Raw genomic sequence first — 144,179 nt, 5'->3', positions numbered from 1 at the left:
GAGGCCACAAACCCTTTCAGCTCCTTCAGTCTTCTCTCTAACTCCTCCATTGGGAACCCCTTGATCAGATCAATGGTTAGCTGTGAGCATCTGCCTCTGAATATGTCAGACTCTGGCAGGCCTCTAAGGAGACAGCTATATCAGGCTCTTGTCAGCATGCACTTCCTGACATCCACATCAGTGTCTACCTTTGGTGACTGCACATGGGATGGATACCCAGGTGGAATGGTCTCCAGACGGCCCCTCCTTCAGTCTCTGTCACACACTTTGTCTCCATATTTGCTCCCTTGAGTATTTTGTTACTCCTTCTAAGTAAAACCGAGGCATCCACACTTGGTCTTCCTTTTCATGAGCTTCATGTGGTTTGTGAGTTGAATCTTGGGTATTACAAACTTCTGGGCTAATATCCACTTATCAGTGAGTACATACCATGTGTATTCTTTTGTGACTGGGTTATCTCACCCAGGATGATATTTCCTAGTTCCATCCATTTATCTAAGAATTTCTCGAATTCCTTATTTTTAATAGCCGAGTAATATTCCATTGTGTAAATGTACCACATTTTTGTATCCATTCCTCTGTTGAAGGACATCTGGGTTCTTTCAAGCTTCTGGCTATTATAAATAAGGCTGCTGTGAACATAGTGGAGCATATGTCCTTGTTATATGCTGGAGCATCTTCTGAGTATATGCCCAGGAGTGGTATAGCTGGGTCCTCAGGTAATGCTATGTCCAATTTTCTGAGGAACCACCAGACAGATTTCCAGAGTGGTTGTACCAGCTTGCAATCCCACCAACAATGGAGGAGTGTTCCTCTTTCTCCACATCCTCGCCAGCATCTACTATCACCTGAGTTTTTGATCTTAGCCATTCTGACTGGTGTAAGGTGGTATCTCAGGGTTGTTTTGATTTGCATTTCCCTGGTGACTAGGGATGTTGAGCATTTCTTAAGGTGCTTCTCGGCCATTCGTGTTTCCTCAGTTGAGAATTCTTTGTTTAGCTCTGTACCCCGTTTTTAATAGGGTTATTGTGTTGTCTGGAGTCTAATTCCTTGAGTTCTTTGTATATATTGGATATTAGCCCTCTATTGGATGTAGGATTGGTAATGATCTTTTCCCAATTTGTTGGTTGCCATTTTGTCCTATTGACAGTGTCCTTCCTTCACCTGTTTGGTTGTGTTCTCTTGTAATTCTTTAAGGAATTTTTGTGTTTCCTCTCCTCAAATTCTTTGAGAGTGTTATTTATGCCCTTCTTAAAGTTCTCTATCATCATCATTAGAAGTGATTTTAAATCTGAATCTTGCTTTCCTAGTGGTATGGGGCATTCAGGACTTTCTTGTGTGGGAGAACTAGGTTCTAATGATGCCAAGTACCCTGGGTTGCTGATGCTTATGTTCTTGCGCTTGCCTTTCGCCATCTGGATCTCCTTAGTGCTACCTGCCTTGTCTCTAACTGGAGCCTGTCTTTCCTATTATATTGGTTGATTCAGAACTGTGTGGAGTGGGTGTTACTACTGGGGTTAGAGCTGAGGCCCAAGATCTGCTCAGTGCTCAGGCGCAGACAGGAAGGAAACAGTGCTCCAGGCCAGGAGTGACTTCCTGGTTCATAGTGGGTCCCAGTTACTCCCTGTTTGGGGCATGTATTGGTGTCTTCTTACCTAAGATACTGCCCAGGTTAGAGCTCCTGGGAGGCCCACTTCCTCTGGGTTCTGTGAAATTGGGGGCAGGGGGGATCTGCTCAGTGCTCAGGCCCAGACCAGAAGGAACCAGTGCTCTGCTATAAGCAAGTTGTAACATCCAGGGTACATTGGTGCTTCAAATCAAGAAAGAAAACCTTGAAAACGGCCCAAACCCCAGCAGGCTTCCAGGCACAGTGTAAGCCCTTCACCATGTGTTGGGTTTTTTTTTTAAAACAAGTGTTTTCTTTGACCTAAAAACCTTGTTTTCCTCACTCTGCAACAAGGCAATTACATTGTCTGAATAATCAAATACATCCTAATGTGAATAAGACAAAGATCCCATTACAGAAGAGTCATAACATCATGTGTATTCAAATGCCCTCTGCTTGGATTCTTTTTCCACTGCAGTAGCAGGACTGTCATTTGTATTGAAGCTAAAAGTAGATTAAAATTTTATATTTTTTAGATACAAGAACACTGAATAAAAAATACAAAGTAGAATTTGATTTTTAAATTAATACCTTGTGGAATATACTTGAGATCTTGTTCATGTTTCCAAAGCTTAGTAATATTTATAAATCTGGAATGAGAAGAGGAATGTTCTATTGGAGGTACTTTTTAAAGTATGTAGGGACCTGGCTGCTGTAATTTTAGCTCAACCTTTGTGAATACTGTGTGTACCTAGTAGTCCCTCCACTTGAACACAAATCTGAAAAGCACTTTGTCCTCACCCTTCAATTTGGCATAGACGTCTTTATTTGGAAAGACAGTCTTATGAAGGCAAATCTTTATAAGAGCTTGATTTTGAAACACACATAGGGAGTTAGGCCAGTCTAAGGTTTTCCTAGAAGCACTTTATATGATTCACAGCTAGACACTCTATTTATTGATTTTTTTTCCTTTTCAGTCAAGTAATTTTTACCAAAAAAAAAAAAAAAAAAAAAAAAAAAATTCCTTTTGACTTTCTCTTATGAACGTCCACAAATAGGGCAAGGACAGAAGTATCTGTGTTCACTCTGCTTCACTGTGGACACGCAGCAGCAGCAGTAGCATCTGGGACTCTAGCCCTCAGACCATGCTCAAAGTAGAATTAATTGTGTTTTGTCTTCTGATTCTGCCATTTTCCTTCTCCTTGATTTTTATTTTAATTGTGTGTGTGCATGTGTGTTTCCTGAGGTGCGCTGGAGAGCATAGGGCAGCATGGAAGAGTTGGTTTCCTCCTTCCACCACTGGGTCTCAAGATCAAACTCAGGCCACTGTCAGGCCTGGAGGCCAGCACCTTTACCCACCAACCTTCATAGCCCATATTCTACTCTTATTCCAAATTGAACCAAATTGGGATTGTTAACAGGACAGACAGTAGTATGATGCATCACATACAATGAATCGTTAATGGCAGAAGCTACATAACAGGCATAAAGTCTGCCATGGCTTTGATGTTTTGTAGCCGGTATTACTAATGGGAGATCATAGGTCACTAGGTTACTGTTCCAAGATGGATGTGCTGGTCTCCTGGTAAGTTCTAAAAAGGAAAAGTTGTTATACAAGTCTGAGCATGGGACAGCAGGCTGGTTAAGCTAGGAAAGATGCTTGTTGCCAAGACTGATGACCTAAGGTCTATTCCTAAGACCCACATCATAAAGTAAGAGAACTGACTCCCAAGCAAGTTGTCTTCTGACCCCTTCACACATTCCATGGCATAAGCATACAGATGCATACAGTAAACCAATCAGTTAATAAATGAGTTATTTATTAACTTAAGAAGCCAGCCCAACCCTGATATCTGAGTCTGGAGCATTCTGCCTCAGCTGCTATGTTCTGTTCTTCTGTCATTTGCTGTGGTCCTCCTTCACAATAGCAAGTATGTCATGGTTGGACTCTGAGCCTCTAACGTGATAAATGAACCACCTTTCCCTCATAAGTAAGCCTGTCCTGGGTATTTTGTTGCAATAATGAAAACTAATGCAAAAGTGTTCACTGCTAAATTGTTTCAGGTGTGCTGTGTGTTTGAAAGTTGTCATGATAAAGCTTGGGCGCTTTTCATGAAGGGTAATACTGCAAGAGTGGTTATTTATTGTATGTATAAATGTTTATAATTATGTTATTAGAGGGAAATAATTATTCTTTTAAAATAAAAAGCCACATTAAACTCTCCTTACAAATGATGTCACTAGATAGTCAAACTCTTAATGTTTGAGATTTAAGTTAGACATGGTAAATAATCGAGAATGTGTAAAAATTCAGCTGCCTGATTATAATCATATTGTCAAAATAGAACCCAGGTTATTGAAATCATGTTGTATGTATTATCAGTGGAATACTATGTGCCATTAAACTCTATGCTTAGAGATAAATGCCCTGACATCAAAAGATGTTGTGTGTGTGTGTGTGTGTGTGTGTGTGTGTGTGTGTGTGTGTATGTGTGTGTGTGTGTGTGTGTGTGTGTGTGTGCATATATAGCTAAGGATTTGAGATGTGTCTAAATGCATGTAAATGTTACTTTTGAAGTTGAAGATTATAATTTTCTTTTTTTCTAATAAAATTTTCCTAATTTTAAATGTTGATTTAGTAACACAAGAAAGAAGTAAAATAGGAGAAAAAAAAAAGAAAAGAGAAAGAGATTCTATCTTTTTCTGTTAAAGTAGAACAGGAAAATCTCAATATCAGTACATATTTTTTACCACACTAATGGAATGTGTTTTATGCATAAAACAAACAACAATGCCATTCATCTTCTAAGGATGTTTTGGGACTGCCACAGTAGGCTTTGAAAGAAAGGTTACACTGTTCTAACACTGCTGGCCCCGTACTTGGAAATGCCCATCTTTAGTTCCTAATTGCATTAACTTTTGATGTATGACTCATGAGGGAAGGAAACTTTGATGTGAAATAAGAAAATCCATTTTTCCTCTCAATACAATAACCACTGATGTAGTGCAGACTGTGTGACACCTATGTTCCCTGGTTTCTCAGGGTCCCACCAAAAGAAATTAGAGTTCAAGGATATACAAATAATTAAAATGTTCTTATAACTTTATAAGGAAGTTTAAGCAGTGTTGAAGTTGGTAGTCTTTACAGTATATCCCTGAGAGAAATGAAGGACTAAAGTTTCTTCATGGATTCAAATTGATTAAACCCTTTATGATTCTGAATTTAATGTTTCAAATATTACTTGTATTCTCTAAAAGAATCTTGTCTTCATTGAAGGACAAGTTGGATAGCATTAGTTGCTGTTTGGTTGCAATGATAAAATTCCAGGACCAGAAACAATTTAGTTTTGCTTTTGGTTCCAGAGGGAATGTGCACTCTGGCTTGGAAAGCATACAACAGGAACAGGAAGCAGATTGGTCACAGCATCACCACCATACAGGAGGCAGAGAGAGAGATGATGGGAAGTAGAGTAGTGTGTAAACACTAAAGTTTTCCCTGCCTCCCAGTGATACACTTCTTCCCACAAGGCTCCCCTCCTAAATGTACTATAACATCTCTAAATGCCTATAGCAACTGGGGTCAAGTATCCAAGTACTTATTATTAAAAGAATATCATCACAGCTAAAGCTAATCTCTGAGTTCTACATCACTAGCTCTCTCACAGTAATTACATGAAATCTGTAGTTCCCTCTTTCATGTGTGTGTATGTATACACGCACATATGACACTCCTGTCTGTCCTAACAGTACGCCCATTCTCACGGTCTCATTGGTCCCTCATGACCTTAACTGTTTTCTTCATCCCTTATCTTCCCCAGGTAAAATGTCCACTGACCGAGCTTTGAGGAAGCAGCAACAGTTAAACAACCTTGCCTATCTGGTGATAAATCAAGCCAAACCTGGAGACAGAATTGTGGATTTCTGCAGTGGTGGGGTATCGTATGTCTCCTCTTGTCCTTTAGCCTTTCCAAGATCATGAGACCTTGCTACATCTTTCAAGGTCATGATTTTATTTGGCAAGGTCATTGTCTAACAATGAACAAAAGCTGTGGAACCAACGTTAACTGTTTTGTCTTACTTTCAGGGCCATGTTGGAATTGTTCTTGCCCATATGCTGCCCTCATGCCAGGTAAGGTTAATAATGCAGGAAACGGACAGTTTAGCTCTGCACAACTCGGGCCACATCTGGCCTCATCTGAACTCTTCGAATTCCTAATTATTTATTCAAGTCAACTATGTGGCACACTTTCCTTGGAACTCCTAAGGTCAGAATCTTGATTGGGGGTAAAAGGCAAGTAAGACCACAGTAGAGTTATCAGTATTTTTTAAAGTGTATGTGTTTAGGTAAAAGATACCTATTACATTATTGAATAAAAAGCATATGATATAACTAACTTAATTTTCAACACAAACTAGAAATATTTTTATCCCAGCACTTGGGAGGCAGAGGCAAGTGGATTTCTGAGTTTGAGGCCAACCTGGTCTACAGAGTGAGTTCCAGGACAGCCAAGGCTATACAGAGAAACCCTGCCTCGAAAAAAAAAAAAAAAAAAAAAAAAAAAAAAAAAAAAAAAAAAAAAAAAAAAAAAAGAAAAGAAAAAGAGAAAGAAAGAAAGAAAGAAAGAAAGAAAGAAAGAAAGAAAGAAAGAAAGAAGAAAGAAAGAAAGATTTCCAAGGACCACATTTTAACATAAACTATTTGGTGATAAAGTGTCGTTTAAAATGTATATATATAATTCAACTAAAGCAGAGTTAGCTCTCCAGTCAGATAGACAGCTGATGCCTGACAGGCAGACTCCTGATGGGAAAATGACTGGGGTGGGTTTGTTGTCTTTCCCTAGAGCAACAGCTCTCAACCTGTAGGCCGCAACCCCTTTGGCAAGCCTCTAGCTCCAGAAAAATTTATGTACAATTCATAACAGTAACAAAGTTACAGTTATGGAGTAACAACAAAATAATTTTATGGTTGGAGGTCACCACAACACGAGAGAGCTGTGTTAAAGGGTCACCGAGTTCAGGGAGAGGACGAGCTCACAGAGGCCTGAGGAGCAGTGTGGGTGGAACACTGTTTTCCATTCCTAGTGATTCTCCTGGAAACTTAGACTGGCTGGGAGAGGGCTTCAGCTAGGTGAAACTAGAAGGTTTAGCTGTGTATCGGGTTTTTTTTATGTAAAGTGATAAAGTATTTTTCTATAGAGTGTACATAAGGCAAAAAAAACAAAAACAAACAACAAAAAAAAAAAAACCGCCCAAAGGTAATAATGACAGTAATAAAATGTATTAATTCTCTGTGGTTACTGTAGGAAGCTCCTGTCAGTCTCTGGCCTGCCTCCACCAATCCCCACTGTTCACTGCAGCTGATGGAGCCTTCTTTATCATAAGCTGCACACGACATGGCCCTCCATCCTCTCTTCCACCATTCTCCATTCCCTCCTCCTGCCTGCCTTTGTCACTCTCATTGTTACCGTGCACTGTGCCAAACACTATTAGTTTTCTCAGTCTTTAATACTGATATACCATGATCTTCCTTAGGCTGAGCCATTCCCCTATCTGATTTTGTTCATTCTTGAGACCTCCATTAATAATTATTTCTCCATAAAAGTCTGCCTTAGTCATCAAAGATGAGTTCTCATTACCCTCGCCTGTCTTAACTGAGCACAGAGCACACTGTCGTTTCTCTTTCCTTCACTTACATCATTCCACGCTAACTTCGAAAGTTCAATACATTGTTCATTTTGGTACCAGGTGAACTGTCAAACAGGATAGAGAATTAGTAAAGACATTCTACTTTTTAAAGATATGAAGTATAGTAATAATGCTGGCCGCTAATGTCTGAATTGTGTTATGGTATATACAGGATTTTTTTTTTCTGTATAACATCTAGGTTATATTAATAGAGAACAAGGAATTATCATTAATCCGTGCTAAGAAGAGAAGTGACGAACTTGGGTTAAGCAATATTTGGTTCATTCAAGCAAATATGGAGTATTTTACAGGAATGTTTAACATTGGGGTAAGTAGTCCATAATTTCAGTTTCTCTAATTAGCTAAATAATAATTTTAGTCCTTAGATCAACTAAAGAAATCAGTTCTGTATTCTTTCCTAAACAAAGAAATTTATAGCTTCTTACACTTTACCTGCCCAGTGTAGCATAACACTCATTATTCCACTCTAGCCCTTGTCCATGTGTGACAGATAATATATGCTTATCTTTGCACAAGCACGACGGGATCAGGACCGAGAACAGTGTTAGCACAGAGTCTTAGCAGTATGAACCAGCAAAGAGCATAAAACAAAGTGAAAAATATAAGGGAAGAAGAACTTGTTAATAACCTGTAAACATTGAAATTGCCTTTAGATAATGTCTCTTTAACACAGATTTGATAGCTACAGGTTATTTTGAGTTTCCAAGTATTGTGGTTTTAACTTTGAATCCTTAGACCAAGTTATATTAAGAATAATTCAGAGGCCAGCTCATAGCTGACTTATTCTTCAGGTTTTAGATTTTTGTGGGATTTATACTTCATTAAAGGTCTAATATTTTGCTAATAATTCTAATCACTTAAAATGTTTTATTTAATATGAATACATTCTCAAAATAGTAATATGAAAAAGCCATCTCTTGAATACATACTCTTGTATACTAGAGAGATAAGTATTATAAATGCCTTTTGGTCTGTATTACTTATCTATGCACACACACAAATGCTGGTTTATGCTTGTGTGAACCTTGGGGAGTCAATACAATATAGATTCTTCTTTGACTGAACATTGGCATATTTTTTTCCTAGTTACAGCATATTCTTACTTCTGTAATGTATGTAACTATGCTAGATCTTTCCATGGTTTTCAAAGCACTTTGATGTATTGCTGGGTCACTGCCTCATCCCTACTGTGTGCTCACAACTTACTGGCTAGAACTGTTCCCCACTCCTGGAGTTCAGAAACTGTAGTACTTGATTTTTGTTACTAAAATTCACATCTTGAACAATGACTACTGAAAATGTTGAAGGTTTTGTGTCCTTTTTTTCAGCCCAACAGGTCTACAACTTCTGTCCTGTGTAGATATGATAAAAGGTTTGAGATAGCAGTGATCTATCATACTGTGCTCACCTCTCAAGCAGGACATGTTCACCTCACTGATCCTGCTTGTTCATCCTTTGGGGCTATAGGTGTGAAGTCATTCTGATATTCTTATAATTTCCAAGTATATAATTCAGCAACATCAATTATAATATGTATTTCTAGAGTCAGTATTTTTCTCCATATTTCATTATTATATATCTATCATGGATTTTCCCCTCTATATTACTTTGGCTGCCCCTTGTGTGTTATAATGTCTTTTTTGCTTATTGGTTTTACTGTTTTAAGAAATTACACTTAATATGTTACTTTTATATTCACAAACATGTAAGCAAAATATATACAAATCAATATGTGGAATACATGTTAAAAGACTATAAACATATGTATTTCTTTTCATGTGCTATGGATACATGCTCCTTGACTTTTATGGACTTACATCCTGATAAGCCAATAATAGTTTGCTGTGGGGAGCCTAAGGCAGCTATCATCCTTGCAGCCATCTTGAGCCATATACCCTGACAAGAGATTTAATTACAATAGCCTGCAACAGCTGAGCACACTCTGATAACATCTTGTTTTAGATACCCAGGATCTTCCCTTGGGTGTGTGAGACTTAAAGCTGTGATTTAGAGCCGAGACTTAAGGGTGTGACTTAAAGATCAGATTTAGAGACAAGGCCTAAGGGCATGACTTAAAGGCGTGACTTAAAAGTGTGGCTTAGAAGTGAGACAAATAAAAGGTGAGAGGCAGACAGAAGAGTTCAGTACAACTTGGAGTAGGAATTAGGCATTGAGGAAGAAGACACTTGGACTAGAGAACTCAGAAGAAAGCAACAGATTATTAGGTATTAAGTATTAAGCACTTGGAGGAAGAACTTGGAATTAGACATTAGGCACTTAGCGCTTGGAAAAAGTAACTTGAAACTTAGCGGCAGTAGGGACTAGGAACTAGGGACTAGGAACTCAAGACTTAAGACTTGGACTAGGAAGAGAGACTGAAGAATAAGCGGGAATGAATCATACTCTGTCTGGTCTCCATTCCTTTTGTCCGTCCTCACTCTCTCTCTCTCTTGCTGAACCCCCGACCCTCGGACCGGAGCAGCTTTGGGCAGTGCTGGCTCTAACAACTTAGCCCGCACAACTTTTGGCAGTGCGGGTTCCAACATTGATAGAGTGGTACCCAACAGTATGCCATAGGTAGGAAATGCGCATGACACACTAACCTACAGAGTATCATAGATTGTTATACCAAATCTGTAAGAACTGCCCTTGTGCTCTGTGATCACATGTCTGACTAAGATCTGAGCTGGGCTGCCGTCTAGCAACACAGTGAGGCTCATTGTGTGTACTGTTAGCCTAGGAAGGATCAAGTTCAAACATGGTGTTGGTCACTGAATGTATATTACTTTTGCATCACCATAAAGTAAATAAGTAAGTAAGTAAATAAATAGATAAATGGAACCATTGTCAGTTGTAGATTATTTGTATTTTTCCTTCAAAACAAATATTTCATTATTATATGAATACCATTTTATTAATTCTGGTTTTGATTTTAAAGACTCATATATGACATGAGGAAAAATATATTTTTTCCAAAATAAGAAGCATCTAAAAAAGGTTTTTTGAATTTTTATTATTTTGATATCTATGACCCCTAATTTGAATAAGTATTAATTACTAAACATTTAAAGAATGTTTTTAATCAAAAATTATTTATAAAAGTATAACAGTACTATTTTAATTTACTTTAAGATGTATTAATATTTTTGAGTAGTGTATTTACATTATTTTCATACTACTCTCTATACCCTCTAAGCCTCCCCCCAGTCCCTTTCAACTTGTGACCTCTTCCTTGTTTATTATTGTTTATGTGAATACAGCCTGCTGAGTCATTTAGTGTCATTGCTTGTATGTATATGTGTTTAGGGTGACCACTTGGGATTATGTAACCTGTACAGAGGCTGCTCCTTGGCGAAGACATCCCTCCCTTAGCAGCCATTAATTAATTACCTGTAGCCCTTAATCCAGGACTAGGGGTTTGTGAGGCTTTCCCGTCTATGTTGGTATATCAGCTGCTGCTCTTATTGTGTGGCTCTTGTTTCGGAGACCACAGTGTTAAGATTTCATGAGTGCAACATGGCTGTCACTATTAGAAGACATTACCTCACAGTAGTTGGCCTTCTCTTATGGCTCTTAATATGGTCATGCCATCACCCACGATGTTCCCTGAGCCTCAGATTGCATTGTAGAGTGATCACTGGATTTGGACACTCAGTTGTGCTTGCTTTCTGACCAGTATAGGTGATAGTCTCCATCTTCTTCTTTCTCTAATCCTTTCTGTTCTACAAGGCCCTCCTCCTCATGACCTTCCCCACCTTTCTCTGTCTATACTTCTATATTTGTGCTTGTCTTTTATTTTTTGAGACAGCTTTAGTTCAGGCTGGCCTTGAACTCATTATAGAGCCAAGAATAACCTTGAGCTCCTGACCCACCTACCCCTCCCAAGTCTTGGAATTTACAGGTGTACACCACCATGCTGGGCTCTGTACTTTCTCTCTTTTTTTTTTAAATAAAAATAAATATATTTTTAAAAGTGAAGTTCAGATTATGGTTACCACCTGTTTGGATTATAGGAGAAAAAAAGTATACATTTGAAAATGTATACTTTTTTATTTATTTATTTTTAATTTTTTATTGGGTATTCTACTTACATTTCAGATGTAATCCCCTTTCCCCCACACCCAGGAACCCTCCATCCCATCCCCCTCCCCCTGCTTCTATGAGGATATGCTCCCACCCACCCTCCCACTCCCACCTCCCCACCCACGATTTCCCCCACACTGGGATGTCCAGCCTTCACTGAACCAAGGACTTCCTCACCCACCTATGCCTGACACTGTCATCCTCCCCGACATATAAGGCTGGAGTCATGGGTCCCTCCCTGTGTGCTCCCAGACTGGTGGTTTAGACCCTGGGAGCTCTGGTTGGTTGGTATTGTTGCTCTCCTCATGGGGCGGCAAACCCTTTCTTTAAGGTCACAGACATTCCACCATGTGTTACTGGATCTTATACCCGGCTTCTATGCATTTCCTTGTGTAGTGTTCTGCTTCTGTTTATGCCATGTGTTGTCTGATTGTACTAATTGTACTGATTGTCTGATTGTTGTACTAATGTGTCTACACATTAATAGTCATAACCAGCATTTTAGGTTTGTTCAAATTTATTCAATTGATTGATAGACGTAGGACTTTAGATTCCACTGGTACTATAACAGAGCATAGAAAAGGAACCACAGTTTTTATATTATATTCTTCATAACTAGCACCATATGATAAGTAAGAAGACCTTAGAGATTTTTTAATGAATGGAATAGTGAAAGAGTAAATTATTCCATTTCTGGAACTGTAAGCTTTTAATATTGAAATAAAAGGCAAATTGCTCAACACAGTCATTCACATCCAGGTTTGCTTCGGAAACTCTCTAAACCAGTGCTGTGAGCAGAGTGCTACCCCCAACTCCTGTGACCTCTTTAGAAAGACAAGGTGTGCCCTGGCCCTCTGAGCCAGAGCCTTCTGTCTTAACAAGATGACCCAGTGCAGAACTGAAAGATGATATAAAACTTGGCATGTATGGGCTTTAGGTCTGATTGATTTCAGAGTATGATTATTTTTCTTTGCAATATTTTATAATAAAGGATTTTTAACTTTTAAAAATTAAAATGGTTACTGTGAATGGCTTTCCTTTTCTATTTTGCGCTGACAAGATACCACAAACAAGGCATCTTGAAGTACCATGTATTGTCTAGCAGTTATGTAGGTCATAAATTTAGTTCACTGGCAGTCAATGTACAGCTGACTCTGTCTGCGGACTCACTGAGGTACTTAGTGTTAGTTGTTAGCATTAGATGACTGACTGCAGCTCAAAACAGACCCCTCCAGACCACAGGGTCCCAAGGGGGGAGGTTTATTCAGGAGACAGGGCAAAGGTCGGGGGAAGAAAATAGAAGAGAGAGAAAGAAGAGAAGTAGAGGCCGGCAATGACCACGAGGAGGGAGAGGAAGAGAAGTGGGGAGGGGACAGAGAAGCTCGAGGCAAGAGAGTAAGAGAGTAAGAGAGAGAGGAGGAGGCAGCAGGCCTACCTGGCTGTTGCCAGGTAATTGTGGAGCTGGAGTTTAGACAGAATACTAACACTTAGTACTTGGTTTCCTGCAGTTATGTAACTAAGATCCATGTTTCTCTCCTGGCTGTGGCCAAGAGTCCTCAGCTTGTGAAAGCCACCCATATTCCCTGGTTCTCTTCCTGTGGAAGCCTACTGTGTGCTGTCCAGGCTTTGGTTTCATTTTTTCTGATCTTCTGTACTGTCTCCCTGGGTCCCTCCCTTACATAATTCTCTGCTCTTAAGAGCGCATGTAAGTAGATTGAATCCACCCATATTGTTGAGGACAATCTTTGAACTGTAACCATAGTCACATCTGCAAAAGTTTTTCTGCCCTGGCTGGAAGTTCTAGGTGTTGGATGCGGTGTCTTTAGGGGACCGCCCCTGGCTCATTTGTTTCTCTGCAGTTCATGTGCAAAGCCTGGTCACATGTCCTTACAGTTCTCCACCCTCGGATGCTACTCTACACATCCTGTCTCACATGTTACGCTGACCATACATAATTAGATTCTGCCCCAGTTTGGGGACAGACTGTGTCACACGGTCTAATGGTGTGTCTGGTTGTCTCTACATTAACTGCATTTGTAATCACTGACCTCCCTTATATAAGTTAAAAACACAGAATGGCATTAATTTAGTTCACCATTCATTCTGTATTTACATTCCATTATCGACAAATAGTTACCCAGACCTATAGTGCACATAGTAAGACAATTCGTTCTTTCCCAATAGTTTCCATTTGTCAAAAGGAGCTGGCAATCTACCACAAATAACCAGTTAGTTTTCTTTTTTTCATTTGGAATTTTTGAAGATCATTATTGGCTCATACATTTGATATTTTAAATAATCAATTGCTGTTTTTTTTTTCCATGAATGCTCAAATATCCCCATTTTTGTTCGCGTTGTTCTGAATCCTTTTAACAAATACTCAGCAGTAATTAGGTGCATGTTGCCCTCTGCTGTGCTATGTTATGGCTCATTTTGATCATTTCTAGCTTCATGTGTCAAGTAGGTCTTGTGAGTTGAACTCAGGTTGTTTAAGTAGGTGCTAAGGTCTGCTTCTGTTTTCCAGGTGGCCTTGCACGCTTGTGGAGTAGCAACAGATATGGTGATCGAGCACTGCATCCAGATGCGAGCTTCCTTCGTCACATGCCCCTGCTGTTACGGGTTCATTCAGAACACATCCAAGTTTAATTTCCCAAAAAGGTGAAGTTTAGTGTTTTCCATAAGACACCAGTATGGGGGTGAGTTGGTACACTAGACTTGTTTAAATAATGTTTCAGTGAAAGCCAGTGACAATGACACACGCCCTTAATCCTAACACTCAGAAGGCAGAGGCAGACAGGTCTGTGAGTTTGAGGTCAGCCTGAGCAACAAATCGAGTTCCAGGACAACCAAGGCTACACAGAGAAACTGTGTCTCAAAAAAATTGATTAATTAATTAATTAATTAATTTTAAAAAAACTAAAGTCACAGTGAAATTTGAATTTGAGATTGATTACCTTTCTCACAGTGTGGCAGGTATTATTTGTGAACAGGATTAAGAAGAGTAGCTCTCCTGTCTGTCGCTGCCTTTTCTTTTAGATATAGTTAGAAGCAAGTCTGTCTAGGAGCCAGACCAGTGAAGTCCATTGGCTTCCTTACCTCCCTGTGCTCTACGTGAAAGTAGAACCACCCTTTGTAAGAGGCAGTGGAGTTAATGGCTAATTGCCTAGAATCTGGAGACAGCATGACAGGTGCAGTGTGTGCATTTAATGATGATATGTGTATTACTTAAAAGTTGCAAAGAGCCCCAATGCATGCCTGGAAGCTTTGTGCTCTTCCCCATAACGGCCTGCCTGGCGTTCCACTCCTTCCTGGGGAGTGATGAGGAATAAAGTATCTTTCACTGGCGATTGCCTCCTGATCCATTGGCTTTACCACACCTGCACCATATATAGAACCACACAGAAAAGCAGCAGAATCTGTGTGTTGGAAAAAGACAAAAGCGGTTGTGCTCTCGTAACAGGATTAACAATCTGCGAAGTACATTCTTTCAGTTCAAGACATTCTGGTGTTCTCTTCTTACTTTTCCATAAACACATTTCAAGGTGAAATGTTCTTCATTTGGGATAACCTTATATATTCTTCAGATACAATACATATTTTTATTATTTATAATTCAGGTTATTTGACATTCTTTACATTAAAATGATAACTAATTCTTTTTTGTTTTCTACTCTAGTGAAAAATTCAAGAAAACGTTATCATACAAGGTAAGCCTTTTTTTTTTTAAACAGATCTAGATGTCCTATGAATACTGTGCATCTAAGGTTCTGTTATTTTGTTGAGACAGGCTCTTATCCTGGAATTCATTATTTGCCCAAGCTGGCCTCCAGCTCATGGCAGCACTCCTGCCTCAGTCTCTTGAGTGCTGGATTATAGATGTGCACCACTGTGACTCCTTCCAGTGCAACTTTTGATCCTTCATAATTTTCTCATCCCAAATTTTGTCTACAAAATACATGGATTGCTCAAAAATATCTAGTATGATTTTAAAAAATTTTAAACTCAGTTAACTCTTTGAATAGTGAGTGAGAGTTGGAAAGGATCTGAGATTCATTTTTTCCCCTGCTTATAAGTTAACAAGTTAGCTGGCATAGTAAATTCGACAGGATTAAGAGATTCCTAACAGGGACAAAAGCCAGCTGTAGCTTATGGAGTAGCAGTAGCCAGAGTCCTGTCATCTTCATGCTGACCCCTGAGGCCTGCCTCTCAGGACATGGGCCTGCCTGTGCCTGTCTTTCACTTTACAGGAAAACTGTCTTCAAGGCCGTTCACTCTAATGACATGCTTGGAGAGATAATCTGGAATAAAGGGAAATTGTCTATAAAAAGTCAAGTGTTTTTCTCTCTACTGGCCACATACAAATGTCCTCTGTATTCTCCATTGTCCTTGTCATGTATATTATTTTTATTGTTCATAGGTTAAAGTAGTTCCCAGGCTGTTTGTACCAAAGTTTGTCAGTCTCTGGCCTAGAACAAAGGCAGTCGGTTCTTGCTTACAGAAACTCAAGAAACTCTTGGAAATCTTTCTCCCAAAAGTAATGAATGATAATTTTGAGCCACTAATCTGAGCAGAGCAGTTTCCATCCTTCTGAACATCACACATAACAACTGTTCAATAACATGACATATATGATATAAAAGGTAATGTCTGAGCTAAATATAAAGATCTGTTAAAGCTTGATAATTAGTTTGAATTTTAATGTAATTCCACTTTGTACATAAACAGTAGGGAACATTGTTTCATTTCATGGGCCAGGCCACTAGTACTCTTATTTCCTTATTTAAGAAGTACAGTCTTCTTAAATGCTCACTTCTACCACCTTGACAGCTTTACCTTCTTGAACATGTCTTTGTGCTTCTTAAATGCCCACTTCCTCCTTGTCCCACCTACCGACAGCACTCTCCTTTCCTTCCTCACTGCCCCATGCGAGCAGTCAGAGAGAGCCACAGAGCAAGTTCTCCTCATGCCCTCATCTAGAACCAGAACATTGCTGGCCTTCACTGGCCACATTACAAGGTTCATCTCCTAGGGAACTACTAGATTTACAGGGCAAACATAGGACACCCTTCTTTCACTCACAGTAAAAATGAGGGGAATGGACTGGAAATGAAAAAGGCTATCGTTGGTCTCACTGGCTGGAAAATAATTTACACAGCTGTAAAGAGAAGTGGTGTGCCCTGGCCTAGGAGAGCAGGCCCCACTCTCCTCCCCAGTGAACAGGGTTTATCTGTTGTTACTCCAGCACTCGGGAACTACTTGAGTAGTAGTAGCCAGGCCTCAAAAGGTGTCGGGTGTAATGTCTTAGAGATGTCTTCCCTTCTTGGATACTATGGCAAATGGTACCCTGTTACTTCCTAGAGCTTCATTCCTTAGTGCTTAAAAATTCTGAGAACTAATTAGGTTGGGTTTTTTCTCCATGTTAAGTTAACCAGCAGATGCGAAGAACACCTGCATGTGCCTTGCACTTCCAGAACCTTGTATTAAAGAGAACAGAAATAATTCTGGAAAGAACTGGTAACATTTAGCACAGTGCATCGGACCCCATCTAAAGTTCTGATTGCATCAGTATGACCTGTTACTAATATACTGTTTAGAAACCCCATGTGGACAAAGGGAATACTTTTTCTTGCTTTTTTCAGATCATAGAATTCTCAAATCTTCTGTCCCATTTAGATGCCAGCCAGTTTGTGAGGCTTTATAAAAATTTACTTATTCAAACCACTTCATTAATTTCCAGGCCATTGCTGTTAAATTTTATAGTGATTCTTAAAATGTTTTAATACATAAAAGTTGGAACAAAGACACCCTTGTTATTTAAAAAAAAAAAAAAAATGCCACAAACATTTCATTTACCTGATTGAAGAATAGAGACTTCATACTCAGAGGCTGAGGCAAGAGGATTACAAGTTTGAGGCCAACCTACTAGGAAGACTCTGTCTAGGGAAGGAGGGACTTTAAATTTATTGTCCTGAGTACTAAGAATACAGAGATCAGTCTGGGTTCACCCTGTTTAACTTTGGCTCTACAGCTGTTCTAGGTGTCAAAGAAACGGTGTGTGCACATACTATTGCCTAATGACCAGGTTTAGCTGCTTGTAGATTAAAGGTTACTGCACAAATACTGCCTCTGTCCTTTTGCAGGCTTCTTTTCCTTCATTGATGCCCCCTTTTCTAAAGTTGTTATACAACAGTACCAATCTCCCTCCCATCCCCTCAGTTCTTAAATAAAAAGGGATATCCCTGAGGAGTAGCCAGAGCTCTGCTAGGAGTCCTGGAGAATAACTGGTGTCTTGGTTAGGGTGTTATTTATGTAAGGAGATACCATGACCAAGGCAATTTTTTTTTTTTTTTTTTTTTTTTTTTTTTTTTTTTTTGGTTTTTTGAGACAGGGTTTCTCTGTGTAGTCCTGGAACTCACTCTGTAGACCAGGCTAGCCTTGAACTCAGAAATCCGCCTGCCTCTGCCTCCCAAGTGCTGGGATTAAAGGCATGCGCCATCACTGCCCGGCAACCAAGGCAACTCTTATAAAGGCAAACATTTAAATGGGGCTGGCTTACAATTTCAGAGATTTAGTTCATTATTATTATGGCGGGAAGCATGGCAGCATGTAGGGAGACATGGTGCTGGAGAAGTTGCTGAGAGTTCTACATTTTGATCTGCAGGCAGGAGACTGTCTTTCTAGGTTTGGCTTGAGGATATATAAGACCTCATAGCCCACCTTCACAATAACACACTTCCTCCAATGAGGCCACATCTACGGCAACAAGGCCACACCTCCTAACACTGCCTCTTTTTATGGGCCTATGGGGTCCAATTACATCCAAACTGCCATAACTGGCTTCTTTATCCTTGGGTAATATGAGAAGCTGCATCATACTCTTCTTAATGACCCATGCAAGAGTTCCAGATAACCTTTAGAAAGGACAATTTAAGAAAAGTAATCTTTTCACTTAACACATTATAATTTTACAATGTAACCACCTGGTCCTGTTTATAGGATAAGAATAACTAGGTGATATGGCTTGAAGTTTTTCTCTGTATCTGTTCTTAAATACATCTGAAAAACAGTCAGCTTGAGGGGAAGAAGTCACTGAGAACAATATTCTTAGAATTGCTCTTTTCAGCTGTTCGATTTTGTATAGTATTTTTTATTAAATGACTCCAGAATAATTGAAGTCATGGCTTTGTTTTGTTTTCTGTGTTTTCTAACTCTGAATCGCTAAATTAGAATAAATGCACATGCTGTTGATACTTCTTTTAGGAACACATGGTCCTCTGCAGATTTGCAGATCAGACAGCTGTCCAGCTTCCAGCCCAGCGGAGACTTATAGGTATGTGTTTTCACCAAGCAGCTGCTGAGGCTATGCCCAGTATGCCTGGGAGTGAGTGCATAGGGGCTATTTGGGGAAAACACTGGTCCATTTATCATTAAGAAAACTTCTTCCCAGAAACTGTAATGCACATTAACAGTTCTAACTATGACAGCTTGTCACATCTTGGTTGGCATCTGTGTTTTTAAATCCATTTCAGTGTCATACACTGAATAGATTTCACATTAAATCTTTCTTAGTGTTGTGAACTTCAGGACTATCCATAATCACAAAGAAAATAACAAAAATGTAAATGTCAACTCCATATGCCAAAGTTGATTCACTAGAAATCTACAAAGAATGATATTGTGTTTTTCTTAGACAGAAGTATACTTAAACATTATTGATCATAGACCCATAATTCATCATTTGTAGTACTATATATTACCCACACTGTTTAAAAGAAATAGATCCATCAAAGCTTCATTTTAGAAAAGTAAACTTTTGTTTAGGAGAATAATTACAGTCATTATCATACACTTAAACACAGAAAATGAGTGACACACTTATTTGTATTTTACTGATGACAGGAGTGAGTGTCTTCATCCAGTAGTTGTTAGAGCTGTGCTCTGACCGCAGTTATCAGGTCCAGACACAGAGCTCTTGTCCACTTCTGCAACACAACTTCTCAGCTTCTTCACATCACTAGATATTTGGGGGTCTAAAACAGATTACAATGAGTGGGTGGGGGTTAAATCCTGTCTTAAATTTTTTTCTCAGAAACCCCCCGTTGGACACTGTTGTATTCTCTAGAATTCCAACGTAATATCCCTTTTTCCATGTGTCCTTACGTAGATTGACATTTCTTTGAGCCCAACTGAAGTAGTTAGTTCAGACTCAAGATGTTACATAATAAATAATTACCTTTATATTCTAAAGTCGGCATAATGAGGTGCTCCCACTAGGAAAGGCACTGAGACCTGCAGCTAAGGCACTTCCTTTCCTGTTCTCACTGTGCCCACAACTGCCATCTCTTGCCTAAAGTCTCTCATTTTTGTTTATTTTCCTATTCTTCCTTCTGATTTTTCATTTCTGATTTTTTTAAGTCAATGTAATATGCACTTGTTATAACTCTACCAGATGCATATCTTACTCTATATAGGCTCAGTCTTTATAATCAACAGAAATTAATTTGGCCCACTGTTCTAGAGATCAAAGGGTTAAATCTGATGGGAGTCTTCTTGGTGAGTCATACATTGTAGAAGGTGTCAAATGCCAAAAGAGAAAGGCAGACCTGGAGTGGGTGAGTGAGCAAGAGTACAAGCAAGCAATGGAGGGAAAGGCTTTCATGAGAGGAGGCCCCGCAGTAACAGCATGCCTCCACCCCATGCTAATGCCTAATTGTGGCTCCGCACTGGGGAGTAAGTTTCCAGCATGTGCTTTTGGGGGAGCTCATTCAAACTGGAGAGATCAATAGAGTCACGATTGCTGTCGTGAATCAATGTCAGGGTTCCGTGTCAAGGGAGAGCAGTGACTGGAGGGAGATTGCTACCGTGGGAGCAGAAGCCCATCTGGCAAGATTGCTAAAGGGAGGGGCCAAAGGAGAGGAGCAGACAAAGCCACAGAGTTTGTCGAAGATGTTGCCACTTCCGTGCTTGATAATTTACTAACCCCCCAAAGGTAGGTTGCCAACAACTGGATTTCAGTTGTATTGATACTTAACATGGGAAAATATGAGATTCTTCTACAAGATGAAAAAGGAAAAACTAACTGCACTGGGATCCAAGCCAAGAGTCAGTGAGCTGCCTTGTAAACCCAGGGTGGGTCCTGCAGGAATGCAGAGCATCCCGTTCTGACGGGAAGTTCCATTTGAACTGAGAAGGAGATGGGAAGCATGCACACAAGGCTTAGAGAAATGTCTGAGGGCAGAGAGAAACCAACTGCAGAGCTGTTGGTGAGGAGATATGTTGTTTTTTCTAAATGGAATTCTAGATACCTCTTTTTGTATCAGTTTCTAACACAGCTTGATCTTCATGCTGCAAGTTCTTTTAAGGAAGTGTGTAACACCAACCTTGTGAGTCTGAGTCTCTGGTTTATTCTTACTTGCTTAATTTCATCCATTCCTGTTTTTGTTTTGTCTGTAAGAGTCCCACATGTTACACCAGAGGTTTTCTGTTTCAGTGATGTGCACTGACTGCTGATGTCACTTCATTTCAGCAGACTCCAGTAAGCTCCTGTACTGTAAAGTGATGTTTAAGCATTGTTATAATTATCAAAGAAAAGTGGAAGGAATGAGATACTGCAGTCAGTAACTTCTTTCAAGAAAAGGAAAAACTTAGATATCAAATGTAGAACACTTCGGATATAAAAGCAAGCAATGGCCTTAGTATCAGAAGCCTCAACTCAGTTTTTCCTCATCTATGTTTGAAATTTTTCATTTGTACTTCCAAGGGAAAACAAATAGGCTGTTTGCTTGGTTTCCTCTTTTGTTTCTCAAACGTTTCAAAAGAAATAGAAAATCAATTTCGTAATGAGGTGAGCTCTGAAAATAAGAATCTATAGACTCAGCATAACATATCTGCCGGAAATAACTAGCATGGTTACGAGTTTTCTCAGATACTTTGCATTTCTTTATTATATTATAAAATTCCAGGTAGAAATGTGAAATCTCTTTCAGATGGTCATCCATCAATGTATTACTTTAGATTTTCTCAAGACAGATTTTTTTAAAAGAATATTACTAATAATGTGACTTTAGGAATGCAGAGCATTGGTCTTAAAATGGGCTTTTGACGGAAGTATAAAGTAGAATGTGTAATTGCAATTTGAGATTCTTATTGATACATTTTTAAAAGTTAGCCTTCTGGAAATTACTAGCCAAGATAAATCTTGGAAGTGTGTCCTCAGACTGATCAAATCTACGCGTAAGGTAACACTACTGAGGGGAAGATGGCCTTTGCCACAGTGCTGGTGGATTCTGTCACTGCAAAGATTCCTGTGTAGACATGAAAATTACATTGCTTATAAGTATCTCAGGCTGTGTCTCCTTGTTTCAGGGAAGCAGTGCATGTGCCTGGTGGATCTGGACCGAGCTACAGCAGCAGAAGAACACGGCTACTCTGTTCAAGTGATTTCTATGGAGCCAGAGAGCTGCTCTCCCAAAAATAACATGATTGTGGGTGTCCCAGTGTAGAACGGGCACTCACACTTGATGCTTTGCCATTGGCCTCATGAGGAAAGCCCAGGGGTGTCCAGGGAGTTGGTGTGTTCCTGGAAGCAGCCCTGAGCATCCTGAGCCTGTTGAAAAAGCTCCAGGAAGATCTTGGAAGAGGGGTGCTCTGGCCGTGTGCGCAGGATGCCTGGCTTCTTAGAGGGACTACCCTGCAGCCTTAGCTGCCAAAAGAACCATTCTCAGTGGCCAGTTTCCCCCAGCAGAACCATTTCCTCGCCTTTTCCTGATGGTGTCAGTGGGATGCTCAGCCCAGGCTATGCCTCACAGCCTCCACTTTATAATCAATCTTTAGATGTTCATACTTCGTGAACAGAACTAAACTCAAGGTGGTTGTGGTTTTTATAGTTTCAGCAATGTATCTTTTCTATAGATCTTTTAAATCTAGGATGGTAAATTTTGATGTGAGTTTTCTTTTTTTAAATCTGAGATGGGTTGAATTTGCATATCATGTACTATCCTCCTTTTAAATATATGTCCCATAAATTAACAAATAAATTTATTGCTGATTTGAAGACTTTACATAAAAATTTATATGTCAGTTGCTCTAAATTCTGCATTCTTTTTTTTTTTTGGTTTTTCGAGACAGGGTTTCTCTGTGTAGTCCTGGCTGTCCTGGAACTCACTCTGTAGACCAGGCTGGCCTCGAACTCAGAAATCCACCTGCCTCTGCTTCCCAAGTGCTGGGATTAAAGGCGTGCACCACCACCGCCCGGCTAAATTCTGCATTCTAAAAGTGGAATTTAGATTTAACTGAACAGTGAATTTATACTTTGTTTAGTTACAGCATATAACTAACAAATGCTAGGGTCTACTGTCCTCAAAACCCTGGCCTTCTTTTCTCTGAAAATATAAGAATGAATTATATAAGGTGCATCGTGTTGCCTACCAGAGAGCTTCTAGATCTAGAAGAGAAAAACTGGGAAGGAAAAAAAACAAAAACAAAACAAAATGGTTACGTTCTATAATCATGCCATCACTTATAGCCTTATATTTGGGTGTGAGGTGAGCAGACTCTGAAAGCTCATTTGGACAGTGCTATCTGCCTACACTTTCTTTCCAGCAGGCAGCTTTTTAAATTACAGATACAGACAACTATCTCCTGTGTGTTAACTGTATTATACAGTATTAGCGTTAAGATTATTTATTTTATCTTGATGTTTTCATATCTAAAGAAAAAATTTTGAGGATTTTATTTAGCTGCCACTATGTTTTACAATACATGAATATTTTATAAGGCAACATGGATCAGAGAGGTCTTTGTCGTTTTATGAGATGATTTAAGATGAGAAATGGTCGTGAGGCCTACGTATTTTATCCTACTGTTAGCTACATCCTGCTCTGCTTCTTTTTAAATGGAGTTATGCTTTGATACAATAAAATACATAGATTTTTATTCCTGTCTTATTTAACTTAAAAAACTTTTCATACAATATGTTGTAGTCATGGCTCTCCTCCCTTGACTCCTCTCAGACCCTTCCCACCCCTTCAGTCAGCTCCACACCCGTTCTCTCTCTTTGTAGAAAGCAAACAAAATATTAGAGTATTTTTTTAAAAAAGAAAAGAAAAAACACCCAGAAAAAAAGTAAAAACACAAAAATATAAGAAACTGTAAGACCAGTAAGACAAAAAAAAAAAAAAAGCTTAGTTTAAAAAAGTGAGAGATTGTGAGTTATAAGGAGAGCAGAGAGGGGTGTATGGGAAGATTTGGAGGGAAGAAAAGGAAGAATTGCAATCAACTTACAATCTCAAAATTTATACACATGCAGACAAAAAAAAAATGCCCAACAAAGCAACACAAGACAAAAAGTCTACAAAATACCATTGAGTTGGATTGTGTTGGCTATCTACTGCTGGGTGTGGGGCCTACCCTTAAGTGTGGTTAATATATCCAGTCAAACTCCACTGGAGAAAACAAATTTTCCCTTTGGAAATGAGTGTCAATTGTAGATAGCTTCTTGATTAGGAGTGGTAGTCTGTGTTCACTCCCCTCTATCCATTTTGGGGCCCTCATCTGGCTTGAAACTGCATGCTGCTACAATCTCTTTGGATGCATAAGTGCAATAATTCTATTAGGTCATGAAGACATTGTTTTGTTGCAGAACCTCTTTGGTTCTTAAGAGACTTTCCACCTCCTCTTCCCGTTGCTTCCTGAGTCCTGAGAAGTTTGATGGCGACTTCCCATTAAGGACAGAGTCTTCCAAAATCTCTTGGTCTCTGTTCAGTGTCCAGTTGTGGGTCTCTTTCTTAGTTCCCACCTCTTGCAATAGGAAGCTTCTCTGATGATGACTGAAGAACCTGCTGTAGAATTCCTACCATCATAGAATCAGAGTCCCTTCGGTCCTCAGGTGACTCCAAGCAGCTCTCTCTTCCAAGATAGAAAGCTTGTATAATAGTTGGGGGGTGGGGGGAAAGGAAGGGGGTCCAATGAGCTCCCACAGTTTTGGTCAGCATGGCATTCACCTGTGGTGGTCGTGGTTGGTAATAGATATGCTGTGGTTGCTCTTTTAAAACAACATGGCCAAGAGTCTCATCCAGGGCACATACAAGAGCAAGTGTGTTGCGATGACAATAATCTCAGGGTGTAACCTGCTCTCACTCCAAAGCAGCTCCCCCTCCATCTGTGTCTTCCAACAAACACTTCTCGGGCTGACTCGGAGAAGCAGGGCTGTAATTAGTAAAGCTAGGCTACTTCCTCTTCTCTGGGCAGACAAGTTTCAGTCATACAGGAAAATGAAGTATTTTTAAGACTCATATGCAAAATAATGAAGTAATAACTAAACAGTGCCATGGGTCAAGAAAATTGCAATGATCAGAATTTTCCAATAAAAGTAGTTATGATAAATTGTGATAAAGGGACTGGTGATTAAAAGCATGCGCTGTTCTTGCAGAGGAACTGAGTTTGACATTGGGATCAAAATACAGTTCAGTAACACCAGTAACTCCAGCTCTAGGGAATACAGTGCCCTCTTCTGCCCTCGGAGAGCACCTGCATTTGTGTGCAAACACCAGGCACACACTCATAAATATAATCAAAAATAAATCCAATAAGAATAGAAGAAGCTTTGCTACATTCTTCACATTTTCCGGGTTTCTCTGCAATATGAAATCTATGCGGATAATTTTTAAAGTCCCACATTCTTTAAAATCCAAACACTTGCAAAGTTCAGGCCTCTCTAAAATATCCAGTCTCCCTAAAAATGCCCAGTCATTCTAAAACTTTAGAGTTTCTTCAAAAGTTCAGAACCACAGGCTCCTCCAAAATCAAAATAAGTAAAATATGTCCTTAACTCAAGAGGGAAGAAGCAAGGCAAAGTTCAGCAGTGTGAAAAGTTAAGTACTTAGTGCCTGGAACCCACTCACAATTCTTCAAATAGTCTGGGCAGCTGTTTCTGTTTCCCAGGCCCTGCCATCCACAGCACACACAGCTCCACTCCAAAGTTCCTGTTGTCCTTGGTGGTGACTCCGCAGCAGCACCATCATCCCCAAAATGCTGGGATCTCCACTGCAACTGGGCCAACTCTTCCCACTAGCCTCTCCTGGGTTGTTTCTGGGGATTTTGACCCTGCCAGATGGTGCCAAGCCTCAGCTTCTCTACATGACCTCTCTAATTTTAGGGCTTTTACTGCTAAGGCTGGAATTTCACCGATAAACTCTTATTGAGATCTGTGAAACTTACAAATTACCAGATCTAGCTTCCAGCAGCAGGCACAGGCTTAGTCTCCTCTAGTGCACAGCCTCTGTGTGTTGGCCCCAAGAAAACACTTCCCAGAAGATTTCATCTCAGTGATGCTGGTCTCTTCTTAATCACCACTTGTTTCTCGGCCCCAGCTGAGAAACAAGCATTAATTGTCCCAGGAGAGCGAAAGTTTAGTTTCAGTTATTCTGGTCTCATTAATCGCAGTCAATACTGCAGCTGACTAGACACCACAAATTCATAATTGAAAATATCACACAAATGGCTTACATCTGAAGGGAACTATCCAGGCCTCTATCATTGATCTACACAGCTCTCAGTGTTCTAGGCTACTCCAGAAGTGCCCACTGATCTCTGAGCACCTAGTGGCTTTGCCAGTCCAAAGTTCAGATGCTACCACAGATCTGACACAACAGTATCCCACAACATGAAACCAATTTCTGTCTTCATGGGGTTTTTATTTGGTCATAGTGATAAAACACTATGACCAAAAGCAACTTGGGGGAAGAAATACTTTATTTCAGCTTCTAATTCTACATCACAGACTATCATTGTCAATGTCCTGGGTTTACTGCAGTTTAATGCAGTGGTTCCTTCAGGCCTTGTAGGGAATTTGGCCCTGCCACACCACGCTTGGCCTCAGCAGCCTGGTGGAATCTTAGCCCACAGTTTCACAACTCCTTTCCTGTGCCTATAACAGTACCACATGGACAGCCATGCTCAGTTCTGCCAGCTCAAAATGTAGCCTGACCATCTTGTACACAGACACACACACTCACACTCGCACGCACACACACATACACACACACACACTTCTACTTGTTCAATAGTATTGGTCTTTACATTTCTATCTCTAAACCAGCACAATTTTCTTACAGTAAGTGGTTTGAAATAAATTTCTAATATTTATATTATTAGCTGTTTTTCACAAACCATCATAAGAATTACATTTTCTTCATTGATAGAGGTAACTTCATCATATACTAAGTATAAACTCAGGAGTTTCTTAAATTTTCATTCTGCTCTTAAACCTATACTTGCTAAATTATAGCAGTTTTATACCATTAAATATATTAATTATATATTACATAGTATAAAGTTTTACATTAAATGTTGATGCCTGATAAATTATTATTTGGTTATAACATAAAGATATATGGAATATGTAAGCCATCATGAAATGCCCACTTGTAAAAGTAACTTTTGCTGGCCAGATGTAATTGTTGTCTCAGAGGCTTACTGTTGAATAAGCTCACCCTTTCTAGCTCTTTCTCAGCTCTGGTTGACTGGCTGTTTTAGTTCCAAGCTGACTGATTCAGTCTGGCTTCTCTCAGCTTCTCACTGAATTGCTGTGCTTGGCCTCAAACTAACTGGCAATTTTTTTCTAATCCTCTGGCTCTTATTCTCTGGCTTCAACTGCCTGTGCTGCATGAACAGAACTGAACTCAACTCCATTGCCTCCTGCATGGATTGCCAACTCTTTGACTCTATTCCATTGTGTTTAACTGACTGAACAGAACTCTCTGATATCTCTCTCTCTCTCTCTCTCCTGCCTATTCTCGTGAAAGTTGGACATATCTTATTTCTACTCTGTCAAATCTTTCTCTGATTCATCACTTTGTCTGCTCCTCAATTAGACATCATTTTCAAACATGGTTACTTCCTTTTACAAACTAACTTTACCTTCATTGTTTGGGATTAAAGGTGTGTACTAAAGGTGTGCGTCTGTATTCCAGCCAGAACAGCCATGTTGCTGAATTAAAATTCTTCTACACTACACTGTTTTTCTGGAAAGAAGTTTTATGACACAGAAGAATATCAAGTATTACTAATCTGAAGAAAGTAACAGAGTGTCTATGCACTGTGATTGTGCTTGGTAAATATCAGATTCCTTGCCACTACAACTACAGACAGTTGTGAACTGCTATGTGGGTGCTAGGAATTGAACTCAAGGTTTTTGGAACAGCAGCCAGTGCCCTTAACCTCTGAATCATCCCTGGAGCCTGGAATTGTTTTTCTGTAATGCCGGATTCACTGGCTTGTAAAGCTGTCTTATATGTTTAGAAGTATAGGAATTAGAGTTAAGCTGTATTTTTCCTTGATAATTGTTGGTATATTTGGATTTTCCTTTTTTTTTTTTTTTTTTTTTTGAATTTCTGTTTAAAGTTGCATTTTCTTGGACATTTTCTGGGTTGGTTCTTCCTTTCATTATTTAAACTAGTTATGAAATTTAAAGCTAGGCAGCTAGCTGATTTTGAAAACATCTTGTATTTTTTTATTTACCTTCTAGGTATTTGTGCTCCTTTTTAATAGTTACACTGTCTGAATCATATTTTCTAAATTTATTACCTAATACATTGAATCACCTAAACTTCCAAGAGCCAAGATAAATGAGATCTCTCTTTTTGGTCTTTCTGGGACTGCTATCCTAATAGATCAGGTTAAACTGACAATGTTTATTCTCTATGAAGACTTTGCTGACAGCCATCAGCAAGGTACTTGCAAGTTTTTATCTTTCAATGACTTTTTAAATGTATAGGTATTCACTGTATAGAATTTTCATACATTATTGTAGTTCTTAGAGGCTTTTATATATATATCACTTTTCAACAACAAATTTTAGAAATAAATTAATGATATGCCATACATGTCAGCATTTTGAATGACAGTAGCTCCCATAGGCTCATATATTAGAATACTTGGTACTTGTTTGCTGGAACTGTTTTAGAAAGATTAGGAGGTGTGGCCCTGTAGAGAAGATATGTCACTGGAGGCAGGCTTTAAGGTTTCAAAAGATTTCTAGTGTTTTCTTTCTCTCTGCACCATGGCTGTCTCAAGAAGTGAGCTCTCAGTCATTCCTTTACTTATCCATCCTGGACTCTACCCATCTGAAATCATAAACCAGATTTAAATGCTTTCTTTCATGAGTTGTCTTGGTCATGATGGTTTATCTTAGCAATAGAAAAGTAACTAATCCATCAGGCATTGGTGGCGCATACTTTTAATACCAGCACTTGTGATGACTAGCTCAATGGAGTTCTGTGAGTTTGAGGCAAGCCTGGTCTATGTTATGAATTCCAGACCAGAGCTACATAGTGAGAGTTTCTCCAGAAAAGAAATGATGCAATAAAATAAAACGTTAGAGAATTTGGGTACATAGAAAGGTATATTCAATTCTCTGTGTTTTCCTATCTCCTGGTCCTAACTTAAAATGTGCTATAAATTTGTATCCCTGGTGAGAAACAACCATGAATCTCTCTAATGATGAGCCAGAACAATAAAAGCCCTATTGATTTTTACTAAATGTGTATTGAAAGTTTGTGAACAAACGTGATGGAAAGTAAGGAGCATTTTAGAGTATGTCTTCCCCATAGGCATCCAGGAGATCTAGTAACTGCTGCCCTTTTACAATGGGACGTGTGTGTGTGTGTGTGTGTGTGTGTGTGTGTGTGTGTCTGTGTCTGTGTCTGTGTGTGTGTGTCTGTGTGTGTGTGTGTGTGTGTGTGTCTGTGTGTGTGTGTGTGTGTGTCTGTGTGTGTGTGTGTGTGTCTGTGTGTCTGTGTCTGTGTGTGTGTGTCTGTGTGTGTGTGTGTGTCTGTGTCTGTGTGTGTGTGTCTGTGTGTGTGTGTGTGTGTGTCTGTGTGTGTGTGTGTCTGTGTGTGTGTGTGTGTGTGTGTGTGTGTTCAAGAGCCTTCTACTTTTTTTTTTTTTTTTACTTGACTAATTCATTCATTTTGAGATGGGTTTTCTCTGTGTAGTTCAGGCTATCTTGGAACTTTCTTTGTAGACCAGGCTAGTCTCAACCTCAAAAGATACCCACTTGCCTCTGCATCCTAAATGGTGATATTGAAGGTGTGCCCCACCACACATGGCTAAAGAGCCAATCTTTAAGAGTGTGTATGACAGGAAGATTTCTGGTAAATACTGGCAATAGTTAAGAATTTGAGGAGTTTCTCATATTTTCCTTTGATACTAAGCGCTTTATCTTATCCTTTTATCTGAATAAGACAGATTCCACCACCCATTCTGAGGCTTCAGGTATGGTTGCTCCTCCCCAGGACTAAGCCCTCAAAATGTGCCCTGGCTCTACTCACTCCACCTGCTAGATTCCATAGTACTCTCAAAGATTTTCGACACCTTTTCTTTTTTATTGCAACTAATGTTGCTTAGAGAAACACATCTTCCTTAAGGTACAACTATGAAGTTCTGAGGACAGGATCCATGACCACAATCATGTACCCATAAAGCCTGGCAGGCAGTCTCTTACCCACAGATTATCTACAGTGTCTGCTTAATTATTGCAGTGCATGAGATTGTCTCCCATTATAGTCTAGGGTGAATTCTGACTTTCTCGAATAGATCCAATTGCTGCCCTGCCATCTGGACTTGCCCAGCATGCAGTGCAGTATTCTAAGGATGTTCAAAGAAACGAGGAATACTTGATATGCAAAGGATACAGCATACTCTATCAAACCAGACACTAAGATGGACAGACCCCCCCAAGGAAAGCAGAGATTGCACACAACAAAGTCTTTGCTCCCCATCCGACCCATACCTCTCAGCCCTTCTGTCCTTGCCAACAACTCCAACTTGCCCTGTTCACTAAGTACTTAAGGGAATTCAGTTGCTCATTATTTCACATGGCCCCTCATCTGCAGAATAAGATTGTACCTTCTAAGGGTTATTGCACCCTGGAGTGACTTTCTTCTCTCAGTGGGACTTAAGATGCTGCTCTTCCCAGTTCTGATAGTTGAGCTTCTGGGTATGACCCAGCCTCACAGCAAAGCCAGATGGTCACAGGGTCAAAAAGGCCCCTTCAGTGAAACCAGTCTTGATAATGTATGGCAAGTCCCTTAACTGAATGCCTCACATGCACATCTAGTCTCACACAGAGATGCAGCTTCTATACAATTCCCTCCCTTTATGTGTACACCAAAGACTTGTAACCTGTTCACTGTCCCCTGCCTGCTCCCCATCCCAAAGCTGTAGTTTATGGGGGTAAGGAATCATGTGTGTTTGCTCTCCACTCTCGTCATTATCTTAAAAGACACACCAAACAAGTGAATGTGAATTTTCCTGGAAAGGAATGCTTTATTGACATGTTATTGCCTGTTGTATTTTGTAGGAAGATAGATACACCAGTGACCTAAAAAGACATCAAGCAATGTCAGCTCCTCAGGTCCCTGTTTTGTGTGGTACAGTATTCTAAGGGTATCCCCAGAAACCAGAAGAACTTGATAATCAAAGGATACATCACACTCTATCACACCAGACACTAAGATGGTCAGATCCACCTCACCCCAAGGAGTGCAGAGATGTACAAACAACAGACAAAGTCTTTGCCTTGCTAAAGGCCACTAAGGCACAGTGCTGCTGCCCCTCTCTCCAGACCATCCCTCCCAACATGCAGGGCCCTGGTGTTGAGAGGCTGTAGAATGTGACATTGGGAGGCAGGAGGAGAAAACTTAAAAAAGATCTTTGTAGTTCCTGAGAAAAGACGACGTGAGAGTTCTGGCTGAACCAAAATCACATCCCTACCTGACTTTCAGGGTTGCTTCTGCTTTTCATTTATGCTTCTCGTAATGGAGAGGCAGGCAGAAAGATGGATCAGAGCCCTGCCTACTGTGAGTAAAGCAACACTGTGTAGGACACATCCATTCAGATGCTAAACACAGAGGTTTTCTCCTCTCAGCCCTCTAGCTCTGTAAGCACAAGAGCCTTGTGGGTCAGGGTGGAAGTACTTCCCCCTTTATAACTAGTCTGAAAAGAATTAAATAATAGCCTCAATTATAGCTGCCATGCCAAAGCCAAACACCATGTTACATTTTATTAATAAAATTTTGTTAGAAAATAACTACATTCAGAAACACACACATACACACACACACACACACACAGTCTGTTTTGTTTTACTGTTGGCTGTTGATCCCAGGATCTTGCATATGCTAGGCAAGTGTTCTACCACCCATCTGCATTAACATATCTCCTTTTTATAAACATTGAGATACAATATCAATAGACAAGGTTCAGAGGCTTTGAACTCTTCATGTTGCCCCCCAGATCTAAGGTTGGAAATATGGGCTACCATGCTCAGTTCCTCCTACCTGTGCTTTTTATGGGTGATTTTGTACTACATAAGCAGAGCTGAGTGGTTTCCATGGAGATCTGACACTAAACCTAAAAGTGTGTACACTGTTGCAATTTTCAGAAAAAAAAAAAAGTTTATTGGCCTGAGTTAAATGGTTAATTGAAAGTCACTAATCAGGAAAGAGAATATCTTATTCTAAAGCAGTGCCCTTATCGTGTGACTCAATTCACAGGATTCACCATTCCAATACATGCTTTGTATCCCGTATCATATGCATGTATTCTGCTACTAAGTGATGTATCCCTTTTACCAACAGGTTCTTAGGAGAGTTGTGTGACCCTAAATTTGCTAAGAACTAATCTGCCATAAGTGAGTATTAAGTTTTAAAGTATATAGAAAGTAAACAAAACAGACCCAAAGAATTGTGGAAGGAATGGGAAAATTGGTAAATACTGATGACTCAAGGAATATGTTTTATTTCTCTTTAATTGAGGCAGAGCATATGTGTCAGAGCATGCATATGGAGACCAGCAGACAACACTGTAGAATCTCCTTCCACCTCCATGTGGGTTCTAGCAACACAACTGTCTCAGGTTGTCAGGCCTGTACAATAATTGCTTTCACCCAGCTGATCCGTCTCGCCAGCCCTCAAGAAACATTTTCATATGGAAACTTTATTCTGTTATATCACATAGTATTCATGATCTCTTATTTTTACGCCTTTGCCTGATGGGTATTCATCACGTATTTTATAGGTGCTGTACCTTTATCAATTAATTATTGATAACTCATCAATTATTGATATTCAATTAAGTATCCTAACCAGCGTAGCTTATAGGAAAGTAAAATTGAATTCATTCCTGAGACAGAGCCTCCAACTTAAGTTTTCTACAGTTTTAGAAGTTGCCTATGGTATCTAGTTGGGCAATATGATGCCATTTTTAAATCAAGAAAAATCTACGGGGACTTTCAAGTTTGCAGTCTACTGCCCAAGGAGTATGGCACAGTTCTTTCCTCTGGAGCCCCCATACCTCTCACAGAGCAGAAGATATGACTCTGATCCTCATAGAAGTCACCTATCTTCCTAAATCTAACAGAAAGTTTAATCTTGCCTATAGCCTTTTTCAGAGTCACCTCTTTGTCCCTGTCTACCCAGACCTTGTCCTTGATATATAAAACTGTCAGACTTTGTAAAGGTAGAAAAACGAGATTCTCTTAAAAGTGGATTTTGTTTACACCTTGATCCAACACTTAAAGCAATACACTACACACACACACACACACACATTTTGTGAGTAGGAATATTGAGAACAACAAATGCAAAATGAGTAAAGAAAACTGGCATAATTAACCTCAGCTGTCAACACAAACGTCGTCACCTGAGAAGAGGGAACCTCAGGAGAATGATTATCTAGATCAGATTGCTCTGCATCCGTGTTGCTGAGGCTTGTCCTTCATCGTTAATTGGTGTAGAAGGGTCTAGCTTACTGTGGATCTAGGCTATATAAGAAAGGTGGAATGAGGAGGCTCCCAAGAATCAATGGGGTTGACCTTAGCTGTGACTCACAACACTGAGAATATGAAACCTGAAGAGGCCACCTCCTGTAGCCAGGCAGGAACCCCAGCAGTGGGATAGAGACACCAACCCACCCACAAAACTTTCAGCCCCAAATGTATCCTGTCTACAAATAATACAGGCACGGGGAATGGAGCAGAGACGGAAGGAATAGCCAATAACCAGCCCAACCCATCCCATGGGCAAGTACCAATCTCTAACACTACTATTAATGATACTCTGTTATGCTTGCAGATAGGAGCTTAACATGGCTGTTCTCTGAGAAACTCCACCCAGCAACTGACTGAGACAGATACAGATACCCATTGCCAAACAGTGCATGGAGCTTGGGGATTCTTATCGAAGAATAGAAGGAAAGATTTTAGGTCCCAAACCAACAGAGTCAACTAACCTGGACCATTAGGGCTCTCTCAGAGTCTGAACCACCAACCAAAGAACATATACACACGGGCTGGATCTAGGCGGAGCCACACATGTGTAGCAGATATACAGGTTGGTCTTCATGTGGGTCCTGAACAACTGGAATGGGGGCTATCCCAAAAGCTGTTGCCTATATGTGGGAATATGTTCTTCTAGCTGTGTTGCCTTGTCTGGCCTCAGTGGAAGAGGAAGCACCTAGCCTTGAAGAGACTTGAAGTGTGGAGGGCAGGGGAGTACTCAGCGTGACCCCCACTGGCTCAGAGGAGAAAGGGAGTAGACATAGGGGAAGGATTGTGGGAAGTGGTGACAAGGAAGAGGGCAGTGAGCAGAATGTAAAGTCAATAAGTTAAATAAATAAATAAATAAATAAATAAATAGTAGCAAGCAAGCCAAAGGAATCCAAGCCAGTACTCTGTGGTCTTGGCTTCAGCTCCTGCCTCTGGGTTCCTGCCTTGAACTCCTGCTTCAGCTTCTCTAAATGATGACTGTAATCAATAAGCCAAATAAACCCTTCCCTCTCCATGTTGTCTTTGTTCAGTGGTTTAGCATTGCAACAAAAGCAAATCAGAACAAAAACCAAACCATAAAGTAATTTCTAAATACAAATAGTATTCTATAACACAGTGTTGACGTGAGAAGCCAGTCAGTTCTTGGAGGAGGAGAGTGCTATTTTCAAGATCAAGGTGTTATTTTCTGAAATGAGATTCGTCCTGTGGGATGTGATTGTACATGCCTATAGGCCCAGCTTCTGAGGCTGAGACAAGAGATTGTTTGACCTTAGCAAATCCAGGCCAACCTGGGCAACGTGAGGAGAATGTAAAAATTAGAAGTGTCAGGAAAAGAAAAGTGAGGAGAAAGGGGAGAGGGAGAGGGAGGAGAAGGAAAAAACTCTGTGTGTTTGTTTGTAGCACACTTAAAATCAAGTCTGGCCATCTCACAGCAAACTAAATGTAAATTACCTCATGAGGGGCAGAGGCTAGTATTTCCAGTGAACTTGCCAAATGAGGACAGATAGTCTGATAGATATGGAAATGGGTCAAAGACCAGGCCAGCCTGAGGTACAACGTGTCTCAAAAACAAAATACACCCAGGCTTGAAGCTGTTGGTTATTTTAATATCCTCTAGGAATTGTGAAGGAAAAGCAACTAGTGATGTAATGGAGAAGCACACTTTGTACACATCTCAACAGTCTCTTTATATTCTTCAAGTTATTCGTATATTGTATATGATGAACACTGAAATAGTGACGAATAAAGATCATTCTAGTATCTCAAAAATAACTGCAAATACACCAATGGCTAGTATTAACCATAAATCATAAATTATAAGTAGAATAAAATTTAATACCAGTCTCCAACTTCATACTTTTGTTGAGTTTCTCACATGAGGCAACCAGGTGGAAATTGGACACCTTCAGGTATTCTGCTACAGAACTGCTAGTTTATTGCTCTTGGAAACTAGTGACCAGTCAGTCCATCTCCTTGAACTTCTAAGATTCTGGTGTGAGGTCTCAAGTGTTTTCCTTAAAAGGGGATTGTCTTAGGGTTTACTGCTGTGAACAGACACCATGACCAAAGCTACTCTTAGACAACAATTAATTGGGACTGGCTTTCAGGTTCAGAGGTTTAGTCCACTGTCATCAGGTGAGAACCTGGCACTGTCCAGGCAGGCATGGTGCAGGGAGAGCTGAAGACTCTATATTTTCATCCAAAGGCAGCTAGAGAAAGACTGCCTCCTACATGGTTAGGAGTTAGAATTTAAAGCACAAACCTGCAATGACACACCTACTCTCTAACAAGGCAACACCTACTCCAACAAGGCTACACCTCCAAATAGTGCCACTCCCTGGGCTACGCATACTCAAACCACCACATTCCACTCCCTGGCCCCGTAGGCTTGATCAAACATGAGTCTATGGGGGCCATACCTAAACATAGCATTATGCAAAATACATTTAGACCAACTTCAAAAGTCCCCATTGTCTATGGCAGTCTCAACAATGTTAAAAGTCCAAAGGTGAAAGTCTTCTGAGATCCATCCAATCACTTAACTGTAGTTCCCAAAGCATGTCATGTTCTCCATGTCTGATGTCAAAGCAGTCTTCAGATCGCCAACTCCCTTTTTATCTTTGTTGGCTGCAATAAACTTCTTTCTCCTGGGCTGGTTCCACATCCTGTGAGCAGCTTTCCTTGGCAGGTGTTCCACGGCTTGACATCTCTAATATCTTGGGGGTCTCCTCTCCAAGTCAAATTCAGCTTCTCAGCTTCTTCTTCCAATGTCTGGGATCCACACACGATCTTCTGGTCTTCTCAAAAGGGCCTGGGTAACTTCAGCTCTGCACTCTGTAGCCCTCTGGGCCCTGGTTGACTCCACTTCATTGTAGCTGCTGTTCCTGGTGGTCACCCCATGGTATTGGCATCTCTAACATGTTGAGGTTCCTCACAACCACTAGGCTTCACCAATAGCATCTCATAGGCTCCCCTTCTGGTGCCAAGCCTCAACTTCTTTGCATGGTCCCTTCAGTCAAAGACCTTCAACTGCAATTGGGGCTACATCTTTCATGACCTCTCACAGTGCCAAGCTTCAGCTGTTCTTCATGACCCCTTAATGCCTTCAAAATCAACACCACCTGGGTGACTCTTATACATCATCAAGTACAGCTGCAGCACAAAGCACGCATGTCTTCCTGTGTGTGCAGACTTGTAGACATATCCATGCTAGTGACAGAAATGCTATAACTCCCTGCCAACTCCTCATCAGAGGAAGGCATGTGCTCTTAGGTTGGAATACCTACTAATCCTGTCATGTTAGTCATCAAAGTCTAATTCTAGATTATACGAAATGAAGGAAGCAATTTACAGCTAATCTAAAAATACATAGTTTTAAGTATTTGACTTAACTTTTTCCATAATTCCTTATGTACACTATAACAGGAGAAACCACATAAATGCATACATTCTTGCAGCTGGGATTAGTAAAAATGTAGCAAGTACAAACTGTTCTGCAAACAAAACAGTCATCAGAATTCTCATGGTTGTGACCAAATGCCAAATAAACAACCTGTGGTGGGGAAAATTTATTTAGGCCCACAGTTTCAGAGATATTACTCTATTACAATAGGAGAAGAGTGGTGGATCAGGGAAGGTCATGTCATAGCAGCCAAGAAATAGAGCCAAGCAGTAATTGGCAGGCACTACAGCAGGAAAGAGCCTGCAAGGACATGCTCCCAATGACCTACTTCCTTCAATCTGTGTCTGCTGGTTTAGAGAGTCTTGACTTTTCTTAAACTGTCCATATACCAACTATCCACTGTCTGTGCTTCTGGTCCCCTGCCTTTAGGAAGCTGAGGAAGCCTCAGCAGAAAATCAGCAGACAGAAAGCAGCAGAGAGTATGATTACGGATCCTTGCTCCCTGTCTTAGTGAAAGAGTCTTTGATGCTCTGCATGGCTTCACCATGACTCTTTGTGGGGTCCTGTTGAGAGCCGACTTTAGTAGAAAGTGGCTAGATCAACTTTGCAGCTATCTGGAACCATATACCCTGATGAAAGACTTGGTTGTCAAAAGCCTACAACAGCTGAAGCACACTCTGATATCCCACATATTTTGTGTTGCTGTTTACTGCCCCCAGCTGCAAGGCGCACATGGTGGCCACGCCTGCAAGGCATGCGGTTCATGTGCTGTCCACGTGCTACCCAGGCCATATATGCCTGTAAGGCGCACATGGTATCCAAGCCTGCAAGGCGCACGGTGCATGTGCTATCCACGCTATAGACGCCTGTAAGGCTTACATCATATCAACACCTGCAAGGCACGTGGTATCCATGTGCCTACAAGGCACGTGGCAAAAGCATATAAATACCTCAGAATTCCCTTCAATAGGAGAGACTTGATAAAGGAGAGACTCAATAAAAGAGACTTGAGACTTGAGACTTGAACAGAACCTCTGTCTTGTCTCCATTCTTCGCGTCACCTGCCCCAAGAGCCCCACTCACTCTCTTTCTTGACCAGAGCACTTAGCCCCAAAGCGTTGAGGCAGAGTAAAGGTCACAACAGGGTCCCAAGATTCCAGTCTCCAGCAGCTACTGTTCCCTTCCTAGAACCCTTACTCTCAAGGTTGCTTAACCCCTTCCCACTTTTGCTAATCTCTTAGCATCTTGCCATCCTTACACCTACTCTTCTGCCTTCTTTTATGTGAAGATGCAGCAAGAGACAACATCCTGGGAACACAGGAGACCTCACCAAACACCCAATATACTGTCACTGGATCTTTGGACTTCTAACCTTCCAAAACTGTGGGAAAATACATTTCTTTGTAAAATCATTCAGGCTCTGCTTGGCTTTAACAGGAATAATGAGGTAAGGCACATCGCCTTGATTTGAACAGATATGGATTGTTTAAAAGTTATCTCTCTTTTTAACTGAATATATTGGAATATAGGTATTGATGGGGGAATTATGATAAAGATTTTAATTTTGAAGATAAGCAATTAAGGGTTAACTGTGACGGCTCCTTGGTTAACATTTATCTTTACTGTCTCCTGTGGCTACATTTCCTAAACTAGGTCAAGTTGTTTTTCCTGTTCAATTTGTAATTTGGGACACTTATGAGGAAACATTTTTCACTTGTTTAAGGTTGCTAATATTATTTAAAAGGAAATAATGTTGAATAACTCGGCAAGCATGGAACATAGATCACAAAGTAAAATATTTCATTTTAATTCAAAGTATTATATCTGGTGTGGTGGTTCAAATAGGAAGGGCCCCCATAGGCTCATGCGTTTGAGTGCTTGGTCTTTAGGAACAGGTGTTACTTGAAAAGGTTAGTTGTTGTATGTGGCCTTCTTGGAAGAAGGGAGTCACTGGGGATGGGCTTTGAGGTCAAAAGCCCACACCAAACCTAGTTCTCTCTCTTCCTGCAGATCTGGATGGGGAGCTCCCAGCTATGTTAGCCTGAGAGCCACCACACTTCGTGCTATGATGAGAATGGACTAAGTCTCTGAAACTGTATGCAAACTCCAATTAAATGCTTTCTTTGATAAACGTTGCCATGGTTGTGGTGGCTCTTCACAAATAAAACACTGACCAAAACACATGGGGATAGGAAAAATTATAAAATTCGCTAAGGAGGAACTAGAACTGAGTTTCACTCAAATTAGACAACAACAATTAATTTATTTGTGTAAAAAAATCTAAAATAAAATATCACTCTCATTTCAAATCAAATACAATTTCCTTTCAACTTATGCGGGTATCTATAACAACCAATCGAGAACCAATGTTAATTTGTTAAAACCTCACCTAATAGCAACTTGTATATTTACATCTATCAGATGCTTTCTTCTAATTAACAACTATTTTCTAACACACACACACACACACACACACACACACACACTTTAGAGAAACTATTTAGAAGTTATTGGAAAAAGTAGAAACATTCCTCAGATAATAAAGCTGTTAAAGCCCAGAAAAAAGAAGATGGGCCCTTAGAAGTTCCTTTTGTGTGCATTTGGCCTGACACTGCCTCTTGGAGATGTAGTTTTCAGAGCTGTGTTTTGAAACACAGATTACTGGGTTCATCTGCCTTTTCTGTAATTAATGGGGCAGAATCAGACTAGGCCTGGTTCTTCCATCACTTGGAATTTGGGAGAGATGTTAGCTATCATCTCATTCCCTGAACTTGTCCGGCAACCAAAGGATATGAAGTCTGGGAAATTAAATAACTTGTCACATATAATCATATTTTCATACTTAGCAACACATTTTGAGATTAATGATGACAATGAGAAAATGAGACCGACAGATAGAGATTTTACCAAAAAAGGCAAACTCTCACTACTTGGCCTCCACTACTACAGGGACTAGAAAAGGCCAGCCCCAAGCAGGCAGAGGACTATCAGAGCTGGGTTCTCAGCAGAGCCTGCTCACTTCAGGTCCTGGCTCAGGACCCTGTCACAGGGAACTAAAGGATGTCCCTCCTCTGTGTTCTTTCTCCTCTATTGCCTTTCTTGCAATTGTGCCTAAGAGGAGAAGAAGCGTCCTGAGCAACTACATTATCCTCATCTGCCACATCCCTCTTCCTCAGGACAGCACCAACCAGACCAGAGTCAGTGAGGCCATTTTTTTCCTCCAGAAATCTGTCAACGATTTAAAATTCACTTGCTAACATGATATTTTGTACAAATACACCAAAAATGTTTACTACCCAACCCTCTTATTTCTGCCTGCATATTAACGTGATTAGAAAATATTTGTGGCTAGATACTCATCAGAAAGTAAACATTTATTCACCTAGCTGTTATTTTCAGAACCATTTCACTATGTTTAAATGGAATTTCCTTCAGCCCACAGTAATTCTTATATCGTTTCAAAGAAACTCTGTAGTAATCTCTTCGTGAATGTGACAGTGTCGGTTTGAAAGGGACTGGTCAAGCAAAATGTAGTGTCTGTTGGGAAGTAGTCGTCATTTTAAAAAAAGTCTGCTGACTCAAAAAATATAAATATAATAATAATGATAATCAATAGTGAAGAAGTTACTGTGTGGTAATCATTATGTCACAATTGTCTGAACAAATATGCTAGTTAGGCAAGTCTGCATGAATATGTATATACTGATATATGTAGATATATCAGTGTGTGTTCTCACAATGTCTGAACAGATATTAAAGTATGGTTAATACTGAAGCAACAATTGGTATCCACCTAACCAATGACCATTCACTTCTCTTGCCTGAAAGGAAAGATAAGAAGTCTGCGTGGGCCTCTGGGAAGGAGAAGGAGATGATTGTGTTGTCTGTATCCCACTCCCTTTCCTCCCTGCTTAGAAAGCTGTCACTTGAAAGTGTCCTGTCTAAAGCTATGTAGCTGTGCTATGACAATGAAACATTGTCTTGTGGACACACATTGAATGGAGCTGGTTTCTGGTTTGCCACTAATCCTGAATTTCATGTACACTCACACATTCAGGAGTTAGCACACAGTTGGTATATTTACCTCTAGGGAGTAGGACCCAGGGCATGCAGGGAAGAACAGTTTACTTTCCTTTGTGCCACATTTGTTGTTTCATTCTTTAATAGTGTGTGTGTGTGTGTGTGTGTGTGTGTGTGTGTGTCTACTGAGGCCAGAGGCCTCAGATCCCCTGTAACCAGAGTTACAGACAATTCGAGTTACGCAACATGGTTTCTAAGAATGAAACTCCAGTTCTCTGAAAAACAGTAAATTCTCTAACCACTGAGCCCTCTTTCCAGCCCCTACTTTAATTTTTTACAATATATAAATGACGCTTGTAAAATGACAAAGCAGAGCTGAAGAGATGGCTCAGTGATTAAGAGCATGTCTTCTCTTCCAGAGGACTAACGTTCAGTTTCCAGCACTCACAAGGCATCTTACAACTGTCTACAACTCCAGCTCTTTGGGATCCAAGGCCCACGTCTTGCCTCTGAGGGCATTATGCATGCAGTGCACAGACATATATGCAGGCAAAGCATGCATTCACATAAAATAAATAATCAAAGTAAAATGGCAAAGCAAATAATTTTAAAATATTACAAATTGAATTTCGGAATAGCTGGCATATTAATTGTGGAAAGATCAACAGACATAATATTCAAATAGCTATACATAGACTCAAATAAATAGCTTCCTAAATACATAGCTCATGGCTTTCGTGAACATTTATGTCAATACCCACATGCTCTATCATTTGGAGTATTCGAGCAGTTAGTTCTTTTTTGAGGACAGGCTTGCGCACTATATAGCCCAAGCTGGCTGCCAATTCTTGATGCTTCTGCCTCGCCCTTCCAAATAGCTGGATTACAAGCATCTGCTACTTTTGAGTTTACTATCACATTTTTTTCCTCCAAGTGAACTGTTCATGAGTATTTTTTTATCTCCTAAGCAGTGCAAATATAAAATTCCTTTCACTAGCTTAGTTCATAGGTGGGGATTTTTAGTATTCATTGTGATTTACAGTGACCACTTTGTGTCCCTGAGTTTCGTTCTGAAATAGCAATGAGAGGGAAGAGCTGGCTCTACTAAGACCATGAGTCAGTAGCCATTTCTACCAGGTAGACTCATTGCCTGGGATGAGGGAGATGAACTGAAGAGCAACAGGACATGAGCCAGGAGAGGTCCTTTATCTTTATCTTTATCTTTATCTTGGAGCCACCTTGCTAACATTAATGAACAACTATGAATCCAGAAGAAAGGTTACAAACCTCATTCACAACATGCTAGTCTAGCATCCTAAGGATGAGTTATTCTAGGGATCTATTATTTCCTTCTCATTTCTCCTCAGACTCCTATCTTTAGCCTCTTGATTCCCCCTACATGGGTTTTAGGAACTGAACAGAAGTTGGCACCTGTCACTACAGCGTGGAAAACAATGGCAACCCCAAATAGCAGATGTCCTGGTCCTGATTGGCAGTAACAGCAGAGAGATGTACCAGGATTAACAGCATGGTCTGAAGGATGGCCTTACCTCATAGCCTCCACTGAGAACCTTCCCAAACAGGAGTGCTAGAACGAAGACAGAAGTTACTCACTGTGGTTCCAACCCAGCATTTACCCCGTCGCTAAAACTTGTGTTTTTCTCAGTTCTATGCTCTTTGATTATTGTGACACTCTCTTCAGGTCTTCATTATGCCAGTTCCTTTGCACATACCGTCACAGACGTCTTCGTTAAAGCCACCTTGTCATTATTCCCTACCTCAGACTTACTGAAGCAAATGCCTGAAGAGATGTAGAGTTTCAAAAGCCAGTTATCTGGGTTTAGCAAGATGGTTTCGTGGGTAAAGATGCTATGTGGGCCTGGTGGCCTAAATTTAATCCACAGAACACATATAAAGGTGGAAAGTTAGAACCAACCACACAAAGTTCTCTGAGCTTTATACACATGCCATGGACTGTGTGCTGGTACATGTACATCCTGTGCATACACATACTCAATCGTTGTAAAAGTATTTTTAATTGATCATATGGTCTAGGAAGCTAGCTCAGTTGCTTGCAGAGCATCCATGAGACTCTCGGTTCAGTTTCCAGTACTGCATACACCTGACATGGCGGCTCATGCTCGCACTTCCAGCACTCAGGAGGTAGAGGTAGGAGAATCGATAGTTCAAGGTCACACAGCCTGACATCAACCTGTACTGTGTGAAACCCCAACTAGCTAACTTGAAAAAAAAATGTCAGGGTCTGGAGAGATGGTTCAGCAGATAAGAGCACTGACTGCTCTTCCAGAGGTCCTGAGTTCAATTCCCAGCAACCACATGGTGGTTTTACAACCATCAGTGATGGGATCTGATGCCCTCTTCTGGTGTGTCTGAAAATAGCTACAGTGTATTCAGATACATAAAATAAATCTTTTATTAAAAAAAAAAGTCTCAAAAGAGTGAAGCTCAATCACAACTTTAAAAAAGTCCTCATCTGAGGACAAATAAAGGAATTTTCCAATGCCTTTTCAATGCATTCCTTCTCCTATTTTTCTATCCCATCTATGGATGTAAACAATTTGGGATCTTCATTCAGTAACCACAATAAACTCACTGAGAATACTTAGTCAATTGAGTAGCTTCTCTACTTTAAGACACAAATATAAAAATCATGGATTTATTAGCCTTAGAAATACTTTCTTTAGTTAGTATTTAAGAAAAATATTTGTGCAAACACTTCTCATATATTTTCGATGTCACTATCTCTCTTATCTTTGGGGCCAGTTTTGGCCTCTTAATGAAAGGTGGATAGCACTTGTCTCTAAGGGAATTCCCTTATAAATAAGGCAATGGGAAGGTCCTAGAGCCTGGCTCAGAGAGAGACCAGAGGAAGAATAACCTTAACCTCCTGCTCAGAGTGTTGAGCAAGACACTATCTTGCCTGCCCTGTCTTCATAAACTTAGTTATCACCTGTCTTGGTTCTCACTAGTTCAGAGCTGATCTGAGGCAAAGACACTCCTGGGCCTATTCTTAGCACTCTCTATTTTTTCTTATGTGTATGAATGTATGGTGTCTTAGGGTTTCCATTCTTGTGGAGAAACACGTGATAAAAGGCAACTCTTATAAAGGACAGCATTTAATTGGGGCTGGCTTACAGGTTCATCCGTTCAGTCCATTATCATCAAGGCAAGAGCATACCAGTGTCCAGGCAGCACACGGTGCTAGAGAAGGGGCTAAGAGTTCTACATCTTGTTCTGAAGGGACCCAGGAGAATACAGGCTTCTACACAGTTAGGTGGAGGGTCTCAAAGCCCATCCGCACAGTGAAACACTTCCTCCAACAAGACCATACCTCTTAATAATGCCACTTCCTGGGCAGAGCATATTTAAACCACTATGCATGGTGTGTACTTGTGCATATGTGTGTTCATATGTATGTGTATATACATATGTTGAGTTACATGCTGAACGTGGGGGCCAGTTAATGTTGGAAGCCTTCCTTTGTCACTATCTTATTAACTGAGGAAGCGTCTCCCAGTTGAACTCAGGCCCGTAAATAGGGTGACTGTAGCTAACTAGCTTGATCCAGTGGGAATCCTCTTGTGCCATAAGCACTTTTTAAACACTGAGCAATCTCCAGGTCGCCAGCTCTTGGGTTTTACCCAGTCAGTTGACTGTGACTTTCAAGTCTCCTTCCTCCCATAAGAATGCCTGCAGAAGCCCAAAGTGTAAAACAGTGTACCTTTTAGCAGACCTTCACAGCTCTGTCAGTTGGAGGATATGCAGAAGTCTCTGTGATAGTTTTATGTGAGCACACTACAGTCTACAGTACCTGTGAGTCCATGTTAGTTAGCATTACCAACTGAGACCTTAGTGGAGGTTACTGCATACAGCTCTCTAGACAACTTCTTATTCGCTATCATTTCCTCTTTTACAGTAGAAAGTGGACTGTCCTAATACTACAGAGGACACAGTTTGGTAATGATAGAGTAAAAACATTTCTATCACTCCACCATGCTAGTACATACAAACACACCTCGGAATGAAGTATTTCCATAGTTGTGTAACCGACACACTTTTCCTGTATGCATCTGCAGTCTGTGAGATCACTAACAGCACAGGGTACAGTGGACAGAGCACCCTGCACAGGGCTTTGGAATGGGTCAAGCCAAGGCTATTACCTCGTCTCTCCTTCTTCTTGGCTAGCGATCTGGGTGACTTACTGAATCCCGCTGGGTCTCAGATCCCTCCTCTGAAGGTCAGCGGTGATGCTGAACCACCAGCAGCATGGTTTTTCCTGAAAATGAACTGCAAGTTCTGCTCAGGTTCCCAATTCCCTTTTCCTCTCTCCAAGTAAAGGTCAGGGGAGTGGATGCCTAGTGTTACTGTTCAGCCAGATCCGCTTTCAGCCCTCCAGAAAAATGCTTTTCATAAGAAATCACAGTTGACTACAGAATGAGACGTCTCCAACAGTGAGAGCAACATGAGACACAGTTTTCTTTAGCTGAAGATGACAGCCACTAAGTAATCCGTGGACACTGGATGTGAAGGATGCAAGCATAAATCACTTCCAGGGTGATACAGGGGCATTGGCTGGACTTCAGACAGATCAATCACACATGTCTCAAACACAGACTACAAAGACAAAGTAACAGATAGGATTCATTTCAAACCTTATCTGAGATACTTTCTTTAAAAAACGATAGTTTTAAAACTTTCAGAACACATTTCCAACTGTACACTCACATAAATTATTTCTCCACTATAATATGATGAGTAACCATTTATTTAAAAAATGAATGCAATCGTTTTAAAAGATTTCACATTATATGGTTTATTGGAAAAGATGAAAGGATTCAACTTTGACTTTAAAAAAATTTAAGTTTGATTCAAGTTAGAAAATGTTATTTTAATGAAACTCTTTGTTCCAGAGATGAATTCTGATCCTGAAGAGGTGATCTTGGGATGTCACCAAGCGAGTCAATCCAGCTGCCTACATTCCTTAACTCAACTGAGGCCTCTAAAATGGGACCGGACAGGCCTGAGCACCCAGCTTCTGCTCTGCTTCAGCACAATGGCGGCAGCAGGAGCTGCTACTCTGGGAATTTTTTGTTGCTTTTGTTTTTGATACAAAGCCCAGCTGACCTTGAACTGGCCCCCACCTCCCAGGCAACGGAAGTACAGGCCCACAGGTGTGTACCGCCACACCTGACTGGTTTGTTTCTCCTTTGGTTGATTGGTTTGGTTTTGCTTTTTGTTTTACCACTCTGCCCAGCATGGTCTAGAACTTCCTATCTCAAGTAGTCCTTCTGTCTCAACCTCTGAAGTAACTGAAACTGAACACCTATGCCCGGCTTCTAGAAACTTCCTGAGCTAGATCCGTTCTCGTTTACACTAAATGCAGAAGTAAAGGTATCATAGGAAACGTGTAACATGGTCCTACTGAGAGTGCTGGCATTTTTCACGTTGCCCCACTAGGGCACAGCACAGGAAAGAGCCGTCATGGGTTGAAGACTGACAGCATGGCTAAATGACTTAAAGGCACCTACCCGGAAGCCTGGTGACAGGGGTTTGATCCCTGGGACCTGAAAGGTAAAAAGGGAGAGCAGATTCCTGCAAATTGCCCTCTGACCTCCACAGACACGGGCCCCTGTCAGGAGTGCCACTTAATTAAATAAGTAAATTAATTAAAATGAAAACAAATGAAGCCGTGATTTGATAGTTGTTCCCAGCCTAAGTACTAACCTAAAATTCTCTACAAAATGTGTCACATCCTGTGATTTTTAAATACAAAATGTATCAGTATTTGACCTGAAAACCTTTGTTTAACATTCAAATGTACTAAAATTTTATTTCAATGTTAGCATTTCACATAATTAATGGGAAGAAAGTTATGAACTTAAAACTCAGTGGGGCTGGAGACGGCTTAGCGGTCAAGAACACACGCTCTTCTTGCAGAGGACCTGTGTTCAAGTGTGTTTCCACATAGTCGCTCACAACTGCTTGTAACTGCAGGGCATTTCATACCCCCTTCTTGCCTCTTTGGGCACCAGAAACTCATGTAGTGCACAGACTTATAAACACTCAGGCATACATTTACACAAAATAAATACACTAATAACTTAATGATGAATTATTCACAGATACAGCAAATATCCCTCTTACTGTGTCCCGTTTTTCTCAGTGCCGCGGTATATGAATGTGTCCGTTGTACAGTTCACAGCACTCTAGATACACGTTAGGTTTCTCCTCGGTTCACTTTTCTCGATTTTCCTCACCTAAATAGACTCAGGCTTGAGTTCTTTCCATTGTAAAATCAAATAAACTCAATTCTCTCTGATCAGGCAAAAGATAGGCACCTGCTTGTGAACCAGGCAAAGCTGAGTAATTTTTTTTCTTGAGAGCTGGAGCCTCCTTTTAGATGGTAATGTGACTAGACATGCGTCCAAGACCCAGAAGAACAAGAGTGACTGGAGGGCTGAACCTAGAAGGGCCATGAGGACAACTAGTTTGCAGACTGGTTAAAGTAGAGACAATAGAAAAACACAGGCGAAAGAATGTGTATCCCCGGGAGAAAGAAATGCCAGTTCCTGGGCACTCTTCCATTTCCGACTCTAATTCTTCATGATCCCGACTCCCTTCTGGCGGTCCAAAGGGAGCAGCGGAATGAGAGAGTTTCCTTCATGAGCTTGCTTTGATCAGATGCGGCTAAGAAGGAAGCCGTTGAGTGTTAAAAATCTTACGTGCGTAATGGCAGCCGTAGCAAGGGAGCATTTGGTGATGACATCTTCCTTGAAATATTTCATTCCAAGATTTGTGGTCATGCTGCTGGGTCTGCCGACATTTAAGCTTGATGTTAATTACACTATCAACTTAGATGTATACTGCCTCAGAGAACGTCAGACCATCATGTTCTCCAATTCAATTCCTCCGTAGAAAATGAGTTGCAAAATTTATGACTTACTTTACAGGTTCCCTGTTCTCTAGCGCTCCATTTTCCCTGATAAAGAAGAGGGATGGTACTATGTGGCTCTGCCTTCTCTTTGGCATTGGTTAGCATTTACTGTCTTTTTATTTTTATGTTTTTGCTGGTCTTTTAACAAACTCTGCTTGGCAACGTCTGACAGGTTTAGCATCTCTGTCAAGTCTCAGCTAGTTTGGGGCCCAACAGAAAACTATTTCTGTTACACCCCTGGTCCCTTTATCACTCCATCTACATACAGTGCATGGCAAAATAAGATGAACTGAATGGCGTGGCATACTTTCTTTTTCCTTCTGCTATGATAAAAATACCCTGACAAGAAGGACACTGGGAGAAAGGTTTTATTCTGGCTCAAAGTTCAAAAGTACAGTCCATTAGGTCAGCGAAGCCAAGTTGGTAGGAGCTTGAAGCAACTCTTCTTATGACATCCACAATCAGGAAGCAAAGACCATGAATACATACATGCCTCTGCTCAGCTTGCTCGCTCCATTTATACAGTTCGCAATCCCAGCCTGAAAATGGTGCCACCCACTCATGGTGTGGTGTGTGGATCTTCCCACCTGAATTAGTGCAATTAAGACAATCCCCCGTGGGCACACCCAGAAGCCCATCTCCCAGGTAGTTCTAAGCACTACACTTTGACAATTCTCACAACTATAACAGCGTGTATAACAGAGTTTGTTTCAGAGGTAGAGAGTTGCAGGAGGCTCAGGCTCCTGCACAGTTGCTTGCAGAACATTATTCATGAGACTTGTCCAGCCTGTTCTGACCTTTGCGTTAGTGAAAAGAATTTTTACCGTGAGTCCGAGGATAGTGTGCTACAGAAGGTAGGGACCATCACCATGTCTGGCTCTGAGATGTTTAACATGTGTTATAAACATGGAACAATCTTCCCTTTTTTATAAGTAAACAAGATAACTCTTTGTTTTTTAATTTTTGAGTAAAAAACCACCTGTGACACAAAGAGAGGCTGAGGAGCAAGAAACAGAATAGAACACTATCCTAGAGCTCTGGGAGCTGCTTTGTGATTTGTTGTTCTGTGTTCCCAGCCACTTCCATGAGTCCAGCTAAATTCAAGTAGAATCCAAAGGATAGCAAGGAAAACCTTCCAATACCTTCGCAAAATTATTTGAAAATGGATGAGAAATACTCAGAATTTAAATAACCGTGCCTGAAGTGTTTTTTTTCCTCATGTGTTACATTAGCTAAGAGAGTCATACTTTGGTTTATAAGGAGAAAACTAACATAAAAATTGGAATTATTAAATGTTAACGATTTCATTATAGTTTAATGCTTATATGTGCATATATTCATAGTACTAATTTTTATAACTAAGTAGCTTATAGAATATTGTTATTTTCCCACAATTTTGGTTTTGTCTTGAGACAGGATCTCTTTATGTGGCCTGAGTTCTACTGAATTCATTGACTCAAGCAATTCTCTAACCTCAGTTTCCTCAGTCATGAGAATCACACGTATGTGCCATGACATCAAACTGCAATATATACATTTTATTTCAAAGATTCTTTTTTAAATTTGTGCTGTGTGTGTGTGATATGTGTGTGTGTGTCTGTCTGTCTGTCGGTCTTTCTGTCTGTCTGTCTGTCAATGTATGCTGGGTATGCACAGGTTCTTGCAGAGGTCAGAAGAGGGCACTGGAGCCCTGCCAGTGGAGTTGGAGGCAGAGGTTGGGAGCCACCAGATATCTGTGCTGGGAATAGAACTCAGTTGTCTGAAAGAGTATCAAGCCATCTTGTTTGTTGAATCCTTCCTCCACCCTTTCCAGTCCCTACAGAACATTAGCTCATTTTGTCTGGTTACATAATCATGTCATTATTGAGGTCTGGAATTTTGCTATGTATTGTAATGCTAAGTACTGGGCCTCAAGGCCTGGTTGCCTCCAGGGACAAGAGAATCTGCACCTGCACCCAAGTGATGCTATGTAACCTTGACCCCAAGGTTATCCCTGATGGGTAAATAAAGATGCCTATAGCTGGGCAGAAGAGAGATAGGCAAGGTTTGGGTTCCCAGACTTGAGCTTGTGGTCAGATCAGAGAACATGAGGAGAGGAGAGAGAGAAGGTAGGGAGAGAAGATGCCATGGATTGGGTAAGTCATGAAAACATGGCCTTGAGGGCTGGCCAATTGGAGATAAGAGCTGTCCAGATGGAACCTGCATGGCAAGTTATAGCGGGAGTTATTGATGGGCAAGTAGATTCTAATAGCTTAGAGGGTAGATATCTGCCTGCTCTGGTGCATTAAAGGCTTGTTATAAATACAAGTTGTGTGTCTTTTATCTGGGAATTGAATGATAAAAGGTGGGGTAGAAACCCCCGACTGAGATTAAATAATTATTACAACATGTCATTTGTGTTTCAAATAAGAGAAAATGGCTTCATGCCTTCAAAACACATTTTTGCCTAATTTTATCAAATTCCCAGAATTAAAGCAAAGATAAAAGCGTGTTCCTTCATTTTTCCTTAACATTTTAAGAATTTTCCCAGTACTTCACTATTATATAGTATTTTTGCCTTAGTTTGAGATATAATTCCATCCTGTTCCAATGCATATCTATTCTACAAATAACTAAAATAACTACTTTTAATAAAACCTCTATAGGTTGTATCATGTTCTCAGGAGTTCTTCTTAGATGTGAGTAAACAACTGAGCCCACAAGACTATCATGAACACATCTAGCACCTGCTATCTCTAAAGAATAAAAGGTGGGGACCACCCTGTGCCTGCACAGGAACACCCAATGCCCCCTTCAGCAAACAGCTCACATAGCAGCAGATCTTGGGTGCAAAGTGTAAAGGAAAACATCATACACAGGTGTAACTGCCTGGACATAATTACCTTAACCTGCCTGGACCATCTCTAAGCCAACATTATAAGCATGGTGTCCAGGGTCCCTCCAAGGAATCAGCATAGAAAAGTCATGTAAGCAGTGCTTAATGTGATGGTTTACTATCCATTTATTGTTTCCCCATGAATACAGTTTATTTGTGTGGAAGGCATTTTTACAGGCAATATGGGTCACGTGCTACCTTTTCAGGAGAAAGAGGAAAGGAGCTAGAACGTGAACATTGGTCAAATTCTTGTGCAGAAGGAGAAGGGAGTTTGGGAACAAGGACCCACGTGGGACTCGGAAATTAACTTTCTTAAAATGGCTTCTTTAGATATGCCCCTACATTATATTTGCTAACCACGGCTTCCCTCTGGGTTGTGAAGATACCGGTGTAGCAGCAGCTTGTGTTCATCCCCTTGGGTGGCCTTTACGAAGTTTTAAACCCAGCGCCGCCCCGGGGGCACCATACTGCAGCTGGGGAAATGGAGCGTTGGCTTGCTCAATGCTTTGCATGACACTGGCCATCAGCAGTCACTTCAGACCTGTATGGAACAGAAAGGCGGTGCTGGACACTTATCGATATCCTTCTGTGCCTCTCTCCCTCACTTTAAATGTCTTTGTTCAGAAGCTACCTCTCCAGTGGCTACCAAACCGCTGCAATAAACCCACACTCCTCCACCTTCCTTCAGTCTCTTTGAATACCACTGTCTTCACTGAACCCACGCTCCAACCTCTTCACATCCTTCTCTCTTCACTGGACTATAAGCTCTCTCAGGGCAGCCTTGATCCTGTCTCCAGCTGAAATCTTAGTACCTAGAAATGGCTGTTTGTAGACTCCATGACGAATATTTGTTGGGATAAAAGGACCACATGAAGCACCTGTAATTTCTGGAGGTTGAAAGTTAGTTACTTGATTCTCAGTCATTTCTATCACTGTGCCACCAATGGCAGATATTTATTTGTATGTGTGAAAACTGGGATTACTCCTTGTAAGGTATCATTATGCGTCAGGAAAACTAACCAAAGGTTTGTCCTACAGGTAAAGTGCAGTTACTGCTAAAAGCAGGACATTTGATCTCATTCTTGCTGGTGTGTTTTAAGGCTGAAATAGTAGGGCAGAGGATGAACCTCAATGATAGAGTACTTGCCTAGTATGCATGAAACCTTGGATTTAATCTCCAACACTGAACAAACAAGAGAGACCGGGAAGATGAAGTGACTCGGGAATCCCATTGCTTTTTTTCATTTCAGTTGAGAGACCAAATCTTTTGGGTTCCATCTTAGAAAACCTGACCTAAGGTTGGACTCAAGTTAACTAGCAGGCTGGTACCTAGTACCAGTTTCCAGGCTATCTGCCAACAAGACCAGTGTCTAACACCAGTTTCCAGGTTATTCCCCAACAAATCTGCACCCCCAGGTTACAAGCCTGCCCCTGACACTTCACCAATCAGGAAGAAAACAGAAGTTAAGTTTATGGGTTAGTTCCCAACACCAGCCAAATATGTTAAAGACCATAATGCCCCTGAACCAGATGTGTACTAGGCTAGATACCCACTTTATGCCTCTATAAATACTTGCCTGAAACTGGGCTCAGGTCCTCCCATTCTGTGTCAGAGATGGAGGTGTGGCTCAAGCTTGAGCTTGAATAAAGAGACCCTAGTATGATTGCATCAGAATTGGCTCCTTGGTGGCCTTTTGGGGTTCATGAATGTTTTCTGGCACAGCACAATCACTGGCATTCATTAATTTTAACACAATGGCCTGATACATCATGGATATCCCTTACGGTCTCCTCACGCCATGATACAACAGACTGATACACTATCCACTTCCTCAAGGCAGGAGCTAATGTGCACCAGGCAGTATCCAAATCCCATCCCCCCACTGACCTATTGAAGCCTTGTACCAGTCAGCATGCTGAGCACCCAGGATGTACTGACACAAGACGTATTACCTTTGGCTTCCTGTTGGCTAGAAAGACCTAATGTGGCAGAGAGGCAGTTACAACGTAATTCACCAAGAGCCGCTCTTGGAGACCTGTAATATTATAGAAGTCTATATAATAGAAGACAAGCCAAAAAAAAAAAAAAAAAAAAAAAAGTATGTAAGCATGGACCCAAAGGTATAAGTGGAGACTGTTCAAGTGAAGAAGGACTGTGGAGGGGTTTCTTGACCAAAAAAAACCCTAGCTATATCAGAGAAGTATGCAGACAGCATCTTATTCCCTGTCACTCTTCTCCCCTCTTCTGAATTTATTCTCTAGCCTGTAGGTTAACTTAAATCTCCACTGTACCAATAGAGGTCATTCAGGAATCCAACGGGAGCCAATACGCAATGCAAGCCACCAAGGAGTGGCCAGTGAGGTCTGGAAACAAGCCTACATTACATTGACAAACATTTGACTCTTCTACAGAAAAAAAATATTTGACTCTTAGATTTTTGTTTTGTTTTGTTTTTGGACTTTGTTAGAGGCATCTGAAATGGACGAAACCAAGCTGTTTGCCTAAAACAGTGTCCCAAGCCTGAACTGGCAGGGGTAATTTTCTGAGATTAAAATAGAAACTTGTTTTGCTAACAGAAGCAACTTGGAAATCAAAGAACTATTATTTTTCCCTTTCTTGCAGAAAATTCCTGTTTTTACACAGACTGATAAATCAGGATAGTGTAACCAAACTGGCACAGAACTTTTATTAACAATTTGAAGTAGCAGAGACCTCTCAAAATGATGAGAACGGAATGACACTTGAATGTACGGTAGCAAATACTTTCGACAAACATTTATAAGGACCTACTATGTGCCAGACAATGGTGTAGGCACTAAACAAAGATAGATCTTCTTGGAGAGTTTACATTATAGCAGAAAGAAGACATAGACAAACAAATTATGCTATAAGAGAGAAGACCAGCACAGTGGGGGAAAGCCAAAGTATAGTGGGACATGACACCAGATGGGAAGATAAGAATTTTAAATAGTATTCATATTTGGCTTTTCGGGTGATTTTTGAGCAAGAAAGTAAGATTTAGCAGTACAGTCAACGTCTTTAGTGCACATGCCTAGAGGGTGCCAGGCCAGGAGACCACGGACTGAGGAGAGAGGGGACAGGACAGTCAGCCATTGGAGGTATGGTTTAAGGACAGGAATGATTTAAGTTTGAACATATATTTTATGAAAATCATGCTTTTTCAGTCCTTTGGTATAATGCTTTTCACTCTGCAACAATAGCACAATCACTACTTCAAATGGTTCCAAAGAGTTCCCCTCAAGAACCAGCTATACCACAAGCTGTCTAAGTGGTAACTAACTTTCCTTCTCCTGGGGTGGGGCACTTGCCCTACCCACGGGGTTCGCGGAGTGGAGCTGCGGGAGACAGAGATTCCCGCGTTTCTTCTTCAAAATGCGATCTGAGAGCCGAACCCTTTTTTCAGTTAAAAGGCGCAGGGCTATTCCAGCTCTGTGGCAGAAGCAATCTGGGTCGGCCTCCTAAGCAGTCCAGGAACCTCTCCGTTTGAAGGTGTGGAAAGGTTGGGATCTCTCCTGTACCCCGTGTGTGTATGTGAGGGGGCGCCTGTCTACCAGACAGAATGCTTACTTCCACCTCCACCCCCACTGTCGCCCCAGCCTCTGGCAGTTAGGCTCAACCCTTTCAGGCAGGTCACCCGGCACGCCCTCTTCCTAGCTCTGCTTAGCAACTTTTCTCGCAACCCGGGACAAGCGCCACCCGTGGCAGAGGCTGCCTGCGCGCCGCATCCCCGCCCCTGAGCCGCCCCTGCCCCGGGGGCCCGGGGAGGGGCGAGCCCCGGCGCGCGCCCAGGGCACCAGGGCGGCGGGGCAGGGAGGGCGGCGGGCTGCGCGGCGCGTCCCTCCCGCCTCGCTCCTCCCCGCGGGCGGCGCGGCTCCCGCCGCAGCGCCTCCCCTCGCCAGGAGGGAGCCGGAGGGGCTCTGCCAGCCCGCCGCAGACCTGCCCGGCTGCGCGCCGCGTCCTGTGCGCCCCAGTAGCCGCGGGTGCCCCGCCGAAGGTGGCCAGGAGATCCCGGGACGCGCGGCTCCCCGCACCCCCCGGCGACCCCGCGTCCTGGTCCGCCGGCATGGCTGTGCTCCTAGCGGCGGTGCTCGCGTCCTCGCTCTACCTGCAGGTGGCCGCCGACTTCGACGGGAGGTGAGGCGGGTCCCCGGCTCCCTTCCCTTCCCGTAGGGACCTCGAGTCGCGCAGCCCGGCTCGGGGCTGGGGAGAGAGAGGTTTGTGCCCCGTGTGCCGTGAGCGCGGGCAGGCGCCGGGACACAGGTGACGAGTGGAGCGTCCCTATAGCTCGCGGCCAGTGATCAGGGTGGACTGTGTCCGGAGGGGAAACTTGCAGGTGACGGGCGGTGCGACAAAGGGTGGCGGCGAGGACGGGACTTGGAACAAATGGCACCCGAGGGCTCCCCGTTTGTTTTCTGAGGGCGGGGGGGGGGGGTACACAAGCTCTACATGAGTACTGAGAGGAGGCGCTCGGGGTGTGTGTGTGTGTGTGTGTGTGTGTGTACCACACCGCACCGCTCAGACCTGACGGGCCTGACTATTGCGTGCTCTGACAGGTCCCAACAACCTCCGGCAGGGTCTCCGTTGTCACTCAGCGTGTCCCCCCAAGGCAGCGAGCCACGCGATCTCCCCGGAGATCCCGGGCTCTGCATGAGGGTCGCTTCCTTCAGTCCCCACCGAAGGCCTCAACTGGATAGGTTTCCCGCTGGCTCACACCACCACCCACCCCTGTCCCCATCCCTCAGAGCTTGTCCCAGTGCTGCCTTGAAGATGCCGCACCTGTTTTACCTGCAATCTTGGAACGAATCAATTCCAGGATTGATTGGCTTTCTTGTCCCTGGAGGGGACCAGAGGAAAAGCCACGGACCGCTAAAGAAAAAAGCACCGCTCTTGGTTCACCACCTGGTCGAAGGAAATAGAAATTGGGGTTGTTATGTACTTCGGGCCTGAGGGTAAAGCGAAGATGAATTGAAAAGATAAAGAGTTTAAAGAAAAGTGGAAAGCAGCCAGAGGCTAAGCCTTTTATTTTCCAAAAGCAATTCTTTGCCCACATTTGGATTTGTGGTGCTTTACTTTGGGGCACGCACATTTACAAAGAAACACACGAGACACTTGTAATGCATAATAGTTTTTAAAAGGCGTCCAAAACAGCCCGATTTTGGTGTCCAGAAAGTCTAGTAGGTGTGAATCTAAACAGGATAACAGTCTCAGGTGTTAAGTGTGATCTGATGCATACATCTGCATCTTAAACTTGCAGTCTCTTTGGGTATACTTTACATTGGAGAGGGAAAGAATGTGAATTGCTGACGCAGACAGCTTGTAAAACGCAAGGACACTTGAGACACTCTCCACGGTTAGTTTTTCAGCTTCTCTTAAGGCAGTGGTGGGTGGGAGGAGGCAGTTGTATAGAAAGAGCTTGGTTGCATTTGATTTTTGAATAACCTCCTCTTCTTGCCCATTTCCTTATCTGCCCTTTATAGGAAGCACAAATTTGTTTCTGCTTTGATAGATCTGTTATTCAGCACGTTTCAGCTTTCGGGTGCATAAGTCAAAACTGCCCCCCCGCCCCCCGCCCCAACAGCTGTGAGTCTGGCTAAATCTGTTTTATTCCAAGCTTCCAGAAACCATCCCATGAATGGTGGCCTGAGCTTTCTTGCAGCCGACGCCATTTCTTCTCCCTACTCCTGTGGGCTGGGTGTGTGTACATTTAACTTTACAATTAGAAATTAGATCATTGTAGAACTATTACTGAGAAGGTGTTTTATCCTCAAATTCCTGCAGGCGGTAAGGAGTTTGTAAAAAATTACTGGGTGTGGTTTAAGTTTTTTTTTTTCTTCTAAATAAAACAAAGAGGAAATTATTTTAAATCTCAAGGGTCTTTATTTATTTGAAATATTTTGTTTGTTTGGTAGGTGGCCCAGGCAAATAGTATCTTCAATTGGCCTATGTCGTTATGGAAGCAGAATTGACTGCTGCTGGGGCTGGGCTCGCCAGTCCTGGGGACAGTGTCAACGTGAGTATCCGGGCTGGAGGCTCCTGTTCTCTGGGGATGCAGGGGGCGGGGGTATATCTTTTAGCTATGGTTCTAGACTTTATTCTGAACTTTGGAGGGCTTGTCATTACTGAATAGCCCTTAGCTGTGCAGATCTGACCCAAATCTTTATTCTGCCCCTTTCCAGCCAGAGGCACCTGTGTCACAGTGACAGCTTTGCCATTTACAGGGAGCCACTTACTGTGTTGTTCAATGTATTTTATTAGTCTATGTGTATGGATGTTTTGATTGCATGTATGTGCACCACTTGAGTACCTGGTGCTGGAAGATAGCCTGAAACTGGAGTTACAGATGGTTGTGAGCCAACGTGTTGGTGCTGGGAATTGAACCCAGGTCCTCTTGAAGAACACCAGTGCTCGTAACCACTGATCCATCTCTCCAGCCTCGGTCCTCCACACTTAAACTTTTGTTTTCAGTTCCTTCCTTTGCTCTGAGCTCTGAGATGACAGTGAGATAGTGAGTCTAGACAATATTTACACTAAATAAACCGGGAACTGAAGAGTCCCTGTAAAACCTCCACCAGCACTGTTGTGTAAGGTGGCTAGTTGCCATTTTCAAGCCTATTTTTCTTCCTTACTTTCTTGCTTTCTTTTTTAAAGATTTATTTATTTTATGTATATGGGTGCTCTATCTACATTTACACTTTTGTGCCAGAAGATGGCAATAGATTCCATTACAGATGGTTGTGAGCCACAATATGGTTGCTGGGAATTGAACTCCGGACCTCTGGAAGAGCACCCAGTGCTCTTAACCGCTGAGCCATCTCTCCTGCCCTTTTAAGTCTTTTCTTATAAAGAGAAGTTATACTGACATCTATATGGGCCAACCTACAGTGCCATAGGAAACATCTGGAAAACACCATTTATAAATTCCATAATTGATCAAAATCATATGCAGTAGGTGCCAAATCAGAACACTGATTTCTATTTTATTCATGATCAAAATAGATACTTTAGTGACACAATTCCTAGTCATAAACAAAAATTTGAGTGATTTTAGCACATTTCTCAGAGTTTATTTAGATCTGGATCTCAAAAATTTATCCTGGTCTTCCTGTTTGCCCCTCTCCCTCCAAAAAAAGACACATCCCGCCCCAAATGATCAAATAGCTTTCTGAGGCATCTGTTGAGATGATGGGGACTGAGGCGGGCTCCACAGTGGGACTTCCATCTTGTTAGTCATGAAGTGTCATAGAGAAGGAGGATCGTAAAGGCCAGAGGGCAATGGAGGGCCCTGGCTGACTGAGGAATTGAAAAGATGAAGAGTCCCCTCAGCTGTAATCAATAATCTGCTGACGTTTAACTTGATTGAGGAAGGAGAGTGATTCCCACAGGTTGGTTAGTGGACACTCAGGCTATTGTCTTTGGTTGAGGACAGGCAGGGAAGAGAACTAGTAATTAGCTTCTTACTACTTGTGAACACTGGCCCTTGCTCACTCAGACCCTTGCCTCCTGCTTACGAGAGATGGAGTTTCTTGTTTCTAGTACACGGAGGGAGCAGGCAATGTTGTTGGCTTTCACTGGTTAGTCAGTTCAGCATTGTTTCTGAGGGACAGTGGTCCAAAACAGGGTTGGCACCTAGTAGAAAGTCACCTTCAGCCAAACACACGACAGTGTTAGAAATACTGGCAGTCAGAGGTTCGCAGATATAAAGGTTGGTGAGCCACCAGGCGAATTACAAGAAAGGAAAGAGAGGATGGACCTTCTCTCTTGGCCCAATAGGGAAACAATCCATCCCAGATGAAAACATGGTCAGCCTCTTTGCAGGATGGAGCTAGTCTTCTTTTCTGCTGTAACTTTTAGGAAACGGGTGGATTTAACTCTGAAGGGCCTTGAGGTCCACACAGTGGCCCAGCCCTACCCAGGTCAAGGAGGCATGCCCTGGCAGAATGCCCTGTGCAGCAGTGGGCTACGCCTTCACACCTGCCCTGGAGGCAGAGATTAGGAGACTGTAGGTTCAATGCCAGGTGTGTGGAAATAATTCTCGGGTAAAAATTCCCAGGGCTCCTGAGAGGCCCTACTGCGGAATTCCCCAAGCAACACTAGAAGCTATCCTATTTTTCTGTGATTAAAATTTTCTCAAGTATGCACTGGCTCAGCAAATCTACATCTGAACAAGTACAGAGGCCCTTTAAAGTTACAGTGTAAGATGAAATGTAATTATCCAAGAGATTTCCTGGACTTTTCTGTATCCCATGTTTTTTTTTTTTTTTTTTCTAACAGACTGGGGACACTGTCAGCTTCAAACCTTCATTTTGTTGCTACAAGAATGCAAAGTAGTGACACTCAGTATTTCCCTTCCCCTCGTAACACAGAAACCAAAGATGGAAGTGGTCACATTCCCAATGTGCGTGAGACTGTCTTGCACATGTCACAGTTCACCTGAGGTGTGGTGGAGTTGGGGAGCCAGCATTTCTGAGGGGAACGTAGACGTTAAATTCCAGTTTGACCTTCTTGACTGTGTGACTTTGGCTGAGCAATTCATCAAGTTCCTATGCTTCATTTTCTCTATCTCTGAAATCATTCTGAAATAACAGGAACCTTAACGACACAGAACCCTAAGATGAGTTATCATTTTTAAAGCACAGAGAACCAACCGTTCCTGGCCTGAGCAAATGCTACAGTTGTACTTGGTCATGTTCAATAATGACTATGGCACTGGAGGGCACAGGAAGGGCATTTATATATATCTATATATCTATATATCTATATATCTATATATCTATATATCTATATATCTATATATCTATATATCTATATATCTATATATCTATCTATATATCATCTATATATCATCTATATATCATCTATATATCATCTATATGTCATCTATATATCATCTATATATCATCTATATATCTATATATCATCTATATATCATCTATATATCATCTATATATCATCTATATATCTATATATCTATATCTATCTATGTTATCAGATTCTGTGTTCTTCAATCAGGAAAAATCCACACATGTATCACTACTGGCCAGATTAAAAAAGCTCCCAAGCTTCTCTGGTCCAGTGAAATGAAGGCCCTTTAAATTGAAAAAGAGCCTCAGCCATTAACACTAAAGATGGTGAGACCGTGGAGATGAATTCAGGGTTAGAAGTGATGGATCTAGGGGTAGAAGTATTCTTCTGTTTGTTTTTCTTCTGCCAAATCTTAGATGGTCCGAACGTCTCCTGTCAGCTGCTGAGTCTGCCTTTCTTTGTTTTGGTCTGAGGTAAAGGAATGTGAGGGCAAGAGGTCAGAAGGGACAGAAGAGCGCCGAGAAGCGGGGCTTGTGGGCTGAATGATGTATCTCTGAACAGCCCTGGCTGTCTCACATGCCTTTATGAATGGGAAGCTTTACATTCAAAAGTCAGTTGAAATAAGTCTGGTAGTTAGTTACCTCTGCAATTTCTAACCTCGTTCTAAAAAAGTATAGTGTGAAAAATATTTTGGACTCTCTGACCCTTAACTAATCTGAGTGTTCTTTTTTCCCACGTCGCTGCCTCATCAAAGGTACAGTGGCTCTCTTCTGATGAATTCGGAATTTTCCTAACACCATAAACACCTGTGTTGTTACACAAAGCCCTTCAGTTTCTCTCTAGGGAGACATGTTAGTCGAGGGAAAGTGGTACCCACATTATGCTGTCTACTGGATTTTATGGTCTTTGTGCAGATGCCCTTCAGGGAGTGTCTACTCCCCTGGATTGAACATTTGTGATTTGTTTTGACCCAAGTGTCACCTGAGTCACATGTTCTACACAAAACACTCTGCATCTCACTCCTGCTCACTCTCCTTTTCCTGAACTTGTTTGGAGAGACTCACATTGCAGGGTCATGGAATCGTCTGACCTCCTGTCTGCCTTACTACCATTAGCTACAAAAGCACAGTTAACTCAGGGACTTGCTATCTTTCTCTCCGGGGCTATTGAAGGGACAGAGTAGAGGAACAGCCGAGTCGGTATGGGGTCTGTCCTCGTATTCCCTGCCTGTGCCACCCGGAGTCCAACCCTAGCATTCCTGCCATGCTGAAAAGGCATGACAGTTTCCAGAAATAGGCAGGTTGTGTTTTCATAGTTCATTTGGGGTTAGATCTTTGGCATCTTTCTATTCTTTGACTCGTTGTTTTGTGTTCTTGGCTCATAAATAGATCTCTTCCACACTGAAAATTCCACATTTGATTTTCTAATTGTCTTGGGTTTCAAATGTATTGACTGTTTACGGGGCTCATTATTATCCAGTGCAATTCTCTTGCATTCACCTATGTATTGGTGGCTACATGTTTACAGCACACAGACTCTCAAATGACGTCACAATGCATTTGTTTCTGGCTTGTAATTTCCTGTACTTTAGCTTCCCTATCAATTCAATGGCATGTTTCATTTTAATTGTGTTAACTTTTTCTCTCCTTCTGCCAAGTAGACTTCTGTAGTTGAGGTTTCTTGGGTTTTATATGTCACTTTAAAGGTTCACCATGCATTACACCCAGGTAAAAGCGCTAGATAAGTTGGGGCCTTGAGCTTAGGCCCCCACTTTTGTACCTGCTTAGCCATTAGCAGATCTCCAAGGAAGGCTGCCTGTAAACTCCACTGGAGAACTTCCGTGATGAGGAAGAACACAGTGTCTGGTACTAAGCACTACAATTTCTTCTTTTTATGGCCACAGTATTTTTTCTTGAATGCACTTTCTAAAGACGCAAAGCAAAGGAAGGTTCAAAGTGCAGCTTTTTCCAGGTCTCAGCTTCAGAGTCCTTGGGCTGTCAGGGAACTAAAGGCAATGCCGTGGATTGAAGTGGGTTTGCATCCTTTATCCTTAGGAGCAGAGCAGATGCAGATTCCTCGTTATGTTTCCACTGGCAAGTTGGGAAACACTGAACACCTGCACCCACAGACAGACAGACAGACAGCTGTTAGTTCTGGACTCAATCCTCTTGGCATGTCCCAGGCACAGAAAGCCCACATGAAGACTTCCTGAGGTTAATAAAGAAGCAGCCCACCATGGAATAGCAAATCTGAAACCATTAGAGGTTATCTTATTATCAGAGTTAGGGAATGTGTTACTGGCCAGTGGTTGTGGATACAGGAAAGATTGATCAGCGCAGTATTGAATTGTTTCTGCGTTTCAATGAAGAGGCTGTTTGATAAAGGCACAGGATTTCGTGACAGTAATGGAGATACTTAAATTTTATGATTCCTACTTTCTTATGTCTTTGCTCAGAAACTGAGTCTTGGAAAAAAAAAACCCACTATTTATTAGTTTTTTGATCCTTGCCCAGGATTTTCTGTCCTCATTCATACAGCTTCATAAACTGTGTCTTTGGTAATTTAGGTTTTGAACACCCTCTTTTAGATAGTCATGAGTAAATTAGAAATTAGACAATTCTTTTTTTCAGCCCTAGGGATAAAACCCTGGGCCTTGCACAAGCTGGTAAGTACACTGCCACCAAGCAGCACCATGTGGTCCTTAGAAGAAAAGTCGTCTTTGGAAAGTTATACATATTATTCCCCTCACAGCCCTGTGGACATAAGGTCTGTCCTCATGTCTTCTGCCCATGCCACCCAGAACTGTTAACGAATTATTCTTAATATAAATATAAACAGTGAATTAATCCGGTGGCTATATTTATTTACACTATGTTAATCCCCTGTAACTGCACAGAGAAACCAAGATTTATTTAACACTGCACCTCAATGGCTGAGCAATTAAATGATTTATCCCTATCTTCTATGCTAATCTGCCTACCTCCCAGCCCCATCCCATGATACTTGCATGTTATTATTGGTCTGGCTCCTCTAACCCAATTTTCATGTCTCCAGTTCCTCCTTCTTTTCAGCAGTCTGCCCTCCCCCCTCTCACTAGTGGACATCCCACCCTATTCTCTCTGCTGCCCAGCCATTGGCTGGTCAGCATTTATTGACAAGGCAGAGAACAAATGGGAAGAACTGTTTTACACACACTTGAGACAGGAGATTCTTGGTATAAACATTACAATGCCATGTCCAGATTAAAACAAGATATGAGGGCAGAGAAATCACCATTGGAATAAGACAAGCGGGAACTTTCCGCAGTGCACAAACACATTATGCCTACACTGAACCCAATTCCAACATGAGTCCTAGCAAACACCTTTCCATTTGGAGCCAACAAATAAAACAGCTTTTGCTGAGCATGGATTAGATCTTACAAATAAAACAGTTCACGACTGGTCAATCATGAGTACTCCGGGAATAACTGAAAATCTGGGGTGGGGGTGCTGGCTGGGGCTGTATGAGAGACTGCTGGCAGGTGTCTCTATCAGCTTGATGGAGCTGAACATATCCCATTGTCTTGAGCTCTTTAGCCTCCTCTCCCAATTAGGAGGTTAGATCATAGAATCTCTGCTGCTTGTTTTTTAAGGCAGGACTAAAAGCAAGGCTGTGGATGATTTTAGAACCACTTGTGTCTCCAAACCTGAGTACCTCAATCCATAGGAAGCGAAGCTGGGTTTGTTGCTGTTGTAACAAAGGAAGGGCCATCTGGGAACACCTTGTTCCTTGAGTGACTTTGAGTGGTCTTGGAATGCAAATTCCAAGCACAGAGTAGTGCTAAAGAATCTTGACCTTTCCAAACAGGTAGTTTTTGAGTGTGTGCAGTCTTCGAAGTTCAGTCTTAAAGAACCGTCTTGCTCTTTCCTTTCTTTCCACGAGTAGAACTGATCTTTGAAGTCATACCATTAAGAGCCACTAATTTCCCAAGCTGCTTCCTACAGGTAATTCGGGAAGCCCTTAACCTTTACAGACTAGAAGTTTTAGTACTCCTCAGGCCGAAGGGCCAGCCTAGTGAAAGGGAAGCCCAGTAGACTCTTGCTGGTTATCAGCCAAGCCTGTCCTCACGCCCCTTGGCTGCCCTCACACCCCGCCCCAGGAACACGCTGCTGGACAACACAAACTTCTCACACAGGGACCAAGGAGCAGCTCTGTGTCTGCTTCTCAGAAACTGGCTCATCTGTTCACAGCAGGTGTGCTGTCTCCCCAGATGTCCCCCAACCCCTGTGAGAGGGTCCTGCCCACCACTCCTACTTGGTGCTTGCTCTTTATCTGACAGACTCGTGCTCTGTACAGTTCAAGTCAAGCCAGCTGCTTTGAGGTGATCAGTGACGTTGAATGATCACTCCACAGTGAATAAGGCATATTATTCAACACAGAGATAGGACCTTCCCTGCAGGGGGGGAGGGGGAAGGAAAACCAAGTCTGTTGACCCAGCCTTTTTTACTGCCTCCTGTACAACATAGAGGTGGCTCTGCCTTTTCTTCATTCAAAACTTACTGCAAGTTTATAAATTCACACGAATACAGAAATTGGTGCCAATGCTATAAAACGCTAAACAAATTCGTGTGTGTCATGCTTGCACAAGGGCCACGTGCATCTTCCCGGTATCATTCCGACTTTAGTGGAGGTGCTACTGAGGACAGTGTGCCTTTTTCTCTCAGTTGTGTTTAGGCTTTTACTTTTTTCCAAACATACATTTTTAAAAGAATCTTAACTTATTTAGAAAACAAAATGTATTCACTTCCTGAGATAACCATTCGTCAGAGACATAAGTGTTATCAGGTATCCCTATGTAGCTTCCAGAGATATTTTTCATACTCTGGGTAACTTCTCTGTCTCCCCTGCCACCTACCTGCTTTGTACAAATGCAGTCAAGTAGATTCACTGCCCTGTGCCTTCTTGGAAGAACATCTTAAAGCCATTTTCTTATCATCTGTATGGGAAAAGCGTCTTTCTTATGGATTTGAAGTATTCCATTATGTGGCGGTCCTGTGATTAATTAAGCAGTCCTCTACTGCTAGATCTGTGTGCTGCTTCTAAAATAACCTTGATCATAATGATGAAAAACGCTGAGGCGCAGTCTCCTAATATGTAGGCAACCTTCTGTGGATGTCCAAAAGGCGTACTTATTCTTAGCTCTGGTCTGTTGGAGAGTGGTGTCTCAGTTGGTTCCGCTGGATCCAAAGACTGACCCATTGCTTGATGCTTGATCTTCAGAAGTTTTCCTCTCTACTTTCTTCCAAGGAAGCCTGGCATTAGTCTGATCCCAGTTTAATCCTAGTTTAATGTTTCTCCTTAGAGCAGTGACCTTTGACCACTGGCAGCAGAATGGACTGAAATTTGTCCGTTTGCCAAAATCTCCTCCTGGCTTGCAGCTATTATATTGTCTAGTTTTATGAATATAGAGTCTACTTGTAAGAGAGATTCACATCCTTTTTCAAGAATGCTCCTATTACCTTTCACCTGCAGCCGTAATTCAGTGTCCCTGTGCTGAGTGCTCTGTTACTGGGTCTATGATGGAGAAGGGAGGAGTAGAAGCCGAGCATGGAATGCTATCTGGGGACACATTATGACAGAAAGACCAAAGCACTGATCAAGATGCTTCTAAAGCCGTGGGGATGTGGATTTACATTTTCTATTGCCTATTCTTGTTAAGTTATTTACATAATGAATTTTTTGTTTAAAAAAAAAACTAAGAAATGGATATTTAAGTAAAAAATTGAGAAGGAGGCCTGGAGGACAAGAGGGGGAGGGGGAGAGAGCCCACTGGAGCTGCAGTAACGGTAAGTATTTGTTACTTTTATGTTTTCTTGACACAAAGTTCTAGTCTCCGGTAGACAGGCATTGTTTCTTACTACTCTCTGCAGAAACGTCTAGATTTTAAGATTTTCACTTTTTGCATAGCAGTAGCAGAAACTGAGACTCTTCTGTACCTTTTCAAAAGTGTTTAAGGACCAGTCCTTACAGAGTCATGTAAACCTGACTCAGTCTTCTAAATGGCTTCACAGTTTGCTATCATACAGACATACAATAACAATCTCCTACTTATGTGCACGAAGGCCATTTTCAGCATTGTGTTTTTACAAGATATACTACAGTGACTATCTGGACGTACATCCGTCTGTCATCATCGCTGTCCTCTACAACTAAATACAGGAAAACTCTACAGTGACAGCCTATTTCTACATTAAGAGAGCCTTCATTTTACTCTGCATTTTCTTTATAAAAATGGACTTAAAAACAGAATAAATTACGGCTGATTTTATAAGGAGATTTTTTTTCTACTCAGTCACTTTCTACTTTTGGTCCCACTGAAGATGCCTTAAAACATGAGTAGATTGATCTCCTTATTTCGATTTGTTTATGTCCTCTCTTGTTTGGAAAATGATGCTTTTCAAACACTCTTCAACCTTTTTTAAGGGTAAGAAATGTTTAACTAAAAAATGGGAGCCAGAGAGCAAGAGGCAAGCACTGTGGGTGAGTATAGGGAGCCGATCGTGACCCCACTATAAATAGAAAGAAATCAGTGAGAAATTCTTACACTAAGTTGTACTCATTAAATATCAGCATATAAACTCATTACCAACTCACTATGCACCCATATAAATTATGGTTTGGGGTAAAGAGACAAACACAGCTATTATATCCAGGTGCAATTTACCCGCCTTATATCCCTACATGGCTGATGGCCAGTGAAGGGAGCAACAGTGCTGGTTTCTTGACTATGCTCATTTCTTCGAAGCCTCATACAGGGCTTCTCATGAAGCCTACTTGATCTCCTAGTCTGCCTGGACCTTACAGAAGGCTGCTCTGTATAAAGTACACAGGCTTGACTAGATAGAAGCAGAGCATGAGGAACATACTGAACATAGGAGAGTCTGGAATCCAAACTTAAGTCTTCCCCTTTCACTGCAGCGTGAGGAAAGACTGATTCACGTGGACTCCTCACCCAGCTCCTTTGACAATTGGAACTGAAATCCTGGTACACATACACCCTATAAGAATCTCTCTTTCTCCCCCTTCCTCCATGTCTCCTTCCTTCACTCTTTCCCTCTGTCTCTCTGAACACAAATCAACATCATAAAAGTCCAAATAACAACAAAAAGATGGTGTGTATTCTGAGAGGGCACAAATCCAGGAAGGCCCCTGTCTTTGTAGAAGAAGCAGAAATTCCTGTTCCCCAGACATGAAGCAGCAATCTGAGCTGCTTGGATTGTCACCTTGAACAGCCTTGGAGAAGTGAGGAGTTAGCATTTTCTCCTTAATGACAACCAGTGAAAGATTTGTCCAGAAAACAAAACAAAAACAAACAAAACAAAACAAAAAAAAAACAGTAGATAGCAAAGACAGTTTAGATTGGGGGAAAATATCAGTTGCATTTGTCTAAAGTGGTTGTTAGTCTTTCCCTACAAACAGGTCAGGACAAGAAGAAAAGTAATTGTACTTACTGAAAAAGTGCATGTTACTGGCATTTGGTTAAGTAATACCAATTTGGTTAAGTAATGCCAAATATAATTTTCTACTTTAATGTACTATAACATTGCTTTAGGTTTTTTATTTCCTTATTAATATGTAATTAAAGAGACAATTATGGTCATAATAAAGTTCCCATTAAAGCCAGCAGAGAGGAATATTTTACAGCCCAGATCGGTTATTTTGGTATATGGTAAATATTCACAGACATCTTCTGTACATTCATTCCATATCTTTTTATAAAGAATTTGGGTTTTAATTTATCCTGACAAAATTGCTAAATCAATATAATTCTGGTGGAGGAAGGTAGACACAAGTATCAAAGTTCTTTTTAGCTTTAGAGTATGGTATTGTTCTGGAAGTGAGAACAATAGCCTCACTTCCCAGTGGAGCTTTAAATACTAAAAGTTAGGGCTAGCATTGGTAGGTGCCAGACTTCAGTAAATGAAGGTTTGTGACTAAGGATTTAATATAGATGAGTTTTGTCAGTAAAATTTAAAGCTGAATACCTAATTTGGTCAATACCTTTCTACCCATTCTGTGGAGTAATGGCATAAATTGTCCAGAATTTGTCCAGTTCTCGGCTATTTCCCTGCTAAAAACACGATCAGAGATCAGATTCTGTGGCTGGTCAGGGTCGCCTTCCATAGTAGATTTTATCATGGACTCTGAATCTTTAGGAGCAATTTCATCACAAATTAAAAGGAAGAAAAAATACTCAGCAATTCTTAGATTAATATATACTTTGTGAAGTCAGTGTTATTTTTCCCAGTCATGAGGGTGCACATCATTCATCCCAGTAATCAAGAGGCAGAAGCAGGCAGATTTCCATGAGTTCAAGGCCATCCTGCTCTATAAAGTGAGATCAGGACAGCCAGAGCTATACACGAGACTGTCAAAACAAATCCAAAACAACAACAACAAAACCACAAACCCCAACAACCTTTAATCTTATTCTCATAAGACTAAATATCAAACCCAATTTTAATAAAATCCCTAAATGGTACATGTTGCTAAATTGACAGTAACTGTTCCATGCATAGATATTTTTCTTGTATTTAATCAAAAAACTTTTTTCTACAATATATTGTGATCATGTTTTTTTCTCCCCCAATTCCTCTCAGATCCTTCCTACCTACCCACTCAACTTTATGTTCTTTTGTAAATTTTCTTTTTATAAATAATTAACATTTATTTTTATTATACATACATACATACATACATACATACATACATGAGAGCTTTGCGTGCATGTATGACTAGGCAGAATGTCCATGAATGGTATCCATGTATGCTAGAAGACCCATCAGATCCCCTGGAACTGGAGTAGCAGAAGGTTGTGAGCTGTTATATAGATGCTAGGAATCAAACCTGGGTCCTCTGGAAGAACAGCCAGTACTCTTAATTGATGAGCAATCTTTCCAGCCCAAGTTTTTAATTTTTAAAAGTATGTATGGGGGTGGAGAGGCAGGAGTACATACATGCACATGAGTGTACATTGAGGTACCTGCAATGGCCAGAAAAAAATGCTCTGGGTCTCCTGGATCTGCAGTTGCAGGTGGTTGTAAGCAACTCGGTGTGGATGTTGGGAGCCCACCAGGTCCTCTGCAAGAACAGTATGTGCTCTTATCTCTGAGCCATCCCTTGAGCCTGGAGACTTTCTAAACATAAGCTTCCCACGACCCAAAATTCTTTAGCATCTTCTCTACTGGGATATGCATATGTTACTTAATATTTTATTTTTTTCATTGGATACTTAACGTTTTCTACATCATTTGGTATTTTGAGAGTTTTTTTCAGATTGGAATTGAAATTCATTAATGAATTAAATTACTCACCCTCTCTTAGAATCTATCTACATATGGCTAGGTATTAAAATTATGATATGCTGTTTCATTTTCTATTTAAAATTGGGTTTTAAAATGGCTTTTTAGGAAAGGAAAGTATAAAATTGCAAAGAAATAATGTATAGGTTTGCTAAATGCTCTGTTCTCTGAGCTAATGAATTCTTTAATAGTCATGAAGGTGCATCCTGAAAGCTGGGTTCTTCTGGCTTCTTCCATTCCTGTGTTCTGCTGTCTGTCATCCTGCATGTTTGTGTGCAACTGTGCCAAGTCCGCTAATTGACTGTGAAGAGATTTCCCCAGATTAATGCCAAGTCTTTGACAATGAGAACCATACAATTTAAGGCTGGGATATGGAGAGCTTTGGAGAGGTGGTAGCCTTTGTGGCTGCTGGGTAGGATTTGGCAGGTAGCTCAAGTGTTACATGACATGTCTTCCTTTCCTTGTCATGCTTGTCCTTCGCAGTTGTCACTGTAAGGAGTTGGCCCCTGGCCTGTTGAACCACATGTTTAAGGGGCTCTGTGTCTCCGTGTCTACCTCATGTGGTAATTGTATCAGCCATCTCAAAGTGTAGTATCTCCTTTGTTTCTTTCCAAAGGTGTTAAGTGGCCTAACAGTTGGGTGGCTCATAATTCTTTATAATAAATTAAACTGCAAACAAGCAGATAGGCACCGTGAGTGTGGGGTTACTACCTTCAGGTTCTGTGCCTCATCCCTTATCTGGTTTCTTGCATCTCCTTTTTGTCCTTACTGTTCCCACCATGAAGTTGAAACTGCCCTCAGACTTATAATCCTTCTATATCTTCTTCCCCGTCAATGCTGCTATTAAACGTGTACATCACCATGCATGGCTCTGAAGATTGTTTTCCATTGCTGGAGATCAAGCCCAAGGCTCACACGCATGCTAAATACAGACTTTACCAACAAAGTACATCTCCCTTTCATCTTTAACACTGAACCCCAGGACTGTCTCCAACTCCACAAAGCTATGCTCAGCAGGCACTAAAAGCTAATCACTTAATAGATTATTTAGTGTGTAACAGTTTCATAAGCTTATCCATGTGCTTATTAATTTTAAGAGTATGTAGCAAAGTGTGAATTATCAGAAGTCTCAGATGAACGGAGGCAGGAAGGATGACTGAGTCCTGAACTACAAGCCAGTGGCTTCGAGGGCGATGTTCGATGTATTTGACACCCACGTGGAGGAACAAATTATCAGGAGAAAAGTGGGACAGGTTTTCCTGTGTTGCGATGCATGAGCTCGAGATGAGTTTCATCCCAGGGCTTCTCACACAACACTAAGACACAGAGCACATGCAGGAAACGTATTTTTTTTTTTTTTTGGCGACTTTTCAAAACTCATGCTGTAGATTGCATATGAAAATGTCTTTGTCCATCAGAAGATGATGAGATCTCGGGAACTTTCTACAGAAAGCCTTCTGTCCCATGTTTAATATTTCTTTAAGTTAAAAAGAATTTTCCTATGATTTTTAAGATGTAAATTTTAGAATGCAGGACATTGGTTGAAATTTAAGCTAGAAGCCTTAAGAGGTCTGCATACTGATACCAATCAATTTGCCAAATCAAATATTTCCAGGTTACCTTGTGTTAATTAAGAAAACTGTGACCCAACCTTGAGCTATTATGAGGAAATAGACTATGTAGAACCGTTGGGCTGCATGGTACTGAGACAGCTAGCTTGTAAATAATGGTGTTTTTTATCCTTTAATGACTCTTTTTTGTTTGTTTGTTTGTTTAAAATAATGTAAAATATTTTTTGCAGACAAATTATTCAAAGTTGGTTATGGAATGTATTAAAGAAATAGCATTCTCTTGCATTTTCTTTCTCATGCATAATCATGGCCATAAACCCAGCTTCTAAAATATGCCATCCAGAATGTTCTTTCTGCTTTGTTCTGATTTATTTTCAGTATTTCTTTAGACGATACTTGATGCATTTCATTATCCTATTTAAACAAATAGTTCTCTGTCAGCATATGATGAATTATTTTGAAATTAAAGGCAATAGAAACAACTTGCAAATTATAAACATAACCAACACGGAAAAAAAAATCTAGCAAACCAGGGCTGGGAGATAGGTGGGTGGGTAAGTTCAAGCAGGAGGACCTGAGCTTGAATCCTCAGCACTGATTAAAACAAGAAGCCATACTTGATGGCACATTCCTATAACTCCAGCATCATTAGGAGGCAGAAACAGGCAGATCCCAGGAGGGAGTGTGCTGGCCAGCCAGCCTCGCCAAAGGACCAGATTCTGTTCAATAAGAGACCCTATCTCAAGGCAGTAAGGCAAAGAACAATAGAGGAAGACACCCAATGTCCTCATCTGGCCTCTGCATGTGCTTACACTGGCATGCACACCCCCATACTCACGTATACAACACACATGCATGTATACATGCATGCACAGAAATCACATATAAACAGAACAAAAATCTGGCCAACAAATGTAACATTTGCCCTTTGTGATCATTCTGGATGAATGACTGGATTATCTCCTTGATTGAGTCAAATCAATCCTGCAAACTTTTCTTCCGTTACCCCCCCAAAAGACTCCCTTAAGTTGGACAAATACACAAAACGATGATCATAAGTTAAAGTGGATGTTTTATGTTTTAAAGAGGGAAGGCGTTCATCCAAAGAGAGATGTAATAAAACCATCTCTTCTCTCACCCCAGGACTCTAGGCTGGTCCAACACTGACCATTATTTGTAGTGTTTTGGGTTTCTTCCCTTAACTTTCATTGAGCTGGATATTAATGCATCTCCAAGCAAAATGGCTAAGGTTTTACAGTTAGTTCTTGTTGCTATTGACAATCAAAGCAGCCATGCAAGAAGACAGAGCTGAGAAAGGGAAGAAGACAAACTTTAATGTGTTTTCTCCAAAGCTGGAGGGGGAAAAGGAGCATGCAGTATATGAGAAAAAGGTAAGTGAACGGTCGCGGCGACATTTGAACTACCAGCCTGGGTACTCATTGAGCCAAAGTTGGTCGGTTTTTTTTCAGTTGCTTTATCCAAAATTCATTTAGATTAAGAGATACTGACTCTAGAGACCTACAATCAGTGTTTTGAAGATGAAATATTGGAAGATACAGTGTTTCAAAAGCTCTGAAATAGTTCGTTAGAATTTGGAATGTAGGTTGCTGTCACTATTGATCATTGGGTAAAGATATTTGCTGCTGGCCCTGGAGACCTGACTTTGATCCTTGGGACCCACATGGCTGAAGGAGAACTCCAACAAGTTGACTTCTGATCTCCTCGTTTACACTGTGGTACACATGCTCATGCCCCCCCCCCCCCCCAGTATACACACACACACACACAGACACACACACACATACACAAAACAAACGTTTAAAAATGTTTTAAGAAGAACTTGGACTATAGAAGAATAGCATAGCTTCAATTATTGCTTAATATTTTTGTTATGAAATGTTTTCTAATAACAAAATGATGACTAAAATATTACTATTTTAAACATGTCCTAGATTTTTTTTGTTGTTTCAGAGAAGCACTGAAAGTTGAATGTGTGTAAGTCTCCCGGAATGTACCAAGTTGGTCATACCCGCCCTGCCTCCTTACAGAGAAAAGATCTGGAATTTCTTTTTTTGGCCATTTGTTTTGCAGCTTTCTACGTCTTAAGGCAGAGACTAGCAAGGATAAGGTGCCAGCTCAAAGGTTAGAGGAACATATTTCTTGACATAATTTTGGCTAATTTATATCTTGAAGGCCATAACATCTAAATGATACTTTATAAAGCTATAAAAAAGACTTAACATTACTTGGTTTTGAGTGTCTTATTTGGTTGGGAGAAAATTCTATTACACAAAGAAGTGGGGTGTTTTGTTTTATTTTTCCTTTCAGTTATTCTAAGCTAACTTTAACTGAGTTGTTAGGTTAAACTTTTCCCTTTTGATCTTTATTTCTCCCTCTTGTTTTATAAATCTAATGAACTGACCTCCACTCTAACCTGAAAGACCATTTAAATATTTAATAAAGAAGCAAATATATAAATATATATAGTCTATCAAGTGAAATAAATTACTAACACCAGCCCACCACTAACCTGTGGAAATTATGTATCATGTTTATTAATTCTCCGTGGAACAATTCAGGTAAGAAATATCTTTACTATATCAGATAACAAGCTGTATATTGACCATACCTTCATCCTGATGCTTTGGTGTAAAAATATTCCTTGGTTAACATGTTTGTGCACTGAGTAAGGTCACTTAGCAAGACCTTCACAACTTCAGCGAACAATTTGGGTGAGGTAATACCAAACTACAACGTGCAGTCAGTTCTAAGGAGGCAACTCAACATGGGTGCTGAAGGAGGGGTCCCATGTCCCTGGAAATGGTTCAAAGGTAGGATTTCAATAAGAACATTTGGTGAAAAAATTAATAGTACATTTTTGGGGGCATGTTTTTGGCCATAAGCAAACTACTGGCTACAGATCAATTTTTCTTCTTTTCTTTTTTTTTCTTTTCTTTTCTCCTCCTTCCATCCCTCCCCCTCTCCGTCCCTCACCTTCTTCCCTATCAGGTAGTCAGAAGTCTCTATTTACCTCCAGGTCAGCTTTAAACAAACTCTCTATGTAGTCCAGGCTGATATCAACTTCTGACTCTTCCTGCCTTGACCTCTCCCCTGAACCCAAGGACTAGGATTACAGTTGTGGCTGCCAAATCAACACTGGAGAACAATTTCCTTTTTAAATTCTTTAAGTAAGATATAATTACATTATTCTCTGCTTCCTTTAACCTCTCTTATCTATCCCCCCTCCCATATTGATAGTCTTTTTCTTTAATTATTGTTGCATATGTATATGCAAATAACATATAAATATAACCTACTGGGTCCATGTAGTATTGCTTGTGTGTGTATGGCTTTAAGGCTGACCACATGATACTGGATAACCATTTGGGGGGTCCTCTTTGGGGAAGACCAGTTCTTCCTCTCTCAGTAGCCGCTGTCTGCAGCTTTTCATCTAGGGGTGGTACCAGTGACACTCCCCCCATCCACAGTGACATGCCAACTAATGCTTAAATGGATTTTGACGAATGTGTTCGTCCAAGCGTAGGTGGCAAGCAGAGTTCTGAGCTGTGTTTCCCTGCAGTGTAGGGTGAAGAGCATCGCAGGTTTAAATTGCCTTTTGCTTTCCACGTCCATCTTTTGCAAGAGTTAACAGGAAGTAGGACATTTTTCTAGTTCATTGCTAGAATAAAGCCCTTTGCTGGAGTACTGTCTTCAGTTGGCACCACTTCTTTGTCCTGTTGTGGATAGTGTCTTTGCATGAAGCCCTTAGTGGAACGGTTTTGGTTAGCTCACAGTGCTTTCACTTGAAGAAGAAAGTAGAGTTGCCCTATGAAACCTTAGCATTCACAGTTACTGTGATTTACCAGGAGCTAAAGTTAGGAGCCGGGTGCACAGAGATGAACAGAGCATGGACCTTTGCTCTTAAGGAACTCAGTTATAGACGATTTTGGTCTTTGTCCTTTTATAATTCTAACACAGGAAAAAGTTGAGTGTAGGCAGACAGACTGGCTCCGTGGGTGCATGTCACCTGGCAGGTGACCTGAGTTCGACTCCCAGAACCTTTATAAAGTAGACAGGAAAGAACTCGTGCCCTCACATGTGTGGCTCCCCTCCCCCAATAACAATAAATGACAATTTAAGAAGAATTGAAGAAGCTCAGGAGAAGAATCTATCCCTTCTGAGTCAAAGCAATAAGAGGTCCGTAGGCTCCACGGTGTTCAGTTAATTCATCTGTTCAATACTTATAGAATTATACGCTTGATCTTGAGCTCCGCTCAGCATCGTGGTTAAGGTCCATGACAGCACTGGAGGAGAGAGATGTACTGTAATGTGATGTAAATGATGTTGGACACTGTGAATGTGCCCCTCAGTGGACAGAACCGTAGACCAGGAGTGACCGCCCAGTAAGTTGTCCTGGATAAGGCAAGTGAAGGGCACTTTTGGAAAACAGAAAACCGCACAAAGATCTCCGAAGCCAAAATGAGCACATTCCGGGAAGTGTGAGCATCCCAGTTCGGCAGAGGGGTAAATGCTTGAAGGATGTCTGATAAGAAAAGCAAGTAGGAATGTCTCAGGAGCCTTTGATGTCATACTAAGTAGATTAACCTTAACCACAGAGTAATACAGGACCAGGGTATAGACTTTAATCAAGGAAATTGCAACTACTTTAGAGCACATGAGCTGGCCTGATGAGCCAAACCTAACCTAAAAGTGAATTTCTTTCTGGTCAGGATGTTTTAGCTTGTTTTTGAAATTGTCAGTGTTTCAAAGGAAACGTGGATTTCACAGACAGTGTTGAAAATCGGTAACTTGGCATTGCTTCCGGGAACCCGTGGGCTAGAGTGCATTAAGCAGCAGCCCGGATGGAAGGAGCAGGCGCTCAGTTTTACCCAGGCTCACTTCCTTCAAGGCAAATGCCTGGAACGTGCAGACATTTGAGGTTTGGGGCTAATTTTGGAACTTCCTCTTTGGCAGTTTAAAGACTAACTATTTGAGATTCAGACCTGGAGTTTTTATAGCGCGAGGTGAAAAGTTAGCCATGGTTGTAAGCAGTGGTGGGACTAGAAAGGATAGTAAGGCACTGAAAAATCCCGAAGCAGAACGGATGGGGATTCATGGCATGAGAGCAGTGGTGGGACGGGGTTTCCTGAGGATCTTTTCCGAGTACAACTTCATTTTAGCAAAAGGCAGATAAGACTCCTACCTCACTGAAATTTTAAGTAAGGATTAAATGAGAAGATATTTACAGAGCACTTAGCTCAGGGACTGGCGCATACTCATTCCAACAGAGTGGCTGTTGTGGAAGACAGTGAAGAAGAACGAATCGAGAAGAATGAATCGATGAGGACTCGAAAGTTTCCCGTGTGTCCTTTGGTGAACTAGAGGACTCGGGAGAAGGTGCAGATGTTGACGTCAGTTTGGGAGGTGTTAAATGTGGAACACTTGTGAGTCGTTGAAATGAAAAAATCTGATGTAGTCCAGAGACTGGCACGCACAGGGTGATTCTGGGGTCCCCCACTACTGACTACTTATGTCTTCCTTCTTGCTCTTGGACCAACTTGTTTCCAGCCAACTTGTTAATTGTCACAACAATTAATAACAGAGGATCATCTTGAAGTAGAAGAATGTGCCGTAGGCAAAATCATATCCTATTTGCTGAAGTGTTTCCTAAAAGCTTTTGTTCGGTTGGTGTGGAAATGCTTCCAGCTCTCCCTTTGGCCCGCATTTGAATGGAAGCGATGACTCAGCATCTCTTTATACCAAGGGCGGAAAAGTCATCCTCCATAAGCAGATTCCCTTTCCCCCTGGTTAGCTTCTTCTATTTGATGTCACTAGCATTTCTAATTATAGACGAAATGTTTGCAGGAAAGTGGGTGGTTGCTGGGAAGGACAGGCTGGGTTGCTTTTGGAGTTGTATGCCTTAGCCTCAGCTCACAAGCACTTTTTTTTTGCATGCTATCTCTACTGTCACAGCCGATCTCTGTCCCTTCTCTACACTCTTATTACATTTGCATGGACCCTGGTTCATGCACCCTCTGCTATTCTGCTATTCTGGTGGTTTGTGGACCAACATTATTTCTCCTGCTGGAGTGTTCGCCCCTGAAGGTGAGCCAATGCGGTAGACACCGTTACACCCAGTGGAGCAGCTTCTGAGGCATGTGTCCAGTCAGTTCAGTACACTTGTAAATGTGAAGGGATAGGAAGTTCTATATTATAGGAATCCAGAATTATATAGAAGCCAGGCCTGGTGGCACACACATTTAATCTCAGCACTTGGGAGGCAGAAGTGGGTCTATGTATCAGGTTCCAGGCCAGGCAGGGTTTTGTACAGACCCTGTCTGAAAAACCCAAAACAAAAATATGCAGGAAATATAACTTCAGTGAGCAGATATTTAGAAAGGACAATTTACTGTGAAAATGAACATCTTTGCCTCTCTTGTAACTTTATATTTCATTAACTCTCTCTCTTAAGGTTCAAAAAGGAACTTAATTTACATGTTTTCGCTCTGCTGAGAATAATCTTCCTTCCTTCCTTCCTTTTCTGGTGCACTGGCCCTTCAGATGTAGGGGTTCTGCTGCTTTCTGGCCATCTTTCTCCTGCTCATTCAGAGTCCCCTCCTGTGCCCACATGATAAATTCCTACTCCTTTCAGATTCAGTGCTCAATCCTGAAGGCAGTCTCTGGCATCTTTCTGTCTTTGACCTCCATGCAGAGACATTCTGCTGTGTTCTTTCAACTCCTTGTATACCTGTCATGGCTGTCTTCCTCAGAAGACTGTGTTGTGTTTCAAAGGAACTTTTGTATATTTAAGGAACTCAAGGTCTGGGAGCTAGATTTGTGAAACTCTTAAAATATACTGTGAAATATGTATATGTAAATGTATGCATTTGTGATTTATAACAGTCATATACATAGAGGCTTAGTAAAAGCCCCCAGGAGGGCTGTACTTAGTACAAGAGGCTAAAGCAACATTTGGAGATAGTGAAGGTAAAATTGAGCCCTGAAGCCTGTCTATCTGTGAGTCTAACAGACAAGGGAAGAGTGGCATTCCACATGACAAACATCGCAGAGCCTTTTGACTGTTGCTTCCTGGGAACCAGTCAACCTTATGTGATTGGAGATGAAGCTAATGGTTGGGGAAGAATTCAGACATAGGATATGGCTTGAATGCTAGCCCACGTGCAAGCCAAATGAAGGGAGCCAATGAGTGAATAGAGGGAGAACACCATCCCAGAATCACAGTCTAGGGAGGGCCTCGAATGGTGGCTTATAGGCCTGGATTGACGTCCACATACTAAAGAGAGAAGGACCCTTGTGCCCTCTCTCATTTAACCAATTTTGTACTAATGGGCATTTAGGTTCTCAAGGTTTGCCTAAGGTTTTCTATCAGTCAAGTTGGGAACAGTTAGTAATTTTCTTTTAAAAAAAAAAACAAAAAAAAAAAAAAACACAAATGGTCAAAATCACAGAGATTCCACATCATATCAGTGTAGGTACAGTCCTAGTACTGATTTGATTTTTGAAACAGTGAAGATGTTCCTTGATTCACATGCTTTTGAACATAGGGATTTTTGTTACTGAAGAAGGAAAAGATGGCTACATTGTCTTTTTCATTTTACTTAATAGAAAATTCACATCATGGCTACATTTTTCTGTCCTTTGCAATGATGCCTCAGTAACCATGCATCCCCTTGGAGAGGGTCAAATCTACTAAAATAGATACAGTAAATTTAAGCTAATTGAAATACTATAATGTGTTTCATTAGATCCTGAGGAATTATTGCATTATACTATCTTATGTCTTGTAAGCATCTTTGAGTCAGTCAGCACTGCTCTCTCCAACACTGTAACTTTCCTAAACTCACATGACCGATCCCTGCCCCTCCTGGGTCCTTTAGTCTCAAGACATTTGTGCTTGCTCCCATCTCTCCTTCCGGACCTACCTGCCCCAGAACAGGACGAGGGATTAGTCTTATTCATTCTTTATATTCACAGTTCTTGTACTTTGTCTTGCCAAGGACTTTTCCTCTTTGCCAGCCTTAGGATGCCGTTTTAATGAACACCTATGACGAGATGGCTGTTGCTCTGTGTAACTCTCACTTTAGAGTTCCTTTCAATTCTCGCGGTAAACCTGTGGGTAAGTTTGATCCCAGTGATGTGAATTTTCTATTAAGTAAAATGAAAAAGACAATGTGGTAAATTTTTAGCTTTTCATCTACCTTTGAGAGGAGAAGGTAACTGTGTAATCTTTATAGTTCATTTCTTTCCCCATCTGTCTTATTCTAACATCTGTACTCAACCTCTATTTAAAAAAAAAAAAAACCTTGAAAAAAACGAGTAACAGTTCAAAGAATGTCAGTCTAGATATCCATATTATCAAACTCTTCCCTCTTTCTCTCTTTTTCTCTCTTCCTCCCTCTATCTTTTTCTGTTTTTTTTTTTTTAACCTGAGAATTTAAATTGAAAAGAAGGAAGAATGAACTCCATCTGTAACTACTGACATTTTATACCTGTTCTTACCTCACATACTACCTGGCATCCTCTACAAGAAAGCAGCAAGTCTCTTCTGTTTTCGGAATCTCTTCAAACCCATAGGTTCTGTTGTTGCTCAATTATTATTCATTGACATCACCATTCTTAATATTCCCACCATCTGGAATCTGGCCAGTGGGAGCTCACCAAGCCAACTTTCATGTTCTTTGCATAGATCTCCAACACTCCGAGAGTATTGTTCAGCTTTCTGCCGCGGAAAAATGCTGTAGCTTTTCTTCAGTGGCCATGGTCTCCGTCTTTGAAGAAAGAGAAACCCAAGCTCCATTGTGCATCCTGCTACAGATAGCTATTTAACAAGAAAACAAAACTATCTACCTTTCCAAATGAATAGTAACAGCTTCTCATGTGATCTTAAAAGTCTGACTTGGTTTTGCCCTAAATTCCATTCTGTCTCGATGAACACAGAGCAAAATTTCAAGTAAACTGAAAAATGACACCAGTACCCAAAAGAAGATGTTTTTAAAAATGCTTTTTAAAAAAGTATTTATTTATTCATGTATGTGAGTGCATTGTCGCTCTCTTCAGACACACCAGAAGAGGGCATCACATTCCATTACAGATGGTTTTGAGCCACCATATGATTACTGGGAATTGAGCTCAGAACTTCTGGAAAAGCAGTCAGCGCTCTTGGCCTCTGAGCCATCTCTCCAGCTCAAGGAAGAGTTTTAAAGTGCAAACACAGAGTGCTTAATTATGATAAACAAAAGCTGGATAGAGATTCAAAGATGCATAGGCAGACACTTCCCTTCCTCTGGGCTTCTCTAGAAATAAAGGCAATTAGTGAGAGATGAAAGGAATACTTGAGAAATTCCTCTGAACCGGATGTTCCCAGAGACAGAAAATGAAGCAAGTTCTTGCCAGACAATTCTTGGAAGGCATTGTTATTTATTTCACTTCGTTCACTAAGTGGGTATCAATTTATCAATGTTGGCCTTTTTTGACTATAGTTCATTATTAGTTAAAATTTTAATTATGGCAATGCCAAGTTTTGCAAAATAAGCCAAAAATTTTTTAAAAATTCTTAGATGTAGCAATACTTCATTAAAGCTTCAGAGTATACAGCAAGTAATGGAATAAAGAGATTATTGTATTGTAAAATCCTCTAGCAGATTCCTTTGGAAATGATAGACTGTTTCTTCGAGGCACTTATCCTTAGAACATCCCTAAGTACCATAATGCATTTGAACCCCATTTTCAGCCTCATTCCTTTCTGCTTAGCACTTTATCGTAACCTCTCTTTCCTATTTCCAAATTACCTCACACACTGGCCTCCCTCTTCTTTCTTAATCCAGAGGAGTAGATTGAACATTGGCCTGAACCAAGACATTTTTACTGAAATTGGTCAATTCATTTAGCCTGAGCTGATTCAGTGGCAATGGCCATGTCTTTCCTGCCATATATGGGTACCACAAGGAGAAATTCAGCCACGTGAAATGATTTTTAGTTTAGTGTTCAAGAGAACATTTACCAGATAGCCTTTTAGATAAGAATCAGAGGTACTTTACACTGTTGTTAATTACAGCAGGAATTTAATGTTTTGAACTTGTTGAATAATTGACTAGTGTCCATACAATGTTTGGGGCAAACTGAGAGTTGTTTTCCTCTGGAGCTCTTGCCTGGTGGGTTTTGTTCTGCATGTGTATGTGATGGCTGAGGGTCCTTTCCAGTAGATCTTTATAAACTCTACCTTCATTCCTTCTAGGTTCTATTAATAAGCAGTGAGGGATTTCACATAGCTTTTAGCAACGCTTTCTCTTCCAAGGTCAACCGTGCTTTGCAAATGAGATTCTCTTCATATTTGCACTCCCTACCTCCTTCCAATCTTCCCAAATCCAGTCCATGGAGTGGCTGGGAATTATGGGAACTCTCTAACAGTCATTTTACAGCTGTTCTTTCTTCTCTGCTCTTGAATGCATTTTGTCACCTTTTTCCTAAGGAAGACGGCCTAGAGGAGAAGGCAAGACACCATGTCAAAAATGACAGATGGCACTCAAGGATTCAAAGGCATTCTTATATTAAGAAAATTTCTGTCAACGATAGACCTTGGATTGGCTTTGTCCTCATTGCTTTCTAGAACAGCTGTTCTCTTAGCATCTAAACTTGTCCTTATTAGTCCAGACGTTGGCCCTTGATGGTCAGTGTAATTCACTTGTGTATGAAACATACAATTAGTAATGAGGTTAATTGCCTCCTAGCTTTGGATAGATCAATATTTTTGCAAGAACAAGAAAGTACCGTTGAGCTTTTAGAATCCCAGCTGCAACAGTTAGGATAACGCTGAGTACATTTTTAGAATACACTCAAAGGTGAGAAGCATGGCCTCAGGGGATCAAAGAACTGTTTTTGCTCTGAATATGGAGACTTGTTTTTCTTTCTAGTCAAAACAATGACTTAGCAGTTATTCAGTGTCCCCAGAGATGTGACAGGAATATTAGGGCACATTTTGACCATGATGTACCTCTGTGTACTGATCTTTAAGGGAGAAAAATCTATCAGATCGGTGATCCTTATGAGACCTTTATTTACTGAGCTGAAACCATATGAGTATGGCAGGACATCACACCATCTAATGTGGTCTGTCTCTCTTGTTCCTGATCCACACAGAGATCAGAGAGCTCAGGTAGGCCTCTCTGATTACCTGTAGTATATTTCTTCCAGGCTTCATGCATAATCTCCTGGTGACAGTTTGGATCATTTAGTCCTTTCTCTTTTTCAGCAATGCCTCAATGTGGACACCTCAATTCACTGAATAGTATAGTTTATGCATGCAGGTTTTGCCCATTCCTGAAAGTCACATTACAATGGAATTAGTTATTACTAGGCATGCCAGTTTACACAAAAATGGGGAGCCAATTTTGTATAGATTTCTAAATGGGCATGTGCTTTCTGGTTACTTATATGTATTAATGAAGCTCTTTGCATACGTATGCGGCATTGTAGATACAAAAAACATGGTGTCTTCTATTTCCATACTAGAAGTTACCAATAGGACTTCCAACTGTGTATCCAAAAAAAGCAGAGCCAAATACCCTTGTCTGTCTTGATAAGAGCAGGTAAAGTCCATGTTCCGAGCCTAGTGTTCAAGACCAGTCGGGTTGTATTTGGTGAGGTGTGACAATGCCAGAAGGAATGGGGCTGGTGTTATGAATCCTTCTCTATCTTTCTTTTCATTCTCAAGATCTCTGGTCAGAAGAGGGCTGTAGCTCTCAGTTCCCAGCAGGAACACAGATGGGCGTATTTGACAAGCTTCCCTAAGTAGCATCCCAATGGTTCCACTCAGTGACTTCTGTTTATATTATAAATTAGCCAGAACTGAGTCCTTTGGTTACTCCTATCTGCCAAGGAGAAGAGAAAATGTAATTTTCCATTGTAAACTTACCGTGCACTGTGAAAATAAAAACCAAAAGGCATTCTGTAGTAAGGCAAAAAGGAAATGGAAAGGCAGAGTTCAAAGCATCCTGCTGGCTTGTCCTGATCTATCTGGGGCTTACTTTGTTCTCATCTGCTGTCCAAGGACTTCAGGGGGATAGCCTACAAAGACTTGTCCCACTCAGTGAGAGTCACCTCACTGCCTTCCCCTCTCCCACCTGTTCACACGGGGAAGTCTTTGCCTGCAGGCTCCACTGCACCTTTCCTTGAACATTTGCTGTCTGTGGTGATAGTTTGGACTGGAGACTCTATGATTACAGTTGTTGTCCACACTCCTCCTCTGCTTTGAAATTCTCTAGTTCTGGCCCCTGGCATGGCCTAAACAAAATTAGTCACTCCCCCGTCTATCTGTATGTGTGTATTGAGTATAATAATTGTTTGATGCATATTTACTGACTTCTATCCCAGACTTAAAACCAAGATCAGGAGGGAAAAGTCCTTTTATGAAAAATTTTATAAACAGTTTTAATATTTTGTGAAGAAAATAACTGATTTGTCAGCTCTGTGTGCACGCTACCACTTTTAATAGCTGCTGGGTAATCTGTTACTGGTTACTTCAGGCAGAAATGCAATCAGCAGTTTCTTTAAAATGCTGAGTCCGCAAATGTAGCAGAACCATTAACAGCCCTGACCTCTTGGAATGTGTACATTTGATGCACCTAAGATTAGGCCATCCTGCTGAGAGCAGAGAAAAAAGGAGAGAGGACAAAAAACCCTTTGTGAGTAAAAGGCATCCAAAAACCATGAATGGAGAGCCATCAGCTGGTCAGAGGTCAAAGGCAATACATCCTGGAGGCCAGAATGTGTACCATTCAAGAATCCTCCAAGTAAATAGGTATTTTTTAAAGCTACCTTTTCATATCTTCAGATATTTTCACATCCTAGTTATCCTAGGGAATTATCACTTTGACTCACATATAACTAATATGTAATATTACTTATATTTTCACATCCTAGTTATCCTAGGGAATTATCACTTTGACTCACATATAACTAATATGTAATATTACTTTTTAAGGAAAATATAATGTTCTGGGTGCCTCAGAAAACTTGATTATTTAGTTTATATTCATAAATAAAAATGTTGTAATCAATGGAATAGCAGTCTTTTAAAAAGTATTTATTTATTCATATATGTATGTGCATGAGCACATGCCATGGTGCCTGTGGAAGTCATAGGACAGCTTGTGGGAGGTGGTAGTTGGTGGTTCTTTTTTACCATATAGGGTCTTGAGATCATACTCAGGTCATCAGACTTGGTGGCAGGCACCCTTACCTGCTGAGCCATCTTAACAGTCCTTGAATATTTTCTTTTTAAAATGATTTTTTTTCAACCTTGCACTTCTTGATGATAAGGCCTAGAGGTTACAGAGAACCATGTTTGGAGAACTTCCTTTAAAAACCTTTACTCAGTATATTTACCATTCACTGAAAGCAATACTGGAAAGCTTTCTAGAAAGTTCACTGGTGTCTCAGAGAAATGAACACAGTTCTTTCCCCCCCCCCCCTTTGAATGCATTCCATGTCTGAAGTCCAAGTTTCAGAAACCTCCACATTCCTTTCTCTTTGTTCTGCCCATCCTCTTCTGTGCTTTGAAGCCACAGTGGGGGCTGTAGTCAACAGGCCTAATTGTCATAAATAAACGGGCTGACAGGGACAGGACAAGTATGCTCCATGGAACACCAGGGAGAGCTGAGCAAGGGAATGTCTAAAATATACGGTGTAGGTCGGATGCAGGAGTGTCAAAGGGAATGTGTGAGAACTGTCTAAGAAAATGGAAGCCCATCCCAGAGTGGAGCACAGGAGAGAAGGAACAGGCACCCAAGGCTTCAGAAGGCAAGAGGTAGGGTTGATGGTGTTGCCCGAGCTCAAGGCCTATCTGCTTTGCACCTGCTGGTTACTGAAGTTCATTTCTTCTGGTCACAAACACAAATGATGGTTGCCTAGGTCCAGCCTGAACTTGAACTTCTCGGACCTGAATGCATTCTTTACCTCTGAATGATTCACCACGCCGGTAACCTTACAGCTTTCAAATGTATCCAGTGATTCTCCTGATCATGATAGTCTTCTGGAAACTTCCTGCAGATGAGTTAAAGACCTCAGTCTGAGAGTTTAGGAACACCGCACCATCTCATTGCAAGCACAGTCGGCTGCTTCTTATTCTTCTGTGAGCATTTCCTCATCTCGTTAGCTCCCCAGGCCTTTTGACAGACCTCTCACCACTGGTCAACTCTCGCTGCTTGTGTTTCCTCTCCATAGGTGATCATCTTTCTTCCCTGTTCCCATGCTTCACAATTCATCGCACTTGTCTTTATTAGGCTTTTTATTCAAGCCCATATGTGGTGATGTCTTCACACATTCATTGGGTATTTGTTAACCGCTATGCTCATGAATAATTATTGTCTTGAATTGAGAACATGTGTTGTGTCGTGGGGCTAGGGTGATGGCTCATTGTTTTTAAGAGTGTGGATTATTCCTGCAGAGGACCCAAATTTGGTTTACAACACCCATGTTAGGTGGCTCACAACAGCCTATAACTTCAGCTCTCAGGTATCTGATGTTCTCTTCTGGATTCTTCAGAACCTGTATTCACATGTACATGTGTGTGTACACACACACACACACACACACACACAATATAAAAAGGAACATGGGATGGTTTTGTCTTTAAAGAGATTGTCAGCTCCTTGAAGTCAGACATCATGCTTTTATTTTTCATATTATAGAATTCATTATAATAACATCATGAATGTATAGGGTATATTAGAACAGTCTTTCCCATCCTTGGCTCCATGACATTCTGGTATCATTCGGATGACTTATTTGTGGGTGGGCCATCTGAACACTGTAGGATGTTGCCTATACCCTATTTGCCAGCAAACTCCAAAATGTCTTTAGAGATTCACAGTATCCTCCAGTATACAAAGGATCCCCATGAAATGCCACTGATACAAGGCAAACAGAGCTGGAAAAGGCTCTGAGAGAAGTGTTGTGTTCTTGAGAGAAGTGAATGAGGTTGTTAGCTAAGAATAAGGTTAAACTGGGAACTTTCAATTTTGCTGAGCCACTATAAAAGGAAAACAAAACAAAACTGTAATGCATGCCAGGGTTAAGAAGAATCAAGATGATAAGAATATCTGTGCAGAGAAGTAACAAAAAACTCTGTTTTTGTTTGTTTCATTTTTAATCACTTTATTCTTAGGCTATCATTGCCTATAAAATAATAAGTTGTTAGTAAGAAATTTATGTCTTTTTGGAATTTGACCATACTGTTGATCAAACCTAGGGTCTCCCATATTCTAGAAAAGTACTTTGCTACCAAGTCACATACTAGAAAACTCTATTGGTTTCATAGAAACCCAGTAAGTTCAAACTAAACGTTTTGTTGACTTGTACTTGAGAGAGTAAGTTTTGAAATTGTATGTCAACATTTTTGTAAAGTTATCTGTTACCTTTCTTGATTACTTGAGCAGTATACTCAGGTAACAAAAATTTTCAGCTCCAGGTGATACATATATGATAAATTCATATCTGCACCTTTGTAGTGTAGTCAGTGGAAAGAAAACAGTGGTTCATGACTTTTGCGGCTTTATTGAAAGTCGTTAGTTTTGTATCATCATCACACTGGTCTGTGACCTTAGTGCTTTATGGGGGCTACACTGCTGACCCAGGATTGACACACACACTGTCCTCTTTCCACAGCTGTGTGTCAACCACAGTGCAAACACGGAGAGTGCGTCGGGCCAAACAAGTGCAAATGTCACCCTGGATTTGCTGGGAAAACCTGCAACCAAGGTAGGCAAACCCCGTGGAAGCCCTGAGGATCCATCCCTGACACATAAAAAATTCCAAATTCTCCCCTAGCCGTTTTCAGAGCTGTTTCTCCCAGCTATGAAAGAGTTAAAAAATGGTAAATCTTAGACAAATATATTTTCCCAAAGGATGTTCCCTTACTTGTATTCTTGGATACTCATTAAAATTTGTCTGTGAAGAAGCAAATGGTCATATCTGTAAGTTTTATATTCTGGGGTTGTGAGAGCGATCAGTAGATAAAAGCTCTTCCTGGGCAAGCCTGGTAACTTGAATTTGAGCCTTAGAACCCACATAAAGGTGGAGGGAGAGAACCACATTTACAGAGTTGTCCCCTGGCATCCACACATATGCCATGGTGCGCTCGCGCGCGCGCACGCGCGCGCACACACACACACACACACACACACACAAATAAAACATAAAAATACATACAAACAAACATACATACATACATACATACATATGGTTTTTAAACTCTTACATTCTAGAATTTCTTCTTTCTACACTAATAAGTTGGTAAGCCTTTTAGGAAGTGGAATACCATCTATTTTACTTAGGTATATAGGTAATAACAAAACTGATCACATTCTTTATTTGAAGAGACCAAAGGTCAGAGATATTGGGTGTCTCCCCTGAGTAAACAGAACTAGTTGAGAAAAGCTGTGTTGGCTTTGAGCTATGACTTACACAGTCCATATTCATTTTGCTATGCTAGTTTTCCATGAAAAAAAAATTGCAACTGGAAACTTGATTATTTCACTCTTCCTCCACGGCCTTCCACACGAGGCTTCTCTTCTTAGTTAACCTGTACCTGCAGAGCTCAACTGTTAGAGTTAAAAAGCTAAAAAGAAAAGTTAATGTTATTGCATTTGAAAAGATAAGAGTTATGTTTTACTTGAAAACAAAAAATAAGCTCACATATCTTAAAACATGTCTGACTTAGCCATCCCTGCAAAACCAGCAGTCAGGATGCAGCCCAACAGGCACTGTTCATTCTTGGGCAGCAGGGTCCGTTGCAGCCTCTCTGGTTTCTGGGTTCCTAAGGAATGTTAACATGGGACTCACATTTACTAAGTGCACACTATCTATTCATTAACTGAATGCCAGATTCACACACAACTCTTGGTCTTAAGAGTCATAGGAACCTAAGAGAGTCCCATGGAGATTGTTGGTATCACATCTTATGCAGTCGAAGTCCATAGACTGAGCCTGTCAGAAACAAACTGGGAGGAATGACCTGGGTAAGTGTGAGCTCAGGCTGGAGTCCCTATAAACCTTACTCGAGTAAATTGTGCTGACTGACCATACAATAAAATTTTAGGGCTAAAAATGACATCAGTTCAAAGCTGACTCTTTATTACCTTCTCCCTGCTGTGAAGATGAGCCCTTCCACCCAGCTCCTCTTGACCAAGGCAGTGAACAGCCTCTTTCCCAACTCCCGGATCATCAAGCCACAAGTGTACCTTCAAGGGGTGAGCGTACGTTGTCTCAGGTGGTCACTGCTCCCACCTGCAAGGCTTCCTGCAGTTATGTGACTTCTTGCAATGAAGGCTGGTGCAGAGATGCCCAGCCTGCAGCCTGAGCATGTGAAGCAGGCTGTGGGAGCTGTCACCTGTTGCTGATTCTCTGTGCCCTGCAAAGCAGGGAGCTTTCTCTCCTCTTCCTGTATCACGAATGGCTACTTCCCCCTCTTCTCTGAGTTTGGAAACCTTCTCCCAAAACCAGATGGCAAGATAGGTTTTGTTTTCATAGTCTGGAGAAGTTGAAGCTATGAGTTTGGGTGACTTTTTCCAGGTAGATTTTTAAAAGGAATTTAATGCCCTTCTTCTCTTACTGTTCAGGATATGGGATTTTAGGTCTGTTTAGAAATCAGACCACACTTTGGCTTCTTTCTTTTGGTGTACACTCTGCAATGGCCAAAGGGTGGAGTTCTGATCCTAATTAGTTGTTCATAGGCAATCTGTTGGAAGCATTTCAGTCTTATAGGCAGTGTGTAGTAGGGACAGGAAGGTAGCTCTTGTCCTGCTTATCTGTGGGGCTGCTGTGAACTCATTCACCCAGAACTATTTTGAAGTCTCCATAGTGATGGGAAAATCTGTAGGGAGTAAGGTGGTAGGATCACCTTCTAGTTCTAGCTTTTATCTTTACCCACTCACATGTTTAACTTAGAATAACTAAAATAGTTGGTGAAAGATTGTTGTCGCTGCTGATGAGAACATGCTAAATTTGTACTTGTTCTGTTCAAGGGGCCAGAACAATGGTGTTCATTTTAGAGTTGCTCAAAATTAAAAGATTTATGGCCGTCGCTAATTAGACATCTATTCACCTGTGACCTTACTTTAGTGAGATAAAGTTTTAAAAGTTAAGAGTTCTGAAACATCATCCAATCTAATTAAGCATCAAAGGGGAAAAAGTCCAAATGCGTTAAAGCGAACAGAAGGTGGCTTTCTGTAAAACTCCAATGGCTATCTTATGCGAGGACTCTCTCCCAGGTTTGTCAAGCTACCTTTCATTGTCTGCATGCTAATACAGTTTCTGACTCTCTTTGTCCTGAAGGCAAATAATGATGCTATGCAGCTTGCATTTCTGTTCTGGACCAGCTCCCTTCTCACCCCCACCTTCCCGCGCCTTGCTCCTGAATCCACCAGCCTGCTTAAATGTAGCCATGATGATAATGTTCTTCATGGATTATATGCATAGTATTTAAAGTGTTTGAATATAAGGGATAAAATTATATCCTTTAGTATAAGATATGCACATGACAGAGTTCATTATAATTTTATTATAGATCTAGTCTATGCTTCCAGGGTAAGATTAAAGGAACCTTAAAATAGAGACCCCAAGGTTTAATTTTTATACTCATTTACCAACTTTTAAATTTCTATAAGACAGTGAGGATCAAGGGGAGTCTTTCATGCTTGTTATAAGGACATTTATTGTAATTTGAAAGTGTCATTTAAAATTTCTGACTCGATTTGATAAAGGTACAGATGTGAGTACCACATTTATCACACACTAACTAAATTTTGTAAGGCTTTGGGTCAAACCAGAAATAAGGTGGGATAATTATAGACTGGAAACCCTGAGGAAAACGGAGGGCAAAGAGGTTCTTCAGCAAGATGCCAGAAGCTTTGATGTTCCCTCCTCACAGGGGCAGGACCGGTGTTTTGTTAATGCCTGTGGTGGTTCTGGTAAGGGCATTGTGAGTATGTTGGAGATGGGGCCAGGCAGTCATCAGGGATGTTAACATAACACCAACCACCTGTCAAGGGAATGCCATCTAGTCCATTAACAGCTGCTAGAGCAATTTCTCAAGTGGCTTCCACATGCCTGAATTATTACATAGCTTTTTAATATCAGGTAATAGAACCAATATCTCCTCATGTTTACCCATTGGATGCTTTCTTTTTTCTTCCTTTTCCATATTTTTTTTCATAGAGCAAATTTTCAGAATTTTTACAAGTATGACAGTTCGGTTTTTTTTACATAATATTTTTATTGATTATTTGGGAATTTTACTTCATGAACCCTGATCACACTCATTTCCCAGTCCTCTAACCTTTGTGACCCAAAGGAAGAGGAAAAGGGAGAGAAGGAGGAGGAGGAAGAGAAGGAAAAACCAAGTCCATTGTGTGTTCACTAGATCCTGGTCAAACTCCTAGTGACCAGCTAGGAAAACTGAATCCTTTCTCACCCATACCACACCAGAGCCATCAATTCCAGAGAGCTACCCTTCAGTATCCTTAACGCAACTGTTAGTTTTTATATCCTTTCAGTTTCCGATTCCTAACCACAAAGCACTTTTCCCATGGGAAGGAAGAGATAAATATGGCTTAAAGACCATCTTTAAGACCTCTGGCAAACAGGCTAGATTCCAAAAGGCATGCTAAGGGCCTCACTGACCAGCACTGAGCCAGGTTGTGGGGGCGCTGCCTTCAGTTGGCTTCAGCTTTAAGCACGGGTAGGTGTCAGAGAGACTTCCCCTAACATCAAATAGTCGTGGCTTGTGAGCCTGCTCTGGTTATAAACAGCTGCTGGATCTAGTTAAGACACCACCAGAAGTTTGTGTTGCTCTCTAAAAATAAACTAGGGAATCTTAATTGACACTCTTAAAAAGCCATCAATAGCCTTCTCCTGAAATACAGTCATATCTTACTCTATTTTGTGGCTTTTGAAATAAGAGTTTCTCTTATACTCAGTGTTATAAGGACTTCTTAGGTTATCTCCAGGGAGCCATAAAGCCAGTGTGACTCGACAGGATTGATGTTTAGGGTGATAGGAAAACTGTTAGGAACTAAGAAAGAGTTTCCTGATGCAAATGATGGATACATTTTCAAATACAAGGCAGAAGAGTATGAACAAGCAGGAGAATTTCACCTCAGGCAGCCAGGCTCATTCCTGTAGATCTCAGCAGACACGGAAGTCAACTTTTTTGATGAAACAATCTACATAGTACCTTCTATGAAGAGGGGTTCTTTTTAAAACACTTAAAATGTGGTTCTGTTTTGAAAACCTTTGACTGGGCAAGAGACAATAAAAGAAAAAAAAACTGAAGAAAACGTAGGAAATGGCGAAGGTATTTGCTTTGTTTATCTAACCTTTCTAGAATTTGCTCTGCTGCCAATGTGCTTACACTGTGGTGAGGGCAGAAAAAAAGACCAAGTTGGAAAGTCAGTAAAAGTGAGAAATATTTTGAGGTGTAATGTTTATTTGGTGACTTTAAAACATGATGTAACTGGATGTTTCAGTGAAATATAGATCTCTGGCAAAGGAGTAGGTCAGATTTAACTTTGATTAGATTAGAAAACAGCTCTGTAGCTAGATATATTATCTGTATTTTTGTTCAGTGATATGGATAAATTGATAATTAAATTATGCTAATCGGGTACTTAGGCTGCTGTTTCCAGACAAAGTGAACATGTGGTCACATTTCTTTTTAATGAGGTCTATATTACGAGCATTGTTTTATGTCACTGTGAATTTTATGTTCACTTGAGGCAGTGTGCAAACGGTGCTGGAAAACTTTTACATTGTGGAATTCATTAATTTCCCATTGATACTTAAGCCAATAAACATAAAATACATAATGATGTTTTGTCCCTTAGTGTTCCCACATGCTCGCTCCTCTTAACTGCCACACAAATGAAAATATGTTGAAAAGCTTTAAAACTTGGTTTTGTGACTTGAATGGATTAGTAATTCGAAGTCAGTACAGTACCTATCAAGTTGAACAAGAAGAAAAACAGAATTACGGTTGGTCTGATCCATGCCGGTTTTTTTCCCTTCTGGAAACGTAGCTGCCCTTTGAGGAGGTCAGATTAGTCAGATGTTTTAACACTTGCACATTCTCTATGAAGTGAAACGTGTCATATGTAGTATCCTTTGTAATAGAATCCATTAGCGTGAGTGGTTTTAATGACGGAGCTCAGGTATTGTGAGCTTGGTTGCAGTCACACAGACAACAGAGCACCCCTACCCAAGAGCTGAGTGTGCTGCTCTTTGTAGGATTAAGACAGGTCTGTAATTAGAATCACAGGTCTGTGAGGAGAATGCTCCCAAGTGTCCCTGAGATTCAGAGATCCATAAGGTCCCAAGCAACCTCTGGTTGCTCCCAATGTGCTGTCCGAGTTAAGATGATACACACAGATTTTATCTGTCATGGAAGTGATATTTCACGGTCTTGACCTATTTTCTGCCCTCATTGTCTCCATTGGGGAGCGTTTTGAACATTTCCCATCCGTGCTGAGGTTGTGATGTCTCTGCTTTAACCTCACTGTTTGCAGATTTAAACGAGTGTGGCCTGAAGCCGAGGCCGTGTAAGCACAGGTGCATGAACACTTTCGGCAGCTACAAGTGCTACTGTCTCAACGGATACATGCTGATGCCAGACGGGTCCTGCTCAAGTATGTCAAGAATCTTAACTGTTTTCTGACTGCCCTAGGCTTGACTGCTGACATGCTTTGGTAGCCTGCCTTTGGGAAAGCTGCCTCTTCATCTCTACCCAACAGGATGTGTGAGCGTGTTTGTATGTATGCCCAGGGAACTAAAGATCAAAATAAGAGGTGCACATTTACATACATGACATTCCTCTTACTGTGTAGGCCAACAGTAAATGGGTTTATAAATTGTATCTAGAGCAGAAATCACATTTTCTAATGTTTTTCTCAGCGTGTTTTTCCCTTATGTTCTCCATGTCAAAGAATTTTAACAATCACTGGGGCATTGCTTAGAGAGAATAAATACATCCTGTCTGTTCATAAATATTTCTCAGTTCATTTTTATAGGATGATTTAAGAATTATCAAAAAAACCCTGTTTTAAGTGGAAAAACATATATATATATATATACATGTAAAACAACATATATATGATATATATGATATATCAGTATATATCATCAGAAAAAATAGGGTCTCACATATCCCAGCCTAGCCTTGAACACTTTATATGTATATCTGAGAATGGCCTTCAGCTAGCTGGTTGTCTTTCCTCCACCTCCTGAGTGCTGAGATAATTGGCGTGCACTGCCACAGTTGGTCTGATGAGTTGCCAGAGTTAGAACCTAGATGCATGCTAGGCAAGCACTCTACCAACTGAGCTACATCCCCAGGCCTAAGAGGGTCCATCTCACAAGTATCTTTATCAGACAGAATTGTGTGATGTTCTCTGTTATCATTTGGGATGTGTTTCTAAGATGGTCACTACCCTAAACTCCTCTGTAGGCTGAAATTTTACGTTTCTATGATAATCAACAAGTAGTGGCCTGATTTAGTTGAATTTTATATAAAAAATAACAGTATCTAATTTATTTAGTGCTACACAGACATACCACTGGAACTTTTGGCTGGTGAAAATATATTTTAGTTGCATTTGACCATAGTTCCAGAGTCCCCTAACATTGTGGGGCTCTATAGGGAATCTCCTTTTGTCCTATAGAGGATTTGAATATGGAGCTGACACGTTCATTCGATATTTTGGTTAGGAAGAGCCCTTAACTCAAGTAATCTGGAGACAGACCTCAGTTTGACCTGAGCAATATGTGTCAGAGAAAGCTTTATCTTTACCTGCCAGTCCTTCTAAAGCATCAAAGGGCTGCTCTGGGTGATGATGGGGCAGGGTTACTTTTCAATCATGCCGTGGTCGGAGAGTATCTTTCCATCTGCTTTCCCTTTTAAGAAGGCTTGTAACTGACTCCCTGTTGTTGAGTCGGTGTCACCTATTGTTGGACATGTGAGAAAAGTGCACGAGATACAGATGCTTTTCACATCCTGGAAGCAGCCGCTCCCTCACTCTCTTCCCAGGTGCCCTATCATGTTCCATGGCAAACTGTCAGTATGGCTGTGATGTGGTCAAAGGACAAGTCCGATGCCAGTGTCCGTCCCCTGGCCTGCAGCTAGCTCCTGATGGGAGGACCTGTGTGGGTGAGTGCACTTGTGAAGCGTCTGTCAGGAGATGCTGTGGAGTGGACGAAGGCAGTCAAAGGCAGTTACATAGTCAGGGGTGGAGCTGCTTGCTAGGAGATATCGGGTATTTTAGGACAGGATTTCTGTGAATGGACCAACGAAAGCTTATTTTTGAAGCATGAGACAGAGGGAACCATCCACATGTGCAAAAGCACTGCAGGCAATAGCACTGTGTTCAGGAAAACTGGATCTCAGTGTCTGTATCCCACCAGAGAGAAGGGAGCAGTGGAGCTGAGCAGGTCACCAGGGCTACGTCATTACATGTGTTGTACCACAGGGCGTAGCATTTTCTTAGAACATTGAGATGGCAGTTTAGACCATGGCAGAGTTTGGACTTTCTGAGCTGCAGACTAGCTGTGTAACCTTAGTTAGGAAAAGAACTTCTTTTCTTGGAGCTTGGGTCTCTCTTTCTTTAAAATGTAAATAATACTACACAAAACCATTACAAGTTTTAAGTGAGATCATGTGTTTAAAGAGTTCAGAAGAGCCAGGCAGAGTCTCCTGCATAGAACTGCTCACTACTTAAGACCCATTTCATTTACTAAGTAGTTGCTGTATTCAAGACACTGTGCTAAGTGCTGGTTGCACAGCAACGGACAGAAAGCACATGAGGTTTTGGTCCTTAAGAAGTGGACCTCCTACTGGGGGAGACAGAAAATAAATAATACCCAATAAAATTATTGACTTTGCTAAGTGCTAGCAGAAGGTAGTAAGAGAAACAAAACTAGAAAGGACCTGTCTTAGAAAATCATCCTTAGGGAATTCCTGAGGTTAGACGGGGGCCGTTAGCTATAGAAAGAACACGCCAAGGGACCAGAGAGGCAACCAGCGAGGAGCACGGGCTTCCTTCCAGAGTTCCCAGCAGTCCCAGTGCAGCTCACAACCGTCTGTAACTCCAGTCCCAGGGGATCCAACCACCTCTGGCCTCCTTAGGCACAAGACATGCACATACATGGCACAGATATTTACATGCAGTCAACAGTCGTACATAGAAAATAAAATTTAAAATAAATGCAAAGACCCTGTGGAGGAGAATCAGGAGGAAATAAGATTGGCAGCCCAGTTCCAGGACTTTTCCTCTCAGTCTAAAGCAGAGGATGCTGGGTAGGAATGGGGTGGTGGACGGTGCTAGACAGGTTCTAGCAAGCTTTTAGAGGTAGAAAAATCAGGACTTGGTGGTGGCTTAGGGGTTGTTAGGGAAAGGTTTAGCACACATGCTTGTATTTCAAGCAGCTAAGAGGATGGTGTCGTAGCTACTGCTGTTGGTTGAGAGAACAAAGGAATTCAGTTTAGGAGGATGAGGTGAAACCTGGAGGTGTGGAATTTTTGTTTGTTTGTTTGTTTGGGGGATGTTTCGTTGTAAGAGTGTGTTGCCAGGGTAGCCAGAGGGATACCAGTTATAATGAGCTCCCATCTTTGCCCTCCCTAAGATACGATTAACTTGTGTTTCTAGATATTGATGAATGTGCGACTGGGAGAGTCTCCTGCCCTCGATTTAGGCAGTGCGTCAACACGTTTGGGAGCTACATCTGCAGGTGTCATACTGGTTTCGACCTCATGTACATTGGAGGCAAATATCAATGTCATGGTAATGAAACCATCCCATCTCTTTCTCCTATAGCATTGCCAAGTCTCCAGCTGTGGTCACAGCTGGACTGACAGGGACAGGGGAGGGGAGAGGCAATGAATGAGCAATGTCACCTTAACCCACCAGTCATCCTGGAGCCAGGCGTACTTGTCTGTTCACTGCCATTTTCTGGGGACCTCTGTAATGCTGTGTGTTTCATGTCACCATTGTCACCTCTGCAGACATCGACGAGTGCTCCCTTGGACAGCACCAGTGCAGCAGCTATGCTCGATGTTACAACATATATGGGTCTTACAAGTGCCAGTGTAAAGATGGATACGAGGGGGATGGACTGAACTGTGTGTGTGAGTAACGCCCCTTCCCACTCTCATTTCCCCAGGAAATACAGGATCGTATAAAGGCCATCCCCAAGAAAGATGAGGGACACAATTGGTTATTGAAGGCATGATACCTACTGATATCAGCCTGGTCTTCTATAAACAGAGAAATCAGTTATTGAGTAACTTTAAAAAACTTTATTTTAAAAACCACTCTAATGCATTAGATCTTTAGAATTTTTTGAGTAAAGTCTAGGGGTTGCTTCCTTTTGGCTAGGAAAAAAGATGGTGCCCTCCCAGGGAATTACAGCTTGTTGAATCTGAAATAAACAACCATTGTTGGCACTGCACTGTGATAACTGGATATATTCTACATATTTCTTTTTTTTGTGTGGTATCTCTTAACCCTACTACTGAAAATAATTCCAATGTTTATTTTCTCTACATTTAAAACTGCTTTGCTTTTAAATTTTCCTAGGTTTTCTTTGGCGTAGTGGGTTACCAGATAAACATGAAAAATGCATGCTCTTGAAGATGAAAGTTTGACAAACCAAGGCCATAATTTGCCACACGTTTCGTGTAGCACTAGATAATTTTTAAAAATTTCCTGAGTAAAATATTTACTGGAAAATCACAGGGCATAAAATCCTGTGGATTGAAGGGTTTTTGAAGTGTTGTGAAGTCATTCCTACTCTGGAGGATATCATTCAGGGCAGATTAAATATTGATTTTTTTTTTGGTGAAGATTATCAGTGGGAAATATTCCACAGATATTTTTTTTTTAACTTCAGAAAAACGTCTTTTTAGAAAGCAAATACAAAATTAGCAACTCTGAAGAAAAGCCAACTATAAAACCAATTTTTTTGTGCAAGTTCAATATATCTAAAGTATAGGTGAAGAAAGTTTGTAGATTTCTGAGCACAGTTACATAACACACAGGCAGGAGGGGACACAGCACAGACTGCATTTCTCACAAAAGTGTGATCTTTCCATATTTTGGGAAAATACTGATTTCTGTTGCTACTGCTTCATAAATATTGAAAACATTTTTGTGCGTCAAATAATACATATTCATTATAAAAACACCAATATATTTTTGCATGTATCCTAACACACACATTTGTTATTCAGAAAATAACGTTACTTCTTATAGCCAAGACTATAAATGTGGAAAATGAGTTTCAATTACCAAGAGGTGTTTCTATGCGTGTATTTTTTCTTTTTTGGCTCATTTTTAATATTTTCTCCATAAGTATGTGCATGTGTTTTGATTGCACTTTCCTGTTGCAGTTTTTAGAGAGAAATCTTTTTTATATTCATTTACATTTTTTGGATTTTTTTTTCAGATATCCCCAAAGTCATGATTGAACCTTCAGGTCCAATTCATATGCCAGAGAGAAATGGTACAAACCTAAAGGGTGATGGAGGGCATGCTAATAGGATTCCTGATGCTGGAAGTACAAGGTGGCCCCTGAAGACGCCATATATTCCTCCTGTCCTTACCAATAGGCCTACTTCCAAGCCAACAACAAGACCTACACCAAACCCAACACCACAGCCTACTCCACCACCCCCACCACCCCTCCCAACAGAGCCCAGAACAACTCCACTACCACCAACCCCAGAAAGGCCAACCACCAAACCCACCACTTTAGCACCTGCTACCAGTACTGCTACACGAGTAATTACGGTTGACAACAGGATACAGACGGATCCTCAGAAACCCAGAGGAGATGTGTTCAGTAAGTTGTATAAATTATTATCTTTTTAAAGCTCTATTCATTTTGAATGAGTGTTTTGCTTTCACGTATGTAACATGTACCCTATCCATGCCAGGTACTAACATAGGTCAGAAGAGGGCAGTGGGTTTCCCAGAACTAGAATTGCAGTTGGTTGTGAGCCACTATGTGTATGCTGGGAATCAAACCTGGGTCCTTTGCAAAGAGCAATGACTGCTACTAGGCACCAAGGTATCTCTCCAGCCTCAATTATTATCTTTAAGATGGAGTTCAACCCTAGGCAATCCTTTTAGTAAATCCAAGTGATAAAAGGAGTTAGCTGTTTAAGGCCCATTGATGGTGACTGACGCATGGTGATAGAGAAGCCGAGTGAAGAATCGGGATGACCTGGCATAGGAAGGACTGTATGTAAATGGGAGGACTCTTACAAATGTCAGGTAGCAGAGCACAGATCAGTTCACCATGGGGATTCGCATATAATAGTGTTCAAATGTGGGAAATTTCCTGTGCCTAATGGAATTTAATTTTTATCCTAACTGTCCATTCATTCGGGGAAGAATTTTGAGCATTCTTTGGGGACAATGGACTGTGTTAGATATTGGGCTTACAAAGATAAAACTGTGTCAGTGGATGGGATTTCTTTAGACTATTAAAGGAGTAGAGTGTCGGGGTCAGATTTGTGCTCTGCTACTTTTATGGAATCCTGAGTGAAACTGAACAGAGGGATGGAGGGAGGAGAGGCACTGTAGCTAAAGGAAGCAGAGCAAAGTGGGCACAGGAGCAGGAAGCAGTATAGACTACCAACGGGAGGGTTCCATCAGGGAGATGGGGCTGAGCAGCTCCCCTCATACTGTTAGTTGGTATGGCATGGAGATGGGTCACATTTAAGACTCCTTGCCCTTCACAGGTACTGAGCAGAGGGTAGAACCCTCAGCGTGGACAGGCAAGTGGGAAAGAAAAGTTGTTCTCTGGTTCTCAGACTAAGACAGGCATACCCATGCCATCTACTCTGTGTCTATTCACTTGCTGTTTCGATTTACTTATGATTAGCTCACTGTGCAGTTATAACGTGCGCTTCCCCTTTCCCTTCAGTCATTACCAATTTACTCTGTGCTTTTTTTCCATGAGAGAGTAAAAGTGTCACTATATATTTTTGACATAAATAGAATATTGATGCTTGTAATTTTGTGTGTATGTGTGTGTGTGTGTGTACATGTAGGTGTATATCCACTTGAGTGTGTGTGCATATGGAAACCACAGAACAACTTTGGGTGTTATTTCTTAGGTACAGTCAACTATTTTGGTCTTGTGAAACAGGGTCTCTCATTGGTCTGGAATTGCCCAGTAGACTAGGCTGACTGACTATCAAGATATAGGGATGCATCTCTGTTGATTCTCCAGTGTGGTGGTTACAAGTGTACACCTAGCTCTGTATTTTTAACCCAGTTTCCAGGGGTTCAACTTGAACACTGTACTAACTGGACCATCTCCCCAGCCCCCCCACCCCCCATGATGGTTGTTGTTCTTCACAAGAAAAGATGTAAGCTGGGTTTTGCCTACATAAGATTATCAGGGTTTTGTTGTTGCTGTTTCTTTTTGGTTGTTGTCCATTTTTAATTTTAAAAAAGACTATATGTAAGGCATCACTGTTTCTTGCCATGAACTTGTAGTACCCTCTAGACCAACTCTTCTGGTTTATAGATCCAAAATCTGCCATACATCCGCAATCTAGATGATTGTGAAGTACAATAGTTTCCAGATTTTTAGAAACAATCAGGGACCGGTGCTGTATATTTCACAATGAAGGATTCTTTCCACAGTAAAATGCATTGATGTTAACAAAACGACATTTTTATTAACGTCATTTAGATGTTAGCCATTTAGACCTGTCATCTCAAAGCACGTGTCTGTTTCCTAGCTCTTCAATTTGGTTAATATTTACTTTATAATTTTATCCTATAAAGGTTTGTCTGTGTGAAAGTTCATAATTTTTTTGAGGCAAGAAAGACTTTTGAAACAACGCGGGGTTGCAAAAAGTAGCGACAACACCAACATTTTCATTCCTTTGCTACTGCTACAAGAGAACAGAATAAAGAACTGCAAACTTTTATTTTAAACTTCAAATAAGTGGTTTTTGTGATAATCACCATAGTCTCTGGGCTTTTTAATTTGGGGCCTAGAAACATTACTAAAGTAACATTACTTAAGTATCCAGAAGTCTTATTCTTATAGCGCATAGCTTTATGAGAATGCTTAAGTCACCTCCGTTATATCCAGTGTTCCTTCCCATAACCCAGATCAGAACTGAGACATTCTTATGTTTAACCTGAATTTATGAAATCATATTATTTTTGTAGACTCAGAGATAATGGCACTGGGCTTTTGTTTTAAGATTCACTTTCCTTGTATTTCAAGAAATGCTTCAGAAAATGAATCACTTCTTTCTAAGTAGTTTGAACTTTGTTTCTTGTTGCAGCTGTATTCTACTTCTTGATTATGGTAGCCTTCCAATGACCCAGTATTTCAGATTACAGTTTTACTTTTACCTCATATAGGGTAACATAGTCATTGACAACAAACATGCTCCAGAAAATTCTACATCCAGTGTGCTTTTAAATTTTAAGCCTGATGTTGAGACTTAGTATAAATTGTAGAAAAAGACTATGAAGGCAGGCTGAGGCATTTGGAATGGGTTCCCTCCAGGACTCTTTTTAGAATACACTGAGTCAGAAAGCCTGGTCTTGCTTCAAATCTCTGATATTTATGAGTTTGCAACTTTGCTCAAATGCTCTGTTTCCTGCCGTGCCAGATGAGAGATAGCGCAGGCCTTCTTTTCCACCAAGTGGGTTCAAGATCAGAGGGGATTCAAGTAAAAAGTGTATGAATAATGATTATGTATTATATGTATTTACTTTAACCATAGTGAGAAGTATAAACATATTAAAAAGTCACCTTTCATGTAGGATATGAAATATTAAGCACCTGTTTCGAAATAAGAATAGTCTAGGACAGTAGTTCTCAGACTTCCTAATGCTGCAACCCTTTGATACAGTTCCTCATGTTGTGGTGACCCCAACCACAAAACTATTTTCATTTCTACTTCATAACTGTAATTTTGCTACTGTTACGAATCATAATGCTAATATTTTTGGAGATAGGGGAGGGCAAAGGGGTCGTGACCTCCAGGCTAAAACCCTAAGCCTAAAAGATCCTGAAGATGTTTTGGTTAATAAGACGAGGAAGCTAACCAGATGCATTTTCAGAGCTAATTGAAAACTAGCTAATAGGCTGGTTTGAACTGTACTAATGTCCCTGACAAAGCGTGACGTTGTTTTTCTTCCATCACTGGGACAAATCGGTGTTTCTCTAAGCATGTTTCATAGGCTATTAGCTACCTGAAACGTTATACAAGTTCTGAGGTCAAGTGCATTAAGAAACACCAGGTTTAGCTATGCTAACTAGGTGTGTTAGCTGTTGGGCTCCTCAAAACTTTACTACTGTGCTAATGTCACTGTAAGCTTCTGGGAGAAGCTTTGTACACAGTGTAACATCTTCAGATAGATTTATAGATAGATAGATAGATAGATAGATAGATAGATAGATAGATAGATAGATTTATTGTATTATTTAACTCATTGGATTAGAATTCTCTGTAACCAGTTGTCTGGTCAGGTCTTGGCTGAACTAGGCAGTATGGAGACCACTCACCACAGTAACCAACAGTCCTGACTAAGTAGCTTGCACTAAATGCCATTTGAGACTAATGAGGCTGTTCTTAGTCTGGTGGAGAGAATCGTGTACTGAGCAGACAAGCACAGAAAACCGGATTTAAACGGTAGTGTCCCTATCTGAATACAGGGGATCACTAGAAAACAGGGACTAAACACAAAAGCAAGACACTTCTGTCCACGGAGGTAGGAAGGTAAGAGCTATGTAAAAGCAGGGTTGATAAAGGCCTTAGCAGAGGAGATTGCAGGAGAATGCATCCTGACCTAATAGTATAATAAATTAAAAAAAAAGACATTTATTTTAAAAGTTACTTGGAAAAATATCCATGTTTTAAATATGTTAACTGAAAAAGCAAATACAAATATATATATACATATATATATACATATATATATATATATATATATATATATATATATATATATATATATATACCATTTTATCCCAGTTGGATATAAAATACATGATTCCATATGTTTGGATGTATATGAAAGTCAAGAAGAAAGAAATTCCAGAGTAATAATCATGGATATATGATATTTCTGGTGCTTTGAGTGATTCTTGTTGGCTTCTTGTTATCCCCGTGCAGTGATTTTTAAACTCCCCATTGTTGTCGGATAACCATGATTTACTGCAACAATGACTCTTTAGGAGAGGGTAGTGGTAATAGACTCCCCCTTTCCCCAAGGAAGAAAGAACAGGGTTGTAGTTTTTGAGAAAGTACCCCAGAGAGTTCTGATTCTTAATCATGCCAGTTTCATTTGAAGTATTTCTAGTTTTTCAAACTCTATTATGGGTTTTATTAACTTCTAACTCCTCAAAAAAAAGTCTTTAGAATAAAATGCGCCATAACTGGCCAATTTCAGGCAAAAGACTCAGATCACTAAAAGGAATATAGTATCACCTGGGCCAGCAGACATATTTTTCCCCCAAAAGTGTTTTCAGCATTCAGGTTGAACTGGAATAAACAAGGCTACTTCCTTAAGGTTCCTCTTGAGCGGATGCATTCATGCACACTGTCTCAGGTCTTCAGTGTGTATATAAATTATATGTGAGTCTTATTAAAATGAAGATGCTAATTCCATGGGGCGAGGAAAGGATCTCAGACTGCATTTTTCACACACTTAGAGGTATGCTGTTGCTATATCTGCAGGCCAGATTGTGTGGCAGGATTCTCTAAGCACCAGTGGCAGCCTCTATCCAGCAGAACCACTTCTTGCATAAATACAGAATTAGCCAGATATAGAATGTTCAAAATACAATAATTGTGAAATAGGCATTTACCACCAGTATCATATAAAACAAAGGGAAAGGTGTTATAGACTCAAGATTATAGACTATAATGTAATCAACCTCTGCCACATTCTTTTATAAGTGGCCTTGTCTGAGAAGCAGTCTTGTTGCTGCCACCCACCTTTGTAGGCGAATGGGTTGTACACCCTGGTAGCAAACAGGAAATGGAAAATCACTTCCTTTCTCCTGAGTGTTGCACTGGGACACCATGCTGTCCTCGGGGGTTTTATTTTGTTTTATTTTTCTATTATTTCTCTTCTACAGATTTTGGAGTCTGTAGATCCCAGTATTTCTAGCCATGGACATATTTTAGTCTCTCTTTTCATCTAGGTACTGATTGAGTAAATGATTGTTTCGGTGGAGGGGTGAGAAGGTCCTCGGACTGCAAGGCCAGTAGAGGCCCCAGGACCACGCTAACACCCCTCCCCCAAGATTAAATCTCTACCAGTTCTTTAGAGATTTAGAGAGTTGCTGCTGCTCACAGGTCAGGGTCCAGTGCTATGGATTCTGAGGTTTTAAGATTTTTTGATTTGTATTTTAATGAGGTTCTGTAGTGACTGGTGAAGAAAAAAATGTTTCTTTTCAGAAAGTATAAATTGAGTTCTTAGTGAATGACATGACCTAGGTTCGAGATCTGAAGTTTTTAAAGCTTCATGCACATTTGCTTATACAGTTATAATTAAAATGACCGTGTTTGGGGCATGTTGCCAAATTCCTCTGTCTGTTTCTGCAACTGAGTATTGAGGTAGTTGTATGTCCTTCACTGGGCAGCTCTGGGAGTTAGATGGGACGATCCATGCAAAACACGAGTCACAGTGATTGCCACATAAGAACATTAGCTGTCTCTATGACCACTGATGCTGAATCCATTTGTACAGTAAAAACAACCTCTCCTAATAATTCATAAGAGAAGCCATATAGTCTAGTGATGACTAATTTTTTTGATGCTTTTTATTATGGCTCACTATAGTTTTAGTGCTATTTTTGACTAACGCTATCATTTCAAAATGAACTGTTTCGATTTACAAGTGTGAGCAGAGAAAATGAAAATAGAAACTAGCTACTTCGCATGTACTTTGTTTATACCAAGTAACCGGAACTTTGTGTTTAGATCAGGTACTTCATAGCACGTGCAAAGTTAAACAGATGTTAAAACAGAGACCACACCCCCAGCTTCTTCACTGCGGATTTAATGACAGTTGTCTCCCAGAGATGAATCTGTCCAGATGGCAAGCTTTTAAATGAAAGGTTTGATGAGGTAGCAGACACAAAAGCTCCCCCTTCCTCTTTTGATTGATGGTTTGGATGAGTGGGCCACACCTGTCTTGTACAGTAGGTGGGCTCTATACTCAGGCGCGCTACGCTCAGTTCTAGGAGCCCTGTTAGGCATCCACTTAACACCTGTGTGGTGTGCACAATGGCCTGGAGGAGCCTAGCCTTTGTGGTTTGCTTTGGCTTAGAAGAGGGCAGGAGGACCAAGCCTGTGGGACATCTCTTGATTTTTATAACCATACTTAGTGAAGAACCAAGATTTAGAGTCTCAGTCTTCTTAGGAGTTCCCTGGGTTCCTTTGAGTTACTCTGAAACTTTCTAAAAGGCACACACAATCTATGGGGGAGTTGGGGTCTGTCACCACTCCAGGCTCATTGCTGAGCAGCTGGGCCTGTGTTTCACCAGGGTGGTAAGTTTTGCCAGTTCTATTCATTGCTCTCAGGCTGTCTTCTGACCTGCAAGTCCTCCCTATGGGATAAAGTTCTGGCAAGCAAGATCTTATTTCTGTAGGGACTCGGCAACCCAGTTCTTGTTTCAAGCGACCAACGTTTGCCTGAGATATTTTTTGAATAAGAATAAGGAGCTTGCAAACTCATCTCTGATCTTTTTATTTTCTTCTCTCTGCTTAGTATGTTCTGCATTTGGAGTGGGAGTGGGACGGGGGGGGAACTAATACTGCCCCCATAAACCTTTTGCTGTTCATTTCCATCTTCCAAAATAATCTAGGTGGCCTTTATCCCCCACCTAAAAGACATTAGACTAGAATAGAGTTAGATACATCCGTACCTTTCCCTTCAGTGCAGCAACCTCTAAGCATAGGAAGAATTCAAGACGGGGTTATCTGTTATCTTTAGTCCAACAACAAATGCCAGAATTGGCCTGGGCAGTATCATACAGACCACCTTAAACAGAGCCTGAGTGTGAAAACCTGCCTTTGAGGAATAATGCTTCCAGGTTTGCAAGCAGCTTGGCAGTGGGAGGTATGTGCGGTGGTATTTACATTTTCGTCTCTGTGTTTACTCTTAAGGTTTTACTGGGTAAAAACTGCAGCTGACTACTTGGGAAATCTTATTTATCAGTGTAGACTTTATGTGGGTATGATCACAGCACTGGAGAGACTGTGAATAATAGAATTTACCAGGACAGCAGTTTTTGTGTGGACTCCTTCTTTTCCCAGCTGCTTTCCCCACAGGCACCAGGACGCTGCAGCCATCATGAGACAGTCCTATGTCCTTAGCCCACTGTGATCATACTTCCTGTCCTTAGCCCAGTGTGATCATACTTCCATCCCTTAGTCTTCATCTTTGGGCTTAGTACTCTCTGTATCCCACAGTTGTTATCAAGTGGGAGTAGTACTGTCTGTATCCTACAGTCTCCATATCAGGGGTTTCTTTAGTTATAGAGATGATTGTTAGAAACAACAAGCAAGATTGATCTATTATCTATCTATCTATCTATCTATCTATCTAACTAACTAACTATCATCTGTCTATCATCTATCTATCATCTAGAACAACAGGCAAGATTGATCTACCTATATGCATGTCTGTCTGCCTGTCTATATAGAAACAACAAGAATTATCTATCTATCTATCTATCTATCTATCTATCTATCTATCTATCTTTATCCATCCATCCATCCATCCATCCATCCATCCATCCATCCATTTTGAGACTAGGCCTCACTATATAGGGTTAGGGTGGCCTGTAACTCCCTAAATAGGCCACTTTGGCCTTGAACTCATACAGATCTGCTTGCCTCTGCCTCCCAAGTGTTGGGATTAAAGCCATCTACCACCACACCACCAGAATGTTTATTGGTGCAATACTGAATAATGTCAGAAAAATGTTGGAGAACGCTTTAAGCATGTGAACATTCTTTATAGGAAATGTGCTTAGCCATAAATGCTTTCTGCTCCCACTGTCCTCCTTGCCAGTCTCTAAGCTGCAGGAGAATGATAATTTTACCAAGTAAACCTTTCCCATCCACCACTGTAAAATAATACCCTTTAGCGTGTCCAGTTCCTACCAAGATAAAATTGAGCACTTCAACAAGGCTTTAAACAGTCATTGCACAGCTCCAGTTTCATTTGGAGCTTTTCCTCCTGTGCCCTGCCTCTTCCCCAAGCTCTTCAGCTGACTGGAGATTTACTCTTTAATTCTCCAGGGCCTTCGATCATGAAACTCTTTCTTCAGATCTTAATACAAACATCACTTCTCAGAGAGTTTCAGCATCTCCCCTTCCAGGGTGAGCTTTACCAGGCTTTACGGGCCATGCCCACACTTAAGCACCATCTTCTCCTTTTCCATTAAAACCCCATTATGTCCATCTTCGCCTCAGGAATGTAGGTTAGATGAAGGTAGGAGTAGAATCCATTCACGTGCTTAGCCCAGTGAGTGGGGCACTTTGATGGAAAGAAAATGAATAGACAGAAAGATTGCTAACATCTTTTATTCTTTTTAATCGTTATGACTACACCATCCTGGTTCAAGAATCAGAAAAGAAAGTATCAGATATGTTTCTGCTTATTGTGTATCTAAAGTGAGTACTAACCAAACTATCAGGCAAGGAAGAGGAGTGAAAAACATGTGCAAATCACTGCTGGTCTGTTCTCGGGTATTTTAATTAATATTTTCTACATCCGTTAAAATTGCTTTTTTGAAAGAAAGCATTTAGATTTCACAGACATTTCAGTTTTATAACCTAGTTTACGTCAGACATCAAGACTATTCAGAGCCCTTTGATCAAAATACATACAAACATCGGATATGTAACTGCGTGTAGTAATGTCCTTACAAACACCTCCTCTTTCAGATCGTTTAGGGTTTGTTCATACCGAAACCGTTTCTTTTGAACAGCCTCAAAATATAAAATTATAAAAGACTAAACCAATCAGCAAATATAAAAACCACTTAATTTTCAGCGTTCCGACTACCACATTATTAATATATTCCTTATGACCCTATTTCCTAGTCTTTAAAAAAAACACATTTTTTATATGTTGTTGAGACACTACTCAAGTTTCCATGCGTATTTCACATGATGCTTTCACACACTATTACATATGTCAGGCAGACATATGTAATATGTCCTGTACATATGGGTCCTGTACCCTTCATTGACACTTCTAGTGGTGTTCTTAGCGAGTCACACGGATGTGGTGAGGAACATCAATAACCCGGCAGGGATCAGAGTAGAGCACACAGCACTCTCTTTAAGCGTAGACAGGTGCTGGGCACATCAGACAGGTAAATCTTTTGGAATGCGTATCCGTGATCACCACTGTTTATTAAATAATTGTTGGAATTGCCTGAAGTCTTAGCGAGCCATCTGAGGCTCTGCTAGTGCTCTCTTGCAAACACTTCATCTTGTCCCTTTCTCTGTATTCATGTCCGGTGGTGCGCTCTCTACCACGGCGTGCCCAAAGCATCATCTTTGTCACCTTGGCTTTGTGCTTTTTGCCTGGAAAGTTCTCCCTCTTTCCCTTTCAGTTTACACAGTTCTGTCCAGCGAAAACCTCCTGCTCTTCCTTGATAAAAACAGCCGCACGTGTCAGAGCACCCGGACACATCAGGAGACAAGCAAATGCCATTGGACAGACCTTTATGGGGGTGGAGTGGGGGAACTGTCATAATGCCCTCAGAGTCTACACCACAGGGGGTGAGCTTTTCCATTTCCGAGCCATTTATGTTACTAAAGAGAACAAACACACCAATTGTGTCCTAATGTTTTTATACCATCATGAGAAATGAAGCACATTTACCTGCAGTGCTGTAGGTAATAAGGAAGGTGTTCGCTAAGAGTCTGAACACGAGGAAAGGAAAGCTGTCATTGGATGTTAGTGCTGTCAGTCATTCAGCAGCCCGAGGGACCCGTGAGCAACCTATGTCCATCCATCTTCTGTCTTAGCTTGGATTCTGTCATCCCTGTCGTGTGTGTGTGTGTGTGTGTGTGTGTGTGTGTGTGTGCGCGTGCGCGCGCGCCCGCTGTGAGATAGAAAGGTGCTCCCATTTTGACTTTCGAACAAAAGCAGGGGAAAAGTGCAGATGTAGTGAGCTAAATACAGTTGCTAATAGTACAAGATTGTCAGGTTTTAAAAGTCCTGGCTAACAATAGTAACCTAACTACAGGGGAAAACCTGTTTGAATGTCATTCGATTTATGGTAGTCTATGTCTTTTATTCCTTGTCTTATAAAAATAAAGTATTAATTAAATTTCTGGCAAGAGAAGGGAGTATAGACTCCTTGGCCTCTGGTCAAGAATTCCCCTCCCGACCACAGCTTTCCCAAGCCGTCTCTGCTCTCTGACCCAGCTGTTCTTTTTTTTTTTTTTTTTTTTAGCATTGGTATCTTTATTATGGCATAATGCAGTACTTTGTATAGTAATTCATTTTAATGTAAAAACATTTTATGTACAATTTCTGAGAAACAACTACATAGCTGGAACATAAAAACAGGTTGTAATCGCAAAGTCCAGAGTTACTTGATAAAGTGGAAAATACTTTCTCGGTAGAAAATAGTAAAAAGGATAACATTTCCCAATAAGCCCATGTAAACCAAGTAATAGTTGAATTATACATATAAATATTGTTTAGTTTCTGTGATCCAAAAGGAACTTCTCATTCGTTTGTTTGAAAAGCCATGTTTTATTTAAATTGTGTCAAGTGAAATTCTTCCCTTCTTCCCTTTCACTGTCTGGCTTATGCCAGATCATTTTTCTATAGGATAACTCATTAATTCAAAATGTTTTAGCCTCTCCTCCTGAAAGTAGAGCCAGCATGTCCTTTCATCTTCTTGAAATGGCAAATTCTTATCCCAATAGTGAAATGCTTCATTAAATCATCCCCATATTTACTACAAGCCACAGTTATCAACAAAGGAAAAACAATCCCAAAGAATCCTGAGCACAGAGGACAGAGCCATCCGGTCAGAGTTCAAGGGGAAAACCGAATCTAAATAGAAAAAAGCCTGCTTCAGCCAACTACCAGGAGTGATGTGGTCATGGAGCCCTGTGATTCCATGTGTTCTGGTGAGGCCAGTTGGGAGGCAAGAAGGAACACACTAAAATGAAGGTCTCAGTTGATCCAAATAATTGAATTAAAAAAAAAAAAAAAAAAAAAAAAGACAGTGTGGTTCTGACTTTCCTTCCAGGCCTGTTCTAAGATCTCTGTACAGAATCTCTAGTAAGGCAAGAGGACCCCACCACTCAAGCTTCTGTGCTAGGTGGGATGTTTCCCAGATAAAGAACACCGAGCAGTAGGCAGGGCTACGCTTCAGTGCCCTTAAAGCAACAGCTTAAAATGGCACAGCTTGTCAGAGAAGGATTCTCTGAGCCGTGGTAATTTTTCAGTGGAGAAGCAGCTTAACAAATAGATTTTACTTTGTAGTTTAAGATCCAGGCCATTGAAAACAAACTTGTCCCACTCTGCTCTTTAAAAGCCCCAGATTGCACACTAGTGGGTACACCCCTTCAAGCACACCCAGCTGTTCTTCATGGCATCTTTGGGCATTTTTTTTCTTCCCTGCCCCTTTTCAAAGCTTGCAATGTCCATTTATCTCCATGTTTGATGTCAGTGTCTGTCATTAGACTTCAAGCTCCATAGGATCTGGCTCCTTGTTGGTCTTGTTCAGTCTCCTCACTGTCTCAATGCCCATCATGAGGCTTGCTGTTGGGTTAGAAATCAAATATACAACAAGTCAACACGTAAACAAGGGTTTAAATGAATCAGTCCTCTTGACGTGCATTCTGAAACTCTAACCCACTGGTGACATTTGATGAAGTGTGTTGACAGAGAACATGGGTTTCTGACAGGCACTTTGCAATCACTCAGTGATCACCAAGTCAAACCCTGGAAATGAGATGTGAGTCAGATGTGATTGATGTCATTGAGGACCTCAGGGACTAGCAGAGAGATAGACTGTGTATGCACAGTCAGTGTGTGTGTGTGTGTGTGTGTGTGTGTGTGTGTGTGTGTGTGTGTACACGCTGCACTCCTTACAAATGCATAGAAAGGAAATATGGAAATGGGACTATTGGTGACCAGTGGAGAACAATTTAACTCTGCCAAGGATAAGAAAATTTTCGGAGCTTTCTCTGAGATTTATGCTGGGCCTGAAAGAAAGAGGGGATGCTTGTTCTGGTTAATTAGTAGAAAAAAGAGGACCAGTGTCAGGAGTGTAGAAATGGACCGAATGCTTGGACAGGGTTGTGTATTTTGTTGTGTGGATGGTTAATGCTTACCAGGAAACCTACTGGATTTGATCTTATAGGAATTGAGGAAACTGATGAGATCAAGAAGGCTGTGGAAATAGGTGTGGACCAGTGTACACTAATGTGCAGAGTTCCTTTGAGGAAAGTAGGTGTTTCGAGAAAACACCAAACTATTCACTGATGCATCTTTCAGAGAGATGAACTTTTCAGTTTTTGCTAAAAATCAGAAGTTGTTTCATAACATGTTTTCCACATGAATACTCCCCCGACATGTGGGTGTAGGTGTGGTTTATGTATGTATTCATGTGTATGCATACATGTGAGTATATGTGTATATATGTAGAAACCAGAGGTCAACACGGGTGTCTTTTTGTTACTGTCCACTTCATTTTTGTTTATTCATTCAGTTATTTTTGAAGCTCAAGGACAATTTTATTAATGGCTGAGAGAGAAACAACAAGGCAGGCAAGCTGTACGTTTCCACAGCGGCTGGGAGGAGGGTGTTGGGGAGAAGATAAAGCCAAACCTTTTACATGTGGCATGGAGGTAGCTCTGAAAAAAGGAAGAAGGCAAAGCCGCACCTTTGAGTTAAAACTCAACAACAACAACACTAGCAATGAGAACAAATGGGTGGCTTTTTAGCAGTAAGATCTGCCAACAACTGTCTTCCCCCTTGTTGTTTGAGATACAGTCTCTCACCAAACCAGAAGCTCTGTCTGGCTAGGCAAAGTGGCCAAATAATTTCAGGGATCCCCCTGTCTCAGTCACCACAGCACTGAAGTTATAGGTGTGTTCCCCTGCCCCAGCATTTTACATGGGGGCTAGGGATCGGAACTCAGGACTCAAACATATACAGCAGGTACTTTACCAAACGAGCCATTGCCCTGGCCCACTAACTTATTCTTGCTGAGAATTTTAAAAACTTTTGAAAATGATGTCTTTCGTTTACATCCAGGTAAATGTTAAAAAACAAGTCCCCGCACAGCAAATGGTATCGCTCTTCATATAAAATGAAATGAGATGCATAGGCTTTTTCCTTGCTCTTGCTAAAGATGTGGTATCGTTACAAGGTCTCATTGAAAAAAATGCAAAACAAAAACATTGACTTCTCTCTTGCAGTTCCACGGCAGCCTTCAAATGACCTGTTTGAAATATTTGAAATTGAAAGAGGAGTCAGCGCAGACGAGGAAGCAAAGGATGACCCAGGTAGACACTGTTACGTTCCAGTCCTGACCCCCATCCCAGGAAAAGAGTTTGAAATTGATTTTTTTTTTCAGCTAGGATACAAAAGAATGGGTTTCATTAGTCTCAGGAAGTCCCATTGTAGATCACCGGTCACACTTAGGGAAGTTAGGCAATTCTTCTCTTTTGTTGTATTCTACAACTCAGTTGGTTAGATCACTTAGGCAAAAATAATTATGAGTCACCATTTTCTTTTAAAATCACATTAAAGCACTGTTTGACTTGTGAGACGGAAGTGATTTTAACAGCGCCAGCCCCACGGGGTCATGCGTCGGGAGCACTCTTGGTTCTGTTCCCTCAGCTCAGCATCTCTGTTTCCTTTCGAGCTCAGGACAAGCTGTTCTGTTGGGATGTTAAGTTTGGATAGAAAACTCCTGCTAAATAGATATCGCCGGCTGTTGTCTGTTGAGTTTGTCATCTTGTCTCGCTGGCCTCCTCCTTGCAGGTATTCTTATACACAGCTGCAATTTTGACCATGGACTTTGTGGATGGATCAGAGAAAAAGATAGCGACTTGCACTGGGAGCCAGCCAGGGACTCAGCAGGTAAAGTCATATAATGTAACAAACATCTCCTGGCTCTGTTTGATCCTTTTAACCATTAAGAAAATGTACCTACTATATATATTCCATCTTCTTTAAGAGAGGAGATTTGCTAGCTGTCCCATAGACTCATAGCATGGTACATGGATAGTTAAAAGCTTGGTTAATAGCATTTAGACTTGTCCTAGTGTCATAATTTTCAAAATACTTGTTGCACCCAATTCGTCCATGTAAAAGCAGTAACATAGTGTGGCCTGTCCCCCCCCCACCCCCCTGGGTCAACAGTTCCCATGTATTTTGGTCAGTTATGTCCCTTGGTTTATTAATGAAGATTTGAAATGGAGAAATTGAAACTGAAGTGTGAAAATCACACAGCACAGTGGCCCTTTGGAAACAATTTACTCTAAGTCCACATGCTACCACCCTGCTTCCAAGAGAAGCTTACCACAAGGCTGGACTTCGGCCTGGGCTCTTGGGAAATTAGTAGACTTGTAAATTGTCCAGTGCTTACTAATGTAAGCATTCCGTGCTCATTCAGTATTTTAACCTTGTTTCAAGAAGGAAAGCTCCACACTGGCCTCTTCCTTCCTTCTGTAGTTAAATGGATTTTTGAGTGAAGACAGCTTAATGGAACGGTGAGAAATCTAGGTTCTTTTTTTCCTTTGGTTCTGATTCTAGCTTCTAAGAATAAGACACACAAGGTATGGAGGTAAAGTGCTATTTTATGTACGTCTAAAGCCTAGTTTTCACAAACTCAGTGTCTGTAGAACACAACACAGAAAAGCTAGTGTGTGAGCACTTCAGTCTACCCTAACAGTGGTGCAAGTGAGTGGGGCTTTGTGGCACACACATCTGAGGGATGGTGGTTGGCTCTCCAAGGATCCCAATAGTGCTTGGAATGTCCTTCTGTTGTGTACAGTCTTTGCAACAAGGCTTCAAATAATTAGTCTAGAGTACTTTCATTAAAGCTTCTAAAATTGAATTAAATATAATTGAAAGAATATTGAATTAAAATTGAAAGATATTTAAGAGTAAATATTTAGGTAAACTGTTAAGATATGCATATCCAATAAATTATTATAGTTCTTAAGATTGGTTGTTGTAACTTGGTGGTAGTAGTGCATGCTTTTAATCCCAGCACTTGGCAGGCAGATGCAGGTGGATCTCTGAGACTAAGTCCAGCTTGGTGTACAGAGTGAGGTCCAGAATAGCCATGGCCACACAGAAGAACTTGTGTCAAAACACACACAAACACACACACACACACACACACACACACACACACACACATACACACACACTGTTTGATCTGTTTTTGTTATAAAAAGTGATGTAATACCACATATAATTTAATTGTACTCATCACTATGTCTTGAGTTACTCACACTTGTGTAGGGTAAACTCCAAGTATGTTACTGTCACAGTGTCTGTAAATAACAAAGACTCAACAGATGTTAGTATCTGCTCTAATACCAGCACAGTCTCTACCTCACTAATTTTATTTAATCCTCATCTCCATTCAGTTACCTCAATAGGGAAGCATTGATCCCCTGAGGCAAATGTAAGCCTCCTCAGGCCATGAAGCTAGAGTAAAGAAATGTAGTACATGGTAGAGTCAGCTCAGTGCCTGGAACAGTAGCTCCTGCAGGCCTGTACCTTATATAGTCAGTACATCTGACCTCTAAGACGGACTGGGTAGGACTGCTGACCTATAGTAATATGCAACAAAAAGATCTCCCACAGGATTGGGTGAGAAGCTTGTCAGTAATGTTCATTGCCATAGCGAATAACTCTTTGGAGTAAGGTACACCATGAAGCGTAAGGTACAGCATGAAGGTACACACATTCACGCTGAGTTTAAAAGAATTCATTGGTTTTGTAGAAACAGGCTGTTTGTAATAGTCCTTGTAAAACAAACCAAATTGATTTTTAGAACACCTTTTTTGAACTGTGTGCTACTTTTCAACACCTTTCATTGTCACCATATTTGCAGACATTTCAGGTTGTAGGTCTTCTTGTCCTCTAGTAGGAGATAGATGAAACATGGAATGATAGCCAGACTGTCTTCCATGGTCATTGGACTGTGTTAGAGCAGAGCAAATGGACAGGCTGTGGCAGCAGTTTAGCTGGGCAATACCTGAACAGAGATCTGCCTCCTAGAGGCTGTTTTTCTCGTTTTTATTTAAAACAAACAAACAAACAAAAAAACTTTGAAATTTAAATACTGAAGAAACCTTGAGCTAATTGTGACCCAGAGTGGAGAGAAAGTGGTTGTGTGTGTTAACAGAATCATTTTCTGTGAAGTTAGGTTAATGGGCTATAAACAGCCATAAACTTTGATGGTAAGTTTGTCTCAAGTTCTAGAAACCGACCACAACTGTGGAAAGATGCAAGCAAGCCCTACATGTGAAGGACTTAAGAGTTTAGTACATAAGGAAGCCATTATGGGTGAATCCCATGACAGTTGTTTCAAAAAGATAGACTATGTTTATAAGTATGGTCCTTTTCTATAATGTAAAATATGCTATGCCATTTCTGGGGATCCTTTCTCATCTGAGACTTAGTTGCACATCATTCAGAAGAGAATGAGCTGGATGGTGAGGTGTACCTTCCTTTACCTGCGAAAAGTGGGTAAAGGCCAGAATGTTTAACCTGGAAAAGAAGTAATAGAATGCACTGCTTTGAAACAATTGACCCAAGGTTGACCAGTTGTTCTTTGTGATTCAAACGGGCATAAGAAGTAAGACATGTGCCAGAAAACAATGTAGATGGATTTAAACTCTCAAAAAGAACTTTCAGTAGAGCTACTAGGAAGAACAGGCTGGTGTGAGAAGAGCCTTCTGCTGGAGATGTTTGGTGGGGTGGCCTCTGGTAAGATGTTGTTAACGGACTAAAGCTTCACCTGAGGTGAGGTGACCTCTTAATCCAGCTGTGAGGGTCTGTGGTTCTGTGGAAAATGTCCCCTGTAACCCTAAGGGAATTGGCAAACAAATTTTTAGATTGGAGAAAAGGATGGAAAAATTGGAGGGGAGGATGGAGCAAGTGTGAAGCTCGTGTCAATATGCCCTTCGGAATCGATCCTTGGAGTATGCTGGGGAATTGCCGCCTTACACCTCTGACGTGTGTGCTATGGCATGTGGACATTCCCCATCCTCCCAACAATTAGTCACCCAGTGAACAAAATTAAAGAGAAATTAAACCCAAGTCATCGAAGCTGTATGGAGGGAGAACTTTATTCATCACTGTAACAATGTTGGAGTTTTGAATGTGTAGAGAAGGGCTGTTGGAATCTTGGGCACCTTGGTTTCTTAGGTGCGCTGTTTGCATGCAGTGTCTCGAAAATGGCATTAGCATACATTCCATAGGGCTTAAGATAATCCTGCTTTCTTAAACCTTGCAGGTTCACCGTAATAATCTTACCTTAGTCCTAACCACAAAAGCAGACTTAGACAGACACTTAAAATGCACCTAAATTTTTTGTCCCAGTATTTTGGGGGTGTCAGTATGTGAGAAAAGGGAGCCAGGATACGGAAGGAGGAAGCCAACACTCTGTGTTTTTATAGACTCGGTACATGAGTCAGCAAATTTCTGGCATTCTGTTGCTGTATTTTTGGAACATCAGCCATTTATCCAACAAATAACTTTAATTTTCCCCCACTCTGTCTTAGGATGCTGAGGGGAGGTTTGAGGTACAGATGGGACTGACTGGCTTCACAGCCTGCAGGGAGCAGGGAGCTCAGAACAAGGGTCCATCACAGTTACTCAAAGCCCTTTGTTACCTAGGAGAATGCCAACAGGAACTTGGTAGAGAGAAACACACTTGAATAAGACATCCCACATCTCTGGCCACGTCTTGTAGAAATGAAGTGTAAGGTGATGGTGATGGTCTGTCTTTGAACTGAAAAGGAAGTGAGGTTTCTCCCACAGCAGATAATATGTGTTCAGAATTCCAATTGCATTCTTCCTGTGGACAAATCAGTGTTGAAACTCTCCATCGCCTGTGACAAAAACCGCCTGAAGGAATTGTCATCTGTACGAGCACTGACTTTCGAAACACTGACTCTCTTTTGCAAAGCAGCAGCCTCCACTTTACTGGTGCTTAACCTTTTTTTTTTTTCTCTTTTAATTGTACTTCTCTAACAAAAGAGAGATGAGAAATCTATAGACACTGGGGTCTGAGGTTGGCCAAGGTGACTTGTCAAAAGCGAAGGGCTTTTATTAAGTCTTTATACTCTCTTAGATATACAAGACAGATAGACATTCAGACACATAGACAGAGATATACAGTTATTAATTTGTTTATATATATATATACATACATGTATATATATGTATATGTATATATATATGTATATATACATATATATATGTATATATATGTGTGTATACATATATATGTATGTATACATACATATATGTATGTATACATATATACATGTGTGTATATATATATATGTGTGTGTGTGTGTGTGTGTGTATGTGTAAAACATATATAATCTTTGAAGTTATAACCGCCAAATAAAATTGATAACCCCCAGGAAGTTCAGAGAATTTCTCCAGGCTACTTGTGTGCTTCCTAGGATTAGCTGTGACCCTGTGTGAGAAGGATAGCAAACCATTTTTGAGTCATCCTTCTTCATTTTAGAACTATGCTTTTAAATGGAGGAAGCAGGGAATAAGAAAATATAATGCTGTGTGTTTTATTGCTCTAAGATTACTTATCTACAAATACATTTTATCAGGGAAATTTTGGGTCATTTCTACTAATCTGCCCAACAGCACAGAGTTGGTGAAAATCAGAAAGTAGTGAGTGTATGTGCCTAGGAATGGCTCACCCTATTCCAAGGAAACAGCCAGTGTCAGGTACTAATCATGAAATCATGATTTGTTGTCTGTGTTCTCTCTGGGCAAAGTACGTGGGTGTTATTTGTGAATACCATAGCATTTACAACAGGCATAGAGATAAGCAATGTTTTTCTTCATAAAGATCTGGGATTCTTTATTAGTGAATGTTACAGTGTGACGTTATTAAAAACTCTCCTGTGCATGCAGTTTGTGCTAGAAAGAGGCCTTGCTTTCCCATTCCAGGTGGACAGTATCTCACAGTGTCTGCAGCCAAAGCCCCAGGGGGAAAAGCCGCTCGCTTGGTGTTACCTCTTGGCCACCTCATGCATTCAGGGGACCTGTGCCTGTCCTTTAGGCACAAGGTGACTGGGCTGCATTCGGGCACACTGCAGGTGTTTGTGAGAAAACATGGTACCCACGGAGCAGCCCTGTGGGGAAGAAATGGTGGCCATGGCTGGAGGCAAACTCAAATTACCTTGCGAGGGGCTGACGTCAAAAGCGTAAGTAGATCCCCAAACAGAAGCTCTGCTTTCATAGGAGAGCCTGGCAAGAAGCCTTCCTCTGTATAATTCAGGTCCAGTGTTTTGTGGCTTTTCCTGGAGGGCTCCATCCATCACCTCTTCCTGAAATTCTTTTCTGCTTCTTCATCCTTCTTCATTGCAACTTGACTACCACACTCTCACTCAATCGTGATGACCAACTGTTTTCAATGAGAGAAGGTTAGTAATAGAAAGTTTAAGAAAGGGCTGGAGAGATGGTTCAGCCGTTAAATGCTAGGCTCACAACCAAAAATATAAGAAAGTTTAAGAAAAAAAAAGGAGTTGATAAACACATCCAGGGTCTCAAGTGTTGTGATTAACAGGGCCTGCTTTTTCTCTGCTTTCAATTCCTTAACCTTCCAAGCTAGGATAACCTCTGCAGCAGGGGTAGCTCTTCTTTCTATTTTAAGTGTTTCTTTGAAATTCATTTCCCGTCTGGCCCAGAGGTAAGAGTTAAACACCTCAGGTAGGACCCCAGACCCAGGGTTGAACAGTGTTCAGGGTGGGTTATGGTGGAAGCATTGAGCGGGGAAGTAAAATTGTATCTAATTTTTAAATTTTATTTTCAATAATTAAGCTCTAGGTAGTGAGAAAATGATCTGTCACATCCCACCAAATACAGTGGGTGACTTTCAGAAAATGTCGTCTTGATGTAGATTCTTATACAACTTTGCCCTGCAGTCTCTACATCATTCTTACAGAGTTTCTTGAGGCCACATTAGAACCACAGACCCCATCACAGCTTTCAGAGGGAGCTATTAGATGTCTGTGTACCTTTTGCCTTTGTTTCCTTAAAATGCATTGCTTCAAGTCATAGTATTGCAAGGTTTGTCCAGTTTTAAGGGAGCAGGGATACCCTCCAGAGGATAAAATATGGGAGAGTAAGATCTCCGGAAGCTGGACGTTACAGAGCCAAAGCGACAGTATACTTCCATGATGGTGCACACTCTGTCACACTGTGGGCGGTGAGGGGATATTATCAAGAGAAAACCAAGACAGGCTGTGAGACCTGCATCTTGTAGCTCTTTATCCCCTACTTTCTCAGCTTTATGCCACAAATCCACTCTTCTTCCTTCTAAACCTTGGTGATCTTTGACTGTCGTCTACTTTCCCAGCATTCCTGCAGTAAGCTAGCATGTAGTGAGAATGTCAGTTTGAAGAGTAACTGATCCTGGGTCCTTCGGTCTGGTGAGCAGCTTGACGATCAGCTGGAGGGCATACTGAAAGACATGGGGCCTGGGACGAGGCTGGCCTTGTGCTCGAGGCTGGCCCTTGTGCTTTAGTGTTTCCGTTTGCCATAGAAATCTGATCTTCAGTTTGGGGGAAAGGTTGCCTTATCATGCTCCATGAGTGAGCATTGGGAAAGGGGCAGAGGAGGCCTGACCAGTGTATGCGTTCTCTCCTTAGGTCATCTTCAAAGGTGAAAAAAGGCGTGGTCACACGGGGGAGATTGGATTGGATGATGTGAGCTTGAAAAGAGGTCACTGCTGAGAAGAACACTGGCAGCTCCCCAGCTAGCAGTGAATTTGTCGCTCTCCCTCGTTTTCCAATGCTTGCCTTCTCATCTCCCTCTTATCAGGCCTAAAGCAGGAGTGGGTCAGGAGAAGGCTTCTTGGTGACTCAGGTCTTGGTGGCCTGTTTTTGTGCAATCCCAGTGAACAGTGACACTCTCAAGTACAGGAGCATCTGGAGACACCTCCGGGCCCCTCTGGGGTGGAACCTTCTACCTGTATCTTCTTTAGGAAGGCCTTTGGCATGTGTGACCCGTGCCATCCTTCATCCTGGTTATAGAGTGGGCCTGCTAGCCAATTTTGGGAGATGTTTTCATTCTGTGCAAATGGTATTCTGTGATCTGTCCAGTGGTGTACCTTGAGTAGTATTGACTTTGCTTACAGGATGATGTACAGCGTGCTTGTGAAACTAGTGTATCCTTTTCACTTCAGTTACTTCTGGCCTGACCTCAACTCTGACTTTACTGCCATACACTTTATAACGGAAGGGTGTGCAACATATTAAGATGCATTTATTCTTGTTAACTGTGTCTTTCTGTTAAAGACAGTTATATAGGGTGGGCATGGAATTTCTCGTTAGTAGTACTGTGATTGTGTAAATGTGCTATTAATATAAGTATTTACGTGTTCCTAATATCCACAGACTCTAGTTGCAAGGTCAAAGGCAGCTTATGATCCCCTGAGTTAAAAAATTACATGATGACCTATCATCCATGCTATGTATGACCTTAAACAGTCAGCAAGAAAACTGGCAGAGGTGTGTCCCTTGGGGTAGTGGAATGATGGCTTTATTTCTATGTCCTTGAGTTTGACCCATACAGAAGAAAGTAAACCATTAAAGGGAAGAGAGGATAGGCAGTTAATATATAAAACCCCCATTTCCAGTTAAACTCTAAACCAACAGCTTTCACTATTGTTACACACCTCCATCGGTAAGAAGCCTTGTAAAGATTTTGGGTGTGCAGAGTGGAAGACTAGAGGACAGCCCATAAGACAGGCATTTATAATGAGCTTTAAATTGGCAAGGTTTTCACGAGCATAGCTCACAATTTACATGTCACCTGAGGATGGGCTGGGAAGCAGGCCTGTGTACCGAGGCGACGCTCACCATGATGGAACGACACCCGTGCAGTAGAGGAGGACAAGATTGGAATTGTAATATCCACAGAGCCCCAACCGCGTCTCCTCCCTGTCCGACCTCTGGATTAAAGACACATAACTTTAAAGAGTCAACTTTCTCCTTACATTTCTCTCCCTTCTGATTAAGTAATCAAAATATTTTCTGCTGTTTTTGCCAGGAGACACAAAGATGATTAAAGGGTTGGAAAAAGAGATCTATGGTGAAAAACTAAAGGAACTGGGAATGTTCCGCCTGGAGAAGAGAAGACTGAGGGGCAGACCGTGGGGGCTCTTCCAGGCCGCGAAGGGTTGGCACCAAGAACTTGGAGAACACCTGTTCTCCATGTGTACTGAGAATAGGACCAGAGGAAACAGGCTTAGGCTAGAGTGTGAGGGGGCGTTTCCTAGCAGGGACAGTTGCTAAGCCCAGTCCTTTATGAAAAAGAAGTGTGATCATATTTATATTCTCTCTCTCTCTCTCCCTCTTCCTCCTCCCTCCTTTTACTTCTACCTTCATCTCTCTCCCTCTTTCTGTTCTGTCCTCCTTCTATCTTCTCTCTCCTTTCCCTCCATTAAAACACACACACACACACACACACACACACACACACACACACACACACACAAGAGGTGCACTTACTTCAAGGTAAAGTACCGGACTGTGGAATCTAGAAGATTCGTTGATCTTCACAGTAATCCATGATAATGACAGTCTTCAGAACTAAACTAAGTTAGGCTTTCTGCTCTTGACCTCCTCCTGGAAAGGGCACACTCAACATCAAACTCAGCAGTATCAGAAGAACAAATCCCCAAATTATTTATTCCTGGAGAGGTTGTGTCACACTGGTGCTATCATATCTTAACAAGGTCCTAATATGGAGGTGTTAATGCTTTATTCCTGGGTAAGGGTGTGTGACCCCATGGTTTATTCAGTAGGTGCTTAGAATTGTTTTTCAAAGAGACCCCAAAAAACATGAGGCAGAGAGGTTTTGTCTGGTGCCTTGCCTCTGGTTTGCGTTGACAAGTTAACATGGCTACTGAAGGTGTGTCAACCACAACCCCTTTAGCCCTCTCCCTCACCCCCGATGCCTCACTTTCTCACTAGGAGCCTTCCAAGTTCCACAAGCTGGTAATGGTTTTTGAACAGGTCCAAGTGACTTTGCCATTTAGCTCAACAGATGCAGAGGCTTCTGAAGTAGAAGTAAAGAACACCTAAGATGTTCTTAGCTCCAGTTTTTCATGAGTCATTTCTTGTAACTGCACAGCTGAAGAAGAAAGGGGAAAGTAATTGCAAATTCACTCTTAGGTGCCAATAAGACGTTGCACTACACTGATGGAGGAAGTTATCCAAAGTACTGTATAACATCTTGTTTATTATTTAATGTTTTCTAAAGTGAAAAATGTTTGTGGGTTTCAAAATGGACAAATAAAAGCAATCTTTGTAAATAAAGACACTGTTAATACTGCTACTTATCTCTTCCTTGCTTTTTTTTTTTTTGACTTCTGATTTCTGTAACTGGGCTCCTGAGGTGACACACTGCTGTTTCAAAGCCATGTTGAAATCTTCTTTACCACCTGGAAGTATTTGAACACAGATATCACTAAAATTTTTGGGTTAAAAATAAGAAGCCCATTCATCACATGCCCAGACAGGAGAGAGATCTGGCCACTGGGACCCATGCTTGCCCCAGTAAATTAGTTACATTTTGTAATTTACTGAAAACATTGCTTTATATGCCAAGATAGGCTATAAGTAAATACTTAGGTATATATTATGCATTACATAAACCTTTTATTAGTGATCTTGTTAATTTATAACATTTCATTCCCCAGTCACTTCCTGGAGGAAAGAAAAACAACTGTAAAGGGAACAAGATGAAAACATACAGGAATAAAGTCTTTGCACAGAATTAGGGAGAACACACGTATCGATGCTCTAGCAAAATCACATGAGTAATGTCCTCATGAGTTCAAGGTGTATGCAATCACAATGACAGGTTCCACATGGCAAAAACATGTTTTTCCATAGAGCCATAGGAAGGATACTTTAAACATTTAATTGAGTAACAACAGCAAGCAATAATGACTAATCTGACGTAAACACCCCTATGTGCCACACCTGGGAGGGACACAAAACACACTCTATTTCGTGTTTTGAAGAGATTGAGGTCACAAGACTTGTTTTCTCGGAGTTTTCTCACAAGCACTTAGAATTCTCCTCATACAACTTCATTCTTGGACCATGTTCCAGGAATGCTGAATGTTTTCTTTCTTCCCCGAGCTCAGAGAACTCTTTAACTGCTGGGGACCCAAATCTTCCAATTCAAGTCTACTTTCCTACCTCAGGGATTCTTTCAGATTCCTTCAAGATCTGAGAAAATCCAGTCGAAGCTCTGCTGAGCCTTCAGAGGCTGGGAGAAGCAGCTGTGAAGGAGGTCTGGGTGTAGTGGTAGCAGGTATTTGAGCAATGTGTGTGGTCCTGAGGACCGGTGCTGAGCAGACTTTCCCAAGAGCTGGTTCAGGCTACAGATGAGAAGGAGCGTTTTTCAAAATCACAAAAGCAGAATTGGCAATCAGAAATATGTATTGAGGGTTCTGAGGCTGAGGGGACTTGAGGACCTTCTTGGAGCTTTGAGCCTGGGAATCTCCTGCAGGCATATTTAAATTCCCAGTTCAGCCTGGCAGGGATGAGGTTCAAGATTCTCTGTTTCTAATCCGTTTCCATGTGATGCCTGCATTCTTGATCCAGGGGCCACATGTAGGTGACAAGGCTTTAGTGACAGTGAACTGGGTGGGGACTTCATTATCATTAGTGTTCACTATTGGATGGGCTGAAGGTCATGGTTGCAAGACACACATTAATAAAACGCTATCATATTAATAGTACTTTTTTCTGAAAATCTATATTTGAGCAGTGTGTGTGTGTTTGTGTGTGTGTGTGTGTGTGTGCGCCTACCTGGTACAGAACATTGCTTCGAACAGATAGCAGGAACTCATAATTGAAAACACATAAATATAAATGAGACAGGCTGCCGGTGCACATTTGTAGCATCAGTGTGGGGGGAAGCGGGGCGGGGGGGGGGGGGTGAGCAGGAGGAACATAAGTTCAAGGCAGCTTAGACTACATAATGAAGGACCCTGACACACACACACACACACACACACACACGAGAGAGAGAGAGAGAGAGAGAGAGAGAGAGAGAGAGAGAGAGAGAGAGAGAGAGATCCAGGAAGTGTATATTCTAAAGAGATGAATGATCTAGAAATAACTAATATGAAGAAGAGAGCCCTTAGCTGGTTTGGGTTTTGTTTTTTGTTTTTTGTTTTTTTTTTGGGGGTTTTTTTTTGTTGTTATTGTTTGTTTGTTTTTTTTAGAATTCCGGGATGCAGAAAGCTGAAAGAAATTACAGCTCCAACTTGCTTTTCTAGGGGTCACTAAGAGCTAAAGTATGAGGACTAAACATGAACAGGCCACTTCAGTTCAAAGCACGTAGATCCCGACCTAGGCTAAGGTTCACTGTTTCTCACATCTAGATCACACCCCTGAAGTGTCTTGCCGTTTCCCCCTGTGCATTATATTAGCCCAAAGCCGTGGGTGGTACTGCCCTTCCAGGGGCATTCAAAGATGCTGAACAAGTTTGTAGTTATCACTTCTTTGAAGGCTACTGGTATCGAATGGATAGAAACCTTGTCTCTATTAATATCCTGTGAAGCACAGGACTGTTCTACATAGTAACAGATTATCGGGCCTCAAATAGCAAGTAGTGTCAAAGTTGAAAAAACCTTATGTAAACAGGAAATTTACAAAGTGCTATGGTTTGAATCTACAAGTCCCCCAGTGGCTGGGGTGTTTGGGGCTTGGTCCAACTTAGTAGTGTTGGTGATGGAGAAACCTAAAGGAGCAGGGCCAGCAGGCAGTCTTCTGCCATTTGGGGTGTGTCTTCAAGGAGGATGTTCAGAATCCCAGCCCTTCTTGTTTCCCTCCTACTGCATCCCCTCTGCCATGAAGAGAGAAGCTTTGCCCACCACTGGCTTCCTACCCCTCAACAGACTCTAAGCAAACCCCTTTGCCTGAGGACCACAGACTGAAATTTGAGCCCAGATAAGTTCCCAGGTGTTAAGTTGATTATCTTAAATGCTAATTGACACAAGAGAGGTCGTTTCCTCACCAGCCTCAATCACAGGAATGTTAGAAATGAAAATTCTCCACCTCCACATCAAGTCTACAGGGGGTGGAACTTGAGGTGGGCCCAGTACCACTACAGCAAGTTCTGTAGGTAATCCTGGCACAGGTTAGCCTGAGGATCAGGGTTACTTGCCATCTCTACTTCCCCCACCCATGGAGGTGACTGCGTGATAGCACTCCCCCTACCTCCCACCCCCTAACCCCCCCAACCCCAGACTCCAGTTCTTACTACAGCTCCTTAAATGTGCTTAGGAAACCGGGGTACCCTCCTCAGTCTGCATCCACACCTAGCAGGACCACGGGAGAATTTGGTAGTTGTGATTTCTCACTTCATAATCCTTGAAGCTTCTTCTCCTGTGGCATCTGTGAGCCAGTCTCTCACTGACCTAGTCACTAACTCTGAGGTTACTACAGCCCCAGTTTTATAAGTTACAGCCAACTATTAGTGGCCTACCCCAAGCCTCCTCTCCCCTAATTCCTTCCTTCTCTGGATGAAAATGTCTCTTGATTAATTCATTGATCCTGACAATCAGCCCATTTTCTATTTTCCTTCTTTTTATCTCTTCTGAGTCTTTGACAGTTCTAAAAGAGTTGCCTCCCCTGCATGGAAATGCATAATATTGTGGATGACACTACTTTCAATTTGGAAATAAAAGAGTGAACTCTTCCATGGTAGCTTAACACCCAAGCATTTTACATAACAGCAAAAGTCATCACACTGACACAGACCAGTTTTTCTGTTATCTTTCTGTAGGGAGTGTATTTTGGTACATGGTTTCAAACCTGTTGTTAAATGAGATAGCTTTTAGGTTGTTTCTTCTTCTTCTTCTTCTTCTTCTTCTTCTTCTTCTTCTTCTTCTTCTTCTTCTTCTTCTTCCTCTTCCTCTTCCTCTTCCTCTTCCTCTTCCTCTTCCTCTTCCTCTTCTTCTTCTTCTTCTTCTTCAAAAAGAAGACACTTTGGTTCTTGTGGAGTTGAAGTCATTGAATCCTTTAAAGATCAGGACAGGTGACTGAGAAGGGATGGGAAGCTTGGAATTCCATCATCACCAGGGAACAACTGAATACATTTGCCTAGTTACCTCCTGAGTTACTGTGCTCAGCAGCACAAGCCCCACCTGTAAGGTGCAGCCCACCTAGAGCTAGTTGAAGCCCATAATGAGGCTGCCCAGGTGATGTCCACACCCCTGAAAGAGTCTCACTAGCACATAGGGTATTTCTACAGAGTTCAGCCCTCTCTTCCATTCACACCGAAGTCCTCCATGGAACAAGGGAAGTCATCCTTACCCAAGCCTTGCCTGTATCCCTGTAGTCAACACCACCCTGGGAACTTGTTAGAAGATCCTCATGCTCAGCCCAGACCTAGAGTCAGACCCTGGGACAGAGCAGCATATTGGCTTCCATGGACTATCAGCCACCCCAACTAAAGCTCAAGGACCCCACTTTGGAGATAGCCACTGTGGGTTACAATCAAAAGTGAACCCCTCTGTCCTGCCTCAGTCTGTGGAGCGTCTTCCCTAGCGAGTTCTGCACCTAGTGCTTTGCAGGCCCTGAAGGTTCGCCATCATGTTAGGGCCACCTCTGAATCAGAACCTGGGTTGTTTTACCACCCATGTGACTTGAAACATTTTGTATATACTCTGAAAATTTACCTGCTGGTTTCCATAGTGTCTTATTTAGCCCTGACTGTAATCCAAGGACGTAGAAACTTTTGCTTCCCACGGCAGACTTGAGATGGAATGGCTTGCTAAAAAACATGTCGCTATCAAGGAGTGGAGAGCCTCCCAGACCCCACAGGACAGTCTCACAAAGATCTACCAGATGTTTCAGTGGTAAGTAGAAGGATGTTTCTGCTGATAGGGTGTCTTCAGATCTTTGGGTAAATTAATTGGAGGTATCTATATTAACTAGTACTCACGAAAATTACAGTCCGAAACTTCACAGGCTCCATGTTGATAAAAGTGAGGGGTCTCAGGGCTCACAAATTAAGGATTTAGGAGTTTTGTTGCAGAATGCAAGCAATTTCACTTTGAAAAACAAAACTTCAAGGAATGATTGGCATGTATCTGTGTACCCAAGGAGATCAGACCCTATGCTTTTTCTGTATCTTTATGTGTGTTTTTCAAGTCTTTGGTGAAGAAATTTGTAAATTTAAAAGGCCCATCTACCTCTGTAATGTGACAAAGATCTCCCCCTCCAGCCTTGACACCCACTTATACTAATGTCCCTCACAAAGGCAGTCACTGATGATCAGAGGAGAACCCATGAGTTTCTATTTTTGCTAACATGCTCTTGGGTCTATCTGACTCTAACCTCATACCACAGGTCTCGAAGCTCAGTCCCAGGATTACAGAGGGTCTGGCTTTCATTTGCTGCTGCACTCAGCTGTAATTCTCCAGCACTGTGGCCAGTAACCGCGTTTGGCTACAGCTCAGGGCATTTTATAAACTGTTCCTTCATCTTATCCCACTTTCCTCAGACTTCATAGCTAGTGCTTGATTAAGCAGTGTGTGTGTGTGTGTGTGTGTGTGTGTGTGTGTGTGTAGGAAGAGGGGGGGTTAGCTAGGAAAAACATTCATGAGACAACTAGAGAAATCCAATTTAGATACTAGCATCTCTGTCAAGAATGAATTTTTGCCCCCACAGACCCCTAGCCCACTTCTCAGGTGCCATCCTCCCATGTCCGTCTTCAGCTCCTGACTTGTCCTGTGTGGATCATAGGGACACTGGGAGCTAGCCATAAGAGGTTATTTCTTAGTTTGCAAGTGGTTTTCAGTAATGCTTTATTTGACCTCACTTAAAAATAAAAATAAAAACTTCCTCATTTGGCTCTAGTGTTTGAGTGTAGATATTCTTAAGACCCTTACATCAGAGACAGGATCACTGTGCTAACCAAATCCATAAAGGTCATGTGGGCACTAGGTACTAGTAACAATGATTTATATTTAGACCAATTTTTCAGTTTCTTCCCCATGACAGAGCCGTGGATTTCGTGACAGGGGTGGAAAGAGGCCTGGGGGTCTGAATAGCCACATATTTATACTCTGGAAATCTAGTAACTATCTTAGTAAATGCACAAAACCCATAAATACTCATTATGGAATGATGTACAAGTCACAAGGAAGGAAGAAGGGGAAACTCAGACCTCAGCCTGGAAATCTTGGCTGGAACCTTGGTATAAACCATCTGAGAAATTTTCTCCTCTTAGGACCTATATTCTCTAACCCCACAGGTAAAGGCCAGATGTAAGTACACTCATAGAATCAATCTCCTTTAAGTTGAACCTGTGTCTACTATTTCATATTAGTGGTAGTGTAGAAATCTCTGGAAAGGACACAGCATTAACATGAAATCATTTCTCGGGGACTTTGGCCTGTCTCTGAAAAGAAGCCTTGTTGAGATTCCAGAAACCCAATGATGCTTTGGGGCATGGTTCACAACCCCTTTGTAATTGCTGGCCTCTTTTCTTTCCCTGTCTTGCTCCAGGGAATTTCCTGGAGGCCCTGGGATGTAGTGCAGTAGGTCAGATCCTCTGGGAAGCGAGACCTGAGCAGACAGATGGTTGTCCTTTAGAAACAGAAGGGGGGGGGGTGTCTTTCTAATGGCAATCTCTTTATCCAAAAGCATTTGATTACCCTGCCCCATTCCCCACCACACAAGATATAGAACAACAAAACACAACGTTGTGTCCCATCTGCTCAGTGATCCTCAGAGAGGATTTATCAAAGGGTGGCTATGGAGTGGGATTCCTGGCTCTTGGGTAAACTCACCCACCTGCACTGTTCCCTAAGCTGTTACTAGTTAACGCCTTACTGCATTGAGGCTTAAAAGTCAATGTTTAGATGCCCTTGTTTGTAACAAAGTTTCGTTCTGGAAGACTGACGGCAGGATTAGCTGTGAGGCTAACCAGAGATGAGAAATCAGGTGCATTTGTGACGCATGCCTGTCCTGGAAAAAATCACACCTACTTACATCTCTAATGCCAGGGCACCATCCTCAAAGCCATGATAGAGCACACTGAATTTGCTTGAATATAGCCTTTTATTCCAGCAAATGCTTCAGTTGCTAGATATCACAAAACAACAACAACAACAACAACAAAAACCCATGACACAGGATCAAATTCTGAGAGAATTCTTTATAAAACATCAGGAAAATGTGCGGATGTTTCAGAGCTACATTTGAAAACAAAATAGTGAAGACAAAGCGACCATGGTCTTATTATTCTTAGAAATGGGTTGGTTTCTGGCTGACCGAGGAGGTTTGCACTGGGGGTTAGAGGGGCTTGGGAGGTAGGTGGTCCCCTTCTGAGGTCCTTCTGTACACTCTGTAGAAAGCACACCGGCAGGATAAACAAACCCACAGCCATAAAGCTGAAATTGGTACTTCAGCCTGCAAACAATTCTCTCGGCGTGATTCCCAGCCTTCCTAATGCTGCTACCCTTTAATACAGTTCCTTCTCTTGTGCTGACACCCAACCACAAAATGATTTCCTTGTTATTTTACAGTTGTGATTTTGCTACTGTTAAGTAGTTTTATAAATATAAATATTTTTGGAGAGGTTTGCCAAAGGGGTCTCTATCCATAGGTTGAAAACCACTGCTCTAAATGGTTATATGAACTATCAAGCTTTGTAAATATTTCCTCCAGTGTTGGAGAAAAACCGAACTATCCCGTCCACAGAGGCGTAAGAGAAATGGGTCTCAGACAGCTGCTTCCATCATTTTTCTGCATGCTACCTTGTCATTATCCTGGGCCAACAGGGCAGCTTTGCAATGTTGCTACTGAATTGCTCCAAAGGACTTCTTGCTCTGTAAAGTCTCAAACCCAGAGAAGAGAGAAAACTAACTCTTTCTACTTAATCATATTAGTTTCTACAATGGAAGAAAAATAATGTACTCTTGAGTGTTGGTTGTTAAGAAACTCATGGTTTGTTTTAGGGGATGGGAAATGTATAGGCTTTATATTTGTGTTATGCTTCGTTGTTTTTGACACCTCTCTCCTCTCTCTCTCTCTCTCTCTCTCTCTCTCTCTCTCTCTCTCTATCTCTCAGCGTGTGTGTGTGTGTGTCTGTCTGTCTGTCTGTCTGTCTGTCTATGTGTCTGGGTCTGTGTCTGTTTGAGTCATTGTGCCATAGTCAGCATTTGAAAGTCAGAGAGTAACTTGCTTGAATCTGTTCTCTTTCCATAATGTAGTTCCTGGGATTGAACTCGGGTCTTTAAGATTTGGCAGAAGATGCCTCTACCCCATCCACCCCATGGCTATCTTTTTGTTTGTTTATTTTTGAGACAGAGTTTCCCTCTATATCCCTGACATGCCTGCAACTCTAGTATGTGGAGCAGTTTGGCTTTGAACTCATGGAGCTACACCGGCCTTTGCCTCCTGAGTACCAGGGTTAAAGGCAGATGCCACCACAACCATGATAAAATGAACACATTAGCATTTTGGGTTTGGCTTTTCTGAGACAAAGTCTCACTAAAAAAACCTTGGCTGGTCTTGAACTCACTATGTAGAACATGATGGCTTGGAACTCACAGAGATCCACCTGCCTCTGTCTCCTGAGTGCTGGAATTAAAGGTGGACAATATTTCCACAAATGTCAGCTTCATACAGCATATATTTATTATCTTTAATTTTTCAGAGCATGCTGTAATTGCCTTCTCCTTTCCAGGGTCTTTTTTTTCCCCTTTGTAAGGTCTCACAAGGCCACTATTATGAGCGCAGCCAGGGAAGTGGCCTCATAGAAGACACAGTTATGTCAAAGACCTACTTCTAAGCCCACAGGGTTGACAGGATTCAGCTCTTTGCTTTAACTGTATTCTCTTTGTCTGGCTGAAAGCTGCCTTTACCTCAAGGCTTCCCAAGTGTCTGTCACATGGGTTCTATGCTCGCTTCCTTAGTCAGTCAAAGCAGGAAAGATTCAGGAAGACAGGCGTTAAAATGTTACGGAGAATGTCGCAGAGATAACCATCCAACTGTTTATTTAAAAACACCTTTCCCAGTTCTACCCTAAACAAGCTCACATCAAGAATCTTGGATTCTCCATTCCCCTCAAGACCATGAAACTTCCTATGCAGTGAATTTTCAAAGGGCTCTGGTAATCCTGGGAGGAAAACTTCAAGATACTGTTTCCACTTTGATATGCTAGCTTCCCCCTCACATTCAAAGGCAAATGTCCCTCATTCATGTTTTTATGAAATGATCAAGGAAGTGTGAGCTGCCATAAATGTCTCCTTACATAGGTCACACTTGTAGGCAAGGAGTAACGGGTTATTTTTATAAAAATTTTAAAGTCTCTGGGTATTTTTAAAGCTGTCACTAATAGCAACTTCTATCCACTGTGGCCTGCTAGTCTTCACAAGTATCTTGTCAAGTTGATTCTATCTTGACTAATCCAGGAAGATTAGCCAGCTGTTCTAAACAAGTCCCTTTTTGTTGCTTCCAAGTTTATGCGACCTCATCATTCGCCCCTCTCAGGAGGACACATCGTTAAGTCATGGCCTGACCCCACCCTTTTGTTCACCTACTATAGAAACCCTGTGGTTTCCTGGGCATGAAGGAAATCCTCACATTGAAGGGAGTGGTTGGCAGCTTCTGATGTGAGGTCAGTGGCTATTTTGTCCCCAGTATAAGACTTGCTTTGGACCCAGCATTGCCACTTCTGAACTCCAGGCACTCAGAGGAGATTAGAAGTTCCATACTGAAACCAGGGTCAGTCTAGTTATATTTAAAACTCAAAAGTGAATAACGAAGACGCAGTTCTTGGTTTATATTCCACAAAGCTCTTTGCTGCTTCCATAAACAGCAGCAGTGATTTCTTTCAAAGTTACCGTCTGAACTGAGCTTCTAGAAGCTTCGAGTAATCGTTCGTTGTTTAGAAATGTCAGCTTCCCTTACTTCCTCCTCTGTAGACTGAGTATGTTTTGATTCCAGCACATGTGTTTGTTCCTTTAAAAATCCCAACGAGACAGGGAGCACTTCGTTCTCTAAATTGTCCTTCGCTCTGTTTAATGTTTCCTGAAGCATGTTTGTGGTTCTCTCTCTCTCTCTCTCTCTCTCTCTCTCTCTCTCTCTCTCTCTCTCGCTCTCTCTGTGTGTGTGTGTGTGTGTGTGTGTGTGTGTGTGTGTGTGTATAAGCCAGGGGACAATCTCAGATGTCCTTCCTCAGGCACTGTCCACCTTCCTTTTTGGAACAGGGGTTCTCACGGTTCTACTTTGTGAGCCTAGAACTCACAAAGTAGGCTAGCTAACATGGCTGCTGTGTGCACCTCAGTGGTCTGCCCATCTTCTTCCTGGCACTGGGCTTATTAGCATATGTTACCATGTTTGGAAACATAGTACTTCCTGCTATTCTTACATTCTCTCTAAATCTTCTCTTCCTAGACATTCTCTCTCTCTCTCTGAAACATTTTTTTTAAATTTATTCCTTTATATCAAATGAGCTTCTTTATTAAATAATCTATTTTATATTCATTGGTGTTTTGCTTGTATGTTTGTATGAAGGTGCTGGAACCCTTGAAACAGGAGTTACAGTTGTGAGTATCCACGTGGTTGCTAGGAATTGAACCCTGATCCTCTCGAGGAGCAGCCAGTGCTCTTAACCACTGAGCCATCTTTCCAGTCCCCCTAACCATTCTCATTTGCCTCTAGAGTCTTTCATATAAGTCCTTACATGTGTAGAAATGGAAGTTCTTGGGTCGGGTGCTGACTGATAATCAGCTCCCTTTGCCTGGGCTCTCATCAGCCTGTGAATTTAGCAAGTTCTGTCTTTTCTAGGGATCTGGCTACATTCCCTGCTTGCCTTCTCTCTGCCCCTATAAGGAGAGACTGGTGAGTGCTAATGTTTCTGTCTGTACTCATGACCCATGATTCCCTATTGATTGAGACTGATGGAGCCTCTTCTCCCAGGCCTCCCTAAAGTCTACACATGGTTCTGTTGTTTTCCAAACTCTTATGGCCCCAGTGAAGACTGCCCAGAGAAGAGGGAAATCTTGGTGTCCAATTGCCTGGGAGTTCCAGTCAAGGATATCTCTGAGGAGGAAGCCATTGTGGTTACAGATGCAAGCAGCATTCTTAAATCCCTGATGGAACTGATGTGTTAGGCTCTGGTTTGGTCTTTTTCAGCTTATTCTTCATATAGAGAGGAGATGCTATTCACCGAGATACCTGGATACCCAATCGTGCTGTTCTGCCTGGTTCTAATGTCTCGTCTCTCACAGGGGACCTGGTGTAATGGAGTAGGAGATTTGTGGCAGCACTGGTGACTTCATAGGACCTGGTCAGGAAGACAGACAAAAAGCCGGATATCCTGTGAAAAGAGGGCACTCGGGATATGGGCCACCAAGCCAAGATTAGTTCTTCCTGCTTCCAGCCAAATTGTAGAAACCCAGGCCAAAGGAGCTTTGGAAAGGAAGCCAGGCCTAAATAGCCTACTAAAACCATGGCTGGTGAGTGCCCAGGGCACAGAAGCTGAACTGAGGCTGACATTTTCAGTGACTGGCACTGATGGAAAAGGTGAGGTGGTAATGACCTGAGAGAATCTGAGCTGACTCAGCTAGTGGTGATGCTGTGGGCTCCAGGGTCTTAGAGGAGGGTCCAAGGGAAAGAGCGTATCTCTGTGAGTAAAATCAAGAGTCACTGCTTTGACAAATAGACTCCCTTGAGGTGGCCGCAGTCTACACTGGAACTCAGAGACTCCACTAATGGGAAAGGGGTGGCCTGTTTGAGCAGGGTAGACAGTGGAGTCATATGGAGGCCTGACACCCCTACAGAGTCTGAAGTACCCTGGGTCATCCAAAACCAGTATTCATACAAGTACCCGCCAACCTCTTGTTCCACTCAGATGTGGGCTGGGCTCAGTCCCTTTAAGATTTGGGAGGGTGCAGAGGGGTTAGTGAGCAAGTGTTCATTGTTCATCCCAGGCAATGGGAACAAGCATATTGAGCAGGATGTGTGTGTCTTTGGAGGCTTCAACGATGCCTCTATCGACTCTCAGCAATGGTAGAATCCATGGCCATAGCAAAGCCAACACCATAAGAGCTGCAAATGAATTGAACCTCCATTTTAGTTGTCTGCAGGCCCTGCCTCTTCTCTTGTAGGTCTGTGTGCTGAAGGGGCCCTGTCTGGGAAGCTAAGTTGTGGGCTTTAAACCTCTAGAGTTTCATCACGAATGTTCTAGTAGATCGGGAACCCAAGCATCCTCACTGGTCTTTGCAGCCTAGGAATTCGAAGCTGTAGGACATAGCCACTGATATGCCCTCTTTCTGCTTAGTTCTCTACTTACTATACTCTAGGGTTTACGGCGGATCAGTTTGAGAAGTAATGTGTTCCTAGCACTGAGCACAGAACTAGAAAGTCATTCCTCTTGTTATTAATATCGTGTTCATCGGAGGTTATTTATGTTGCCCAGTGTTAACATATTTGTAGTAAATACACATGCACACGTCCCTACATTTGCATTCCAGTTTCAGACTCAAAGCACATAGATCTTCAAATGACTGATACAGGAGGCAAAGATCACGTACATGACAAGCTAGAGCATGCCTGCCACTCTCAAAGCCACACCACTGGACAATGATATTAACCCTTAAGGCTACTCTGTATGAGATAAAAATTACAGTTGTATGAGGATCAAGATGAACAGGACCATTCTGCCATCCCCCACCGAGCTACAGATCAGTTCAGTGAGGCTTTGGAGATTCTCCAGGGCAGAGGGCAGAATGTGAATGGAAAAAAACATTATACGGCACATGCGTGGGAAAGAAGCCTATGTAGGGAATAGATACCAGGCAAAGAAATTCACTGGTGGTCACGAGACCATGACTGCTGACCTCTGAAGTAAGAGGACCTTGGAATAGCTGTGAGTCAAAAGGCATGGGGAATCTAAACCCTGTCTAGGTTTATTCGGCTCAGATTCCTGAAGAGCATAAACCTTTGGCATCTAAATGAGATAAATTATTAATCAACCAATAGGGCCAGGCAGCTTTTTTTTTTTTTTTTTTTTTTTTTTTTGAAAATAGTTAGATATTTCTTGTGTTTAAACCTAGAAAGGATGGCATGGTACAAAGCAAATGTCCCTACCACTTGCTGAGAGCCAGAACAAAATATGAATACGAAACAGGTACAGAAACTATGACTAATTATAACTCTTCATGGAGAACTCACAATGAGTCAAGCTGCTGAGCCGTATTGTTTCTTTGAAGCTTCTTATTGTAGGAAGAAAGGTTATTTTCCTTATCTTTTTACACAAGGAAATGGAGACCTAAAGAGTTTAGCTTCACTGGTTGGTGAAGACGGGTTGGGTCTGTGTCTCCTCTTTCCTGCACAGCACATGCTGGGTGCTTCTGACTCTGCCCACTTCAGAGTGGCTTTGAGCTGTGCAAGTAACTCCATGTAGAAGCACAAGGGCTGCAGGTGGGGCTGAGGGAAACCTGCGGATAGGAATTCTCATGCTCTCCCAAGAGTCTTGCCTGCTGAACTCGTGCAATGGGGGCATTGGTGTCCATGAGACCAGCAGCTCATCACCCATCTCTCAAAGCAACCTCTGGACCCCTTGGCTCCTTGACTAGTGCCAATACTACATACTTTTTATTTTCTTAGCAATTTCATGTTTTAAAAGGGAGTATCATTTTCCAAACCAAAATTTCAAAACAGAGTAATGAGGATGGCTCTAACAACTCAAGTAATCAGCCACTAGTCTGATGTGCCAGGACTAAACTGCTTTTCATTAAACTTAGCCTTATGGGACAGTAACTATTGCCTTTCGTCTTCTATGAGGAAAGAATTGCCCTGAAGTTGTGTCGGGGGGGGGGGGGGGGGGGCAAGATTGTATTACAAACGGAGGTCGGATTGAACCCAGAGGCTCTACAGTCCTGGCACACTGAAGGACTGTGTGTAGGTGACAGGTACATTCATAGCTGGGAGAGAAGCAGTCCTGGAGTCCAGGAAGATTTCTCCTGGTCATTGTTAGTAAGTTTTCTAACTGCTTTTGCTCTGCACAAAGGCTTCTGGCTTTGACACTTTAGAAATAGGGGCTATTCAGGAAGCAGGAAACCTTTGGATAGATAGCATCAGCTTTCTCTTGCCAGCCCTGGATTGTGGCCAGCTCACCTCAGGGGAACAGCAGAACCGCAAGGTCATGTGTAAGGGGAGTTAGCCATGTGTAAGTGAGCTGGCCTCTTGGTCTTCCCTACATATTATCAATAAGGGTTGCCATGATTAGTGTATAAAAAAAAGAAAAACTGAGGCCATAGAGGTTACGCCAGGTCACCTAAACTCACTGAGTTATAAAGGTGTGAAGCACCCATATGTTAACATTGCTTAGAGAGAATGAGAGGGTGACTCCCATCTCAAGGCCTGCTGCAGTTCCTACAATTCTTTCTTCTAGAGCCCTCTTCTTCCTCTCAATAAACCTCAGAGTGGATACTACGGGTACGCCATTGCTGTCTGCAGAAGGTTCTGGGCTCAGTTCAGGTGCTATGTGACTGAAACCAAAGGCTTCTGGATCAGGTAATAGCCTCCAAATTTGATTTTTCTCTACTCCTCAGATCCAGCTTGTCTTTTTCCTGGGATCTATCAGTTTGCTTAGAGCAGTGGGCTTGCGACCTCTTTGGCAGTCACATATCAGAGATCCTGCATATCAGGTATTTATGTTACAACTCATAACTGTAGTAAAAGTACGAGTCATAAAGCAGCCACGTAATAATAATATGGTTGGGGGTCAGTACAATGTGAGGAACTGTGTTAAGGGGTCGCAGCATTAGGAAGGTCGAAAAGCACTGGGTAAAAGTGAACCGCCACCTGAGTAGCACAGCGGCCTCGCTTCGCTGTGGACCCTAAGGCTCTGTCAAAAGTCAGCGTCTGCACAGTGCTGCTGCCATAGCCTACTCTCCAGTGAAAACATTGTGATCTAGTTTCACTTTCTGCACTTGCTGCAGGGGCATTTGCTGGTTACTTCCGGTCCATGAGGGTGGCCCGAGGCTAATCTGGTGAAACCGTTTTCCCAGAAGAGCTTTGGGTGGAGCTGGGTGGAGCTATCCCTATCTTGCTTGGCCCCTCAGAGCACTCTCCTGGCACTCACTACTGGCACAGATACGAGCCATTTACTGACGCTGCTTCAAGTCACCTTCTACTAAGAAAACACAGAGACGAATCCCCTTCCCTGGACTGTGGAGTGAGGGTGACTCTTACCTTAGTGGTGCCATCTAAAGGGAATATTGGATCTGCTGAGGAGACAGAACCTGGTGATGTGGCTGAACCATTACATCAAGCCTCTCTTAGAGCCTTACTTCCCTTTGCTTTGCCTTAGATCAGCCAGTCATGTTTGAGTTATGAGCCCATTTTCCTTCCCTGTAAGACTGAGCCTCAGCTTCTCTGCTGAATTCTGCTTCGCCACTTGCATATCTGCTAGCCCCGTGCTTTGCACACATACTAAGGCTCGGCTGATGTGTTTTTGAATGAATAACCCAAACACGCTTGGCAAAATAAAAAGAATAACATTTCATTAACTCAGTGCAGCTGTGAAATCAGCCTGTGTTGATATTGCTCACACAATTTCCCCTGGTGCACAGAATGTTTGCACCCCTAGACACATGGAAGTGCCTGCTAGCATGAGGCTGGGTGCTGCAGTTTCCTGGTGCACTTTGAATGCTGCAGGTAGAGGCTTCAGGATTTAGGGAGAAGGTTTAGTTTTTTTAACTGCATCATGTTTTCCCCAAATGGAACGGTTGTGGCCCTGCCAGCAAGTACTTCAAGGACCATTCAGAGAAGGCTTTAAGTGAGTTTTAAAATTGAGTTTGTGGGTTCTTTTCTTTTTTCCTTTTGGGGAGTTGTCTTATTAAAAAGAAATATCTCTGAGAAATTCTTAAGATTTTCCATACAATTAGAGGAATTAAATGCTTAGTCTATTACTGTGATGAATCTTGACATCTAGTTTTACCAAACAGTGCAGCTTATGTGGTATCTGTCACTGAGGAATGCAGATGGCTTTGTAGCCTTTTGTATAAATGGCTGACATTTTGATGCCTTAAAAAATCTGTGTCGCCTTGAACAGAACACAGCGTTCCGGGCCAGAACTTCTCAAAGAGGACAGTTGGTCTCTGTAACTCCCTAATTGTTGCCATCATCATTAATCTTTGATATTATGAAGATTCTGGCTGTGACTCTAGTCATACCTTGAAACTTTTGGTACTTGGAATCTATGGCCTTCACAGAGAAGCACCCAGAGACTACAGAGGGCAACAGCTCGGACTTTAGCACCCTGGTCCTCTGGATGAGCACTGCTTCGTTTGTGTGTCCATCACTCAGTCAGTCTTCACTGAGTCCAGGGATCAGCATCGGTGACTTTGTAGTCAAGGAACATGGTACAGAGGGCAGATCTAAGGCTACTGTAAAGATCCCTTTATTCTACCTGGTGGATGAACAGTGCGGAGTGCTCTGGAAGCTGCAGTGTGTGGGAAGACAGTGAACAGCTCTTTCTTCCTCTGCATTACTCAGTAGATCCTACAGTGAGAGGGTGATGCCTCCAGGCACGATTTCCCAGCGTATGTACGTCACCGGCGAGATCAGTTGTCATGTCTACTGTCTATACCATAACAGCGATTCCTTTCTTTTTTATCCCATCACAAACAACCCGAAGTGCTGAGTGTGTTGCGCGCACCTCCCGTGTCCCCTTTTCACCCGTGGAAGAGAAACACGAGAGGCAGAATTCGGGTATCACCACAGCGAGGCTTTACTCTATATCAGCAGAAGCGGAAAAGACGCTGAAGGGCTGAAGACAGGAAGAGGCACCACTTAAATACACCCTAGAGTGACGTGTTCACTTCTGATTGACTGTTCACTCATCACCCAATATTACGCCTCGGGATTGGCCAGTGACTTTGGCGGGCTTTCTGCCTTTGCAGCTGCGCAGTTAATTGTTTACTTGTGGGAGGACAGGATGCCCGCGCCATCTTGGAATGGCAGATTATACCACCGCTAACAGCGGCTTCCTACACTGAGTGAATATTACAGATACTCAGACCAGAATTCTCCAGCCTCATCTTTTGTTAAATTATGCCTCATGTGGTGTTTCACACCTACTCTGTGGAAGGATAACCCTATACCCGAGGAGGGACAAGAATGGCAGAGAGTGACACATGGTTTATGTTGTATATCATCAGTGGTGTTCTTCAGTGGTGACCTAACATAACCCCACCCACAGAGTGACTTGTCTGCAGCATGGACCATGAGAGGAGGATGTCCGGTCCTGTTTTGCAATTTTTCCAAAGGTCTGGTTGATTGGTGATTTACTTGAGCTAAAGTTTCTGGAAGCAGAAGTGTAGATGGGCCCTCACCTCAGACTGCTCACCTCAGACAGCTCACCTGTTCAGAGATGCTAACTAAGTGTACACAAGGTAGCAGCTGACAAAGCAGGTCACAATGAAGTGAGAAAGTTTATGCCACAGTGACTTGACATGGATATTGAGATGATATGGTAAGAGGGGTCAAATGCCATGACTGTCACAGCTCTGGGATTGCCCTGACTTGGGTGATAGCAATACAGAAATGCAAGATAAATAAATGTACAGAAAGTCTGCAGTCAGGTGGGCTGTGTATTCTGATGGAGACATATCAGAAAACCAGGAATTCTGTCACATTTATTACATACAGCTGTCTGAGGATGTGTGCTTATTGTATACAGCAGAACTAGGAAGAAGATTAGCTGATTGGTTAGGGTGCCTGTGTAGGGGACAGTCTCAGACTATAGTCACCAGGGAGGAGAAAGCTGTGGTTGATAATTTCTGCATACAGTGTCAACAGCTATAGCCTAGGGAAGGCCTTTTCATTCCCATGGATCTGAGGCATTGGGTCCTTGACATGACTGTACACATGTTATACACACACACACACACACACACACACACACACACACACACACTCAGCTCTTCATCAGCTCAGCAAAGACAAGGGAGATTAGCAAGATGAAAGACATGAGTTGGCTTTTAAAAGATGGGCTTTTGGAAAGTATGTGTAGAAGGTAGCGAAGGTGAAGCCCTCACTCTGCGCCTCCTCTGCAGAATGGTGGGGGTTCCTGCCCACCATTGTATCTTCAAAGCTTTTTACTGCTGTGGAAAATCACCACTCAATGCAATCACAGTATTACAGCCCCACTTAAGGCCTCGGCTCCAAGAATTGTGCACTTTGCACATTCATCCTGCACGGCAAGACGTCATCACCACTGGTAACATAACCCTGTACATCAGGGAGCTTGTAAATAAATAACCCTACATTCCACATCAATCCATCTAGTCCCTGTCAAAAACTTAAGGCTGTACTGTAAGGTTAAAAATTATCCAAGGGTGCCAGTGAGCTTGCTCCTGGGAACCTCTGAGGAAAAGGACACCAGCCATGAGCATGGGTTGAGGAGAAAAAAAAAATGATGAAGATGCTCCTATGTCCCAGCAATCAGCTCACCCGGATGAAGTGAGGCTCAATCTGTCTTTGTCTGCTGTGAAAATGAGAAGGGAGGGGTCACAGAGAAATCCCTGTCTTAATTTGCATTCTGGGTAACTGTTCCAAGAAGCAATCATTAGAAGCCAGTTCCGTGTAGGACACCTCATGGTTTGTCACATTGCCTCATTGATATCAGTCCGGGGAGGTATGCCTTATTCCCTTTTAAGGTGAACAAAGCAAAAGCTAAAAGAAACAGTCTTTATTCAGAGTGATATGGTTGAAAGCAGAAGGGCACATCCCCATTCACCCAATGAGATTTAAGGACAAATCTGAGAGCTGGTCTGTGTAGCTGTCATCAAGACACTGTGTGTATCATGACCAAATGCTTCCCACGTCTAGGCTTTCTGAAGTGCATCGTGTAAGCCACAGAATGCAATGATCTATACTGTTAGACTGTTCAAGGAAACGGGACTATAGCCACAAATCCACGTCTCATTGGTTAGGCAGGAAAGCAGGTCCATAGCTGAGAATCTTAGAAACACCTCAGTTTTAGGATGGAGGCTGTTTTTTTTTTTTTTTTTTTTTTTTTTTTTTTTTTTTTGTTGTTGTTGTTTTTTTTTGTTTTTTGTTTTTTTTTTTACCTTTATTGGATTGGGATGCTGAGGAGTCTTCCAATTTTTCTGGTTTGAGATTTTGTGTTTGAAGAACTAAGGCAAACAAAGTCAAACAAGAAAAAGACAGTATGCCAAAACAGCTGGTTATTTTTTGCTAAACTGTTAATTATTCTCCCTGAGCTGTGTCCCCAAACTTCTACCATTATCAATTTTTTCATGCGAGAACTATTTCAAAATGTGAGCTCCCGGGAAACACCACTAACCCACATCGCTGTGGCTTAGCAGCTCAGACTCTCTGGCTCCCACCTTGGGAGCTCAAAAGTGGCATCGAGCCAGAAATTAGGTTGGCGCTCTGGCAGGAGGCAGGAGCTAGCCAGGACAGGTTGTCTCAGGTGAGACCCAAGAGGCTGAAGATTTTAGGAGGGGGCACAAGAAGGCAGGCCCAACAGAGAGGATCTGACATTTCCCAGGGCTGGCTCCCCGTGCCTGGAGGGAAGAAACTGGATAGGCAGAATGGAGTCTTCATTGGGCTTTGCAGTCTCAGTCCTCTGATCAGATACAGTGTTACACGGTGAACGCAGTGGTTGGGGCATGTAAAAACATCTTTTCTGGTTTCTGGTAATATCGGATTTTGGACTGGGGGCTGGAGACTTTCAGAGGGATATCAGGAAGAAACTAAACTCGGGTTGCGGTTAGAGATCAATCACGGATGTGGGAGGTGGCGAGGCGGAAGTGCAGTTCTGTTCAGGAGCTAAACCTTGAATTCACTGTGCACCCTGAGCACTGGCCAGACCCTGCTGTCCCCCGCCCCCCCGCCCCCATTCCCCACAGCCTATCCCACAGAGGACTTGCTCATTTCGAAGCACGTTGAACCACGATCTTCCAGTACTGGCAACAAAAGCATCGTGGGGAATCCACCCACGATTAATGAGCTTACACGTGTGCCAGGCACTGCGACTCGGTGCAGGTTACCTCATCCAGTCCTCTCACAACCCCAGTCAGATACCATCGTGCCACTTGATTGCAAAAGGAGGTTCAGAGGCCAGGGAAGGTTGAGAAACCTGCCTAGGTTACACAGGCGGGGAGGAGCAACTCCTGTTCGTGTTAAGGCAGACCTTCTGACTGCAGGGCAACTCCTTGCACGTTTCCACTGTAATATCAGGTAGCACGTGTGATTGCTTTGGATGATACATTTGGGAGTTATTAACAGATGACCAGAAAGAATCTGAGGGTAATTCTAATCATGATTCCGAAATGCATTCCATAATCTGTTCATACTGGTCTCTTTGCAGAAGGCAACCTGTGAGGAGAGGGTGCCTGCAGAGCAGAGGGAAGGGGATGAGAGAGCCACAAAAGCCCCGCTCCTGGGTCCAGACTTTGTGTGTAAGACATGGGCAAGGTGCTCATGTTGAGTACTGTGCTGTGTGGAAAGAGGACATCAGGTCCAGGGGTCGTGCGTGTTACAGGGCTGGTGCAGACTGAAGGAACTCCTAGCACAAAGCATGGTGGCCTTCTCTCATAGGTGATCCAAGGTTACCGATGGGCAGCACAATATGGCCCTGGCCAGCAGCCCCAGCCTGGAGTTGAGGCTGGCAAGGGTTCCTATCCTGCGTTTATTTCCTACGTTCCCTTTAAAATGAGGACATCCATTCACTCATTCTTTATCTATGTATCATCTCTATAATCTGTCTTTTCACACCTGTCTACCCTCTGTCTAACCTAATTTGACATTGATTTGCTGAGGGCACGACAGTCTCCTTGGAAACTGCAATCTGGTACCAAACAGCAAAGAACAATGCATACCATACTATGATAAGTTCTAAGAGAGATGAGCCAGGAGATTAGTGGAACCAGACAGAATTACCCTCAGCAGGGACTCTGGGTGCAGGGCAGGCACTGAAGAAATTTCCAGTGTGAACCTTAGATCACGAGTGAAATGAACCAGAGGGAACCAATAGGGAGAAATGGGGGCGGGGGGGGACATTGGAAGCCCAAGTCAAGTGGCAGTTAAATCTCTTTGTGAATTACTTGATGTCAGGTCCCCGGTAGTGTAGTGTGTGCCTGCTCAATAAATGACAGAACAGTCCTTACTTTAGACTCTTTGAAATATAGTACTTGTTCAACTTCAGGCTGAAATCTGTGAACTCTCATGTGGTCTTCTGGAGAGTTCAGTCTGTTATTCCGGGTCCCAGTGCCTTTGTCTCCTGATCACACTGTGGTTCCCCAGGAGGGGAGCTGCTGGGGTGTACACAAGTCTCCCCTGTTTCGCTATGCACATTTCAAGAACCACTTCACACTCTGGTCATGCTCTTTGGCCCAGTGGTGGAAAGGCCAGCAGGCTTGTGTCACTGTCAATGGCCAGTGGCAGGCTGCATGCTGCTATCCTGAAAGAGCCAGTGGAAGCTGGTGACTTTCTGAGGCTCAGAAAACATTCATGGAAACTTCTGGGGTCTTGTGACTTTTTAGGTGGTGTGATGTGAGGAAGTGAACACAGGAGTTTAGCAGTCAAGTGTTCAGTCCACAGGTACCTTGCAGACAGAGATGTGGGGTGACTCATTGGCCCCTCTATGTAGTGTTCTTGGTGCTTAGTGTGTGCCTTGACATATATCTAAGATAATTCACCACACTTTCTAACTGAGCCTGATTCTCTGCACCCACCGACTCTTGACAAGACAGTATTCAGGTCTCAGAACAGCGCTTTGAGAGAAACTTGAGGAAGTGAAGTACACACAGAAACTGTCATGCGGAGGTACTGCAGTCCTACTGGGTTAAATGAAGCCAATGGTCACTTTGTCACTCATAGTGAAAGGGCGGTAGTGATACAGCAGCGCTGATGGCATTGCTTGCTCTGCAGAGCCATGAGGTAGGACAGACAGTGAGCACTGGTTAGGAAGGCCTGAAGGCCTGATTGAGCACACAGTGTGTTGGATATGGACCTGCACAGGACAGGACAGGAGCTATGAAGATACCAGAGAAGAGAGTCCCCAACACAGCAGGAAGGCCCTGAGTTTGGAATGTGCTTGGTCACTGAGACACGTGACCAGGACTCCTGTGTCAGTTGAAGCCCAGTTAGTTGTGGTGAGGGCCAGAATAAATGAAGATTATTTGCTATAATTTTGGGTTTTTTTTATTGTGAGTAAAGTGGTCAACTAGGTAGCTGTTTGGGATGTCATTTAGACCGCCAGACTTCTTTGAGTGTGGTTCTGAGGAGAAATGATACGGAAAAATGTGAGAATCTACCAGGAGGTATGGTCCAGGGAGATGAGTACACTGGTGTTAGACAATGTCCTGCAGATGTGCATGGCTTGTGGATGCTGACGAGGGCTGAACCAATGGGATCTGCTGGCTGGTTGCATATAGGCTTGGGAAGCACCCAGAGCAGGTCTAAGGTTAAGTCTGAGCAGTGGGGAGCCCCACTACTGATGATTTAGATAAGAAGACTATGGGGGGGGGGGAGTTTATGAAAAGATCCAGGACTGCTTGGATTCAGTACCTTGAGCTGCCAACTAGACTTGTAGGTAAGAAGCCACTTAGATCATGTGATACATCGAACTGGTGTTAAAAGAAGTCTGGCTTGGAAACACAGTCAGGAGCCAGCTGCCACAGTTGGAAAGAAACGTAATTACTATCAAGTGCAGGAAGGATTCCGATCCTCCCTTAACCTGAGGGGTTGTGTGGAAACTATTCCTAATCACTAAGTGTTCTGCCTGTTCATTGTTCATTGACAAAAGTTAAAGTTTAATAATAAGGCAGAGAATAGAATAGTTTAGGGTAGATACATAGGATAGACAAGAATAAAGCGGAAGAGAGGCTGGCGATTGCTCAGACTTGAATGTAAATTAGGTGACCAAATCCTCATAAAGATGACTATTATTGCTTCTGGCTTAAGGACTTACAAAGAGATCAGTGATTTCCCAGACCCAGTCAGTGAGCCGCAGTACCAGGAGGGGAAGCCATGCCTGTGTAACTCCAGAGCCCAGGTACCTTCTGTCAAACAGCAGGTTAAGGGCCAGCAACCATACAAACTTTTGGAATTGGAGTTCACGCCTTTATTTACAAAGTCAAACTTCTTATTCCAGGAACTAGTCCAGACTAGTAAAGGGCCTGGGTGCTGTATCTGGAAATGCCCGACTCATTGGAGAACTATTCCATTAGTCCCAAAACAGAGGATGCTGTATACTTCAGCACCAGCTTCCCCGAGATCACCAAGGAGCAAAATATGGTTCTAGTTAATGAGGAAAGCATGGCCAGGGAACCCAGCAGACTACTTCATATTAGCACCCTTAGTTCAGGCCAGAAAACCTTTCAATTAAGAAGAACCACATTAGCCAACATACACAGTGTGCACAGATGAAGGATTCAGCTGGTTTTCTACGTCTTCCCTGGACTCCTTTCCTGTAGGTAATGAAACCACCATGATGTTGGGTTGTTTTTCTGGGAGGCACCTAGAGACAGTGTCAGCAACCCATCTGTTTATTTCTGTTATCTTTTCTCCCGAGGAAAGTTCTCTCTCTTCCTCTTCCTATTGGCCCTG

At 41.7% G+C, this 144,179-nt stretch overlaps 2 protein-coding genes across 7 annotated transcripts in view; both read left to right on the top strand.

The window, feature by feature from the left end:
* The window catches only part of Gstcd (glutathione S-transferase C-terminal domain containing), an 85,371-nt gene extending 62,921 nt beyond the window's left edge, over positions 1-22,450 (top strand). For both annotated transcript variants that reach the window (XM_076933266.1, XM_034500222.2), the window contains 7 exons: positions 5,425-5,540; positions 5,691-5,735; positions 7,491-7,619; positions 13,920-14,053; positions 15,072-15,102; positions 18,656-18,725; positions 21,761-22,450. In XM_076933266.1, the coding sequence (XP_076789381.1) occupies positions 5,425-5,540; positions 5,691-5,735; positions 7,491-7,619; positions 13,920-14,053; positions 15,072-15,102; positions 18,656-18,725; positions 21,761-21,897 (662 nt within the window). In that variant the 3' untranslated portion in view covers positions 21,898-22,450. The remainder of the gene's footprint in view (positions 1-5,424; positions 5,541-5,690; positions 5,736-7,490; positions 7,620-13,919; positions 14,054-15,071; positions 15,103-18,655; positions 18,726-21,760) is intronic.
* A 31,870-nt stretch (positions 22,451-54,320) lies between these two features.
* Npnt (nephronectin) lies at positions 54,321-120,882 on the top strand. Of its 5 annotated transcripts, XM_034500158.2 has the most exons (14): positions 54,321-54,630; positions 56,406-56,506; positions 72,305-72,355; positions 85,898-85,990; positions 87,388-87,480; positions 91,792-91,911; positions 93,309-93,428; positions 94,924-95,058; positions 95,280-95,402; positions 96,722-97,117; positions 110,739-110,825; positions 111,307-111,405; positions 116,491-116,747; positions 118,194-120,882. In XM_034500158.2, the coding sequence occupies exons 1-14, from the start codon at positions 54,560-54,562 to the stop codon at positions 118,275-118,277; spliced, it is 1,830 nt and encodes a 609-aa protein (XP_034356049.1). In that variant the 5' UTR covers positions 54,321-54,559; the 3' UTR covers positions 118,278-120,882. The 5 variants fall into 5 exon arrangements, with proteins under 5 accessions (XP_034356049.1, XP_034356051.1, XP_034356050.1 ...); XM_034500160.2 differs by lacking the exon at positions 87,388-87,480 and having other exon boundaries at positions 54,323-54,630; XM_034500159.2 differs by lacking the exon at positions 72,305-72,355 and having other exon boundaries at positions 54,324-54,630.
* The last annotated feature ends 23,297 nt before the right edge of the window (positions 120,883-144,179 follow it).

Source organism: Arvicanthis niloticus, chromosome 4, assembly GCF_011762505.2.
Source record: "Arvicanthis niloticus isolate mArvNil1 chromosome 4, mArvNil1.pat.X, whole genome shotgun sequence".
NCBI classification, from domain to species: domain Eukaryota; kingdom Metazoa; phylum Chordata; class Mammalia; order Rodentia; family Muridae; genus Arvicanthis; species Arvicanthis niloticus.
Note: the sequence above shows the minus strand (reverse complement) of the source record. Positions and strands in the feature narration are given on the sequence as shown.

Bases quoted from the DNA above. Each gene is read 5' to 3' on its own strand.
- Npnt (XM_034500158.2), top strand. From the start codon at position 54,560: ATGGCTGTGCTCCTAGCGGCGGTGCTCGCGTCCTCGCTCTACCTGCAG. The intron at 91,912-93,308 runs GTATGTCAAGAA...CTCTCTTCCCAG, and splicing joins GCCAGACGGGTCCTGCTCAA to GTGCCCTATCATGTTCCATG. The intron at 110,826-111,306 runs GTAGACACTGTT...TCCTCCTTGCAG, and splicing joins GGAAGCAAAGGATGACCCAG to GTATTCTTATACACAGCTGC.